Raw genomic sequence first — 121,868 nt, 5'->3', positions numbered from 1 at the left:
GTACAGCAGGCAGTGAAGAAAGCGAATGGCATGTTGGCCTTCATAACAAGAGGAGTTGAGTATCGGAGCAAAGAGGTCCTTCTGGAGTGAGACTACACCTGGAGTATTGTCTGCAGTTTTGGTCTCCAAATTTGAGGAAGGACATTCTTGCTATTCAGCAAGTGCAGCGTAGGTTCACAAGGTTAATTCCCGGGATGGTGGGATTGTCATATGCTGAGGGAATGGAGCAGCTGGGCTTGTACACTCTGGAATTTAGAAGGATGAGAGGTATCTTAATGAAACATATGATTATTAAGGGTTTGGACATGCTCGAGGCAGGAAACATGTTCCCGATGTTGGAGGACTCCAGACCCAGGGGCCACAGTTTAAGAATAAGGGGTAAACCATTTAGAACGGAGACGAGGAAACACTTTTTCTCACGGAGAGTTGTGAGTCTGGAATTCTCTGCCTCAGAGGGCGGTGGAGTCCGGTTCTCTGGATACTTTCAAGAGAGAGCTAGATAGGACTCTTAAAGATAGCGGAGTCAGGGGATATGGGGAGAAGGCTGGAAGGGTGACTGATTGTGGATGATCAGCCATGATCACATTGAATGGCGGTGCTGGCTCGAAGGGCCGAATGGCCTACTCCTGCACCTATTGTCAATCTAATCTATTCCATCTTGGAGATTTCACAACCCCATTATCTGAAAGTAAAGGGGACTGTCACGAAAATATCCAGGTTACATAGAACATTGAACAGTACAGGAAAGAGCCCTTCGGCCTACAATATTTGTGCCGGACATGATGCCAAGTTAAACTAATCTCATCTGCCTTTACATGATCACATAATGTATACATTAATCCCCTTTTTTTCCTCTCCATTCTCATCAACTCTTCCCAGATTGTATCTCTCACCTAAACACTAGGGTCATTTTCAGGAGTTATTTAAACCCATTGGGATGTGAGAGAAAATCGCAGCACTTGGAGGAAACCCATGTACACAGAGAATGTGCAAATTCCAAACAGACAGCACAGAGGATCAGGAATGAACCAAGATCACGAGCTGATATGCAACCGTTCCATTATTCATAATTGAAGTGCAATTACTTCAAAATGAACCAAAAGATACCAATATAAGGGTAAAAGAGTTACTAAAAGATTTTACTTTAGTGATCTGTTCTGTCTGTACCTATAATAGCAGATTAGCCAGGTTCAGGAGCATATGTGAAATAGCTCTTCATTTAAATCCGGCCCTGGGTCTCGACCCGAAACGTCGCCTATTCCTTCTCTCCATAGATGCTGCCACACCCACTGAGTTTTTCCAGCATTTTTTGTCTAAGTTCTCTCATTTGTTCATCCAGCACAATGATCCAAGATAAACATTCTGAAGCAAAGTTTAGCCTGCAGTAGTAAAATAAAGACTGGAACCTCTGACATTGTATGTAAGATTAATTATCTCGACCTCAAAATAGTCATAGAGTCATCATAGAGTGATACTGCATGGAAACAGGCTCTTTGCCCCAACTTGCCCACACCAGCCAACACGTCCAGGTCACACTAGTTCACCTACCCATGCTTGGCCCATATCTCTCCAAACTGTCCTATCCATGCAATAGTGGAATGTCCAAGATGACAGTTCAGACATGGATAGATATCAGTTGTCACGGTTCCATGCAACATTTCCTTCATCAGGCTGGCTGTGTGGCAGGAAGGGTTTACAAAGTCCTCACCATTACCATTTGGCAAAATACATCGCTAGGCTGTAACTTGATGGATAAGCCATGCAGGGGTAAAAAGAGACAATGCTGAAATACATCTATGCATCTGACTGCCTTTCAGATGTGGCCCAGCATGCTGAGTATTTCCAGCATTTTTTGGACTTATTTTAGAGTTGCCAGCAAATCTATTTGGTTTTATTTTCACAAGCAATGCAGGGAAATGATTCATAAAATTCCAGTAACCCCATGTACAGGATGGTGAATTTCTGTAAAACAAGTAACTTGTTCAGCAGTGAATAGTTCATACCAACAATTAGGGCCAAACTTGCATATGATTAGGAGATCCTCAGATGTTCCTCAAACTGTCTCACTGCACCTAACAAAGTCTAAGCTAAATGCACAATTTGTTTCCTGAGTCACACTTAAGGCAGGATGTGCATAATGCCTCGGTGGCTAACACTTTTGACACCTATTCTGCTCATTTGCTAATCACCGGGCTCCTAAAGCTAGTGGCTCTCATATCAAGAACTCTCTGTGCCTCGCTGTCTCTCTTTCTCTTTCTCCCCTCTCTCTCCTCTACCTCTCTCTCTCTCTATTGAGCATTGGGCTGGCTGCCTCTGAATGTTTACATTTTATAACAGATAATTTGGCTTATCCTACCGCATAAGGTTTTACGCAAAGGTTTCCAAAATGTTATCTTAAAACAAGAAAACATCAGACTGAGGACTTTATAGGAGGTGCTGGCTCTTTAATGATTAGAATTTGTGAGCTCGTAGGGTAATTCCTCTCATCGTTGGTGCATAAACATAGAACTTAAATTAGGAAATATGTGAATTATTTTCGCGGGTAGTAAATGATAGACTTCGGATCTTTTACAAAGAGGTCAACAAGAAGTAATTCCTATGAATGAAAACTCAGTCAAAAGAAAAAGTGAAACAGATTGCAAACCTATTTAACATGGAATTCTGATGGATATATGGATGGAGATATGAAGAAGGTCAATGTCTAGAATGAAAAGTAATTTAGAATGGGTGTGCTTCATCAGTTATTGCTTGCAGTTTCTGATTCTATTTATAGTTTGGATATACAACATTTAAATGTTCAGCTTCTTTTCTCCTTTGGAATCTAAATGTCTGGGCTGCATTTGATCTTAAAAAAAAAGTATGCTTATATTTGCAGTTTTCACTGTTGCAATATGTCCTTACAGATACTCTCAAGTGTTGGCAAGAGTATACTGTTCCTGCTCATTTATAAAGAAGTGCTACTGACTGTACTTGACACCTTTCCATTTGGTGTGATTCAGATCAGGAACTTACAGCTTGCTTTGGAAGTTATATTTATTGTCATTTTCTCATTCATAATTGCATCATGCTTTCCTCTCCCCTTTTTCACAGTGGACTGAGGTTGCATAGACAGTGTTTACCCTTGGATACCAAGTGCTGAACGTACATGCTACAATAACAAAGATGGGATTCCATGCACTGTGGTTTTGTTGTTGAATGAAAATCTCGAAACCTAGGCTAATAAAATGGAGATATGAGCTCGTATTCTCTTTGTGGCAGTTTGGGAAATTGAATTGATATCTTTAAATAAATCTGGAAAGCTGATATTGACGGTGATAAATGTGAATCCATGGATGTCTTATAAAAACCCATCTCATGCCTTTAAAAAAAAAAGAAAGTTGCAACAACTGAAGATGCTCAGCACCATCCAGGACATTGCAGCCCATTTCATCAGTGATATATTCCCCCACCCTAAACATTCATTCCCTTTAATCTGTGGCAGCAGTGTGAAGCATTAACAAAATGCACTGTAGCCTGCTCAGACTATTCTGAAAGTTTTCCTGAACCCAGCAACCTCTACCACAAGGAAAGCCAAGGGCAGCAGACCCATGAGAATACCAATAACTTCAGATTCCCCTCAAAAGTTGCACTCCATTTAGACTTGGAAATATATTGTTGTTCTTTTCTCGCCATTTTGTCTAAATTCTGAAATAGCACAGTGGGAATACCTTCACGGGAAGGGCTATATCACCACTTTCTCACGGGAAATTAGAGATGGGCAACAGATTCTAGCTTTGACTATGACATAAAATAGTCATAGTGATACAGTGTGGAAACAGACCCTTCAGCCAAATTTGCCCACACCGGCCAACAATGTCCCAGCTGCACTAGTCCCACCTGCCTGTACTTGGTCCATATCCCTCCAAACCTGTCCTATCCATGTACCTGTCTAACTGTTTCTTAAAAGATGGGATAATCCCAGCCTCAACTCCTCCTCTGGCAGCTTGTTCCATACACCCACCACCCTTTGTGCGAAAAAGGTACCCCTTGGATTCCTATTAAATCCTTTCCCCTTCACCTTGAACCTATGTCCTCTGGTTCTTGATTCTGCCACTCTGGGCAAAAGACTCTGTGCATCTATCTGATCTACTCCTCTCTTGATTTTGTACACCTCTATAGGATCTCCCCTCATCTTCCTGCGCTCCAGGGAATAGAGACCCAGCCTACTCAACCTCTCCCTATAGCTCACACTCTAGTCCTGGCAACATCCTCGTAAATCTTTTCTGAACCCTTTCAAGCTTGAAAATATCTTTCCTATAACATTGTGCCCAGAACTGAACACAATATTCTAAATTAGGTCTCACCAACGTCATATACAACTGCAACATGACCTCCCAACTTCTATACTCATAAATGAATCTTGAAAATTAATAAAATAAATCCTCAACACAGCCATAACCTCTGTGAAAGCAGGGATTCCATATACATCTTTACTGGCCTTATTTACCTCTGCCAACAAGCAAATGATAATGATGGATGGATGTTTTAATAACTGGAAACTAGATGGAGTGGGGTTCCACAGGGCTTTACATGATATATAGAATTGATTTTGTTTCAATGTGGGGACCATGATTAAGAATTATTAGCAAGGTTTCGGGGGGGGGGGGGGGGGGGGGGGAGCGAGGGACACAACAGTGGAGTCATAGAATCACACTGCACAGAAATAGGCCCTTTGGCCCACTCAGTCCATACCAACTTTGAAACACTCATTACACTACAATAAATGGGAAGTTACAAAGTGTCAAAAAGCAGATAGATCTTTAGTGCGTAACCACACATCCTGGGAGAGGTAAATAAGTTAGTTAGGAATGTGTGTGGAATTCTTGCATTTCTATGCAGAGTCATGGACTAATAGCAAGGGGTTCATGCTAAAATGAACCACTGAACTGGCTGAGTATAGTGTGCACACCAGATCATCCGAGAATAGCGAAAATGTGACAGTGCAAGAAATGATTCATTTGGGATTTGTGAAGATGACACAAAGGCTAGGGAATTTTAGTTATGACGATGATTTGCTAGGCTTGGTTTGTTTTCTGTGGAACAAATAATGGTGAGGAAAGATTTAGTCTAGGAATGTAGAATGATGAAGTGCCAAAATATGATGAACGGGAACGATCCATTTCCATTTCGAGAGAGGCAAATAATTGAGTGATATAGATTTAAGATAGGTTTCAACGGATTTGACCTGGAACTGAGAAAGAGTGTGTGGCATCTAGAACCTCTTGCTTGAAAGAGCAATGAAGGCAGAAGTTCGCACCATGCTCTAAAAAAATCTGGATACGCTCTTGAACTTCCAAAAGCTACATGCCAATGGACTGAAAATTGGAGAGTGGTTTCAGCCAAATAGTTATTTTATTAGACCAAAGTGACCTATTTTTGTGCTATTAATTTGATTCCTTGCCTTATCTGTAAGAATATGTCAAAATAAAAACAACATGGAGTTATAGAGTGATACAGTGTGGAAACAGGCCCTTTGGCCCAACTTGCCCACACCGGCCAATATGTCCCATCTTCACTAGTCCCACCTGCGCGCATTTGGCCCATATCCCTCCAAACCTGTCCTATCCATGTTAGACATAAAATGCTGGAGTAACTCGGCAGGACAGGCAGCACCTCTGGATAGAAGGAATGGGTGACGTTTCGGGTCGCGACATTTCAGACCTTCTTCAGTTCTACAGACCTATCTAACTGTTTTTAAATGTTGGGATATCCCTACCTCAACTACCTCCTCTGGCAGTTTGTTTCATACACCCCCAATAAGTTAACTCCTCAGATTCCTATTAAATCTTTCCCCCTTCACCTTCAACCTATGCCCTCTTGACCTCGATTCGCCTAATCTGGGCAAGAGACTCTGTGCATCGACCCGATATATTCCTCTCATGCAATCTCTTGAATTAGAAGATGCCAAAAATAATCATGCAGTTTTTAAAAGTATTGTGGCAAAAGTGTGAGATATTGTTGTGGCAAAGGCTGCTGCAGATACAACTTGCTTTGGTGGCTATAAATGCTGCATTTCACCACAGGCTTACCTCATCTATTCCGAGAAGCGGATTAATTCCAGGAAACACTTCAGTATTATGGCCCAACCTCTTTAGTCAAAGAGACTAATAAGTAAACTAAGAAGCAAATCTGCAACACATTTTCCACCCGTAAACAGTGTCTAATTTATTACCATAGAAACATTTGGTCAGGCCTACTTAAGACATCAAAGCTACAAATCAGGCTCAGTGGATGATATGTGTTACCAGAACCATGGGTATGAGTTTGCAAATCAGAGAATAATATTGAATAGCACAATGCTGTATCTCAAAAACATGCCTAATGTGACACCGAATATTTCTCAGACTCAGTCCTAATGTTTCGAATTTCATGGGAATCTCTTGATTTGATTACTGTACTGTAGTTTAACTTGCTCAGCAGAGTCACTGTTATGGAAGGAACAGGGTCTCCACCCGAAACGTCACCCATTCCTTCTCTCCAGAGATGCTGCCTGTCCTGCTAAGTTACTCCAGCTTGTTGTGTCTATGGAGAGTTTACTATGTTGCGTACAAATACTGGGGTGAAAAGAGACCAAACAATTTCATTTTACTTCTGGTTCATTTAAAAATGTTGTGCGTGTGTGTGTCTAATTTATATCCCTTTCTGTCGATGAATCTAATCGTTGCCTCTTCATTGACTTTGAATAAATGCTTTCTCTGATAAGTTTTATGCCTCGCGTTTTATGCCGCTACCAAATTCACCAGCACAGTAACGTGCATCACAGATTCAATGTTTGTGAAATATTTTGGTTGTCCACCTATCGTGCCGTTTCCTTGTTTATTTATGATAAAGCCGGGTTCTGGTCTGCAACGTCGGGGGGCTGCTGTCCGTTGATGGAGCTAAATGCAAGTGGGTCTGCTGCTGACCATCGCTTCAGTTTGCAAGAGGAGGAGGAGGAGGAAGAAAGGGAATGGTGTTGCACCATTGAAGACAGTAATAGCAACCCTCTGAGTCCTGCAGCAGCAAGTCGTGAATTGACAGGTACCAGTGAATCTGAAAGGCCGTTTCGAACTGTCAAATTGGAGTTGTAACAAGTACAGCGAACTTAATGACCAGTTTTAGGCGAGTCAGCGACAAACACGGGCAAGAAAACAGGATGAGCTCGATCTCTGATGTTTGCTTTGCTGCAAACAAGCAAAAACACTTGCATTCATTATCATGTTAACATTGAGTCTTTTTAATAACTTAATCTCATAAAGCGCGAATCCCATATTAAAAAAATATGTTTTAGTTCTCCCACTCAAACGCGCATGGGAAACTGGTTAGATGATAACGTGATCATTTGCACTCGATCACGTTGCTGCTGATCTCAAAGGTGACTCACACATTCCTTCTCTCCAGAGATGTTGCCTATGCCGCCGAGTTACTCCAGCATTTGTGTCTATCTTAGGTGAATTATTAGTCTATTGTACACCTTACTTGAATGTTCAGAGGCCTTTGATAAGGTGCCACACGCAAGGCTGTTAAACAACAGGAGAGCCCAAGATAATAGAGGGAGGATACTAACATGAATAGAAGGTTGGTGGAATGGCAGAAGGCAGTGTTGGAATAAAGGGGGCTTCTTAACCAGTAATGTTTCATTATTAATGTTTAATATTTTATGTCATTCCTAACTGTCACTATGTCGTTGTCACTTGTGGGCGGAGCACCAAAGCAGATTCCTTGTATGTGAATACTTGGCCAATAAACGTATTAATTAATTAATTCATTCTTCTCGTTGGCTGCAGTTGACTGGTGGTGTTCCATCCGTTACTCTTCATGTTGTATATAAATGATTTGGATGATAGAACTGATGACTGATCAAGTTTGTTGATGATACAAAAATAGGTGGAGAGGCAGGTCTTGTACAGCAAGTAGGGACTATGCAGAAGAACTTGGATAGGTTGGCAGAGTGGTCAAAACAGTGGCAGATGGAATACAGCGTAGGAAATTATGTAGTCATGCACATTGGTAGGAATAAAAGCGTAGACTGTTATCTAAATGGGGAGAGGATTCAGAAACAGGAGCAAAAAGGCACGAGGGAGTGCTGGTGCAGCATTCCCAAAAAGGTTCATTTGCAAATTGAATCAGCAGTAAGGAAAGCAAATGCAATGTTATGCCCCTGTCCCACTTAGGAAACCTGAACGGAAACCTCTGGAGACTTTGCGCCCCACCCAAGGTTTCCGTGCGGTTCCCAGAGGTATTTGTCAGTCTCCCCACCTGCTTCCACTACCTACAACCTACGGCAACCACCTGCAAACTCCGGGAACTGCACGGAAACCTTGGGTGGGGCGCAAAGTCCCCAGAGGTTTCTGTTCAGGTTTCCTAAGTGGGACAAGGGCATAAGCATTCATTTTGAGAGGACTAGAATATAAAAGTAGTGAAGTAATGCTGAGGCTTTATAAGGCATTCAGCGAATCAGGCAGCATCTTTGGTGACAGGAGTAGGTGACATTTCGGGTCGATGGTTTTATGGCTCTGGGCCTGTACTCGCTGGAGTTTAGAAGGATGAGGGGTAATCTGAGTAAAATTTACTGGATAGTGAAAGGCCTGGATAGAGTGGATGTGGAGATTAATGTTGCATTAGCATAACTAGCTTTCAGGCTTTGGTTACCTGGGTGAATGCAGCATCTGTAGATGGAATTACAGACCAAGACACACTGGAATCTTTTAAGGTCTTGTTAAGATGTTGTTAGTCAGTTTCTCATTGCAAAATTAATTTGAGTAACCCTTAAAAATATAATTTCAAAGGCTAGCACATTAATTCATTAATTTACTCAAAAACTACCTAAAATGTTAAATATTAATGCAACCACAAGCCACATCGGTCTTCCTCGCAATCTTTTCATTAGTATGACACATCATGATCCATCCAGTAAAGCTGGAGTGAACATATGGGATAAAAGCTGGACAAACCTCAGCCATAAGTATCAAAAGAACAACACAGTCAAATGTCAGAACTTGGCAGGTGGAATATAGTCTAGTTTAGTTTAGAGATACAGCACGGAAACAGAGCCTTCGGTTCACTGAGTCTGCACCGACCAGCGATCCCCGCACATTAATACTATCCTACAAACACTAGGGATCATTTACACTTATACCAAGCCAATTAACCTACGTTCCTGTACATCTTTGGAGTGTGGGAGGAAGCGGAAGATCTCGGAGGTCACGGGGAGAACGTACAATCTCCGTACAGACAACACCCGGAGTCGAGATCAAATCTGGGTCTCTGGCGCTGTAAGGCAACAATTCTACCGCTGTGCCACCATGCCACAATATAATGTTGTGAAATGTGTTATTTATTTTGGTAATTAAGAAAAAATATTAACAGAGGCAAGAACACAACTTTCACCCCTTTTCACTCAAAGTGTGGTGGGTGTGTGGAGCAAGCTGCCAGATGAATTAGTTGAGGCTGGGACTATCCCAATGTTTAAGAAACATTTAGACAGGTACATGGATAGGACAGGTTTGGAGGGATATGGACCAAGCGCAGGCCAGTGGGACTAGTGTAGCTGGGACATGTTGGCCGGTGTGGGCAAGGTAGGCCGAAGGGCCTGTTTCCACACTGTATCACTCCATGACTCTATAACAAAGAAAATTGTGGAATTTTTCAATAAGTCTGCATCTGTAGGAAGAAAAACATCTATCGTCTCAGAGAAGGTGAAGTCTCTGTTAGGGTAAACTGAAGTGACCACGGAGACAAGGTTATCTGCTTAATGAATAAATGGGAACAGTAAGGCAAATACTGTAGGAATTGCAAAAGGCACAGGAAGATATACGTGGCAGGTCAGATTGGGCAAGCCCTCCAAATTTTAAAGAGGTATAGAGCTATAGACAATAGGTGCAGGAGTAGGCCATTCGGCCCTTCGAGCCAGCACCGCCATTCAATGTGATAATCCACAATCAGTGCCCCATTCCTTCCTTCTCCCCATATCCCCTGACTCCGCTATCTTTAAGAGCCCTATCTATCTATCTCTTGAAAGTATCCAGAGAACCAGCCTCCACCGCCCTCTGAGGCAGAGAATACTACAGACTCACAACTCTTTATGTGAAAAAGTATTTCCTCATCTCTGTTCTAAATGGCTTACCCCTTATTCATAAACCGTGGCCCCTGGTTCTAGACTCCCCCAACATCGGGAACATGATTCCTGCCTCTAGCGTGTACAAACCCTTAATAATCTTATATGTTTCAATAAGAGGTTTCACACAGAGAGTGGTGAATCTCTGGAATTTTCACACAGAAAGTGGTGAATCTCTGGAATTCTCTGCCACAGAAGGTAGTTGAGGCCAGTTCATTGGCTATATTTAAGAGGGAGTTAGATGTGGCCCTTGTGGCTAAAGGGATCAGGGGGTATGGAGAGAAGGCAGGTACAGGATACTGAGTTGGATGATCAGCCATGATCATATTGAATGGCTGTGCAGGCTCGAAGGACCAAATGGCCTACTCCTGCACCTATTTTCTATGTTTCTATGTAAAATCCCCTCTCATCCTAAATTCCAGAGTATACAAGCCCAGCCGCTCCATTCTCTCAACATATGACAGTCCCGCCATCCCGGGAAATAACCTGTGAACTCCCTCAGTAGTAAGAATGTCCTTCAGGTGTGGTTTCACTAGGGCCCTGTACAACTGCAGAAGGACCTCTTTGCTCCTATACTCAGCTCCTCTTGTTATGAAGGTCAACATGCCATTCGTTTGCTTCACTGCCTGCTGTACCTGCATGCTTACTTTCAATGACTGATGAACAAGGACCCCCAGATCCCATTGTACTTCCATTTTTCCCAACTTGACACCATTTAGATAATAAATTGACTTCCTGTTTTTGCTACCAAAGTGGATAATCTCACATTTATCCACATTAAACTGCATCTGCCTTGCATCTGCCCACTCACCCAACCTGTCCAAGTCACCCTGCATCCTCATAGCATCCTCCTCACAGTTCACACTGCCGCCCAGCTTTGTGTCATCTGCAAATTTGCTAATGCTACTTTGAATCCCTTCATTTAAATCATTGATGTATATTGTAAATAGCTGCGGTCCCAGTACCGAGCCTTGCGGTACCCCACTAGCCACTGCCTGCCATTCTGAAAGGGACTCGTTAATCCCTACTCTTTGTTTCCTGTCTGCCAACCAATTTTCTATCCATGTCAACACTCTACCCCCAATACCATGTGCCCTAATTTTGCCCACTAATCTCCTATGTGGGACCTTATCAAGTGCTTTCTGAAAGGCCAGGTACACTACATGCACCGGCTCTCCCCTGTCCATTTTCCTAGTTACATCCTCAAAAAATTCCAGAAGATTAGTCATGCATATTTTTCCTTCGTAAATCCATCCTGCCTCAGACCGATCCTGTTACTGCGATCCAAATGTGCCGCTATTTCATCTTTTATGATTGACTCCAGCATATTCCGCACCACTGATGTCAGGCTAACTGGTCTATAATTCCCTGTTATCTCTCTCCCTCCCACCTTTCTTAAAAAGTGAGATAACATTAGCTACCCTCCAATCCACAGGAACTGATCCTGAATGTATAGAACATTGGAAAATGATTACAAATGCGTCCACGATTTCTAGCTGTCGCATATTGCAAGACCAAGGAAAGATTAAGGATCAAGAAGTAATCTTTCAGTATTTCTTACATCCCAGGTTGAATCAACATTATTAAAATGGAGTTCATCTTTTCAACAAATTGAAAACAGCAACATTTTAAAATGGAGATTTTGCTTGGAGAACAAGAGTCACTACAGGTCAACAAACACATGTGTAATGGGTAAACATTTTTGTGCCAGTTGGAATAGGTTAAGTCATCTTTATGGTTGTGTAGATTAAAATGAAGAAGCTCTAACAGGTAAATTCCAGCAATAACATTGGAAAGGATGAGGGTTGTAGCACACGTGAGCTGAGGTGGGGTGGGATCAGGCAATGGGATGAAGGTTACCGTAAAATTCATTGTTTTCTTTCCCGGTTCTGACATGAGATCTTCAACCTGAAATGTTTATTCTGTTTCTCGCTCCACGGATTCAGCCTGACCTGATGCCCTTTTCCCAATATTTTATTTTTTTATTTCAGGATTTCACGATCTGCTGATTTGTGATTTTCAAAAATCGCATAACTTTACTACTGATGACCATTCCCCTTATTCCTGTATTCATTCCTTATGGTGCTCATCCTTTGTTTTTTCCTACGTTTTTTTCCTATACAGTACATTATGTTGGCTATGAGAAGGCTATTCGTACAGAGATATTACACTTTTAGTCCGACCTCTTTCCCAGAGCATTAATTCCAGCAAATTTGCAACATGGGCCATGCCACAGCAATCAGAGGTGGGATTAAATGGTTCTTGTGCCACTCAGGCTGAAGATGCTTAGGTCAGTAATAAAACTCATTCTATGGACAAAAAAACACAAAGTGCTGGTGTAACTCAGTGAAGTTGTGGAGAGAGCATCTGTGGAGAGAGTCGATAGGCATCATTTTGGGTCAGGACCCTTCTTCAGACTGATTAGTTTAGTTGAGAGATACATCGCCGAAACAGGCCCTTCGGCCCAACGAGTCTGCACCGACCAGCGATCCCCGCACATTAACACTATCCTACACACACTCGGGACAATTTGCACTTATACCAAGGCAATTAACCTACAAATCTGTACGTCTTTGGAGTGTGTGAGGAAACCAAAGATCTCAGAGAAAACCTACGCAGGTCACGGGGAGAACATACAAACTCCGTACAGGCACCCGTAATCGGGATCAAATCCGGGTCTCCAGCGCTGCAAGTGCTGTAAGGCAGCAACTCTACAGCTGCGCCACCATGCTGCCTTGAGTCTAAAGAAGAGACCTGATCCGAAACATCGTTTATCCATTCATTCCATTGATGCTGTTTGACCCACTGAGTTATTCCAGCACTTTATGTTTTGCTCACGATTCCAGCATCTGCAGTTCCTTGTTCTATGGCCAGGCTGCTCAGCACCATACTAGGTCTCTTAATATGTGTTGAACCAACGATGAACAACTGATTTTGTTAAGAAGTAACAAAACTTTGTTGAGAAATTTGTGTTTAAATATTTTTTTATGAGCACCCTGAAAGTTGAAAAGAGGTGAGAAGCTATTTCTTGTGGCTATTTTGGTAGTGCATTCTGTGAACTTTTTCATATAATGGTTCATAAAGGAGGATATTATAATGATAAAAACAATGGGTTGGCACTTTAACTCATAGCATCTTTGGGATGTCTTTTTAGTTGGAGATTGAGAATATCCCACAAGATCAGTTAAACAGTGTGAAAACAGCCCTTCGGCCCAACTTGCCACACCGAACAACACGTCCCATCTACACTGGGCTACATTTGGCCCATATCCCTCTAATCCTAACCTACCATGTACCTGTCTAAATGTTTTTTTAAACATTGCGATAGTACCTGCCTCAATTAGATCCTCCAGCAGCTCATTACATTTGTGTACAAAGTTACCCTTCAGGTTCCTAAATATTTCCACCCTCACCTTAAACCTGTGTCCTCTGGTTCTTGATTCCCCTACCCTGGGCAAGAGACTCTGTGTGTTTACCTGATCTATTCCTCTCATGATTTTATACACTTCTGCAAGATCACCCCACATCCTCCTGCGCTCCAAGGAATATAGTTGTAGCCTGCTCAATCTCTTCATATGGCTCAGGCATTCGAGTCCTGGCAATATCCTCGTAAATCTTTTCTGCACCCTTTCTACCCTTTCCTTTCCAAGGCTGCCCGCGTAAAGTATCGATGCAGTTAATGTTAGGGCGTCTGGTCTGTGTGATGGACTGGACTACATTCACGACTCTGCAAATTCTTGCGGTATTGGACAGAACTGTTCCTAAACCAAGTTCTGATGCAACCCGACAATATGTTTTCTACAGTGCATCTGTAGAGGTTTGTAAGAGTCACTGGAGATATGTTGAATTTCTCTTAAGGAGGTAGAGATGGCAGTGTGCCCTTTTGGCTGTCACTTCAATATGATTGGTCCAAAACGAATCGTTGGTAATATTTACCCCAAGGAACTGAAGCTCTCACCAATTTTTCGCTTCGGCACTTAGATGCTGATTGGGGCATGTACTCCGCCTCACTTCCTGAGGTCGACAATTAGCTCCTTTGTCTTGTTGACATTGAGGGAGAGGTTATTGACCTGACGACATGTTACTAAGTTGTCCATCTCCTTCTTGTACTCCGCCAGTGTTCGTGATCCGACCCACCACAATGTTGTCAACTGCAAACTTGTAGGAGGAGTTAGGAGCATTTGGCTGCACAGCCTTTAGTGTAGAGTATATTCGGGAACTGAGAACACATACTTGAGGATTATTGTGGAGGATGAGTTGTCACTATCCTCACTCTGATTGCAGTCAGTGGGTCATAAAGTCAAGGATCCAGTGGCAGAGGGATGTGCTGACCCCTAGGTCCAGGAGTTTAGTGATGAGTACGGATGGGATTATGGTGTTGAAGGTAGAGCTACAGTCAATAACTAATTTCCTCTGGCTGCACATGATCCATATCTGTCCATTCCCTGCACACCTGCGGGTCTATCTAAAAGACTCTTAAATGCCACTATCATTCAGTAGCTGCCTCCTCCACCACTGCTGGCAGTGCTGCGTTCCAGGCACCTACCACAGTTTGTAAAAAAAACTTGGCACGCACATCCCCTTTAAACTTTGACACCCCTCACCTTAAAGTTATGCACTCTCTTCTTTGACAGTTATTTGGTTTTATAATGTTACTCTCTTCAGTTGCAGATACTTGTTACTCTAAAACTCAGTGTACATTAGGAATTTATATTACTACTTTTACAAATATACAAAATATTTTCCTAGTGACTGCAAAATTAACTTCAGAATACCTTCTTACCAATAATTAATCATTTCAATTTGGCTTTTTCAGAATTGCCTCAATCCTATGAATGTCTTGAAAATGCCACAACATGATTTGCTGTAGATACAGAAGCAACCCGTTAAAAGCTCACAATTGCTGATTTGTTTATCCCTGGAGTCAATGTCATTGCAACCCTGGAATCAGTACATTCAGTCCAGTTCAGCCTGATTGTGATTCTATTCTTTCTGAAAGATAGTAAAGATTTATTTTTGCTACATCCAGTTTTTCATCTTGATTTTGAAGACAGTCTGACTATCTCGCAGTTCTATGAATTTAGGCTGCCTTTTAGAAACCATGCATCTGAGTTTGTGCTAGGGGTAGAAAAGATTATTGTCTAGTCTTAATCTAATTTAATGATTGTACTCAGGGGCAAATGGTGAACTTGTACATTAGCATGAAATGAGTGAAAACCCGTAATTTGAAATACCAATTGTTGGGCTCTGTGCAACACCAGAGGCAATTAGACCCATTTTCCCCTCACTTTTAGCCAAAGGATGCTAATGCCTAAATGTGGGATAACTTTATTCATTCATCGCTACTGCCAACTATTACAGCCATCATTCCCCAACAAAATGGATTGTTCGGGTGAGTGACTTCAAAACACTGCATGTGTGCCGGGAGGAGTAAGAATGCTAAAGTAATGCTAAATTAATCTGCCTCTCTCCTTATGTATCTGACTCTTTCCATTCTCCAAACACATCTTTATTAAAACCAGAAACATTTCGTAGTTGCTATCAATATCTATTTTGAATAATGCCTATAGCCCTTTTCTCAGTGGTGTTTAGTTTAGTTTATTATTGTCACGTGTACCGAGGTACAATGAAAAAACTTTTGTTGCGTGCTATCCAGTCAAAGAAAAGACTATACTTGATTACAATCGAGACGTCCCACAGGTTACAGATAAAGGATATAACATTTAATGCAAGATAAAGTCCGATTACAGATTGTTCCAATGTCTCCAATGCAGTAGAAGGACGGTCAAGATCGCACTCTAGCTGTAGAGAGAATGGTTCAGATGAATGATGACTGGTTAAAAACTGTGCCTAAACCTGGAGGGACGGGTATGGTTCACTCCTTTTGCATGGAAACTACATTCGGAGCACACCCTTCCCACTCAGTCTGTGTAAAGCACAATCTCCCTGAACGCCTTTGCTTTCAAATCAGGAAAACTCCATTCAACATTCTGCTTTTCTCCCTCAGGTGATTGTGATAATCATGCCTTTCAAGACCCTGATATCCTGGGATTCAGGGTAATTGTGCACATTGATCTGGATTGCTACTATGCCCAGGTGGAAACATTGAGACACCCTGAATACAGAGGAATGCCTTTAGGTAATTAAAAACATTATTGTTAATTTTAAATGAAATGCTTCACATTATATATTAATTTGTGATGGATAGATTTGTGGCAAGCCCACTTGAAGTCTCCGTTGGTACGTATATCACTGATCTGGAATTGTGTACAAAACCCAAGGAAGTATCTGCTTACCCCTGTGAACTTACTTGTTGATAGCTACAAACACCATCATTCTCATGATGTTGACAACCCAGCTCACTCATCTACTTAATTTAACTGGGAATTTAAGCCCTAAATGGGAAGTTAAAAGTGTGCAGTCTGACGAACTGCATTGGGAGAAGCTGGTCGTCCATTTGAACTGAATGTTCAGAGTAACTTCACAGGGGCGGCAGGCACAGTGATGCAAGTGATAGAGCTGCTGCCTCATAGCACCCGAGACCCTGGTTCGATCCTGACTTTGGGTGTTTGGAGTTTGCACGATTTCTCCCTGTGCCCTTGGGTACTCCTGTTTCCTCCTGCAACCCGAAGGTGTGCGAGTTTGTAGGTTAATTGGCCTCTGAAAATTGCCCTAGGTGTGATGGGGGGGTGCGAAACTGGGATAACATAGAACTAGTATGAATGCTGGCCAGAGTAGCTTGGAAGGCTGAAGGGCTGGTTTCCATGCTTTATCGTTAAATCAATCAACCCTGATTTAACTGGGGGTTCTAGAAATACTGAGAATCAGCCTTGATTCTGCAGTGGTTGTTGGGCCTCGTTTGGGTTGTGAAGTTAGGTTGGAGTTGATGGGAAGCAGGATTGGACATTGTTGGTATTGGATGGGACTGGGGGTGGAGGCTGAGCCCATCAGTGGTCCCAAGTACTGATTTCTGGCACCGGAGAAGCAAGAGTATTCCTTCTAGCTCCACAGTAATAAAGTCAGCATCTCAATTGGCTGTGTGTCTGCCAGTTTTTTTTTACTGAGTGCAGCAATTAATTAAATATTCAAAAGTTCAAAACGGCATCTCAAACATTCAAGGAATCAGGAACATTAAAAAAGCATTGGGTTAAAGAAGAAATTTAATAAAGAGCTTCATAATGTCCTCAAGTTTTCATTGAATAATTATAAAAAAACTATTCCCCTGGATGGAGAATTCATAAATAGGCCCATCTATATAAATTTTTCACGTTAGAATGGATGAGATGAATTTCTGTACATGGAAGATTTCTTAATGTGGCATATTTCCATGTCTGAGGAAGAGTTTTCTCCTTCAAAAAGAGCAATTCTCAATTGAAGTAACAAAAAGTGCAAGGTGTGGACATGCGTTAGGGTTAGTTTGCACAATGAGGTGCTTGCTTCAGGCTGCACTCAGGCCACCAGGATTGTTGGGCCAAAACACAAACACTTTGGTACAGAGAACTGCGAAACTAACCGAACATTCACAGCCTTAAATCAAACCAATGTTGTTAAATAAATAAAATGTTGGTTTGATTTAAGGCTGTGAATGTTCAGTTAGTTTCGCAGTTCTCTGTGCTAAAGTGTTTGCGTTTTGGCCCAACAATCCTGGTGGCCTAAGTGCATATATATATATATGTAGGGTACATCGAACAATCTTTGTTCGTGGCGTACCATGGCCCTATCTCCGAACTCTACCTACGCTACATTGACGACTGCATTGGTGCTACCTCCTGCACCCATGCAGAACTCAATGACTTAATCCATTTCACCACTAACTTCCATCTGGCACTCAAATTCACCGGGACCATTTCCGACATCACCATACCGTTTCTAGATCTCACCATCTCCATCGCAGGTAACAGACTACTGACTGACATCTACTGCAAACACACTGACTCACATGGCTATCTTGACAACATTTCTTCCCACCCTGCTTCCTGCAAGGACTCTACTCAACTCCCCTACTCCCAATTCCTCCGTCTACGCCGCATCTGCACCCAGGATGAGGTGTTCCAAACCAGGGCATTGGAGATGTCCTCATTCTTTAGGGAACAGGGGTTCCCCTCTTCGACTATAGATGAGGCTCTCACCAGGATCTCTTCTATATCCTGTAGCACCGCTCTCACTCCCCATCCCCCCACTCGTAACAAGGACAGAGTCCCCCTTGTCCTCACCTTCCACCCTACCAGCCGTCGCATACAACATATAATCCTCCCTATTTTCGCCACCTCCACGGGATCCCGCCACTGGCCACATCTTCCCATCTCCTCCCCTGTCAGCTTTCCGCAGAGACTGTTCCCTCCGTAACTCCCTAGTCAATTTGTCCCTTCCCACCTAAACCACCCCCTCCCCTGGTACTTTCCCTTGCAACCGCAGGAAATGCTACACTTGTCGCTTTACCTGCCCCCTTGACTTCATCCAAGGACCCAAGCAGTCTTTCCAGGTGAGGCAGAGATTCACCTGCACCTCCTCCAACCTCATCTATTGCATCTGCTGTTCCAGGTGTCAACTTCTCTACATCGGTGAGATCAAGCGCAGGCTTGGTGATTGTTTCGCCCAACACCTCTGCTCAGTTCACAATAATCAACCTGATCTCCCGGTGGCTCAGCACTTCAACTTCCCCCTCCCATTCCGAATCTGACCTTTCTGTCCTGGGCCTCCTCCATGGCCAGAGTGAGTCCCACCTGGTCATATATGGTTAGCAACCCTGCATTACAAGGTACATGATGCTAGTATCCCCTTTCAACATGCAGTCGTTATTGCAGTCATTTAATTTTCCTCAGGAGGTAACAGCCAACACATATTTGTAAATATTTTAGATTATTAAATTTATGACGGTTACTGTTATGTCGATTCAGACTTTAGACCTTTAGAACTTCGAGTGCAGCGTGGAAACAGGCCCTTTGGCCCACCTAGTCTTCACCAACCAGCGATCACCCTGTGCACTAGCGCTGTCAAAGGACAATTTACAATTTACAGAAGCCAATTAATCTACAAACCTATAGAGTGTGGGAGGAAACTGGAGCACCCATGGAAAATCCATGCGGTCACAGGGAGAATATACAAACTTCATACAGACAACACCCATAGTCAAAATCGAACACAGGTCTCTGGCACTGTAATAGGCCTGTCCCACTTAGGCGACTTTCTAGGTGACTGCAGGAGACTATGCAGTTGCCACATGTTCGTGGGTGGTTGTCGGGGAGTCCCCTTCATGGTCGTGAGGAGTTCCCGCATTCTGGGAACTAGTCGCGGCCTCATTATGTTGAAAAATTAACGCCGACTACAATGAAGCCGCTATAGAGAGTAAGTAGCAAGAATTCTCATGGCGTAGGTGGGTCGCCAGGAGGTCCTAGTGGGTTGCTAGGAGGTTGAAGGTTCTCGTAAGTTCTAGTAGGTTGTAGCCGGTGTTGACCGGTGAATCTCATTGGGGAAAAAAAACGTAAGCAGTAGTTTTCAGTAGCAAGGATAACCGACCGGTAATGTTAAATGTCCGCCGAACTTCACAACTGTGTATCTCCGGCTTCTTAAAGGTTGTCTCCACTCCTTCTCCCCCCTCGCCCCCCCCCCCCCACACGCGCCCCCCCCCCCCCCCCCCCTCCCACCATCTTTTAAAGGACTTAGCGTACACTGTGCTTTAGCCATCTTAATTACAGCGTTCTTCTGTTCATCGCGGTGTGTGTATGTATCACCTTGGCTTTGCACCGTGTGAATTGCACTCAGAGAGTGCTCCCCCGCTTGCCCTGTCCCCCGCCTGCTTAACAGGCTGGAGAAGGAAGTGATGTGTGTGTATGTGTTCCACTTTGACAGTTGCCGTTCCACGTGCTGGTTTTTCACGTGACTGCCGTTAACTTGACATTCGCCGGCAGTCCGCTGAAAAATCGCCTATGTGGGACAGGCCCATAAGGCAGCAACTCTACTGCTGAGCCACCGTGCCGGCCCCTTTCAGTTTGATGGTTTGTTTAGAACAAACGATTTGTGCCCTGATTGTTTACAAATGCCTTCTGCCTTTTTTTTTGTCTTTTCAGCTGTTCATCAAAAACATCTGGTGGTCACTTGTAATTATGAAGCCAGGAAGTATGGGGTAAATAAAATAATGTCAGTCAGCGTAGCCAAGGACAGGTGCCCCCAATTGATCCTTATCTGCGGAGAAGACTTGACACCCTACAGGGACATATCATACAAAATCACAGGTACATGTAACCTCTATTAAATATAACCAGGCATTTATAACATTTTAGCATTTTTCATAAAGTCATGTCATAGGGACTAGAGACGGAAATTAGCTACTGATTGGCTACAATCTCGCATATTTACATGCAAATGTTCATTAATATGCACTGTCCCTATAAACAAATTATTATTATAGGAGCAGAATTAGGCCATTTGGCCCATCAAGTCTATTCTGCCGTTCAATCATGGCTGATCTATCTCTTCCTCCTAACCCCATTCTCCTGCCTTCTCTCCATAACCCCTGACACCCTTATTAATCTATTCATATTTTTTTTGCTTATATTTTCATAAGGTCCTTCTACTCAATAATTGATTTTGCTTTCCCTTTCTTCTGTAAGATAAGTCACATGTGCACTTTCACAAGTACCAGTCGTCTCTGGTATCTCATGCAAGTTCAGTTTAATTTATTGTCAGATATACCAAGGTACAGTGAAAAGCTTTTGTTGCAAGTAGATATTTTCCTGTAATAACAAGGAATGGTGTATATCAAAGACAGACACAAAATGCTGGTGGGACTCAGTGGGTCAGGCAGCATCTCTGGATAGGTGATGTTTCGGCTCAGGACTTTTCAGACTGATTGATCTCAAAAACTGAAAACGAGAAGCACCCAGATCAATCACGGCCAGCATCGGAAGACTTGATGCAAGGGAATTGGCAGATTGTTGGACCAAGCTAGAGATGGAAACAGGTCTGAGCCCAAGAGGGTTACTTAGTTGCAAACTGTGAAGCTGGTTAAACGTCCATTGGTGGTAAAGTGGGGGGGGGGGGGGGAGGTCAGCCAGGGTCCAGGGGAAGATAAGTTCAAAGTTCAAGTTTTATTTTGGTCACATACACCTTTCGGTGTAGTGAAATTCTTTTTGCCATGCAGCACATAAAAAAAGAATACAACATAACAATAAAAGATAGTTTCAACATCAAAACATCCCCCCACAATGGTTCCCATTGTGGGGAAAGGCACAAAGTCCAGTCCCATCCCCATGTCCACCCATAGTCGGGCCTCCTTACTCGAGACCGTGGCTTCCAGAGCCGACACGGCCGCGCCGAATGGAAAGTTCAGCGCCGCCGCCCGCAGCCGCTCCACAGACCCGCAGCTCCGCAACGGACCCAGCTCCAGTTCAGCGAAGTCACCGCCAGCCCCGCAATGGCGCTCCAGCGCTGCACCGCCGTCTTCTGACCCGCAGCTCCGCCGCCGCCGCCGCTGCTGAGCCGGTGCCGCCGCCGGTGCCGTCGCCGCTGCTGAGCCGGTGCCGGTGCTGAGCCGGTGCCGTCGCCGCCGCTGAGCCGGTGCCGGTGCTGAGCCGGTGCCGCCGCCGGTGCTGAGCTGGTGCCGCCGCCGGTGCTGAGCCGGTGCCGTCGCCGGTGCTGAGCTGGTGCCGGTGCTGAGCCGGTGCCGCCGCCGGTGCTGAGCTGGTGCCGCCGCCAGTGCTGAGCCGGTGCCGTCGCCGCCGCTGAGCCGGTGCCGGTGCTGAGCCGGTGCCGCCGCCGGTGCTGAGCTGGTGCCGTCGCCGGTGCTGAGCTGGTGCCGCCGCCGGTGCTGAGCCGGTGCCGCCGCCGGAGCAGGAAAGGACAGCATGTCGAAGGGGAGAGGAAAGGACAGCATTTGGCCTACTCCTGCACCTATTGTCTATTGTCTATTGAAGTTACTTAAAATTGTAGAATTCATTGCCCATAACTTTGGATTGTAAGCCACATGCAAACTGGAGGAACAGCACCTCTTGTTCCACTTGGTAGCTTACACTCAACGGTATGAACAACAAATTCTCCAATTTTAGCTAACCTGTAACTAACCCACCTTCCTCTCTCCCCACCTGCCCCCTTCCCACCCCTGTGCCCTGCCTGGATTCCCATCTATTTCTCCCCTCCCCTCCACTTCCCCCCCCCCCCCCCCCCCCCCGCCCCCCGCCCCCCGCCCATTCCATGAATAAGGAGCTGGTCAGACTGCAGAGGTCATAGAGTGATACAGAGTGGAAACAGGCCCTTCGGCCCAACTCGCCCACACCGGCCAACATGTCCCGGCTACACTAGTCCCACCTCATTTCGGTTGGTCCATATCCCTCCAGACCTGTCCTATCCATGCACCTGTCTAACTGTTTCTTAAACTTTGGGATAGTCCCAGCCTCAACTACCTCTTCTGGCAGCTTGTTCCATACACCCACCACCCGTTGTGTGAAAAAGTTACCGCTCTGATTCCTATTAAATCTTTTCCCCTTCACCTTGAACCTATGTCACCAGGTGCTTGATTCCCCTACTCTGTGCATCTACCCAATCTATTCCTCTCGTGATTTTAATCACTATTAGAAAGCATGACTGAGTCTGCAATGGGTATTTTCACTGGCAGCAGGGTTTATTCAGAAGATTGTGTTACTCAGAAGAAAAGTACTTCATGAGGCAAGTTTAGGAAATGGAAGTCATTGTTGTAGGATATCACATTAAAATGAATCATTTGCTTTAAGTGTAGTGGCAGTTGATAATACAAATGGAAACTTATGATGTATAAACAGATCTATGAAAATCATAGTTCAGGTTTTTTTAAGTGGAGAATGGTGTATTTATTTTTGTTACTGATGCATTTGCGTGAAAGTTCAAAATCACAACAAAAAATGAAAATTAATGATGCAAAACTGGATAAATTAAGTAGAAGATTTTACAAGGAAATGCAAACTGAAACTGTATTGACTTGGATGTGTTTCTAGAATTACTGGAAGAGTTCAGTCCACTCGTGGAAAGACTAGGGTTTGATGAAAACTTTATCGACATAACTGATCTAGTGGAGAAGAGATTGCAGCAGATTGGAAGTGGTGTTGTCCCTGCAGATTTTTCTGTGTCAGGTCATGTGTACAGTAACCAGGGTAAGTACATTTGCACCATAAACTCTGTCCTCTAGCTATTTACTGTTGTTCTGTCAACTTTCTGTGGCCCAATCACTTAGGTTCTGTGCATGCCTGTTTCTGCCATTCTATCCTTTTGTCTTTCTTTCGAAAACACATTAAAATCTGTTTCTTTGTGCATCTATCCAAATGCCTCCTTATGTTGCTCAGAATCAAATTCATCTGATAATGCATCTGCACAGATCCTTGAGTTGTTTTACTTTGATAAAGTTGCTAAATAATTCCAAGGTGTTGCACTGTTGCATATGATCCTTCAGTTGTGTCTAGGGATTGATATTCCAATCTTAGAATAAATCTAAATGTCTCTGCTTCCTACAGCTATTGTGTTTGGTTAATGCTATCCAGAAAACAAATTTGTCCCATATATCATTTGAGTATAAGCCTCTGTGACTCTCAGATCCACAAAGTGTTTTCTCTTAAAATGTCTCAGCTACATTTTATGCAGGAAGTATTGATTGTAATTCTGGTATCAGTGGGCACCTTTTTAAAGTAATTCAAGTTCAAGAGAGTTTATTGTCATGTGTCCCTGATAGGACAATGAAATTCTTGCTTTGCTTCAGCACCACAGAACATAGTAGGCATTGACTACAAAACAGATCAGTGTGTCCATATACCATTATATAAATATATACACACATGAATAAATAAACCGATGAAGTGCAAATAACAGATAATGGGTTATTAATGCTCAGAGTTTTGTCCAAGCAAGCTTTAATAGCCTGATGGCTGTGGGGAAGTAGCTATTCCTGAACCTGGTCGCCATTTGTTAGATGTGAAACAGGGAGGCTATTTCACTCTGTCTATGTGTAGGGTAGGGGAGGGGATAGAAACATAGAAATTAGGTGCAGGAGTAGGCCATTCGGCCCTTCGAGCCTGCACCGCCATTCAATATGATCATGGCTGATCATCCAACTCAGTATCCCGTACCTGCCTTCTCTCCATACCCTCTGATCCCCTTAGCCACAAGGGCCACATCTAACTCCCTCTTAAATATAGCCAATGAACTGGCCTCGACTACCCTCTGTGGCAGGGAGTTCCAGAGATTCACCACTCTCTGTGTGAAAAAAGTTCTTCTCATCTCGGTTTTAAAGGATTTCCCCCTTATCCTTAAGCTGTGACCCCTTGTCCTGGACTTCCCCAACATCGGGAGCAATCTTCCTGCATCTAGCCTGTCCAACCCCTTAAGAATTTTGTAAGTTTCTATAAGATCCCCTCTCAATCTCCTAAATTCTAGAGAGTATAAACCAAGTCTATCCAGTCTTTCTTCATAAGACAGTCCTGACATCCCAGGAATCAGTCTGGTGAACCTTCTCTGCACTCCCTCTACGGCAATAATGTCCTTCCTCAGAATGGGGGTGTTATTGCTGTCTTATTTAATCTTGACCTCACATGACATACACTCACATGTATTTTTCAGCAGGAGATATAGGGTAACAAGCAGAAGCTGCATCTGTGTGTGCTTATACAAAAGACCCTGAGGCCATTTGTAACACATTCTGCTAGGAAGCTGTTTTAGCTCAGAACTAAAAAAAGTGGGGGGGAAAAGTCAAGTAAGTTTTACATGAGAATGGGAGATAAGCCCTGTTGGGTTTAAATAAGTATTTGCTTTGAACAAAAATTTGTAGAAATTTAAAAAAAAAAACACAGAGGTTAAGCTAATTAAAATCGCTAGTATTTTAGTTATCTTCTTTATTTAATTAAGTTAATAAATAGAGGGCTGGTAGGGTTACTCACACACATGGAATGTGCATTCCTCTGCCCTGTGGGAGCAGAAAGATGTTTCCTGTGTCATGGATACTCATAACTAGGAAGTATGAATGAATTTGAACAGCAGCTGATATCGCAACTAATACCTACAGCCAGGGCTGAGTGTGTGGTGGAAAGCATGATTCAGACGAGACAAAGACACAAAGTGCTCGAGTAAATCAGCGGGTCCGGCCTATAAACTGTTTCCTATTCCCTGACTCCTTCCACCTAGCCAATTCGGAGAGATGAATAGAAACAGAACAAGAAATAAAATGATTTTATATGACAAAATAGAGGGACAAGTTTCTGATGTGTGGTCAGATGAGCTTTCTAATCTTACACTTTTGGCATTATTACTGGAAGGCAGCATAGATGGACGATTGAGCAAAATGAGCCCAGATAAGCGAAACAAATATCAGTGAGTAAAATGTGGCGTCACACACACTAACTACACCCCCGCACATACGCTAACCACCCCCCTTGATATATTAATTTGCCCCTTTTACCCCATAACCGCCCTATCCACTGACGCATAGCCCCCAACTCGCAGGCACATCTAGAGGGGGGGGGGGGAGTAGAGAGTGAGGGCAGAGAGAAAGGGGCAGAGACAGAAGGGCAAGAGACAGAGGGAAAGGGGGGTGGAGGGGAGGAGGATAGGGAGGGTGGACGAGGGGGGAGGGTGGGGGAGGAGGGGTGAGAGAGAGGGGAGGAGAGACAGAGGGGAGGAGAGACAGAGGGGGAGAGAGGGAGGAAGGGAAGGGGGAGAGGGGTGAAGGGAGGGGGAGGGAGGGAGGGGATGGGGTGGAGGGAAGGGGGTAGGGGAGGGGTGGAGAGGAGAGGAGGGGGGGAAGGGGGTTTAGGGGAGGGAGGGCAGGGGGGTGGGGGAGAGGAAAGGGGGAGAGAGGGAGGGGGAGAAAGAGGGGGGAGAGGGGAGAGAGACGGGGAGAGAGAGAGAGAGATGGGGAGAGAAAGAGAGAGCGAAATGCAACCGTGCGTCACGGGTTCAGAATGTTATGGAAATGAAGCGTGCGCGTCTCATGCACGAAAGTTGTCGGCAGCTCTATGGAATTCAGGGGAGCAGCCTGTCGCGTCACACACACTAACCACCCTCCCTCTAACCCCCTCCCTCTAACCACCCCCCACCAACCACCAATGGAACCTACAACCCGGCATGCTGGCGGGGCAGGGCCGGGCGGGGCCAGTTGGGCCAGGTGCAAAGGCATTGTGAGGTCAGCGGGCCGGGCTGGGCCACCAGGCATGCTGGGCGGGGCCAGTTGGGCCAGGTGCAAAGGCATTGTGAAAGGGAGGGAAGGAGGGGGAGAGATTGCTGCGAGCAAGGGCATTGTGACGTCCGCAGCTGGGCAGCAGTCTGATTTAAACGAAACATTAAGTTTTGTGAAGAATTTTATTGAAAATGTGTAGAGATAAATGACCAAATTTAATGAGGAGTGGAATTGTGAATTCATAAGTTAAATCACTATCGAAATGGTAAAAATCTCCGCGTTTTTGCTTCTGGTTTTCGAGGACATACGTTTCAAAGGCAAAATGCCGTACACCCACACACACACGCACACACACACACGCACACACACACACAGAGTTTTAAAAGTATATAGATAGATATGATATGATAGATAGATATGATAGATACCCACAGTCAAAAAAGGCTGCAGAGATGATCTCAGTAACTACAGATCAAACTGTTCAACGTCCATTGTGGAAAATGTTTGAGAAACAAAAAGCATGACCGAAATTTGCTGTTAATTGGATATGTGTGAATTAAATAGGCAATGTCATTATATATTTATTAAAGGCAAATTATGTCTAACTAATCTGATAGTTAATTGATGAAACATTATAGAGAATTATCGTGGTATAAACAGACTTTCAAATGATGTTTATTAAAGTGTCATCAAGATTAAAGGATGAGGAATAAAAGGGTCTGTACCAAAGTGGAAAGAAGATGGGTAATAAAAATGAAAGTAGGAATGAATGATTATCGTTTATACAAAAGGAAATGTACACAATTTATTCAAAGAGAAACATACAGCAGTTGGTGCAAACGCCTACTTTTCTAAACATTTTGAAAATGTCTGTGCCAAACACGATGTCAAGTTACATGTTGATGGATTGTATGTTCTCGACTTGGACATGGGTGGATAAGGCAAATTTCCAAGTCTGCGGATGATACAAAGCTTGTAGATGTAATGAACGGTGGAAAGTGTATTAATAGTCTTCAAGTAGATGTAAGCAGGGTGGTGCTCGGGCAGATGGGTAACCAATGAAATATAATCCTGAGCAATATGAAACTTTATATTTTGGTATGAAGAATGAGGAGAGGCAATTTAAACCAGAGGACATACACAAGCTAATTTAGTTTAGTTTCCTAGTTCAGATCTGTGAGTATGCATAACTGGTTCATTGAATGTGACAGAACAGGTTGAGAAAGCTGGATAAGGCCATCAGAAAAGCGAAGAGACAGTGGAGGAGCAGACAGACATTCGGCAGCTGTGGCAGGGCTTGCACGGCATAAAGGGCCTGTCCCACTTGGCCGTCATTTGCGCGTAATTTACGCGACATTTACCGTCACGACGCATGATGCGCGCGTCGTGGCACGCATGTGACGTGCGCATGGTGCGTGGTGACATAGGCAGTGCCGCGCGGTCGCATGCAGCGTCCCAGGATTTTGTGATGTACAAAATCTTCGAGCGCCATCTGCGTGACGCTCAAATGACGGCCAAGTGGGACAGGCCCTTAATTTCCTTCAAGGCAAAACCAAGTAGTGGCTCAAGTGACAGCGATGCATCACTCCCCGATGAGCTCAATGTCTCTATGCTCAATGTGAAAAGGAAAACTTTTATGTAACTTCTCGGGCTCCCACAGTCCCCAACGGCACTGCAATCTCTTGTCACCAAGGCCAATGTCAGAAGATCTTTCATAAGAGTGAACCCTCAGAAAGCATCTGGCCCCTATGGCACCACCTATAAGGATGTCAAGGATCCATTTTATTAAAAATACATCAATAATATCAGTTCCCCAGAAGTGATATGCCTCATTGACTACATAGATACATAGATACATTGAAAATAGATGCAGGAGTAGGCCATTCGGCCTTTCGATCCAGCACCGCCATTCAATGTGATCATGGCTGATCATCCATAATCAGTAGCCCGTTCCTGCCTTCTCCCCGTAATCCCTTGATTCCGCTAACCCTAAGAGGTCTACCAAACTCTCTTTTGAATGTAACCAGTGAATCAGCCACCACTGCCTTCTGAGTCAGAGAATTCCACAAATTCACAATTCTCTGGTTCAAAATGTTTTTCCTCATCTCAGTTCTAAATGGCCTACTCCTTATTCTTAAACTGTAGCCCCTGGTTCTGGACTCCCCCAACATCGGGAACAAGTTTTTCTGCATCTAGCATGTTCAATCCCTTAATAATCTTATATGGGGTGCACTAACTGGGTGCACTAACATCCATGGTAATGAACTGCATCGTGGTTGGTTATGATGCATATCACCTCCTGCCATGGTAAGAACATGGACCCACTTCATTTCACCTACAACCACAACAGATAAACAGGGAATGCAATCTCATTGTCTCTCCACTGTGCACTGGATCAGTTGGACATTAAGAACACGCACATCAGGGAGCTGTTCATCGATACAACACAACTTTCAATACCATCACCCCCTCCAAACCTATCATCTAACAGAGCAGAAGAAATGTGTAGGGAGGAACTGCGGATGCTGGTTTACATCAAAGATACACACAAAAGAACTGGGTGTCTGTTCATCCCTATCTATATTGATCCTTGACGTCCTCGTCGGCAGATCACAAACAGTATGAATTGACAACAACACTTTCTCCTCAATAACCATCAACACAGGAGCACCTCAAGGCAGTGTGCTCAGTCCCCTGCTCTACCCTCCCTATAACAATCATTATGCAACCAGACACAGCCCCAACACCATCTTTAAATTTGCCCAAGATATCACCGTTGTTGGAGAATAACTGGTAACGATGAGTCAGAGTACAGGAGGGAGATTGATTGATTGGTACCTGAACAACAATCCAATTCTCAACGATAGCAAGATCAAGGTGTTAATTGTTGACTTTAGAAGAAGAAGGCTGAGTATCCACAAACTTGTCTTCATTGAAGGGTCAGTGGTGTAGAGAGTCAACAACCTCAAGATCATGAGAATGTATATTTCTGAAGATCTGTCCTGGTCTATCACATTGAAGCAATCTCAAAGAAAGATCATCAATTCCTCTACTCCCTTAGAAGATTGAAGAGAATTGATATGTCAACAAATATTTTATCGAACTGAGGTTACCTAGAATTAGTGCATTATTAATTATCATATATTTATTAGTGTGTTATTGTCTGAATGGGCCTCTTAAGCTGCAGCCAGTAAAATTGTAATTGTTCCATTGCCGGTGCATATGACAATATGTCCTGTGACTAGTGTTGTGCCTCATTGATCAGTCCTGGACTCTTTGCAGTTTGTATCAGCAATTTGGATGAGAATGTACAAGACTTGATTACCAGGTTTGCAGATGACACAAAAGTGGGAAGTATTATAGATAACGAAGATGGTTGCCAAGAACTGCAGTATGATCTTGATCAGTTGGGCAGGTGAGCTGAGGAATGGTTAATGGACTTTAATGCTGAGAAAATGCAGAGGTGTTGCATTTTGGGAAGTCAAACCAGGGCAGGACCTACACAGTGAATGGTACGGCATCGTGGAAGTGTAGTAGAGCAGAGGGATCTAGAGGTGCGGGTACATAATTCCTTGAAAATGGCATCACAGGTAGATAGGGTGGTCAAGACGTCTTCCGACACATTGGCCATCATCTGTCTGAGTATTGAGCATAGAAGCTGGGAGGTCATCTTACAGTTACACAAGGTATTGGTGAAGCCACATTTGGAGTCTTGTGTTCAGTTTTGGTCACCCTGTTAGAGGAAAGATGTTAAGCTGGAATAGTGCAGAGGAGATTTACAAAGATATTGTCAGGGCTTGAGGGCCTGAGCTATCGGGAGAGATTGAGCAGACCAGGACTTGGGGAGCTGGAGGATGTGTGGTGATCTTAGAGGTGTATAAGATCATGAGAGGGATGGAGAGGGTAAATGCAGAGTCTTTTACCCGGAGAAGGGAAATCAAGAACTAGACGACGTAGGCTTAATGTGAGCGAGGAAAGATTTAATAGGAACCTGAGGGACAACTTTTTACACAAAGGGTGAGGGATATATGGAATGAGCTGCTGGAGGAGGTAGTTGAGGCAGGTACTATCACAACATTTACAAACTGTAGATACATAGATACATAGACAATAGGTGCAGGAGTAGGCCATTCGGCCCTTCAAGCCAGCACTGCCATTCGATGTGATCATCCACAATCAGTATCCCATTCCTACCATCTCCCATACCCCTTGATTCCGCTATCCCTCAGAGCTCTATCTAGCTCTCTTTTGAATGCATCCAGTGAATGTTTTTCCTCATCTCAATTCTAAATGGACTACCCCTTATTCTTAAACTGTGGCCCCTGGTTCTGGACTCCCCCAACATCAGGAACATGTTTCCTGCATCTAGTGTGTCCAATCCCTTAATAATTTAAAATGCTTCTATAAGATATCCTCTCATCCTTCTAATTCCAGTGAATACAAGCCCAGTCGCTCCATTCTTTCATCATATCACAGTCCTGCCACCCCGGGAATTAACCTGGTGAACCTACGCTGCACTCCCTCAATAGCAAGAATGTCCTTCCTCAAATTAGGAGACCAGAACTGCACACAATACACCAGGTGTGGTCTCACCAGAGCCCTGTACTACTGCAGAAGGACCTCTTTGATCATATACTCAACTTCCCTCACTATGAAGGCCAACATGTCCTTAGCTTTCTTCACTGCCTGCTGGATCTGCATGCTTACTTTCAGTGACTGATGTACTAGGACACCCAGGTCTCGTTGTACTTCCCCTTTTCCTAACCTGACACCATTGAGATACTAATCTGCCTTTCCGTTATTGCGTCCAAAGTGGATAACCTCACATTTATCCACATTAAACTGCATCTGCCATGCATCCGCCCACTCACCCAACCTGTCCAAGTCACTATGCACCCTCATTGCATCCTCCTCACAGTTCACACTGCCACCCAGCTTTGTGTCATCTGCAAATTTGCTAATGTTACTTTTAATTATTTAATCTAGTCAATCATTAATGCATATTGTAAATAGCTGAGGTACCAGCACCGAGCCTTGCGGCACCCCACTAGTCACTGCCTGTCATTCTGAAAGGGACCCGATAATCCCTGCTCTTTGTTTCCTGCTAACCAATTTTCCATCCATGTCAATACCCTACTCCCAATACCATGGGCTCTAATTTTGCCCACTAATCCCCTGTGTGGGACCTAATCAAAGGCTTTCTGAAAGTCCAGGTACACTTCATCCACTGGCTCTCCCTTGCCCATTTTACTTGTAACATCCTCAAAAAATTCCAAAAGATTTGTCAAGCATGGTTTCCCCTTCGTGAATCCATGCTGACTTAGATCGATCCTGTTACTGCTATCGAAATGTGCTGCTATCACATCTTTAATAATCAACTCCAACATCTTCCCCACCACCAATGTCAGGCTAACTGGTCAATAATTCCTTGCTTTCTCTCTCCCTCCTTTCTTGAATAGTGGGATAACATTAGCTACCCTCCAATACACAGGAACTGATCCATATAGACCATTGGAAAATGATCACTAATGCATCCACGATTTCTAGAGCCACCTCCTTGAGTACCGTGGGATGCAGACCATCAGGCCCTTGGGATTTATCAGCCTTCAGTCCCATCAGTCTGCCCAACACCATTTCCTGACTAATGTGAATTTCCGTCAGTTCCTCCGACACCCTCGGTCCTCTGTCCCCTCGTACACCTGGGAGATTGTTTGTGTCTTCCTTAGTGACTTACTTACATACTTACTGCCTATTATGCCTCCTGGCATGTAGGTCAGCAACGAAGGTCCTCCACTCCTGTCTGTTCTGGGCCAGCTTCTGGACACTACCCCAGGTCAGGTCCATTGTTTTCATTTCCTCCTAGCATCTGTCGATAGCACTGGAAGTCCATCATGCCCAGTAGTGTTGATTCCTTCAGTTGCTGTTTCCATAACATATTTGTATTATGAGGCAGGGTTGTTAGCCCTGTGCTCAACCTCCAACCTGGAGGACCAGTGGATCGCTCTTCGTCTCGCCTCTACCCTTCGACCTGTCCTGCATGGGAGACCCTAACAGGAGACAAATCTCCCGCTGGCATATCTCTAGGGGTCACTGAGACACACAAGCTCCCAGACCACGACAAGGTTGCAATCCAATGAGGAGCTTCCTTAGTGAAGACAGAACCAAAGTACCTGATCAACTCGTCTGCCATTTCCTTGTTCCCCATAATAAATTCACTTGTTTCTGTCTTCAAGGGACTTGCATTTGTCTTAACTAATTTTTCCTCTTCACATACCTAAATAAGGTTTTACTATCCTCCTTTATATTCTTGGCTAGCTTTCATCTTTTACTTCTCTCTGTATTACCATTTTAGTTACCTTCTGTTGATCTTTAAAAGTTTCCCAATCCTCTGACTTCCCGCTCATCTTTGCTATGTTATACATCTTCTCTTTTATTTTTATATTGGCCTTGACTTCCCTTGTCAGCCACGGTCGCCCCTTACTCCCCTTAGAATCTTTCTTCCTCTTTGGAATGAACCGATCCTGCACCTTCTGTGTTATTCCCAGAAATACCTGCCATTGTTGTTCCACTGTCATCCCTGCTAGGGTATCTTTCCAGTCAACTTTGGCCAGCACCTCCCTCATGGTTCCATAGTCCCCTTTGTTCAACTGTAATACTGACACTTCCGATTTTACCTTCTCCCTCTCAAATTGCAGGATAAAACTTATCATATTATGGTCACCACCTCCTAATGGTTCCTTTACCTTGAGGTCCTTTATCAAATCCGGTTCATTACACAACACTAAATCCAGAATTGCCTTCTCCCTGGTAGGCTCCAATACAAGCTGCTCTAAGAATCCATCACGAAGGCACTCCACAAACTCCCTTTCTTGGGGTCCAGTACCAACCTAATTTTCCCAGTCCACCTGCATGTTGAAATCTCCCATAACCACCGTAGCATTACCTTTACGACATGTTAATTTTAACTCCAGATGCAACTTGCACCCTATCGCCAGGCTACTGATTAGGGGCCTGTAGATAACTCCCATTGGCATCTTTTTACCCTTACAATTTCTCAGTTCTATCCACAATGACTCTACATCTTCTGATTTCTATGTCACCCTTCGCAAAGGACTGAATTTCATTCATTACCAACAGAGCAACCCCACCCCCTCTGCCCACCTGTCTGTCTTTTCGATAGAACGTATAACCCTGAATATTCAGTTCCCAGCTCCGATCCTCTTGCAGCCATGTCTCTGTAATTCCCACAAAATCATACTTACCAATTTCTAACTGAGCCTCAAGCTCATCCATTTTATTTCTTATACGTCTCGCATTGATATATAACACTTTTAATTTGGTATTCACCTCCCCTCTCACATCGGTGCCTATTTCACCTGACCTTACTCTCTTATCCCTTCTTGAACTTTCCGTCCCATTAATTTGGGTGTCCTTCGTAACTTTTCCTGTACTCTCTTTCCCTTTAACTCCATCTTTATACTCCAAATTTGTCAACTCCTCCCCACCCCCCCCTGTCCCCGCATTTAGTTTAAACCCACCCGTGTAGCACTAGCAAACCTGCTTGCCAGAATGTCAGTCTGAAAGACCTATTTCACACTGTTTGATTCTATGATTCTAATTAAACACCGTTGACTCTTGACTTTACTTTTGATAGTACATAAAATAACACATGGGATCCAGGATTTTATAACCACAATGAACCTTGGAAAATACTGGCTGGCTGCATCTGGAATATTGTACACTGTTCCAGGCACCACACTTTGTGGAAGATTTAATGACTCTGGAAAGGGTGATTCTAGGCATGTGGCCTATAAAGTAGGCTGGAGAAGCTGAGTAGTTGAGGGAGTTACAATAATACAATTTTAAAGATATTTGGACAGATACATGGATGATAAAGGTTGAGAGGGATAAGGGCCAGGTGCGGTCATCTTGGTTTGCATGAACAGGTTGGGCTGAAGGGCCTTTTTCTGTGCTGTATTCTCCATGACTTTAAGTTGGGATTGATTTCCTTGTTGTGAGAGGTTCTGGTAGAGGTATTTAAAATCATGAGAGGATGGACAGAGCAACTACTCCAATTAGTAGATGAACTAGGAAAACATAAAAAGAATCAAAAGAGACGCGAAAAAATCTTCATCATGCAGTCGGTAAGCGTTAGCGTCTGGTATGCATTGCTAGGGGAAGTAGTGGAGGCAGACTGAATTAAACCATAAACTGGTATGGACTTAACAGTTTTGAATGGTTTTATAAGCTGTAATCATCCATTGATCAGCGTGGCACTGCTTTATGAGGAAGCCTTGAGAATTACACACAGACTATCTCAAAATTTGATCAGAATTAAAGGGTTGCATTAATATATCCTCAAAGTGGCAATCCCAAGATTCATTTATTTTTGTTTAAATCAAACTACAATCAATCTTTGTCTCATATAATGTAAAAGGTTTAGTCTAGGTGCATACTCCTTGGGCCTTAATATAGCATTACACTTTGCATAAGACTATTGCATGCAAATATTATTCATTCCAGCCAAATCTCTTGCCATTTATTTTCAAAGTGCAGAGAAATATTCAAATCATTTAAAATGCTAGAGCCACAATGCTTGCACGGTCTTATACACAAGCAAAGTTAATATTTTAACTTCAAACAAATGTTTTAATAAATGTACTCAACATTTACCTAACATTAATTAAATGCTGTATCCTCAAGTGGAGAGTAATCAATTTTAGCTGAAGAGGTAAATTATGCATTGGATGGTATATTGCTCTTTAGTATATAACTTCTGACTATGTGTGTCAAGTGTGACAAGGTACGGGATAGTGAATGGTATGGTGTGTCTGGTTTCTATCTTTAAATGTAGTCCCATTCTACAGTGCATAGTACTGCTTTAAAACTTGACAGGACCCAATGCAAAAGTTATTGCTACAATTGTGTAGCATTTGCTACAAGAAGGAAGATATACTAAAAGCCTTGTCCCACTGTACGAGTTCATTCAAGAGCTCTCCCGAGTTTTAAAAAAATTAAACTCGTGGAAGCACGTAGAATGTACGTAGCGGGTACGTCGGAGCTCGGGACGTCTCTTAGCGGCTCGTAACGCCAATCATAAGCTCGGGAAGACTCGTGAAGATTTTTCAACATGTCATTGAAAAATGTCCACGAGAGCCCCGAGTACCTACGAGCGGCCATTACCGTAAATCTCCGAGTTCGAATGGGACAGGGCTTTTTTTTTCACTTACATTTTTATTGATTTTTAAGAGATATTTTCAAAACAGTGCAACACCATCACCATAAATAAAACAAAGTAAGAAAAACAGCAATCAAAATTAAAAAATAAGTAGATCGGGGGGGAAAAAAAAAAGAAGTAAATAAATAAAAAAATTGGAATAAGACCGTGTGGTTCACTTACCAAATTAAAAAAAGAAAAAACATTACATTGATTAGTTATCTGGAGATAATTCAACATTCATACAAACATACCATCTAGTTCTATATAACGCAATCTTCCCATATCTAGCTCGGCATTTATCTAATTGGTGTCATGGCTCACATAAACAGTCCATTTTTCCCAGACCTTCTCAAATGAATTCTCCTTGACTCTCAAGGAATATGTCAATTTCTCCATATTAAAGATGTCTCGCACAATTTCTAACCACTGTTCCAGGGCTTTTAGCATTAGTATTTTTTATAGCAACCTTTCACATTGTTAAGGCATTCCATAGTTTTTAAAGCACTTTAGAAGTGTAGCGAATTTGCAATATGTGGGGGAAGAAAAGGTTTAAAATCCATCTGGAAAATATTTTACGATATTTAACTGTATCAGCAATTTTTGCCTTGCAGAACTAGAAGGGAAATAAATTCTGAGATGCAGTTGTGAATTTTAAGAGTCAAGAGTGTCTGAGATAGAAAAATGAAATTCTAACTTGCAGCAGCACAACAGAATATGTAAACATAGTAGACAAAAATGGGTGGAGAAACTCAGCAGGTGAGACAGCATCTATGGAGCGAAGGAATAGGTGACGTTTCGGGTCAAGACCCTTCTTCAGACACTGTTAACAATATAATAAATGAGCAAGAAAAAAACGGATTGTTATCGCAGGCCTACACTTGGCCTCTTCCTCCTGTATTCTCTGGTGTTCTTCTTACATGACTACAAAGACATTTACTCCCTGGACAGTTCATCTCGATACCATGCCGCTCTCAGTACTGTCCCCACTGCTAGTTTGGGCTCTGAGAAGGGAGAATTGTAATTGTCACAAAAACTACTTAAGTGCAGGAAGCCAGCCTGTGTCCTCTCCACGTGCCCCAAATTACCCCGGCATATTCTGCTCAAACCTGCAGTTCAACACTAATCCCTTCTTCGCTGATGCCAGCTCCAGTTGTAGATGGCTTCACTCTTGCCTCTCACTGCTGCCAAAAATTAAGAACCGTAATCTTTCTTTCATTTGAACCTTGTTGGGTGTGGCAATTATCGCTTGTTTTCATCTCATAGTTAAAACTCCATTGCATCACGCGTCCCAAATAGAAGTGATATTCAGTGATTAGAGAATCTTAAGTGGGACAGGGAGGTTCCTGCAAGTGGCACAGGGTAAATATTTAAAATCCCCGCTTACTGTAACACCATATACTTGCTCGGTTTATTTACAAATTCCTGCTTTATTGAAAACTACCTGACATTTTTCAGAAATTAAAGCAAGCTTGTTTGAGCTGTTACATAGAATAAAATACAAGTCAGCACAGGAAAAGACCCTCTGCCCACAATGTGCCGAACATGACGGCAATACCAACTCTTATCTGCCTGCACATAATCCATATCCCTCAATTCCCTGTCTATCCATATGCCTATCCAAAATTCACTTAAGCACCACTATTGCATCTGCCTCCACCACCACCCCTGACAGCATGTGCCAGGCACTCACCACCCTCTGTGTAAAAATCTGACTGACTACCCTATCTGCAGTATGCCTCTCATATTTTATATACTTCTATCAGGTCGTCACACAACCTCCGGTGTTCGAGAGTAAACAATCCAAGTCTGTCCAACCACTCCCTAATACCCCCTAATGCAGGCAACACACTGATAAACCTCCTCTGCACCCTTTCCAAGCCTCCACATCCCTTACTGAGGCGACCAGAACTGCACGCAATACTCGAAATGCGACATAAACCAAAGTCATAAAGCTGCATCATGACTTCCTGACTCTTATATTCAATGCCTCAATAAATGAAGGCAAACATACCATATGCCTTCTTTACAACTCTATCTACTTATTGCCAATTTCAGGGAGTGAAGGGCCTGTCCCACTTAGGCGATTTTTTCGTCGACTAGGCTGTCGCCACATGGTCGCGGGTTGACGCCTGTATGGTCATGACTTGTCTCCTCAAGTCGCCTAAAGAATCGTAACGTTTTTCTTGTCACCGCTGGATGTTGAAATGTTCAAAACCTTTCGGAGACTGTGGGCTTGACGTAGCTTGTCTTCTCCTGTCGTAGGTTGTCGCCATGATGACGCAGGTTGTCGCCAGGTGATGTAGGTTGTTGCCGGGTGATGACTTTGGTGAATTCCATTGGCAACTACCTACGTCAACCTACGTCAGCCGGCGACAGGTACCGGCGACTGAATTGTCTTCAGTTGTCTTCAGTTGTCGCCGACAGGGTCGGGTTTGTCGTAGCTTGTTGCGGATGTAGGTTGACTTTGGTTGTCGTTGGTTGTCGCCTGTGTAGTCATAGGTTGTCGTAGGTGTGGTCATAGGTGGACGTCCTAATGGGTCGTCGGTTGTCGGTAGTTTGCCATAGCTTGGCATCGACTAGGTGGTAGGTTGTCGGAGGGGGGGTCCAGTCAACATTTTCAGCGACCTGCTACGACTATGACTGCCGCTGGCAGTCGCCGAAAAAATCGCCAAAGTTGGACAGGCCCTTTACGGACTTGGATCCCAGGGTCCATCTGCACATCAATGCTGTTAAGGGTCATGCCATTAATTGTATATTTTCCCCTTACATTCAACATCCCAAAGTGTAACACCTCACACTTGCTGGGATTAATCTCCATCTGGCATTTCTTTGCCCATTCTGTGGCTTAACTATGTCCCGCTGTACTCTTTGACAGCCTTATTCGCAAACCGTAACTCCAGCAATCTTGGTGTGATCTGTAAACCTACTAACCAACCTATCTATGTTTATGTCCCAAGTAATTTATATATCTATTGTCAGGTGGCTGTAGCCCAATGGTTTGCCTCGCCTTTTTAACAAGTTTGTGTTCACAAAATGCATTTTGGTTGTCGGGTGGGTGCAGCCCAATTGTTTTTCTTGGCTTGGCTTTTAAAATCGTTGCAACAGTTGGATGCCTGCCCAAGAATCCATTCGGCCCACAATGTCTGTACTAGCCCTCTGGAAACCAGTACCTTCGGCGCGCAACATCCCTACTAGCGTAACAGACAGCCCCCCCACTGGCGAGCAATATTGGAATTGGTGGAGAGGTGGAATATTGCGTTGGTGACCAGCCCTCCCGTGTGATGCTGGGACCCAACAGGTCCCTCTTAGTCTAGTATATATATAAAACGTTAACAGCGGAGGTCCCAGTACAGATTCTGTGGATCTCCACTGGGGACAGAGCTCTTGACTGAATATTGTCCTTCCACCACAACCCTCTGTCTTCAGTCAGTCAGCCAGTTGTGAATCCTTGTGACCAACTCACTGTTAATTGCATGTATCTTAATCTTCTGGATCAATGTACTGGTAAGAAAATTGCAAATGCTATATTTGTAATATCACCATATCAATAAGAAATGTAGTGTATTTTCATCGTTTTGTCATATGAATCATGCAATCTTCTTCACATGAGGAAGCGAAGACATTGAAGTTTTCTTCATTAATTAATTTTTGTACAGCATTAAATACGGCTGATGGAAAACATGTTCGGTTGGCTCTCGGATCAAAAATTGGAGCCGAAATGAGAACAGCGATATGCGATAGAATCGGTCTCACCAGTAGTGCAGGAATCACATCAAATAAATTGTTGGCCAAACTGGTGTCAGGGACATTTAAACCCAACCAACAAACAACATTGTTTCCAGAAAGCATTCAAGACCGTATGGGGAACCTTCTGCAGCTCAAACAAGTACCCGGTAAGAATTCCTAACTATGCTACTTACATTTTCAGTGGGGGGGGGGGACGTTTGGATTCATTTATGCGATCCAGGTATTTCTATATTTTATAGACAATAGGTGCAGGAGTAGGCCATTCGGCCCTTCGAGCCACCACCGCCATTCAATGTGATCATGGCTGATCATCCCCAATCAGTACCCCGTTCCTGCCTTCTCCCCATATCCCCTAACTCCACTATCTTTAAGAGCCCTATCTAACTTTTCGAACTTTGTTGCCTTGAGAAGTGATGGTGAACCACCCTCTTCACCGTTTGCAATTGCATTAATAAAAAAACTGTTAGTCTAGTTTAGTTTAGAGATACAGTGTGGAAACAGACCCTTCGGCCCATGGACTCCACGCCGACCAGCAATCCCCGCACACTAACACTATCTTACACACAGTAGAGACAATTTAAAATTTTGCCAGGCCAATTAGCCAACAAACCTGTACTTTGGAATGTGGAGGAAATCGGAGTGCCTGGAGAAAGCAGGGAGAATGTATAAACTCCGTACAGACAGCACCTGTAGTTAGGATCGAACCTGGGTCTCTGTTGCTGTAAGGCAGCAACTCTACCGATGCGCCACTGTGCCGTACTTTACATTATCAGGTTTGCCACATAGTACTCAAGGATAAAAGATTCTAATCGAAAAGGTAACAGATGGAATATTTTATCTTTGGAATATCATGGAATATTTTATCCTTGAGTACTTTTAAAAAAGATATTCTGAATAAATTATAATTTTAATCTACCAAATGATTCCCTGTATGTAAAACATACACAGAGGGAGAACAACCCTCTTGGCAGTATTCCATCCACTCTCCTAAACATTCACTCCCTTCGCTCCCTTTTGCATACAACCCAGCAAGACTATCTAGCTCTCTCTTGAAAGCATCCAGAGAACCCGCCTCCGCCGCCCTCTGAGGCAAAGAATTCCACAGACTCACCACTCTCTGTGAGAAAAGGAGGAATTTCTTCAGCCAGAGAATGGTGAGTCTGTGGCATTCATTGCCACAGATGATGGTGGAGGCCAAGTCAATGGGTATTTTTAAAGTGGAGATTGATAGATTCTTGATTAGTAAGAGTGTCAAGGGTAACGGAGAGAAGGCAAGAGAATGGGGTTGAGAAGGAAAATAGATTGAATATAATCGAATGGCTGATCAGACTCAATGAGCCAAATGGTGTGATTTTGCTATGTCTTATGACATTAAGGACATGCACGCAGGCCACTCAAGGAGTGCAAGTTGAAATTCCATTTGCTATATGAACTGGATTTTCAGGATATTCAAAATGTTGCCAATACATTTAGCAGGGAAGCATCTTTTTTTCCAGATCCCCATTGAAGTTGTCCTGTAAATTTGTGATTGAAGGAGATGCAGAATGGCTTGGTGTGGCTTTATGATTTTGTTTTTCTTTTTCTTCCTTTTGTGAAAGTATCGCATGATGAAGAGTTTAAAACTGGAAATTAATCTGGTCAAAATCAGCTTTGCAATAAATTGTTAGTACTGTACGATTGAATGAAGGGCAGTGCCGGCCGGCTCTATCACACTTATGCTCGGACGAGTGTCGAGCAAGCCTACAGATTAACATTTTTTATGCTGTGGTTTTGTGCGGTTGGAATTCGCTTTTAGTTTCATCTGCTTCATTTTAACATGCCATTCCAGGGATTGGCCCGAAAACAGTCAAGCGACTTGAGTATTTTGGAATTCACACCATTCATGCCCTGCAAACCTTTCCATTGGATCTGCTGGAGAAGGATCTGGGAGTGATCACAGCTCAACGGATACACAAGCTCAGCTTTGGAGAGGATGACTCTCCTGTTACCCCAAGAGGTCCACCCCAGGTAAGTTCTTGAACATTACTTTTCACGTGAGATGATTCTAAGATGATCCTGTCAGGTATAACATGAGCAAAAGTTAGCCATGAACCCATATGTCTAATCTACACTAACAGTAAGACCACAGCTATTTGTTCCTTCATTTTAGCTTTTTTGCCTACAGCAGATTGGCTTCATTTAAATAGGTAATGGAAGATCCTGTACATGTTTGAGGAAATATCTACAACACTTTGAATAAAACAGAAGCTTTGCACTATACCTCGGCACACGTGGTAATAAACTAAACTAAACTAAACTAATCTAAATAGTATATGTGCTGATCATGTGTACCTCGTTCTACATTAGCAGAACCAGGAGTTTTTAATCTGGAGCTTCTAGTCTGATGAAGTGTCTGACCTGAAACGTCATCTATTCCTTTTCTCCAGAGATGCTGCCTGACCAGCTGAGTAACTCCAGCATTTTGTGTCTGTTATCAGGATTTTTTAATGGTCACGATGAAGGCCTTGAAACCAAATTGTAGATAATTTTGTGCATGAAGGAACTGCGGATGCTGGTTTAAACCAAAGTTAGACACAAAATGCTGGATTGTACTCGCTAGAATTTAGAAGATTGAGGGGGGATCTTATAGAAACTTACAAAATTCTTAACAAGTTGGACAGGCTAGATGCAGGAAGATTGTTCCCGATGTTGGTGAAGTCCAGAACAAGGGGTCTACAGTTTAAGGATAAGGGGGAAATCTTTTAGGACCGAGATGAGAAAAACATTTTTCACACAGAGAGTGGGGAATCTCTGGAATTCTCTGCCACAGAAGGTAGTTGAGGCCAGTTCATTGGCTATATTTACGAGGGAGTTAGATGTGGCCCTTGTGGCTAAAGGGATCAGGGGTATGGAGAGAAGGCAGGTACAGGATACTGAGTTGGATGATCAGCCATGATCATATTGAATGGCGGTGCAGGCTCGAAGGGCCGAATGGCCTACTCCTGCACCTATTTTCTATGTTTCTAACTCAGCAGGACAGGCAGCATCTCTGGAGAAAAGGAATGGGTGACATTTTGGGTCGAGACCCTTCTTCAAACTTCTTGTAGATTCTTTTAATCTTTAAATGGGACAGATAGATCTGACATGATTGAATAACGGAGTAAACTCGATGGGCTGAATGGCCTAATTCTGTTCCTATGACATACAAACTTATGAACTTTAACAATCCTGGCTGTGCATCCAAGTTTGCTGTTTGCCTGCACGTGTTCTCTCCAAAGCATTTGCTTTCTTCCCTCCTAATTACCCTAAGACCAGTTTTGCTACTGAACAGGTCCAAAATTCATTAACTGCAGATAAGGGAGCTGTTTTTTTGGACCAATTTATGGCAATCGATAGATCATTTTCTTATTCACTTGGTGCCCAAAAGCCAAGGCAAACCAATCTTTATCCACTTTATTATATAAATATTTCTATTAACAAATATCAATATTATGTGTTAGTGGATACAGTGCCGGTTGTAATATATAAACATGGCTATGTTACTGGGCCAGTATCCAGAGATGTGGATTATTAACTAGGAGAAATACAACAAAATCACCCAACCTGCCAGCTAGCAGATTCAGCCATAGCATGCAATGGAGTTTCAGGTTTGGAGGTTATGCAGCTTAGTTGAACTGCATAGCTTTTACAGAACCAGCAAACTTCTGATTTTCCCCACATGTTGGTTAATGCTGCCGTGATGGGCATTATGGAGCTCGCAATCTTCGGCGTATGTGCCAGTGAAGAGTAACCTCTCCAATGATCCATGCAGCAGTGATGTGAGCTGGTGCACCTAAACTTTAAATCAGTATAGGTCCTGTCCCACTTTCACGACCTAATTCACAACCTTTTTTACTCGTGAACATTTTTCATCAGGCTAGAAAAACGCCCCAACCTACTTGATGCCACTAGTACCTACGACTAGCATCACGACCTACCTACGACCTACCTACGACATCCTACGACCTCGTGACGACCATGCTGCGAGTATGAGTCAAGGGCAAACTTGTCAGAGGTCGTGAATTAGGTCGTGAAAGTGGGACTGGCCCTTAAGACCACATGAAGGACCACAGTCTGAAGAAGGGTCTCGACCAGGAACGTCACCCATTCCTTCTCTCCAGAGATGCTGCTTGTCCCGCTGAGTTATGGGCCTGTCACACTAGGGACAACTCGGGAGAACTCTTGAATTACCTCATACAGTGGGACAGGCCCTTTACAGCCATGAATACCTTGAAAACTGTTGTAGATTATCGATTTGGATGATCTGGCTCACATGTTCATGTCATTTCATCAAGTAATGATGGTGGCATGGTGGCGGGCAACACGATTGCGCAGCGGTAGAGTTGCTGCCTCATAGCGCTTGCAGCACCAGAGACCCAGGTTCGATCCCGGCTACGGGTGCTGTCTGTATGGAGTTTGTTCGTTTTCCCTGTGAATCTGCATGGGTTTTCTCTGAGATCTTCAGTTTCCTCCCACACTACAAAGACGTGCAGGTTTGTAGGTTAGTTGGCTTGGGTTTGTATACTTGGTATAACTGTAAATTGTCCCTAGAGTGCGTAGGCTTGTGTTAATGTGCTGGGATCGCTGTTCGATGCGGACTCAGTGGGTCAAAGGGCCTGTTTCCACACTGTATCTCTGAACTAAACTAAACTAAAATATAACATCTATTGACGTTGTTTTAGAGTTCTATTCAAGCCAACACATCACTCTATGCATATATATATCAGCATTCTGCAACAACAACATTTTATTATGTGCTATTGCTTACAGGAATAGCAGAATTCTGGTGAACTTCTACCGCTGCACCATCGAGAGCATCCTTACCAACTGTATCACAGTATGGTATGGCAACTGCTCTGTGTCCGACCGGAAAGCACTGCAGAGGGTGGTGAAAATTGCCCAACGCACTCACCAGTTCCTCACTCCCCTCCATTGAGTCTGTCCAAAGCAAGCGTTGTCTGCGAAGGGCGCTCAGCATCGCCAAGGACTGCTCTCACCCCAACCATGGACTGTTTACCCTCCTACCATCCGGGAGGTGCTACAGGTCTCTCCGCTGCCGGACCAGCAGGTCCAGGAACAGCTTCTTCCCTGCGGCTGTCACACTACTCAACAATGTACCTCGGTGACTGCCAATCACCCCCCCCCCCCCCGGACACTCCTCCCACAGGAAAAACACTATGACTGTATGCATGTAAATAGATTTATTTATTGAAATCATATTCTATGTCGCTCTTCCAGCGAGATGCTAACTGCATTTCGTTGTCTCTGTACACTGACAATGACAATTAAAGTTGAATCTGAATCTGAATCTGAGGAAGAATATTAATTCAGCAGGCACCAATCCTCCCAAGTCATTTCCATCCCAACGGATTGCTTAATCACAGTCTGAAAGCACTATTTGACTGAGCCAATCTTACAGGAAATGGTTGGCCAAAGATTAAACAGTGTGTTCAGGGCGAGAATTACATGCCTTAACCTGTTAAACCGGAGTGTCATACATCAAATGAATCCATAGAGCCATGTTTAACCTACAAGAATAATTTGCAGAACATTTGCTGGGCATGTTGTCTTATGTGAGGCAATGTCTTGATGTTTGGCAGATAAATTTGGTCATATTAATCATATGATTACAAACCAATTAGGAGCAGACGCGGGCATTCGATCCAATTTGTGATCCCAGCTACAAAGACAGATGTATACAGCAATTTGTTCTTCCCCCGCACAATTAAAGCATGGAATAATCTCCACCCTACTATAGTTACCCAACCAGATGCAACTAAATTTAAAGTAGCTCTTTCTTCCCAATAACCCTTTCTGGCTTAAGCCCTCCCTCCACCACCTCCAGTTTAAGTTCCATTTGGAATATTTTGGAGGACCAAGAAACCAAGAACCAAGAATATCACAGTCAGCTGAAATAAAAATTGAGGATGACATAGCAGGTCAGACTGAAGAATAACCGCTATAAAGGATTTTAAGGGCATCATGAAAATTCTACATGAGGAATCCAAATTGCTTATTTGAGATTGTAGGTTACTGATTTCAAGCTTGATCAAAGGTCATCCATTGAAAACAGCAGATGTGGTTTAGTATCATAATTTCTAATGATCGCTATTGTACTATATATGTGCCAGCATGAACAGTGGGCCGAGTAGATTCCTCCTGTGCTGCAAATTTCATGAATTCTCTAGTCTCTTTTCCCCCCCAAAAAGACTCATCAATCAATATTAGATTTCCAGTAATAGACATAAAAGGCTGGAGTAACTCAACAGGTTAGACAGCATACGATAAGATACAATATGATACGATAGAACTTTATTTATCCCAGGAGGAAAATTGATCTGCCAACAGTCATAAAAACATGAAATACATGAAACATGAAATTGAGTGGAAAGGATTGGGGATGTACAAAGATTGGGGGGTGGGGGGGAGTCAGTCAAACCCACAACAGAAGAGGGAGGAGTTGTAAAGTTTGATGGCCACAGGGAAGAAGGATCTCCTGTGGCGTTCTGTCCTGCATCCTTGGTGGAACCAGTCTGTTGCTGAAGGTACTCCTCAGGTTGACTAGTGTGTCATGGAGGGGGTGAGCTGTATTGTCCAGGATGCTCTGCAGTTTGAGGAGCATCCTCCCCTCCAAGACCACCCCCATGAATCCATCTCCTCCCCCAGGTGAAGCCAGCCTTCCTGATGTGTTTGTTGATCCTATTAGCCTCCACGGCCTTCGGCCTGCTGCCCCAGAACATCTGCGGCATCTTACTGCAGACGTTGAAGGAGCGGAGACTTCTCAAAAAGTACAGCCGGCTCTGTCCCTTCTTGTACAGGGCCTCAGCGTTCCTGGACCAGCATCTCTGGAGAAAAGGAATAGGTGACATATAGGGTCGAGAGCCCTTTTCAGATTTCCAGTCTTCTGCCTTCCTGTTCTGAAAATAACGATCTATTTAATTTATTTAATATTTAATTGCACGGAAGAAAAGACACAAAGTGCTGGAGTATCTCAGCGGGTGAGGCAGCATCCCTGGACGACATGGATTGGTGACATTTCGGGTCGGGACACTTCTTCAGACCCGCAGGGTTACTCCAGCACTTTGTATCTTTTTTTTTGTAAACCAGCACCTGCAGTTCCCTGTTTCTCCATTTAATTGAATGGACATCGTCAACCTATTGGTTATTGGTCATGTACAAGAGTTGGCAGGCAATTCATCTGTGTACTGCTGGTCGTGTTAAAGAATAGCCTTGTTCTCTGGGATAAGTCTTACCCTCCCTAAACATCCACACGTAAGCAGGCATCACTCTGACTGCAACCAGGAACACTAGTTATTTCTTCTAAATATTTCTGGTGCACCAGACACTGACACCAATTGTTATTGAAGCTGCAAATGAGTATTACATAAACCAATATAACTGGATAAGATCTTTAATCCCACCATTATTAGCCATTTGGACTCAACTAATTGAACATAAATTGAACGTTTTAATATGTTTAGATCCTTGTCATATATTTCAGATAAATACTAATCGGTCAAATTATTTAATGTTGACCTTTTCATGCAGATCAACATTAATTGCCTGCAAGAGTTAAACATTTTGTTAATCACGTACATTTTTTTTCCTCAGTCCCTCAGTAATGAAGATTCCTTCAGGAAATGCTCCTCATTAGTTGAAATCAGAATGAAGCTTGAAGAACTGCAGATTAGTCTTCTAATCAGGTTTGTCAGTCTTGTTCACTTGACCTTCTAAAAATCTTCTAACTGGTGACATTTACATCATGATATTATCCCATGTTTATACAAAGAATTCATAATTTTTAACAAAGGAGGCTGACTAATATCAGTTTCTGTAAAACAAAATCTTCAGGGTCCTGGCCATCTCCCCAGGTATTTCAATGTCAGTGTCTTATGTAGTCAGATAGTGGGAATATTGACATTGGGCTCTGCCAGCTTCACATTTCCCTGTGTCAGTGTCCATGGACAACATATACAGAAAAACAAGGGCGCAAGGTTAAAATCTAAATCGCTCATACTGGGCACTGCTTTCCAGCTGTTTTAGCAGCTTGGCGGACTTTTGGCTGCTCTTTTTGTGTTAATTTCTGTTGTTTTTTTTTTTTTTAATTATTTTATTTTATTAGCAGTAAGTACAATCATATGGCACCAAAGTGCCTAATATATATTTTCATAATACATTTTATGTATAGCTTCTTTTTTTTTTTTGTTATATTAAAGAAAGATTAGAATAAGAAAAATAAGTTAGATAGTAAAGGATAGAAAGACGTGAGATATATAGTGTGTGAAGAAAAAGAAAAAAGACGAATGAGTTGAAAGTTGAAAAAAAGAAAATAGAAAAAAGAGAATAAAACATTAAAAAAAGTAAGGAGATCATTGTTTATAATCTTGACCAACCCTCGTCCAGTCCTGAAACAGTTATTTTTTACAATTGTGTTCCACCATATGATTCCAAAAAGACGACAAATGGAGACCAACTCGTTATGAATTGGTCTGATTTATCCATTAGGAGGAATCGCATTTCCTCAAGATGTGCGGTGTCCAACATACTTGCAATCCACATTTTAAGCGTTGGTATTAATGTATTTTTCCAAAATTTAAGTATTAATTTTTTTGCTATTATTAAACCATAGTTAAAAAATAAATTTTGAGATGTGTTCAATTTATTCCCATCTTCCATTACGCCAAATATAATCATTTCAGTATTAGGTTCCATTCTTATCTTGAATAATTTTGTAAATATTTCGAAATATCACTCCAAAATCTATAAGGTTTTACGCAGGAAACTAAGGAGTGTGTTATAGTTGCATTTTGGGATAGACATTTATCACAAATGGCAGATATATTTGGATAAAATTTGTTCAATCTTGTTTTTGAATAATATAATCTATGTAAAATTTTAAATTGAATTAGATTATCTTACATTAATCGAACATTTATGCATATATATCAAGTACTTTTCCCATGTAACCTTCGTAATTTTTATCATTAGTTCCCGTTCCCACTCTTCTCTAAGTACCTCTGTAGATGGTAGGTCTATATTAAGAATACTATTATATAAATATGATATTAATTTTTGTGTCAGCTTCAATATTCATTGCTTCTTCCAATAATTCAGGAGTTATTTTTTGATATCCTTGTATATATTTTTTCATGAAATCGCAAATCTGAAGATGTTTAAAATATTGGTTGTTTTTCAGTTTAAATTTTAATTGTAATTGTTGGAATGATAGTAGGTTTCCCATTTCGTACATATCCCCGGTCCTTCTAATTCCGAGACTTTCCCATTGGTTATATGTCTTATCAATAAGAGAAGGTTAAAATCTAAATCGCTCATACTGGGCACTGCTTTCCAGCTGTTTTAGCAGCTTGGCGGACTTTTGGCTGCTCTTTTTTTGTTAATTTCTGTTTTTAATAGGAATAAAATAGATTGGAATTAAAATTGAGCAGCATAACACTATTTTTCTGGGGTTTTTTTTGTGAGGCAATGGAGAGAGAGCTCAATATGCATTAAAAAATTGCAAAGAAGGTAGCACTTTCTATATTTCAGTAAATACCTATAATAATATTCTTAGACAATGAAGGATTAATGTGTTTGTTTATGAGCTTTTCTGTTCTTACGCATACAATATTTGGCATTGTTTTGGCTTTTAAAGTTCGGGGCCACCATGAATATGTATCACAAATCAAATAACTTCCGTGTATAATGAACCACATGAGATTGCGATCTATCCAATCCCCCCATGGTTGCAGTGTACCCTAACACCAGCTGCTACAAATGACCTCTCCCACCATTAGCATAACTTATTAGCAAGTTATAATATGCACAAATTAAAAGTAAAGAATGTGTTTATCACGTGAAATGTTATGCACAGTGCCACTCATGTGGTGTCGATATACACCTGGCTGTATAGCAATCCAACTAAACAGAAAGACATGGCCACTTTTCACAAGTTCACAAGTTATATGAGTAGAATTAGGCCATTCGGCCCATCACATCTACTTCGCCATTCAATCATGTCTGATCTCTGCCTCCTAATCCCATTTTCCTGCCTTCTCCCCATAACCCTTGACACCCATTCTATTCAAGAATTTGCCTATCTCTGCCTTAAAAATATCCACTGACTTGACCTTCAGTCTTCTGTTACACTGAGTTCCACAGATTAACTACCCTCTGACTCAAGAAGTTCCTCCTCGCCTCCTTTCTAAAAGAGTGCCCTTTAATTCTGAGGCTACGACCTCTGGTCCTAGACTCTCCCACCTGTCTATGCCTTTCATTATTCATTATTCTAAACTCCAATGAGTAAAGGCCCAGTGGTGTCAAACTCTCATTATATGCTAACCCACTCATTCCTGGAATCATTCTTGTAAACCTCCTCTGGACCCTCTCCAGAGCCAGCACACCCTTCCTCAGATATGGGGCCCAAATTTGCTCACAGTACTGCAAATGCGGCCTGACCAGCACCTTATAGAGCCTCAGCATTACATCTCTGTTTTTGCATTCCAGTCCTCTTGATATAAATGCTAGCATTGCTTCAGTGGATAATGTACTTGCCTTGAGGACATTGCAGGTATTTTTTGCAGATTGCGGAAAGACGGGCGTGTACCACGGACCATAAGGTTAAGCATTAGACGCTCCTCGGCTTCTAACAAATGGTTCAACCGGGAGAGTCGACAGTGCCCTGTTCCAAACCAACTAATGCAGAAACTTAACACAGGTAATGTTATAGTTATCGTCCCTCTCCCTCTCCCTCTCGCTCTCTCTCTCTCACTCTCTCTCTCCCTCTCCCCCCCTTCTCCCCCTTTCTCCCCCCTCTGCAAATGGAATTTCGTTGCTCAGTTTTGTGCAATGACAATAAACATATTCTATTCTATTCTATTCTTCTCCCCCCCTCTCCCCCCTCCCCCTCCTCTCCCTCTCTCTCCCTCTCTCTCCCTCTCCCCCCTCTCCTCCCCTCTCCCTCCCCTCTCCCCCCCTCCCCCCTCTCCCTCCTCTCCCTCCCATCTCCCTCCCTCTCCCTCTCCCCCCCCTCTCCCCCTCCTCTCCCCTCCTCTCTCCTCCTCTCTCCTCCACTCCCTCTCCCCCTCTCTCCCGGGCATGACTCGGCCCACAGTTACTGGCAGGTGGGAAGTACTGCAACAGTATACCTGTCACGCTGTCAAGATGAACTGAGGGAGGGCAAACCCCTGATATGGAGCAAATGGACAAAAGCGAGTTTTGAGTTTTGTTTATTGTCACGTGTACTGAGGTTCAGCGAAAAGCTTTTTGTTGCTTGCTAACCAGTCAGCAGAAAGACTATACATGATTACAATCAAGCCATCCACAATGTTCAGATACACGTTAAAGTCCCGTAAAGTCCAATTAAAGATAGTCCAAGGGTCTCCAATGAGGTAGATGGGAGGTTAGGACCACTTTTTACTTAGTTATTGGATGATTCTGTTGCCTGTTAACAGTGGGAAGAACACTCGCTTGATCTTGATTTTAAGTATGAATGCGAACTTTAAAAGAGGAGCAGAGACTATGCTGAGTTGAATAAGAGGTTGGCTGCCATTGGTCGCTGTGCCTTCAGCCATCAAGCCCAAATCTCTGCAATTTTACGGAGGCCAATTAACCTACAAACCCACACGTCTTTGGAATGTGGGGGGCAACTGGAGCACCCAGAGGAAACCCACTTGGTCACAGGGAGAACGAGCAAACACCACACAGGCAGCACCGAGGTCAGGATCAAACACGGGTCCCTGGCGCTGTGAGGCAGCAGCTTGACCATTGTGTGGAAGTGCAATAACACAAGCTAGCAATATAAGAAATCAAGTAGTGAACTGAAAATGATATTCCCCAGGGAATGAGGAGATTGTGGAAGCATGTAAATTATTGTAGGATAATAATGTAGATAAATAGATGTCAGGGGAATCTAGGGAATCAAATGTCAGAAGATAAAATGAAGGGTCATTTTGATAGGATTAGATGAGATAGACATATGACCTGTTCCTATGCTATATGTTCCAACTCCATGATGTGCAATCACGTACAAACACATGGTCTAAAATTTGCACCATGAAGCCTGCATTCACCTTGTGCAGGCAACACTGCCCCTGCAGAAGATGTTCCGATTTTATTGGCGAGGCGCCTCAGGGCCTTTCAGAAGTAAAACCCATCATGCGACAGACAAACTCCATCCAAGTGTTAGCAGGAATAAACTCTGTGAGTCAGCGTAGCCAAGAACTCAGCATAGCTGGCTGTCAAGAGAGATTCAACATTATTCAGAGTAATTAGTCAGAAAGCCCATCAACACTTCTACTTCCCAGAAGGTTGAGGAGATTCCGAATGTCGATGAACACTGTTGAACTATGGTGTATGGTAGAGAGCATATTGACTGCTTCAGCAACACAAACGCCCAGGAATGAAGCAGATTACAAAATGTGGTGGACACAGCCTGGTCCATCATGGCCTCCCCATTATCGAATGGATCTACAGGAGCCTTTGCCTCAAAAAGGCAGCCAACATCATCAAGGACCCACAGCCACCCTGGCCACATTCTCTCCTTTTTTCATATCCCTTCTACCATCTGGAAGAAGATAAAGAAGTCTGAAAATCGTGACCCTCCAGGTTCAAGAAGAGCATCTTCCCAACATCTATCAGGATCCTGAGCACTACAAAATACTAAACTATGTGTAGGAAAGAACTGCAGATGCTGTATTACACCGAAGACAGACACAAAATGCTGGAGTAACTCAGAGGGACAGGCAGCATCTCTGGAGAGAAGAAATGGGTGATGTTTTGTGTCGAGACCCTTCATTGAACTATCTTAGTTGCATTGTCTGAAGAAGGGTCTCGACCCGAAATGTGGCCTATACCTTTGCTCTATAGATGCTGCCTCACCCGCTGAATTTCTCCAGCAGTTTTGTCTACCTTCGATTTTTCCAGCATCTGCAGTTCTTTCTTAAACATCTCAGTTGCATTAATGACTTTGTGCTTTTTGCACTAATATTGGGTTTTTAATTTATTGCTTGTTTTTTGTTTCCTATGTTATCCATGAGTGCTGTGTTTACAGGCCTGTTACGCTGCTGCAAGTGAGAACTTCACTGTTCCGTTGTCGGTACACTTGGCAATTAAACACTCTTGACTCTTGGGCTGCAACTGTTTACCATATATATTAATGATTTGGAAGAGGGAATTAGGAGCAACACTAGCAAGTTTGTGGGTGACACAAAGCCGGGTGGCAGTGTGAGCTGTGAAGAGGATGTTAGGAGGTTGCAGGATGACCTGGACAGGTTGAGTGAGTGGGCAGATGGGTGGCAGATGCAGTATAATATAGATAAATGTGAGGCTATCCACTTTGGCGGCAAAAACAAGGGGGCAGATTATTATCTCAATGGGGTTAGGTTAGGTAAGGGGGAGGTGCAGCGAGACCTGGGCGTCCTTGTACACTGGTCACTGAAAGTTGGCTTACAGGTACAGCAGGCCGTGAAGAAAGCTAATGGAATGTTGTCCTTCATAACAAGAGTATTTCAGTGTAGGAGTAAAGAGGTTCTTCTGCAGTTGTATAGGGCTCTGGTGAGACCACATCTGGAGTATTGTGTACAGTTTTGGCCTAATTTGAGGAAGGACATCATTGTGATTGAGGCAGTGCAGCGTAGGTTCACGAGATTGATCCCTGGGATGGCGGGACTGTCATATGAGGAAAGATTGAAAAGACTAGGCTTGTATTCACTGGAGTTTAGAAGGATGAGGGGGATCTTATAGAATGATATAAAATTATAAAAGGACTGGACAAGCTAGATGCAGGAAAAATGTTCCCAATGTTGGGCGAGTCCAGAACCAGGGGCCACGGTCTTAGAATAAAGGGGAGGTCATTTAAGACTGAGGTGAGAAAAAACTTTTTCACCCAGAGAGTTGTGAATTTATGGAATTCCCTGCCACAGAGGGCAGTGGAGGCCAAGTCACTGGATGGATTTAAGAGAGAGTTAGATAGAGCTCTAGGGGCTAGTGAAGTCAAGGGATATGGGGAGAAGGCAGGCATGGGTTATTGATAGGGGACGATCAACCATGATCACAATGAATGGCGGTGCTGGCTTGAAGGGCTGAATGGCCTCCTCCTGCACCTATTTTCTATGTTTCTTGTGTCAAGATACAGTACTGTGAAATTCTCTGTACGGAGCCTCCAGCAATGTGGGACACCTGTACATCCCTGCTCTTGTGCAAATCTTTATTTTACTGGCAGTCAAATTGTGTAGGGACATACTGACATTTCCTTGCTGACCTGCTGGCATTTCTCAGGCAATCTAGGCCGGTGATTCCAATTTGTTTCAGCTGTATTCTATGTGTCCCTAATGTCCTTGTCACATACTTTGTGCCATTTGAGTAAAGAATTTCATCTTATTATAATGAATGTTTTGTCACGTTAGGGGAAGAATGGATAAAGGGAGTTAATGATGTGAAATGTATTAACAGTACTGATACATTACTGAGGTGTGTGTTCTAGAAATGCATTAGTAGTACTGATGCATTCACATGTGTAGGGCACCTAGAGCTTATAGGGCTCCCAGGCTCCCTCTTGTGGTAGAAGGGTGCAGGTGTTATCGTTTGATCTCCAGGCGCTTCAATGTGCTGTTGTCGAGGGCCGTGAGGTCTACCCCTCCACCAGGGGGGCGGAGGACAGCGCAGTCGAAAAAGACGTGCTGCACTGTTTGCTGGTCTGCTCCATACACGCATGCTGCTGATGAACGCAGCCCCCAGCGATGCATGTTGGTGTTGAACCGGCCGACCCCTGTACGAGCCGGTTCAGGGCGACCCATTCTTTGCGGGGGCAGGTCTGAGCCGGGTGGGGCTGTGGTGTTCGGTGCAACAGTGAATTGTGGAGGTCGTGAAGTCTGTGATGATAATAGCCTGACAATTGAAGTGAATACTGGTCCACAGACAGGGAAGGTTTAAGTCTTCTTACCCTATTTTTGTCAGATAGAACATATAACAGCACAGGAACAGGCCCTTTGGCCCACAATGTTTGCACTGTACATTGTCCATATGGGTCGGGTACTTTTCGCGCTGCCGTTCCTGCGCCGCCTTTTCGACGCCTCCGTTTTGGCACCGCACATAGTTAATGCTTGTCACCGAAACAGCGGTGCCGAAACGACTGTCGCATTTCTGACATTTGCTTGGTGCGGTGAGCGAGGTCAGTCAGTTTCGAAGAGTTTTGAGGGAAGCCTGCAGTTTGGTAAAAGTTGTCAGTCTCTGCTGTTTTCCCAGTGCTGGAGCAGGGAGGCTTGTTTGTAGAATGGGAGTGAGAGCTTCCTATCGCTTTTATACACACACACACACTGTGTATAAAAGCGATACCTGTTTACCTTGCTTCATGTTTCGAGCAAGATTATTTTTGGAGTAAATATATTAAAATGGCAAAAGATCGGCGCCTCCAAAACGGAGGCACCGAAACAGCGACGCTGAAATGGCGGCGCCAAATGGTACCATTCCGTGTCAATATCCCTCTATTCCCCCATACTTTGATGTGCCTGTCTAATAGCCTCTTAAACACTTTCATAATTTTATATACTTCTATCTTCTCCCCTCAACCTCCGACATTCAAGAGAAAACTATCCAAGTTTATCCAAACACTCGTTGCAGCGGAAACCCTCTAATCATGGCAAATGGTGCATGAATTATGGAAAATGCTATTATCCTTTCTCCTTCCCTCAAAGGCCCACAGTGATGTGTGGGGAATGGATGGGGCATTCTTGCATACCCTCCAATCCTGCTCCTGCGGTACAAGGAGGGAAGGTAACCTTCCATTCTCTCGCCCCCCTGATTGTGCTTCAATTGAAAGAGTTAGAGAATATTTAATGTTTCCAGTGTGGAAACTTGCCCGCACCGGCCAACATGTCCCAGCGACACTCGTCCCACCTGCCTGCTCTTAGTCCATATCTCTCCAAACTTGTCCTGTTCATGTACTTGTCTAACTGTTTCTTAAACTGGTCCCAGCCTTAACTACCTCATCTGGCAGCCTGTTCCATACACCCACTACCCTTAGTGTGAAAAAGTTACCCCTCAGATTCCTATTAAATCTTTTCCCCTTCACCTTGAACCTACAAACCTTTCAAGTTTGACGATATCTTTCCTATAACATGGTGCCCAGAACTGAACACAATATTCTAAATGTGGTCTCACCAACATCTTATACAACTACAACATGACCGTCCAACTTCTATTGCTGCAGCTTTATAGGTGTGCCCAGGAGATTGTACACTAAATTCCCCTTGCCATTTCCCAGTCCTGCTTAAAGTGAGAGAGTTTCCTTCTTGCTCCTTGCTGTATCTCTAAGCTCAAATCTTCTAACGACTTCTCTCTTTTGTTCTAAATAATGGAGAGCAACTTATTTTACTGAATAGCAGACAGCATTTTTGATTCACCTGTTCTAGATATTCTCAGGGGGAGACTGAGGTATTTTCTTGCAATATTTTAGTATTTTGTAGATCAGATTTATGTTTTCATTGGTAGACAGAAATTCTGGAGAAACTCATCGGGTGAGGCAGCATCTATGGAGCGAAGGAAATCATTGTCTCAGATTGTTTATATTGATTAATCAGCATTTTTAATTCAGGTCTGTTCAAATTAAATTATTGGGATGTTGGATTGACATTTTAACACTGGGTTTCTTTTCAGGTGTAAGTTTGGGATTAATACCATGAAACATGTTCCCTCTATGGGTATTCCATTTTCTTCGTGACATCCCTTTCCTTCACAATGTTTCCGTCTCTTAAAATCTTATGCATGTGATTATTAAATTGAATTTTTTTTTGGTCATCCGATTGTATAACAAATCTAAATATTTTTTCATATCATTACAGTATAATTCCATATCGTTTCCACATCACTCCAGTAAAATAGGTTGCCCCCTCGTATTTGGAACAAAAGTGGGACGTAGGGGAGAAGTGAAGGGCAGCACAATGGCGCAGCTGGTAGAGCTGTTGACTCACGGCACCAGAGACCCAGGTTCGATCCTGACCTCACATGCTGTCTGTGTGGAGTTTGCAGGTTCTCCCAGTGATGCATGTGTTCTCTCTGGGTGTTCTGGTTTCCTCCCACATCCCAAAGACATCCAAGATATTGTAAGTTAATTGGACCCTGTAAATTGCCCCGAATGTGCAGGGAGTGGAATAACATTTTGTGTGAATGAATGATCGATGGTTGGCACGTATTCGGTGGACCGAAGGGCCTGTTCCATGCTGGATTTTTAAACCAATTAATTGCAGCTCATCACTTTATTAATATCTCTTTTTAATAAGCTGAGATGTGATTTCATATCTATGAATTTCATGTTAAAATGTCAACCAAATTCTAGATTTTTACACATCTCCCTGTTTTTCTCTTCTGCTGAGTGCTCCTTGCAATGCTGCAGTTCAAAGGCTGCTGCAATTCTGCGGTAAATGTCACCATTCATCATGTGAAATCCTGAAGAGTAATGCCAGGATTTCTGTGATTCAGGGGAGTGCCTTTTAATCCTGATTTGACAGCTACACACCCATGGTTCAACAGGGTTCAATAGATGGTAATCGCTCACTAAACCTCAGGTTAACCTGGACCTTATTGTGATTCTGATCTCAAATAGACTTCCAGCATTGGAACTGTGCCTGAGGCTAGAGTCTATCAACGCCCTCAGCCACAGAAAGCAGAAACCAGCAAGAAAACACAAAAACAAATGACGGGAATGGGTCTGAGCCAAGACAAATTTAATGCCGGATGTGGCAGCGCCTTCATTACTCCGACAGGAATATTTTATCAGAAAAGATTGGTTGTCCAGGGTTAGAGGGAGGGAATAAAAACCGAGGAAGCTGGGAACACTGAGCAGGTCTAGCCAAATCCGTGGAAAGAGAAGCAGCGTTGACACTTAAAGTGATGACAATGATCAAAAACGTGTACGTGTTTCCTTTTATTAAGGTGCTGCCGAACCTGCTGAGTGTTACCAGAAATGGGTATTTTTATTTTACATTTCCAGTATCTGATGTTTTACAGTCGAAGACTGTAGAGGTGGGAGTTGAATGAGGAAGTATTCATTTAAACATTTCCTTCATGAAAGAATGAATCTGTAAAAGTAGTAGGTTATGTGTGTGGAAGTAGGGGAATTGGAACAGATGATGTATTCTATTAATAATGACACTCTTCCCAACAGTTTTTTACCTCTCTTTTATTCACTAGGTGCCTGTGAACTTGTGACTCCACTGGTTGATATCCTAATGAAGCTTTTTCAAAAGATGGTGGACACCAAATGTCAGTTCTTCATAAGCCTTTTGAATGTTTGTTTTTCTAATCTTATTCAGTCCACAATGTCTTCTCCTCTCAGAGGATCAATTGGATTCTATTTAACACAGAAATCACCTGGAAAATTAGACACAAGTCCAAAGGTAAAAGCAAGTAGACAACTTCTCAGTCAAAGGAAAGGGTCTGATGATGTTGATTTAGCAGACACTGCAAGTCCACTGAAAAAGACTGAAAATCACCTGGAGTCTGCTTCCGTGAATACAGAAGATGCCATTGCTATTGATCCAACTCAGAAATTATCAAATACTAATCTACCTCCTGAGATTGACTTTGATGTATTTAAAGAACTCCCAATTAATATCCAGAAGGAAATTATAACAGATGCCAGCACTTCACAGGAACAGATGAATTATCACAGATCCCACATTCCGGGTATTGAGAAAGCACTTTGTAAAAGCAATTTTACCTTCAGGTCACCAACAGAGGATCAGAGGAAATATTTGGCAACCCCAGACCCTGAGAGCAATCCAGCCATTTTTAGTGCAATTAATGGTCCTGGTGCGGATTTTTCCAAAAGGACATCAGTCAATCTTGGAACCCAGTTAGAGATCAGTCAATCTTGGAACCCAGTGTGTGCCCTTAATGATACGTCAACCAATGTGCCAGACCTTCATTCTCCAGGTGAAGCTTTACAATCTGCTAAGAAAGGTCCTGATGCACCCACCGATCAAAATACCCAGCCATTCCCCACCAATGTGGATGTCAAGGTGTTTTCAGAATTACCTGCTGAACTTCAGAAAGAACTGCTGACAGACTGGAAGCGACAGAGGACAGTGTTGAAGGTACATGTTGCTAAACGAGGCAAGAAAGTCAAATCCAGCACAGGGGCAAGACACCCTCAAAACTCTCCAAAATCCAACAGTATTCTGAAGTACTTTAGCAAAAGGTAGAACACGGGCGTGATTAAAAGGTGTACCGCGCAAAACAGGATTAATTTCCTCCAATAAAAATATTTGATGCATAAGCGGCAACACAAAGACTGAAAATTCAAACAGGCGACAAGTGCCACTGGTGGAGAGAATGGCAATTCTGATTTTAGTGGAAAATATTCTTCTGAAGTTTGAAACAAAAAGGTGTTTTCCCCTGAATGTAACAATATAAAGTACTGTACTTGATTCTGTCAATATGTGCCAAAAAGTGACGAAACCAAAACCACTTGCCCTAAGATGTATTATCTGTTTGATTATCTTCATCTTTCCAATTAAATGGCCCTTGAATCCCTCCAGAGGCTGAAATTCCCACACATTGACAATGCAGTTCCTGATTTGGATGGTAATTTTTTTTACCAAGCTTGGAAAGTTTTAACAGTGGGAAATAAACACAAATGTATCCATTAAACGCATGCACACTGTGATAATGGTTCTCCAATCAAGAAGTACATTCTTAAAGTCAGGAAACTACTGACTCTCTCCCTCAAGCAGAAATACAAATTTACAAAGTGAGAAGTTGTTGTTTGTGAATATTCAACATTTTTACCTTAAAAATAATGCACGTGACTATATTGGAGTATAATGTTGAGACAAAATTAGGTTCTTTAAAGTTGAGTGTTGCAATACATGTTGTGTCCTTCAAAAGAAAGGAGACTGGAATTTTGTGATTTGTGTTTCATTGCATGTCATTCAGCTGCTTCTGCTTGCTACTGCAGCAGATTGTTGTATTAGTGTGTTGGTGTGATTATTATAAACTTGCTGTGTTGATAAAAATACATTTAACTGCCCGAATTATTATCATTACAAATATTGACATGGAAATGTATGTAAAACTGAGGATCTCGCCCTTCTGTAGAACTGCACTGAATTAAAACTGATTCTCAGAACCAGTCTGAAGAAGGGTCTCGACCCATTCCTTCTCTCCAGAGATGCTGCCTGCCCCGCTGAGCTACTCCAGCTTTTTGTGTCTTTTCTCAGAACATTGTCCTGAATTAACAGTTCATTGGGAGCTCAGGAAGAATTAACAGCGGTATAGCATTGCATACACATAAATAATCTATGGTTAATTTCCTTTCATCGTTGATTGACGTCTAGAATTAGTGAGTCAGGACAAAGACCACTATTGTAAAGTGGGGCCACCGGGGAAAAGAAAATTACAGAATAAGGAGGGTAGATGCGGTTAGAAGCAACTGGGGAGAAGATAAAGGAGGATTGGAGAATGTAGGGAGGCATATATTGGTTCAAGCAATGGGTAACGGTGGATAGGAAGATGAGGGTTACAGGCCAGCCAAGGAGAGGGATAAAATAGAACCAAGTTAGAGGATTGGGAGAGAGGTGGATAGAACAGGCTCAAAACTGATGGAAAGAACAACCCAGAGTATCGTCAGAAAAAGACAGATAGAGTAGGCTGCGCGTGAGGAAGAACAGAGGGAAGGAGTCCAAATAAGAAGAATGAAGAGTTATTCATGCATTAAAATTGATTGTGATAATTTCCATTGTTAATGATGAAGACCATGGGCTACTGCTGGATAGTGATACATGGAACATAGGAAAGTACACAGCAAAACTGGCACTTCGGCCCACAATGTCCATGACGAACATGATGTCAGGTTAAAGGAATGTCCTTTGCCTGCACGTGATCTATATCCCTCCATTTCCTGCATGAGGGGCGCTGCATTGAAGGCGCCTCTGCCTGCAGTCTGTCCGTTTTTTTCTATCTTTTTTTATTTTAGTTTGTCTAAACAGTTTGTTTTGGGGATTCTTTGGCTTTTCTATGTGGGGGAGGGTAAGGGAGAAACTGTTTCCCAGCCACTTCCTGGCGAGGATGCGACTATTTATCCGTGTCGCGTCCTCACCCCCCTCCTCGCAGCCTACCAACTGGATCGGAGCGGCCTTTCCTACCGGAGACCAGACCAGAGCTTCGGCAGCGGCGGCGCGGCGCTAGATTCACCGCGGAGCGGGCGATACATACCTGGATCGCCGTTTGGAGCTCCGGAGCGTTGGGCCTGCAGCATCAACATCGCGGGGCCGTGGTACGCGGAGCTCCCGATGCGGGCATCGCTGACCGACATCGAGGAGTCCCTGGGGCCCTTTGCTGAGGGCCACCAGCGTGAATCTCCGCCCAAGCTGCTGAGGGTGGCCTCCCGTTCCGATGTCGGAATTCCAACATCCCGGCGAGCGGTCCTGAGCGGTGGGCTGCCCTGTAGCGGCAACTGCGGAGGGCTCCGGTGGCCCTCACCATGGGCGAACTTTAGAGGAAGATGACTGACTTTGGTGCCTTCCGTCACAGTGGGAAATGTTTGATTCTGTTGTGTGGGGATGTTTTATGTTGAACTCTATCGTGTGTTGTGTTCTTTATTTTTATTGTATGGTGATCACACATTTCACTGTGCCAACTGGCACATGTGACAAATAAATGTATCTTGATCTTGATATGTATGCAGAAAACCTGCGATGTAATCAAGAGAGAATTAGATTTAGCTCTAAGGGCTAACAGAATCAAGGGATATGGGGAGAAAGCAGGAACGGGGTACTGATTTTGGATGATCAGCCATGATCATATTGAATGCCGGTGCTGGCTCAAAGGGCCAAATGGCCTAATCATGCACCATGAAATCCTTGTGCATTTCTAGTTTAGTTAGTGATTGTAGTGTTCAAGAGCCTGATGGTTGTTGTGAAGAAGCTGTTCGTAAAACTGAAGGTCATGCTGTCCAGACTTCAATATATTCTTCCTAACAGCAGAGTGAAATGTGAATGAGGCCAGGTTGGCATGAGTTCTTGATTCTTGGGCTCTCGATGATGGGTTCTTGATGATGTTAGCTGCCTGTTTGAGGCACCACCTCCTGTACACCACTTCGATGGTGGAGAGATTAATACCCATGATGGACCTGGCGGTGACCATGACATTTTGTAATCTCCTTGATAAGAGTAAAATTAGGCCATTCAGCCCATCAAGTCTACTCCGCCATTCAATCATGGCTCATCTCTCCCTAACCCCATTCTCCATAACCTCTGGCACCCGTACTAGTCAAGAATCTATCTATCTCTGCCTTAGATATATCCACTGACTTTGCCTCCACAGCCTTCTCTTGCAAATAATTCCACAGATTCACCATCCTCTGACTAAAGAAATTTCTCCTCATCTCCTTCCTAAAAGAACGTCTTTTAATTCTAAAGCTATAACCTTTAATCCTAGACTCTCCCACTAGTGGAAACATTCTCTCCACATCCACTATCCAAACATTTCACTATTATGTACATTTCAATGCGGTCCCACCTCATTCTTCTAAACTCCAACGAGTACAGTCCCAGTGCCATCAAATGCTCATCGTAGGTTAACCTACTCATTCCTGGGATCATTCTTGTAAACCTCTGGACCCTCTCCAAAGCCAGCCTTCCTCAGAAATGGTGCGCAAAATTGCTCACAATAATTTAAATGAGGCCTGACCAGCTCATTATAGAGCCTCAACATTACATCCCTGTTTTTGTATACAAGCCCTCTTGGAATAAATGCTGGCATTGAGTTTGCTTTCTTTACTTCTAATTCATCTTGCAGATTAGCTTTTTGGGAATCGTGCACCAGCACTTTGCACCTTTGATTTCTGGATTCTCTCCCCATTTAAAAAATAATCTACGCCTTAGCAAATTTGCAGATGACACAAAGCTGGGTGGCAGTGTGAACTGTGAGGAGGATGCTATGAAGATGCAGGGTGACTTGGACAGGTTGGGTGAGTGGGCGAATGCATGGCAGATGCAGATTAATGTGGATAAATGTGACAAAAACAGGAAGGCAGATTATCTGAATGGTGTCAGGTTGGGAAAAGGGGAAGTACAAAGAGATCTGGGGGGTCCTTGTTCATCACTCACTGAAAGTAAGCATGCAGGTATAGTAGGCAGTGAAGAAAGCTAATGGTATGTTGGCCTTCATAACAAGAGGAGTATAGGAGCAAAGAGATCCTTCTGCAGTTGTACAGGGCACTAGTGAGACCACACCTGGAGTATAGTGTGCAGTTTTGGTCACCAAATTTGAGGAAGGACATTCTTGCTATTGAGGGAGTGCAGCGTAGGTTCACGAGGTAAATTCCCGGGATGGAGGGACTGTCATATGTTGATAGAATGGAACGGCTGGGCTTGTATACTCTAGAATTTAGAAGGATGAGAGGTTATCTTATTGAAACATATGATTATTAAGGGATTGGACACGCTAGAGGCAGGAAACATGTTCCCGGTGTTGGGGGAATCCAGTACCAGGGACCACAGTTTAAGAATAAGGGGTAAACCATTTAGAACGGAGATGAGGAAAAACCCTTTTCACCCAGAGAGTTGTGAATCTGTGGAATTCTTCGCCTCAGAAGGCAGTAGAGGCCAATTCTCTGGATGCTTTCAAGAACGAGTTGGATAGATAGGGATAAGGTGAGAAAGCAGGAATGGGGTACTGAATGTGGATGATCAGCCATGATCACATGATCCCCTCAAAACTGATCACCAAACTCAGCGACCTGGGCATCGACCCCTCCCTCTGCAACTGGATACTGGACTTTCTAACTAACAGACTAACAGTCTGTTAGGTCAGACAACCACACCTCTTCAACCCTCACCCTGAACACCGGCGTTCCACAGGGCTGTGTGCTGAGCCCCCTCCTCTACTCCCTCTTCACCTACGACTGCACACCTGTACATGGTACTAACACCATCATCAAGTATGCAGATGATACAACGGTGATTGGCCTCATCAGCAACAACGATGAGTCGGCCTATAGGGAGGAGATCCAGCTCCTAGCAGCATGGTGCGCTGACAACAACCTGGCCCTTAACTCCAAGAAGACCAAGGAGCTCATTGTGGACTGCAGAAGGTCTAGGGGTGGCACGCACACCCCCATCCACATCAACGGGACGGAGGTGGAACGTGTTTCCAGCTTCAGGTTTCTGGGGGTCAACATCTCTGATGACCTCTCTTGGACCCACAATACCTCAACACTGGTCAAGAAGGCTCACCAGCGTCTCTTCTTCCTGAGGAGATTGAAGAAGGTCCATCTGTCTCCTCAGATTCTGGTGAACATCTACCGCTGCACCATCGAGAACATCCTTACCAACTGTATCACAGTATGGTATGGCAACTGCTCTGTCTCCGACCGGAAAGAGCTGCAGATGGTGGTGAAAATTGCCCAACGCATCACCGGTTCCTCACTCCCCTCCATTGAGTCTGTCCAGAGCAAGCGATGTCTGCGAAGGGCGCTCAGCATCGTCAAGGACTGCTCTCACCCCAGCCACAGACTGTTTACCCTCCTACCATCCGGGAGGCGCTACAGGTCTCTCCGTTGCTGGACCAGCAGGTTCAGGAACAGCTTCTTCCCTGCGGCTGTTACACAACTTAACTCTGCACCTTGGTGATTGCCAGTCACCCCCCCCCCCCCCCCCCCCCCCCCCCGGCCACTCCTTCCCCCAGAAAAATTGCACTATTGCTACTGTATGTACATATATATATTTTACAGTTCCATTATTCTATGTTTGCTCTTCTGGGGAGATGCTAACTGCATTTAGTTGTCTCTGTACTGTACACTGCACAATGACAATAAAGATTGAATCTGAATCTGAATCTGAATGGCAGTGCTGGCTCGAAGGGCCGAATGGCCTATTCCTGCACCTATTGTCTATTGTATACTGTCTATTGTCTATTCCAAAATGCCAAAATGCATGACTCCACACTTTGCTACACTATATTCCATCTGCCAGTGGAATATAGTGTACTGCCACTTATCTGACTACTCGCCCAACCAGTCTAAATCCTTCTGCAGAGTACCTGCTTTCACTATACTACCTGCCCCTCTACCTATTTTCGTATCATCCGCAAAACTGGGTTTATTCTTGTTCCTATTTCTTTCATCTTAAGTCACTGGAGCTGAGATAAAAACAGGGAAACTTGCATTGCAGCGCCACCAGGTGACCAAAGCCTGCAACAGCAGCAGTAACATCATAACATTTCCACAGCACCAGGAATCCTTAATTTAGGAATAATCTACATATACAGGAACCTTGACAGGAGTAGAAAAATATATACAAATGGATATACCTATGTTTGAATTAAGAATATATTTGTCAATAATATCAAATTCCCAAGGGCATGTGTGGGGAAGTGCATTTTCCTCACTTTGTGAGAGTTGAACCGGCTGGTTGGTCGTTTAAACTGAAGCAGTCGCAAAACCCTTTTTGTTCCTGTTGATTGTAATGCTGTTGATTTTGACAAGAACATGTCTGCTGGACTCAGGTTGGAAGCTGATATTGACAATAGACAATAGGTGCAGGAGTAGGCCATTCGGCCTTTCGAGCCAGCACCGCCATTTAGATTCAGATTCACATTTATTGTCACATGCACCAATTAAGGTACAGTGATATTTGAGTTACCATGCAGCCATACAAATAAAAGAACACAGTACAATTAAAAAGAACATAGACATAGAAACAGAGAAAATAGGTGCAGGAGTAGGCCATTCGGCCCTTCGAGCCTGCCCCGCCATTCAATATGGTCATGGCTGATCATCCAACTCAATATCCTGTATCCATACCCCCTGATCCCTTTAGCCACAAGGGCCACATCGAACTCCCTCTTAAATATAGCCAATGAACTGGCCTCAACTACCTTCTGTGGCAGAGAATTCCAGAGATTCACAACTCTCTGTGTGAAAAATGTTTTTCTCATCTCGGTCCTAAAGGATTTCCCCCTTATCCTTAAGCTGTGACCCCTTGTTCTGGACTTCCCCAACATCGGGAACAATCTTCCTGCATCTAGCCTGTCCAACCCCTTTAGAATTCTGTAAGTTTCTATAAGATCCCCCCTCAATCTTCTAAATTCTAGTGAGTACAAGCCGAGTCTATCCAGTCTTTCTTCATATGAAAGTCCTGACATCCCAGGAATCAGTCTGGTGAACCTTCTCTGTACTTCCTCTACGGCAAGAATGTCCTTCCTCAGATTAGGAGACCAAAACTGTACGCAATACTCCAGGTGTGGTCTCACCAAGACCCTGTACAATTGCAGTAGAACCTCCCTGCTCCTATACTTAACATAAACGATAGAACTTAACATAAACATCCACCACAGTGATCATTGTGATGGAAGGCAATAATGTTCAGTCAGTCTTCCACCTTTTGTTCACCCGTGTTTGGGGCCTTGACCCTCCCCAGTCGCCGCTACGGACGGCCCTCTCATCGGGATGATTGAATCTCCAACGTCGGGACAGATGGAACACACTTCCCCCACCACAGTTTCCCCCCCCACCACCCCCACATAAAAACATACCGAGAGACATTAACACATACATTTGGACATACTAAAAAAAAAGTCAGAATGACTGACATCTGCTGGCGAGGGTGCTGTGCGATGATCATGGCTGATAAAATACTAATTGAGAGTCCTATCGTATCAAAAGCCCCAGTAATGTTTTTCCCATGGCCCTGAGTGAAGAGGTTGCTGGTGCTTTCTTACCCAGCTCGATCAAGTTTGGAGCTGGTGAGATGATGAAGAGACTCTCCGGAAATTCAAATGTTTTGCACAGTGGGGACATGAGGAGTAGAAATTGTAAATTGTCCCTTGTGTGTAGGATAGTGCTAGAGAACAGGGTGATTGCTGGTCAGTGCAGTCTCGGTGGGCTGAAGGGCCAGCATCCAAACTCTATCTCTAAAGTCTAAAAACTAACATCTAACAACTAAAGTCTAATCATACACTAGTTCTATCCGGCAAGTTAGGGACAACTTACCGAAGCCAATTAACCCACAAACCTGCACGTCTTTGGAATGTGGGAGGAAACCGTGGCACCTGGAGAAAACCCACATGGTCACGGGGAGAACGTACAAATTCCGTACAGACAGCACCCGTAGTCAGGATGCGTTGGAAGGAGGGAACTGCAGATGCTGGTTTATACCGAAGATAAACACAAAATGCTGGAGTAACTCAGCAGGTCAGGCAACATCTCTGGATAGAAGGAATAGGTGACGTTTTTGGTTGAGATCCATCTTCAGACTACCCATTGTCAGGGGCGAACCCAGGTCTCTGGCGCTGTAAGGCAGCAACATTACCGCTGTGCTACTGTGCTGCACCTTTACTGCTACTGTACTGTGCTATTGTGCTGCACCTTTACTGCTACTGTACTGTGCTACTGTGCTGCACTGGGCCAAAGCTGCTCCATTTCCCCTTTCAGTTGGCACTCGGCACTGTCTTCCCAGTGTTCCAGAAATTAAGCCTGGCGTTAAAATACCCTGGGCCTGAAAAATGTGAGAGTTTTAGGATTTTTCTGTGTCCTTCCCAGCTTGAAACCCATTTTGAGTTAAAAATCAGTCTCCTAAAAGTACATATAACTATTTTGATTCACCACCAAATTCATGACTTTTTTAATTTATACAAACTCATGAGGAAAAGCAAACAAGCACTTTCCATACAAATAAATTGCTGTGTCAGCAGCTTCATGAAAACAGCAAAAAAGAAACTATTTTCTGCCAAAGGCTGAGAGCCATGAAAAGATTACTCATCCCTTTGATCTGCTCAATAAATTATGTGGAGAAGCAGCTACTGTAATTATATCTGATGTGCTGATGCTAAGGAGTGAGTTTGTCAGAAATATTATTGAACATAGAACAATCCAGCGAAAGAATGGCCCTTCGGCCCACAATGTCTGTACCGAACATGATTCCACAACAAACTATCATCTGCCTGCACATAATTTATATCACTCGATTCCCTGCACATCTATATGTCTATCCAAAAGTCTGATGTATGCCTCACGCCCTCGTCGACACGATGGGACAGTGATAGAGTTGCTGCCTTACAGCGCCAGAGACCCGGGTTCAATCCTGACTACGGGTGCTTGTTTGTCCATTCTCCCCGTGACCTGCGTGGGTTTCCTCCTGGATCACTGGTTTCCTCAAAGAGATAGAGGTTTATAGATTAATTGGCTTTGTATAAGTGTAAATTGTCCCTGCTCTGTGTAGGATAGTGTAAGCGTATGGGAATCGCTGGGGCAGCACGGACTTGGTGAGCCGAAGGGCCCGTTTCTGCACTGTATCTCTAAACTAACCCCCCCCCCCCCCCCCCCCCCCCCCCCGGCAGCATGTTCAAGGCACTCACAGCCCTCTATGTAAAATACTTGCTCGACATATCTCCTTTAAACCTTGCCCCTCTAGTATTGTCCATCCTGGGCAAAAGGTTCTGACTGTCTACCTTGTCTATGACTCTCATAATTTTACATACTTCTATCAGGGCTCTCTACACCTTCCAGAGAAAACAATCCAGCAAAAACTATCCAAATCTGTCCAAGCTAAAACCCCCTAATCAAGGCATCATTCTGATAACCCTTTTCAAACCTTCCACGTCCTACCAGTAATGAGCGACCATAATTGAATGCCAAATACTCCATGTGTGGCCTATTCAAAGTCCTATCAAGCTGAAGAAGGGTCTCGACCCGAAATGTCATCCATTCCTTCTCTCCAGAGATGCTGCCTGTCCTGCTGAGTTACTCCAGCTTTTTATGTCTATCTTCCTATAAAGCTGCGTTGTGAATTCCTGACTCTGGGACTCAATGCCTGACCAAAGAAAGAAAACATACCATGTGCCTTCTTTACCACTAATCACAAGAATAAACTAAGAAGATGTGAGGACCTGGGGCAAGAAGACCCACAAATTCTGCTGAGCAGGCTCCATTAGCAGTTAACAAAAACTGTTCCAAGTTTGGAGCAAGGCCACTAGCGATTGAACAATTCACCTTTGGGTACAGCCCATCATTTTTCTGAATTTTTCTCTCAGAATGATTTGTGTTCATTCCAGTGGTGGTTGATGAGATCAATGGGAGAGCTGCAATCTCAACTGCATGTGGGGCAGGAACTTCTCAATGGAGCAGGGGTGGGTTTCTGGCTGCATTGACAAATGCCTTCTCAAATGCTCCTTTTTCGTTTCAATTTGGTAGCATTGTCGCACTTTTCCAAGGAGGCTTTGAACTTGTCCGTTACTGGTTTGCTCTGCGCAACCAGTACTCCCTGGCCCTGTTATAGAGCTCAGAATAGAGTATCTGCTTCAGGAATCCAGTTTTGATCACAAGGACAATGGGACCTTAGAAGGATGAGTGGTGAGTAGGGGCGACGACTTCAGTGAAACTTGCCCAATAGTGAAAGGCCAGGATAGAGTGGATGTGGTGAGGATTTTTCCACTACTGTGAGAGTCTAGGACCTGAGGGCTCCCAGAGACCCTGGAACCAGGCACTGTTTCCTATATTCAGAGTAAAAAGACATACCTTTAGTGAGGAGATGAGGAGGAATTTCTTTAGCCAGAAGATGGTGAATGTGGAATTCATTGCCACAGATGGCTGTGGAGGCCAAGTCATTGGGTATTTTTAAGGTGGAGATTGACAGATTCTTGATTAGTAACAATGTCAAGGGTTTTGGGGAGAAAGCAGGAGAATGGGGTTGAGAGAGAAAGATATGTAAGCCATGATGGAATGGTGGAGTAGACTTGAAGTGCCAAGGGGAGAGAAGGGGGGAGAAGTAGTGGGGACACTTTTAAGAAGTATAATAAAGTTTAGCGGGCATTTTACCTACCGGTCAGTTTTCCTTGGCCCAGAAAACTACAATGAACCAATCAAAATGCCCGGTCAGCGAAGGGAATTGCCTACGGCTGCCCTCGACTGTCTGTAACTAAATAGCGACCACACTTCACTGCACTACGAGTTAAAAAGAACCATGCCGACCAAATTTTACTCAAGGAAAATATTTCAACATGCTGAAAATTTTTCCGCGACCTAGCTGAGACCACGAGTATTCGGGAACTTCCCTCGGGCATGGAGGAGAGTTCCTGTGACCTCATAGGACCTCCTAGGACCTCGTGTCGACCATGCTGCGAGTTTGAATCGAGGGCAAACTCATCTAAACTCGCGGATTAGGTCGCCGCAGTGGGACACGCCCTTTAATTGTAAAAATACATGGACATTTCAAGACGGCAATATGAAAACACTTTTGTCTGACTCTGACTGTTATATTTGCTAATATATTCATACTGCCAATCAAAGATCTTATAGCGGAGCAAGATATGCTACTCCTGCGAAATGCAATGGGCTGACGTGTAGTACGTCCATGCCCATTTTAGTAACCTGAGCCTACCTGACCCGACCCGACTCGCAGTGTAATCAATGTTGCGGGGCAACAGTTTGTGTGGGTTAGATTCATAAATCTGTCAGTTCATACTTCTTGTCAAGAATAAAATTTGATTCTGGTAATTGTCTTTTTTAATGTTTTTTAAATCATTTCTTTTTAAATGGCTCACAAGCAGTGTTTGAGTTGATTTTGTAGTAGCCGGAACCGACCCGACTAGCAGGGTGATTGACATTGCGGGGGAACTTTTTGTGCGTGATATAGAGTTAGATTCATAATTCTGTTAGTTCATAATTCTGTTAATTCTTGTTAAAGAATAAAATGTTTATAAACACACATACATGAAAATTATATAAATGTATATAATCATATAACACACACAATTATATTTCTTCTGATCCAATAATGAACTTTATTTCAGACTAGACAAGGGACATTAAATAAGAAACATTGTAAATAAGAAACATTGTAAACCTCCCCGCAACTTCACACACACTAGGCCTTATCCCCCCCCCCCACCCCCCCCCCCCCCCCCCCCCCCCCCGGCACTCCCTCGCCTGCCCCCTCACTACAATGTCTCCCCCCCTCCTATGCCCCTCTCTCCGCTGCCCCACACTCCCTCTCCCCGACCCCACACTCCCTCTCCCCCGGGCCCCACACTCCCTCTCCCCGCTGCCCCGGGCCCCACACTCCCTCTCCCCGCTGCCCTGGGCCCCACACTCCCTCTCCCCGGACCCCACACTCCCTCTCCCCGCTGCCCCGGGCCCCACACTCCCTCTCCCCGGACCCCACACTCCCTCTCCCCGCTGCCCCGGGCCCCACACTCCCTCTCCCCGGACCCCACACTCCCTCTCCCCGCTGCCCCGGGCCCCACACTCCCTCTCCCCGGGCCCCACACTCCCTCTCCCCGGACCCCACACTCCCTCTCCCCGCTGCCCCGGACCCCACACTCCCTCTCCCCGCTGCCCCGGGCCCCACACTCCCTCTCCCCGCTGCCCCGGACCCCACACTCCCTCTCCCCGCTGCCCCGGGCCCCACACTCCCTCTCCCCGGACCCCACACTCCCTCTCCCCGCTGCCCCGGACCCCACACTCCCTCTCCCCGCTGCCCCGGGCCGCGCACTCCTTCTCCTCGCTGCGGATCCAATCTTTGGCCGGAAGCAAGAGGGCGGAGCAAGATGGCGGAACAAGATGGCGGGGGCAGGTTGCTAAAATGAGTCATAAAATCGCCCATGAATCCGCCCATGAACGTACTACACTTTTGCGTGAGAGTAACCCATCTTGCTCTGCTATAGGATCTTTGCTGCCAATGAGAATTCCGTAATGTCAAATGTCTTTACATTATAACTGCAGAATTAAAGATGAATTCAAAATTAAAAGCTTCTTGTATGACATGATTAAAAACACAATCTGCCTGCACTCCTGGACACCACTCTTCTCAAATCTAGTTAATGCAGTTTCATTAACACTACAAAGGACCTGGATGAAACGAGATTGAGAGTAGAATAAGTATGACAGATCAAATAATCTATTGAGTGATATAGTCCCAAAACTGTTGAGGCCCTGGAAATGTCATTTGTGGTATTCACTGATTCAGGATTAAATAATGTGCAGTCTAATGTTAGAATGCTACTTGGGCATTTTATTTAATTACCTTTGGAATTCAGAGTATTTCATCAGCTTAGTTATTCTTCATCAGGAGACTAGTTTGAGGTATTGTTTGTAACAGTGCATACAAAATTACAAGGAACAGGTTTCATGATCCATACAACTCTTTTACAGTTTCTTGACAAAAACATTGATGGTCATGGATGGCAGTGTGCACACGATTGCTCGGATTGATTCCTCTGCTCGTTGTTTGGTTAAACATCATCATCTTGGAATAGGCCTGATTTCTATCAATGCCGGCACAGTAATAGGAAGGTGTCATTTAAAGAAACCAAGAACTATGCAGCAATCAACATTGCTCCTTCATGCGATAAATATTAATTGAACTGAACAAAAGAATCGAACATTCAAGTTTGAACCAAGTACTGCATTTTAACTCATTAGTATGAACATTCCGTAACAAAAACTGAAAGTAGTGGAAGTACTCAGTAGGTTTGGCAACAACTGTGGTGAAAGAAACATTTTATTTGAATTATTTTACTCTGATAATATGTAATATTAACATTGGTCTCTCTTCACAAATGCTGCCTGATTTATTGTCTATTTCTAGCAGTTACTGATTTCACTTCAGCTTTCCGATATCTGCGATTTTCTTGTTTTTTTTTATCGACAGGCAAGGTCTTGGAGGTAGCTCAAGATCCAGAGAGTCATCAATTCTGAGTCTGAAGAAGGGTCTCGACCCAAAACATCACGTATTCATTCTCTCCAGAGATGCTGCCAGAGCAACCTGCTGAGTTACTCCAGGTATCTATCTGCAGCATCAGATTGAATTGTATTATTGGTGGAATAACTTCCTGTCTGAATTATCTCAATTACATTGCAGGATTCCTGAGGTAAATGTAGCCTCATTTTCCTCTATCATATGTTTCTTTTTTTGTCCAAGGCTCGAGATTAGAGTGGGTTTAATAAATAAAACAAAAACTTCAATTTGCATTTGCATAGCAGCACTAGCACTACTTTTAAAATTATGTGCCTATGATTAATAATGTTAATAATAATATATTTTATTGTCATTGCACATAAGCGCAACGAGATTTGGTATGCAGCTTCCATCCGATGTCATAACATAGATAACTAATAAAATTTAGATTTAAAAAGAGCTAAGACTAAAATCTGCAAATGCTGGAAATCTAAAAAAGAAACAGAAAATTGTCTAAACAGATCAGGCTGCATTTTGTAACAGATAATAGAGTGAATGTTTCAAGTCATATTTGACATAACTGGAAACGTTGGTTTTAAGTTGCAGCGGAGATGGGGAGGAGCTGGATATGAGAACATTGCCAATATTGGACCCAAAATGTTATTTTCCCTTTCCACAGATTCTATCCAATTTGCTGAACGCTCCCAGCATTTTCATCTCTGAGGATCTCAAATGAGGAAAGAAAATTAGAAGGCAGAGGAAGTTAGAAAATAAAGATCCATAAAGTGGGGCTGGGCTGTGTAAGGCACAGGTGCCAATGATGAAACTGTGAGAAAGCAGAGCGAGATTGTTCATGTCATCAAAGTAAAAGTACTGTTGTGGGATTCAAGATTGTTAAGAGTGTTTTATTGTCATGTGTCCCGAAATGGAACAATGAAATTCTTACTTGCAGCAACACAACAGATCTGAATGAAAAACAAAATAAAAATGGGTTTGAAGAATGCAATCCTACTTTGCAAAATGGGTTATTAACAGTGTAAAAGAGAGGCAAAGATTAAAAAATGTTTTAGGAAGAGATTTCCAATTTTAGCGGGAAGAAGATGTAATGCTTTGCCACCACTTGAGAAATGGGCAATGCACAGAACAGCACGGGCAGATCAGAGGCTTCTGTGTGCAGTAATATCCAGGTGAAATTGCAAGCTCTCATGAAGGTTGTAAATGAGGAGAGGATTTTGAATATTTTTAATTCATTGATCATGCCATTCCTCTCCCAATATGTTTTTCTGCAGCCACCATTCTGCGACTATTTCTTATAATCCCGTAACTAGACCATGTCCTATCCAACCTGCTATTCCCAGCATGCATTCAAGCTTTTGTTTAGTTTAGTTTAGAGATACAGCGCAGAAACAGGCCCTTCGGCCCACCGAGTCCGCGCTGACCAGCGATCCCTACATAGTAACACTATCCTACGCATACTCGAGGACAATATTTACATTTATTAAGCCAATTTATCTACATATCTGTATGTCTTTGGAGTGTGGAAGGAAACCCACGTTGGTGACGTGGAGAACGTACAAACTCCTTACAGTCAGCACCCATGGTCGGAATCGAACCCGGTCTCCGGCTCTGCAGGTGCGGTAAGGCAGCAACTCCACCGCTGCGCCACCAAATCTTGCAGTAGAGAATCCCGCATTTGGGGACATCCCAGGCGTCAGCACACCCAAAGTGCAATGGGATGGACACGTCCTGGGAGAGCGGCCATCGTGACCACCGATTCTCCCCTGCCGGGTAAGTGGGTCTAATGCCCCATGGGTTTAATTGTTCTCCAGGCTTCGCTGCCGTGGCTGTCCCATGAGGCAGAGCCATCCACAAGCCAGAACGCCTAGGATGATGAATCATGAGGTAATGCCCCAGACCATCCTGGTCACCTTTAAATAACTCACTGCTCTCAAAGGCTTTTGTACTGTTTGTTATAAATCATTAAGAATCTTTTTTTTTAAATGACAAATTCCCTCAAACACATTTAAGTGGCAGAAATTAATTTAAAAAAAGTAAGTAAAAGCAATGTATAAATTTTACCTGCCACCACTTTTCCATCCAGCTTAGCAACTCCAGTTAGATTAATTAATTAGAGTCATACACATAGAAACAGGCCCTTTGGCCCAACTTGCCCATGCTGACCAAGATGCCACATCTAACTAGTCCCACCTATGTTTTGCCCATATCCCTCTAAATCTACCCTATTCATGTACCTGTCCAAATGTAAATGTTGTGATAGTACCTGCCTCAACTACCTCGTCTGGCAGCTCGTTCCATATACCCACTACTGTCTGTGTGAAAAAGTTGCCCCTCAGGTTCTTATTAAATCGTTCCCCTCTCACCTTAAACCTATGTCCTCTAGTTCTTGATCCCCCTACTCCGGATAAAATACTCTGTACATCTACCCAGGGCCGGCCGTAAGCCGATTGGACCGATTGCTCCCAATTGGGCCCCGTGAGTAAGGGGGCCCCGCGTCAGAGTAATCTACTCTCGGCTCGGGTAGATCTACCCCGGGTGGAGGGGGGAGAGAGGGGCGGAGAGAGAGTAGAAGGGTGGAGGGGGAAGAAAGGGGTAGACGGGGAGGGGGGTGTGAGGGGGAATGGAGAAGGGGGAGAAGGGGAGGTGGGTTGTTCACTCACGGCAGCGCTCCCGCCCCTCCAGTCGCCGTGCTTCACGCACACAGCGCCGGATCCACCCCTTTCTCTCCCCGGGGAGACGCAGTGAACAATACACAGAGGGCCGGGCCAGGGGTTGGAGCAACGTTTACAAACATCGGCCTCAGCTCATACCCGTCCGCCCGGACCCCGGCATTCGCTCCCACCGCCGGCCCTCTTCCTCCCTTCTCTCCTTCTCCCCTTCCCTCCCCCCTTCCTCTCTCTTTTCCCTTCTCTCATTCACTCCATCTCTTCTTTCTCTCCTTCCCTCCCTCCTTTCTCTACTTCCCTCCCTCCCGTCTTTCCTCCCTTCTCTCCCATCTCTCCCTCCCTCCTACACACACATAACGCACAGACAACTAACATACACAACTAAGTTAGGATGGGGTAGAAGCCCAAAGGGTAGGATGGGGCTAAAGCCCAAAATGTAATGCCTGGACTGGTTTTTCACCAATTGGTTTTCCAGGATCTATTTAATTAAATTGCTTTTTTTTTCATTTCAGTTACTAAAACAAGTTGTATTGTAACTATGCCTTTTCAGAGGTGATCTACACATTTTGTTTGTTACTTGTAGGCTTACATGTATGCAATTTTATATTAAAATGTAGCTTAGATCCGTTTGGTCCATTAATTCGCATGCTCTTTTTAAGCGCACATTTTGATTACTTTCCATTCTACCATAGAGATATAAAGTCCTTAATAGACTTTATTTATATTTCTATGAAACTACAGACCTTGGCTGGGAACCTGGGGCTCACCAAAATTGGTCCCAATTGGGCCCCGCACCTCCTAAGGCCGGCCCTGCATCTACAATACAATACAATTCAATTTATTGTCACCCTACCTGTTCCCCTCATGATCTGATACACCTCTATAATATCACTCCTCATCCTCCTGTGCCATCCTCAAGGAATAGAATCCTAGCCTGCTCAACCTCTCCCTATAGCTCAGACCCTCATGTCATGGCAACACCCCTTAAATCCTATCTGCACTCTTTCCAGCTTGATAGCAATGGTCTACTTTTTTTCTGAATGTCATTCTTAAAAAGGCCCAAACTTTGTCAGTTCTGTTCCTATTTACAGTCTTGCGCTGAGGGAAACAGTGCCAAGAATTGGAAAAGGTTTGAGAGAGCTGGCAGAGTGTCTGAAGAAGGGTCATGACCCGAAACGTCACCCATTCCTTCTCTCCAGAAATGCTGCCTGACCCGCTGCGTTACTCCACCATCAACAACACCAAAGTCACATCTGTGGAGTAATTTGAGTACCTTGGAACCATAATCTCCTGAAACCTAAAATAGGAGGCCACCAATTCCACAGTCAAAAAGGCACACCAAAGGATCTTCTTCCTGCGGCAGCTGAGAAAACATAATCTGCCACAGGCAATGATGGTCCAATTCTATACGGCCATCATAGAGTCTGTCCTCACCTTCTCCATCACGGTCTGGTTTGGCTCAGCCACCAAGCACGACATCCGGAGGCTGCAGCGCATCATTCGATCAGCTGAGAAGATTGTTGGCTGCAACCTTCCCCCCCATTGACGAACTGTACACTGCAAGGTCCAGGAAGCGAGCGGGTAATATCATCTCTGACCCCTCTCACCCTGGCCATAAACACTTCCCTCTGGGAGGCAATGGGAGACTGTCAAAGCCACCACAGCCAGACATGAAAAACAGCTTTTTTTTCCATGAGCAGTAGCTCTACTCAACAGCCAAAAGTCTGGAGCCTCCTTTTGCTCTGGTATTTTATTTTATTCTTCACATGATTAAATTATGTTTTATTTTTAATTGTCTACATCATGTTATCCTTGCGAGCAAAACATCAAGGCAAATTCCTTGTATGTATACACACTTGGCTAATAAAAAAAATATTCAATTAAATTATTCATTTATCTCTCCTTGACACACAAAAACAAAAATATGATGTGAAATAATTTGCTGATCCGCTTTTAAAGCATTTTTAACAATTAAGTACTCTGTGTAAGATACGGCATTTCGGAGATTGGTGAATATTGGTCACTATTATATTTTGTTTTTGTGTTTGCATGTGTGCGTGTGTGTATATCACTTATGAAGTCCTGGCAACTTCCCCTTAATTCTTAGACACAAAATGCTGGAGTAACTCAGCGGGACAGGCAGAGTTAAGTGGGGAGAAGGAATGGGTGGCGTTTCGGGTCGAGACCCTTCTTCAGACTTAAATCTACTCTGCACTCTTTCCAGATTGGAAAGACACACATAGTGAACTTTTCTTTCTCTGGTTTAAAGCAAAGATACTAGAGCGGAGTTTTAGTATCCCCGGGCCGGCCCGGCAGTCGGAGTCCGGCTGATGTGGCTGTGGGCGAAGAGACGCGCAAGCGCATTGTGACCCAACTGTAGCAATTGTGGGGAGCAAAGTGTTTGGAGCCGGGGCTGGAGAAGCGACGACCTGGAGGCTCCATATAACCACTGCCCTGGAGCTGCAGGCACTGGACATCGAGGAGCCACACCACCAGGCACTGATCACCGCCATCCAGGGTCAGGTTACAGGGACTTGAGGAGCTGAAACAGAAACAGCAACTAACTTTGAGACTTAAACCCTGGCCATATTTGCTGACTATATCCCCCTCCCCTTCCGCAGGCTGTACTGTGCTGTCGGGTAGTGAGTGTATCGATGCATTCACTATCGTATTAAATGTACATGGGCCGACAGGAACTTCTCCAGCCGAGGGTGACTGAAGTGTGAAGCGTCAAAGTTTGTATTTTGCTGTCACAAAGAGCATCCCTTTTAAATTTGAATCCTCCAATCAATTTGGCACAGTTTGATGCTGCCATTTATTTGGACACGCCCATTGAAAGAATAAAGTTGCAGTTTTAATTGCTGGAAACACACAGTATCTGTGGCAAGCGAAACTAAGTTAGCCTTTCAGGTATGTATAATCTAAAAAAACCCACATTTGTTAAAAAATAAGGCTAATTCTCTTTATTTTCACATATGCTGCCTGATTTCCTCTAGATGTTTAGTTTCTTGTTTTTATCGCAGATTATTAGTTTATGCAGTTTTATTTTTGTTATTTACTCATTTAACGAGGTTATCCTTCTTCCCACATATGTTCCCACTTTAATTCACAGTTGTTAAACATGTGCATTATTGGTGTTGTTATGTTCATAATACTTAAATATGAGTTGGGAGCCTTTTGTATATATTTATTTTATTGCCAAGGACTACAAAGCAAAGAAAACCAAATGAAGACTCAAGGAACTTGATCCTGGAATATTGCATAGAATCCAGAGTGCTGGAGTGAGTCAGGGAGCATCTCTGAATTACATGGATAGGTAACATTTCAGATTCAGAATTAAAGGACGCTCTTTTAGAAAGGAAGTGAGGAGGAACTTCTTTAGTCAGAGGGTAGTTATTCTGTGGAACTCATTGCCACAGAGGGCTGTGGAGGCCAAGTCAGTGGATATTTTTAAGCCAAAGATAGACACATTCTTGATTAGAATGGGTGTCAAGGGTTATGGGGAGAAGGCAGGAAAATGAGATTAGATCAGCCATGATTGAATGTCGGAGTAGACTCAAGAGTTCAAGAGACATTTATTGTCACATGCACCAATTGGTACAGTGAGATTTGAATTATACAGCCATACAAATAAAAATAACACAATACACGATAGAATTTAACATGAACATCCTCACACAGCAGAATCAACGTTTCCCACTGTGAGGGAAGGCATTAAAGTTCAGTCCTCTTCCCCTTTGTTGACCCGTGGCTACGGCGGCCCGATGTTTCAGGCCCTCTCGCTGGGATGATGGAACTCCTGCCTCGGAACGGAGAACACTCTCAGCGGCTTGGAGTTTCCGAATTGGCCACTTCCTACCGGAGAATGCGGCTCCCGAAGTCCACAGGCCGAGCTGGACGGAGCTCCAACACTGGCGATCCTCTGCAAAGATCTCAGGCTCTGCGATGTTAAAGTCAGCGCCGCCCGCAGCTGGACGCTCCGCAGACCACAGCTCCACGGTGTTAAAGTCGGCAGGCCCAACACTCCGAAGCCTCAACAAGGCGATCCCCGGTTAGGCATCGCCCACTCCGTGATGGAATCCAGTGCTTCGCCACCGCTGAAGCTCTGGCTGGTCTCCGGCAGGAAAGGCCTCGCCAATCCAGAAGATGCGACTCGGAGAATAGATGCACCCCGACCAGGAAGTGACTGGGAAACGGTTTCCCCCTTCCCCTCGCCCACATAAAAAGACTAAGAAACCTCCAGGAACATACTTTTAAACAGACTAAACCCAACCATGGACTGCTCTCACCCCAACCATGGACTGTTTACCCTCCTACCATCCGGGAGGCGCTACAGGTCTCTCCGTTGCCGAACCAGCAGGTCCAGGAACAGCTTCTTCCCGGCGGCTGTCACTCTACTCAACAACGTACCTCGGTGACTGCCTATCACCCCCCCCCCAGACACTTATTATTATTTATTCAAATCATTTGCTATGTCGCTCTTCCAGGGAGATGCTAAATGCATTTCGTTGTCTCTGTACTGTACACTGACAATGACAATTAAAATTGAATCTGAATCTGAATCTGAATCTGAAAAGACGAACAGACTGCTGTCGAGGCTGCCGCGCGCGGCGCCACCCGTTGACGTACCGAATGGGCTCGATGGGCCGAATGGTCTGATTCTACTACTATAACTTGTGAATTTCGGGTTGGGATCCTTTTAAAGAATAAAAACCAAGTTTTACTTGTTACATTCCTGTGACTGATCTTTAGGCCATTTGCTGCCTGCTATGTGCTACTCTCAGCCAATAAGACACAAAGATCTGGAACTTTCTGCCAAAGCATTCCCACTGCCTTTTAATTTTAAAGGGAACTTTAAGCACAATGGCTGGGTGATTCGGCAACAAAAAAAAGTGCCATAATGGTGATGCTGAGAATGAGAATTATGTTGTCAAAGAAAAATGTTGGAAAATATGCTCAAGGATCACAGCAAGAAATATAGGATATTTTCTTTGTAAAAGCAACACCAATATTAAATTAATAAACAAAAGGCTGGAGAAACTCAGGGAGTCGGGCAGCATCTGTGGAGGTCTGTCCTCTCCTTACACAGATACTGTCCGATCCACTGAGTTCCCCCAGCCTTTTGTTTTTGCTCAAGAATCCTGCATCTGCGGACTCTTGTGTTACCAATATTAACCTATAATGTTAACATAAAAGGCTAAGTTTTAATAATAATAATAATAACTTTATTTATAAAGCACTTTAAACAACCGCAGTTGCCACAAAGTGCTGTACATGAGAACTCATGGACAAAAAGTTATTACAAACCATTAAAAACCATAAAACGAAGGACTAAAAAACAGTAAAAATTAAAAGACATTAAAAGCACTAAGAACAGGAGCAATGTCTCAGCCAGTGTCGAAAGCCAGAGAATAAAAATGAGTTTTTAGGGAGGATTTGAAGATGGACAGTGAGGGGGCCTGTCTGATGTGCAACGGCAAGGTGTTCCAGAGTGCTGGAGCAGCAACAGAAAAGGCTCTATCCCCTCTGAGCTTCCGCTTAGACCTTGGTACCTCAAGGAGCAGCTGATCAGCTGACCTGAGGCACCGGGCAGGAGCATATAGGTGGAGCAGCTCAGAGAGGTAAGGCGGGGCGAGCCCATTCAACGATTTGAAAACAAATAAAATAATTTTAAAATGAACTCGAAAGTGCACTGGGAGCCAGTGAAGGGAGGCCAAAATTGGCGTAATGTGCTCCCTCTTTCGAGTTACGGTTAAAAGGCGAGCGGCAGCATTCTGAACCAGCTGGACACGAGCCAATGAAGCTCGTGCGACTCCAGAGTAGAGTGCGTTACAGTAATCCAGCCTAGATGTAATAAAGGCATGGATTACTGTTTCAAAATGCTGCCGCTCGAGGATGGGCTTCACCTTTGCCAGCTTCCTTAGGTGAAAGAGGCTGGACTTAACCACCGCGCCTATTTGTTTATCTAGTTTAAAATCACCGTCCATCCTAAAACCCAGGTTTAAAACTGTTGGCTTAACGGACAATGCCAGTGGACCCAAGTCAACAAAGGGAGGTTCACGGTGGCCATTGCTATTTATTTAATCATTATATTTGTGTGTAAAAGTAAATATTTTAAATCCCTTAAATATAATCTTAATATTTTGTTTAGTTTAGAGATACAGCGCGGAACCAAGCCCTTCGACCCACCGGGTCCGCGCCGACCAGCAATCCCCGCATATTAACACTATCCGACACACTCTAGGGACAATTTTACATTTACCAAGCCAACTTACCTACATACCTGTACGTCTTTGGAGTGTGGGAGGAGGCCGAAGATCTGGGAGAAAACCCATGCAGTTACGGGGAGAACGTACAAACTCCGTACTGACAGAACCGGTTGGGATTGACTGTAAGGCAGCAACTCTACCGCTGTGTCACCGTGCTGCCCACGGTTATTAAATAAATTAAATAATTATCATGACCCACTGAGCAGTTTAGTTTATGTTTAAGAAAGAACCGCAGATGCTGTTAAAATTGAAGGTAGACAAAAATGAGGCGGCATCTATGGAGCGAAGGAATAGGGGACGTTTCAGGTCGAGACCCTTCTTCAGACTGATGTAGTGGTGGGGGGGTGGAAGAAGAAAGGAAGAGGCGGAGATAGTAAGCTGCGGGAGAGCTGGGAAGTGAAGGGGAAGGAGGGAGAAAGCAAGGACTACCTGAAATTGGAGAAGCCAATGTTCATACCGGCAGTGTGTAAACTACCCAAGCAAAATATGAGGTGCTGATCCTCCAATTTGCGGTGGGACTCACTCTGGCCATGGAGGAGGCCCAGGACAGAAAGGTCAGATTTGGAATGGGAGGGGGAGTTGAAGTGCTGAGCCACCGGGAGATCACGTTGGTTAATGCGAACTTAGCGGAGGTGTTGGATGAAGCGATCGCCAAGCCTGCGCTTGGTCTCACTGATGTAGAGCGGTTGACACCTAGAGCAGTGGATGCAATAGATGAGGTTGGAGGAGGTGCAGGTGAACCTCTGCCGCACCTGGAAAGACTGCTTGGGTCCTTGGATGGAGTCGAGGGGGGAGGTAAAGCGACAAGTGTAGCATTGCGAACTGAGCGGAGGTGTTGGGTGAAGCGATCGCCAAGCCTGTGCTTGATACCACCGATGTAAAGCAGTTATGACTCCTTGGTCAATTCGTCACTTCCCACCCAAACCACCCCCTCCCCTGGTACTTTCCCTTGCAACCACAGGAAATGCTACACTTGTCGCTTTACCTCCCCCCTCGTCTCCATCCAAGGACCCAAGCAGTCTTTCCAGGTGCGGCAGAGGTTCACCTGCACCTCCTTCAACCTCATCTATTGCATCCGCTGTTCTAGATGTCAACTGGTTTCAATGGGGCTCAAGCAGAATACACACTTATTTCATTTATGATCTTTCGGAGAACCATAGTAGGGCAAATCACATGGTTACCTCCCTTAACATTAGCATCTCAAAATAGTCATCGGTCCACAACATCCAAGCCCTCTTGGCTCAAAGTCAAAAAGCACAATGTGTATTGTGGACCAGGGGATGTTTTGTCTGCTTGACCTGCCTGTTGATTAGTTAATGATTACATTTCCCTCCACTTGGGAATTTTCATGGCTCGGCCCTTTGAAGGTTTCAAGAGTCAAGAGTGTTTTATTGTCACATGTTACAGGGGCTAGTGGAATCAAGGGATATGGGGAGAAGGCAGGCATGGGTTATTGATTGGGGACGATCAGCCATGATTACAATGAATGGCGGTGCTGGCTCGAAGGGCCAAATGGCCTCCTGCACCTATTTTCTATGTTTCTATGCCCCAGGTAGAACAATGACATTCTTACTTGCAGCAGCACAAGAGATTATGTAAACATAGTGCTCTGTAAACAATATAATAGAGATAAAAAAGGTCAGCTTGGACACACACACACACACACACACACACACACACACACACACACACACACACACACACACACACACACACACACACACACACATATATATATATAAAAACAAACAATACTAGTACCCAATATCACAATACAATGTCACAATACAATTGCTGTACAATCCACTGAATACTTAATTGTTAAAAATGCTTTAAAAGCAGATCAACACATTTTTCACATTGTCTTTTTGTTTTGTTTTTGTGTGTTAAGGAGAGATAAAGTTGCAAGATGTCATGACACCGATCAACATGGACCATGGGCTGTCCTTCCATTCCCCAGACTCTACACTATCTAAGTTAACTGGTACAAGTTATGGGAATGGCTGTTGTTCCCAGGGCTCCACCCAATTTCCCAGCTCTGTCCTCTATAGAGGTATAAATTACCAGTCAGCATCAGAGGCTCTGGAAGCTTATATTGACAATTTTGAAAATAAGCTGTCATCTCCGTATCATGCAAACAAACTACATTCGGAAAGCAGCTCCAAACTGTTTTCCACTTCTCCCCACAACAGAGAAGAAGGTAAGAATGCTTCCTTCCCTTTTCCAGTGCCAAGTTGATGTGAAATTTGGGATGTGGGGCGAATGAAATTAGTTTGATGTGGGATTAGTGCAAACGAGTGATTACTGGGAGGATCTGTTTCCCTGCTGTGCGATTCTGACTCATAACCCAGTCTTTCATGTAGTGTCTGTGAAGAGGTCTCCACCTCTCTAGAATGCACGGACTTGCTGGACGCTGCATGTGAAAGAGCAGTGTGTCAACAAGTGAGCATTGGCAGACAACTAGTCACCTGCCCAACAAAGCAATTTCCTTCCTGCACACACTGATATACTGTATCTTTAGGACTGTAGGCCATTAGGACTGTAAACTCCTATCTCACCAGGGACTAACTTTTACTGTACCTATCTACTGCTTTTTTTTTTTTAAAGTGCTGTTTTTTCCCATTTTCCTTCCGCCCACAATATTTAATATGTAAAATAATATGTGATTCTGTTCCATTCTGTTTGTAGTTTGTTTGGTTGTTTGTTTGTTTGTCTTTTTGCACAAAGTCCGCGAGCATTGCCACTTTTCATTTCACTGCACATCTCGTATGTGTATGTGACGAATAAACTTGACTTGACTTGACTTCTAGTGCGGCGGGTAGGCAGTCATCACCAAAGATACTAGAGTTTTCTACGATCTTTGGTCATCACCTCTAAGTCACTGGTAATTTCCTTCCCCTATCCCACTTCTTGGAAATAGATATTTGCTTTAGCTGATCTCTTTCTCTGGGACGGATAGCTAACTTGGGAAAATGAATGGAGCTTTTCTCTCCCATATGGTTTGGATATAACACAACATGATGCATTTAGATAATTGACTTTATTCAAATCTCTTCTACATGCAGATTTACATACATCCCTTTTGTTATGAGCAGACCCTCATAATTATGAATTGTACTTAATTTTTCTATCCAAATCTATGACCGCTGATAGGCCTTATTGTAATTTGTAACCAAACCTCAAAAGAAGGATAGGCACAAAATGCTAGAGTAACTCAACGGAACAGGCAGCATCTCTGGAGACAAGGAATGGGTAATGTTTCTGGTCAAGACCCTTCAAAAGAAAGAACTAGTTTGAGATTTGTTCTACTCATTGATTACTCAGTTAATGTTTTTCTTGAAGCTCTTTCATTTTTTAATAATATAACAGAGACATAACTCATATTTTATAGTGCCTTTTACAGTCTCAGAAGGTCCCGAGAGTTTTAATGCCAAAGAAATACATGTGCTATCACTTGTAATATTGGAAAGGCAAGGGAGATGGGAAAGATCTGTGTGTTTTAGTGTGATTATTTATAGTACATTATGTATGTTACGTCAAGTCACGTGAGCGTATGTTCACGAGGTTAATTCCCGGGATGGCGGGACTGTCATATGTTGATTGAATGGAGCGGCTGGGCTTGTATACTCAGGAATTTAGAAGGATGAGAGGGTGTCTTATTAAAACATATAAGATTATTAAGGGTTTGGACACGCTAGAGGCAGGAAACATGTTCCCGATGTTGGGGGAGTCCAGAACCAGGGGCCACAGTTTAAGAATAAGGGGTAAGCCATTTAGAACGGAGACGAGGAAACATTTTTTCACACAGAGAGTTGTGAGTCTGTGGAATTCTCTGCCTCAGAAGGCAGTGGAGGCCAATTCCTTGGATGCTTTCAAGAGAGAGTTGGATAGAGCTCTTAAATCAGATGGGTATATATTTACAGGGCTGAAGGGAAAGATTGGGAAATAGGTGGCTTGCTGAACAGAGCAGACAGGCACTCAATTGATTCCTTCTGTAGCAAAATGACCATGAATTATTTTAACTTTTTGTTTACTTTGATTGAAAAGTAATTTGAGATCCAATAACAAAGGTAGGAGTGCTAATCACTGTTATTATTAAAATAATGCTTGTAGGTATCTTCAGGTTTTAAAATTCAGTCTTGTACTGAGCAAATCCACATTCTTGTAAAATGCAGAGCAGCACACGTGAATTACGTGGTTACATTTTGTTTTCCCATCTCTGTTTTCCCTTCTGTGGGGCGTGACATGGCTGGGTACAATACCACGGGTGACCAGATGTAGACCCCTTAGCTACAGCCAAACTGGTGGGAGCTCGCACCTCCTCACTTGTGTATTTCATAACATCAGTTATTGTCCATTTTGGAACCACTCACACTTAGACCAAAGCTTGGGACTACGGGATAATTCCCATACCCCCCCCCAGCAGGGCGGCACGGTGGCGCAGCAGTAAAGTTGCTGCCTTATAGCGCCAGAGACCCGGGTTCAATCCATACTACAGTCTGTACCACGTTTGTATGTTCTCTCCGTTTTCTCTGAGATCTTCGGTTTCCTCCCACATACAGGTTTGTAGGTTAATTGGTTTGGTATAAATGTAAAATTGTCCCTAGTGTGTGTAGGATGGTGTTAATGTGCGGGGATCGCTGGTCGGTGCGGACTCGGTGGGTCGAAGGGGCTGTTTCCGCGCTGTATCTCTAAACTAAACAATATCCAGGCTGGAGTTTGTCAATAAGCCATTATATGCTGCAGTATTTGCTATCGTTATTTCTAGCCACTGAGGGTGTTAAATATAATGATAGTTAAATAACTCTTTTTCCTTGTAGTTTTTAGGCAGCAACATTCCTTCAGAGGTTTGGATTTTTTCAGTCGACCTTTGCAGAGGCGGATAGATAGTGAGCCGGATCTCATGAGCCTCACCACTGACGATCTTGTGAATTTGCCACCGGACGGCTCCCTACCACTGACTCGAGCCTCCGCACGACGTTGTTGGACAGACACCAAACAGCATTTGGGAACCCGATCGAAACACAACTCGCACGCGGCGTTAAAGCCACCTTCAGTATCTTATGAGGACTGGCAACGCAGGAACAATGACAGTTTTGCATTGTCTTCTAGGAAAGCTTGTGATGAGCCATTAAATAGGACTGCCAGTCTCAAACCTTCTCGAATTCTGCATTCAATGAGGGGGGCAAGCTCAGGAGGTGAATATGAGGCCCCTTTTGTTCCTGGAGGCCCTTCTTTGAAAAGCTGTCGATTTGGAGACCGCAAACTTAATTCTCCTTCCCGGCAGAATTATCCGAGATGGCTAACCAGCCAAAAATCAGAGCTGGGTGTTTCTGGAATAAGCAGCATTCCTGAGCTGAAGTACCCCGGCTGGCTTCAAGATTGTGACCTTGGCTCGGATTTAAATGACCCGGTTGCACTGAATGGAAATCCCCGGGACACTCATTGTGAGACTGAGCTTGTAGACTTCAAGTTACACTCCAGTGCTGCTAAATGTATGCCAAGGCATGAACATTTTGCCCATTACTCACACAGTGACGATCAAGAGTTTCACAACCACATTCGACGGCCAGGCACTCGTGACTTTTTACAAAGGTCACCTTGGCACAGGCTGCACTCTGCATTAACCCAGTGTCCTACTGAAGCGGTGGAGGATTCCCGCGGCAGTAAACCTTTCAGAGGTACAGTAACCTATAGTGTGGGAATAAAGGTTAATAGAATGATTCATAGAACAATGTGTCCATGGCAATCAAGATACCTATCGCATCTTTCCCATTTGGCCCACATCGCTCCATTCCTGAGTAAAACATGAAGAGCTGGAGTAATTCAGCAGGTCGGGTGGCATCTCTGGAGAGAATGATCAGATGGATGTTTGGGGGTCAGGATCCTCCTTCAGTCTGAAAAGTCGTCTGTCCATTCCCCCCAGAGATGCTGCCTGACTTGCTGGGTTACTCCAGCATTTGGGGTTTACTCAAGATTCCAGCATTTGTAGTTCCTTATGGTTTCCCTCTTTCATTTCCTATCCTTGTATCTGTCCAAATGTTTTTTTAAATGCTGTGTTCGTATCTGCCTCTACTACCTCCTCTGGCAACTTGTTCCATCTTCCCACTGTTGTCAGTGAAACATTTCAGAATTCTTAAATATTTCCTATCTCACCTGAGGCTGATGCCCACTGAGTTTTAGAAACCTCCTACGCTTAAAGAAAGACTGAATCTCTACCCTATCTATGCCCTTCAGAATTTTATAAACCTCTGTATAATAACTCCGCAGTCTCTTGCTCTACTGTGAGAACAATCCCAACCTATCTAAACTCTCCTTGTTATTAAAGGCCGCCAATCCAGGCACAATCCCAGTCAATCTCTTCTGCATTCTGTCAAAAGTACAAGATTAGAGATGTCTCAGACTCAATACTCCTCCTGACAAGGGCCAGCAAGCTAAACTTGCTTTGTCTTATGCTTTTAATGTGTGTTGATCTCTCTTGCACCTTGCTTAGCCTTGTCTCAACATAAAGCAATCTGAAATACAGAAAATTCTGAAAATGGTTTATTCTGTATTCATGAAGAGAAAGGGTCACCTTTTGGAATGCCATGTCCTGTATATCACTTATGTTTGGCTAAGATCAATAGACATTTTAGAAAGGTTGAAAAACAGAATGACAGCCAATAGACGTATAGATCATGTTAAATGATCTACAGACAGCTTAATCAAAAAGTTAATGATATAAAATATATTTCATAAAGGACAAAATAATCTTTATGTTGAGACAAGGCTAAGCTTGGTTGTAAAATTTGCATGTGACAGGAGCAATTAAACATAGAAACATAGAAAATAGGTGCAAGAGTAGGCCATTCAGCCCTTTGAGCCTGCACCGCCATTCAATATGATCATGGCTGATCATCCAACTCAGTATCCTGTACCTGCCTTCTCTCCATACCCCCTGATCCCTTTAGCCACAAGGGCCACATCTAACTCCCTCTTAAATATAGCCAATGAACTGGCCTCAACTACCTTCTGTGGCAGAGAGTTTCAGAGATTCATCACTCTCTGTGTGAAAAATGTTTTTCTCATCTCGGTCCTAAAGGATTTCCCCTTTATCCTTAAACTGACCCCTTGTCCTGGACTTCCCCAACATCGGGAACAATCTTCCTCCATCTAGCCTGTCCAACCCCTTAAGAATTTTGTAAGTTTCTATAAGATCCCCCCTCAATCTTCTAAATTCTAGCGAGTACAAGCCGAGTCTATCCAGTCTTTCTTCATATGAAAGTCTTGACATCCCAGAAATCAGTCTGGTGAACCTTCTCTGTACTCCCTCTATGGCAAGAATGGCTTTCCTCAGATTTGGAGACCAAAACTGTATGCAATACCCCAGGTGTGGTCTCACCAATACCCTGTACAACTGCAATAGAACCTCCCTGCTCCTATACCTAAATCGTTTTGCTATGAATATTAGCATTTATATTCAGGGTTTTTTTTGGAGAGTATTTTAACTGAGGAATTCATTTTATATAAACTGATTCTATTTAAAAAGTACAATGTGGCCTTGCTGTTTCTCTAGTGTGTAACATGAAAAATAATGTTCTTGCAAAAGTGATCTAATTGTGAGAAACGTGACTACAAACCAACAAGTTTAATTACATGGTAATGTCAACATTAAATTAAAGGATGTTCTATTAGGAAGGAGATGAGGAGACATTTCTTTAGTCAGAGGGCGGTGAATCCACATGTGGGATTAAAATATCTTTTGGCTGTAGATGGCAATTGAATTTTCTTGCATTGCGTTTGGTGAGGAAATAGGATAATCACATTAATGTGTACATTAACTGGGCATGTTCAAACAGTTGCATAGTTAATTGACATATAAAATTGTGCTGCTCAGAATGTGAAGTACATCTTTAGTCAGCCACAATTTCCTCCAACTTTACCAAGAATTGTTTATCTGCAACTTCCACAAAATGCCTCTCACAGGCATGTTTTCCCTTTTGCATGCATTTGGCCCATATCCTTCACAACCTTTCCTATCTAACTGTCTTTTAAATGTTGTCATCTGATCTACCTCAACCATTGCCTGTGGAAACGAGTACCATATATACAACTGCTCGTGAAAAAACATGCCTCTAGGGTCCCCTTCAAACACCTTAAAACTATGCCCTCTAGCTTAAGACTCCCCCTCCATTGGGGGAAAAACACTGTGACCATCCACCCTACCTATGCCCCCTCGTGATTTTATAAACCTCAACCCAGAGAGTTATGAATCTGTGGAATTCTCTGCCTCAGAAGGCGGTGGAGGCAGGTTCTCTGGATGTTTTCAAGAGAGAGTTAGATAGGGCTCTTAAAGATAACGGAGTCAAGGGGATATGGGGAGAAGGCAGGAACGGGATACTGATTGTGGATGATCAGCCATGATCACAATGAATGGCGGTGCTGGCTCGAAGGGCCGAATGGCCTACTCCTGCACCTATTGTCTATTGTCTATCACAGTGAATAACAGTGCTGGCTCAAAGGGCCAAATGGCCTACTCCTGCACCTATTGTCTATCACAGTGAATAGCAGTGCTGGCTCGAAGGGCCGAATGGCCTACTCCTGCACCTATTGTCTATTGTCTATTGCACTTCAGCCTCCTTCTCTCCAGGAAAAATAGTCCCAGGCCATCCAATCTCTCCTTCAATCCAAGCCCTCCAATCCAAACGACATCCTTGTGAAACTTTTCTGCAGTATTTCTCTCTTAATCACACCTTTCCTGTAGTATGCTCACCAGGCCATTATTTGTCTAAGATAGACACAAAAAGCTGGAGTAACTCAGCCGGTCAAGCAGCATCTATGGAGAGAAGGAATGGGTGACATTTCGGGTCACCCATTCCTTCTCTCCAGAGATGCAGCCTGTCTTGCTGAGTTACTCCAGCTTTCTGTGTCTATCTTCTGTTTAAACTAGCATCTGCAGTTCCTTCCTACATATTATTCATGTCTACCTTGTCCACCTCCGTCTCGACTTGTGTGCTTGTACCCCTAGGTCAACAATGCTCCCCTTGGTCACTGTCATTTACCGTGTATGTTCTGCACTGGTTTAACTTCCCAAAATACACCATCTTGCACTTGTCTGTGTTAAATTCCATCTACCATTCCTTTGCCTGCTTTCCCACTTGACTTGGATCCTGTTGATCCATTCACATCTTTCATCAGCAATTCTGAATAAAACCTGAAGAATCGACCATATCAGCACAATGCTAATCCTACCTTGATAACGGAATGCTATGGGCAACGTCTTACATTACCATGGATTTGGCTTCTAATTATATTGCACTAATGCAAAGTGTTTTCCATTTTACCGTCTTGCCCAATTCATGTGTAAATGATGTACAATTTTGTGTATAATTTCTGTTTTTGTTTGTTGTCTGAGTCCTGTGCCTGTGATGCTGCTGCTGCCGCTGCTGCTGCTGCTGTATGCAAGTTTCTTAATTGTACCTGTACATTACCGAACTTGTGCATATGACAATGAACCCGACCTGACTTGACTTGAACAGGTAAAGTACAGAGGGAAATTATGATTTCAGAAATTTGATCATGAACAGAATACAATTGATCAGTCGGAAGCTGCAATGAGATCAGTCAAAATCTGTAGAGACAGTGTTATACCAAAACTAAGATCTCAAGGACGTGTCAGTGGAGTCTACTGGGATTGAAATAGTGCTAAAAGGAGGTTCAATTTATTGTCACGTGTATCGAGGTGCAGTGAAAAGCTTTTGTTGCGTGCTAACCAGTCAGCGGAAAGACAATACATGGTTACAATCGAGCCATTCATAGTGTATCACTACATGATAAGAGAATAACGTTTAGTGCAAGGTAAAAGGCCAGTAATATTGAATTATATTTTATTAGGTTATATTGATTTAGAAAATTTGTAGCCATGGAATAAATATATTTTTCTCGTTAAAGAATCTACTCCTCTGTCTTGTTTAGAAGAGCACATTGATTTGCTAATCCAGAAGGCCGAATATGTTCTCGATGCACTTTCGCAGCAAGTGAGGAGCCAACAAGAGAACCCTGGCAGTCCTGGTACTGAAGAGGTCCTGGATGCTGATCGATCTTGGGACAATCCACCAATTACTTTGTGAGTTAAACACAAATTTCTCCTGTCCTTTTTGATGAAGTAGGGTGAAAGCCAGACCGCAGTGTATTGGAAACCCTGAAGATCAGAAAATATTTGGAGCTGGTGGTACATTGCAAAGTATTTACCAGGTTGAAGCTGATGTTGAACTTTTTAATGAATTATTTCTGTTCTGGTGGTCTAAAGTGGTATTTAAACACCAGCTTTCTTAATTCCTTACTCTACCCGAGCCCTAACCTTTTCCAAATCACACAGAGTCCCTCAGGTTACTCTGTATTGTAGAGTTCTGTGATCTCCTAATTAGATATTGCGCTTTAACATTTTGCCTACCAGGGCGGCACAAGTGGCGCAGCAGTAGAGTTGCTGCCTTGCAGCGCCAGAGACCCAAGTTCAATCCTGACTACGGGTTCTGTCTGTCTGGAGTTTATACGTTCTTCCCATGACCTGCATGGATTTTCTCCAAGATCTTCGGTATCCTCCCACACTCCAAAGATACACAGCTTTGTAGGTTAATTGGCTTGATATAAATGAAAATTGTCCCTAGTGTGTGTAGGGTAGTGTTAATGTACGGGGATCGCTGGTTGGCGAATACTTGGTGGGCCAAAGGGCCTGTTTCTGTGCTGTATCTCTAAACTAAACTAAACGGACAATTTCACATCTTCATACATATTGAGTAACTAGTACATATTGAGTAATTAGTCTTTCACTGTTAGTCTATTGGTGTGTGTTTGGAACACATGATAAATTAAGCAGCAGTTTATTCATCTGTATATTAATTTTTTTTCATGTTGTGATCTATTTGATTATATCTTTAAACATTCTAAGCTAATTGGAAGCATAAACATTCAGCACAATAATTGCTCTTATTCTGAAGAAATGGTGTGCAGTGCAGCAGAGCCATCTGGTGATGAGGAAAGATTTTGTTGACTCATTTTTTAAACTACTGGAAACATAATGATTCAAAGCTAACATATTGTGCCCTGATCCTGTATTCATGTTGCATTGACCTTTTCCTCTGATGACTATCTGGAAAATATTTATTTTAATCAAAGTGAGACGGGTAGACTTCATGAACTTTTAAAAGCTATTGATGAATTATTTTTACATGCATCATCTGAAGAGCTGTGCCAACTGATTCCTTTGCTAATATAGCTCAGGCATGGTTAAGGTTATTCCAAAGTGAGCAAGAATGATCAGGAGCAATTGCACAACTGCCCACACAGGCCAAACTCCCCACCATAAACGGCATTACATTTCATGCTGCCTCAGGAAAGCAGTCAACAAAACCAAGCACCCTTCGGTCCACACCGACCATCGCTAGTTCTATGTTATCCTACTTTTGCATCCTACACACTAGGGGCAATTTGCACAAACTTGCACGTCTTTGTAATGTGGGAGGAATCCGGAGCAAGTGGAGAAAACCCACACGGTCACAGGGAGAATGTACAGACAGCACCCATAGTTCAAGGTTTCAAGGTCAGTTTATAGTCACTTGTACCAATTAAGCTCCAGAGAAATTCGAATTACCATACAGCCATACTAAAAAAAAGCAACAAGACATGCAACTACATAAGTCAAATAAACATCCACCACAGCGGATTCCCCACATTCCTCACTTTGATGGAAGGCAATAAAGTCTAATCTTCTTCCTCTTTATTCTCCCGTGGTCGGGGCAATCAAACCATCTGCAGTTGGGGCGATCGAAGTTCCTGCAGCCGGTGGTCGAAGCCCGCGCGTCGGGGCGATTGAAGCTCCCGCATCGGGGCTATCGAAGCACCCGCGATCATGTCCTAAAGTGATAGCAGCCGAATTAGGCCATTGAGCCCATTAAGTCTACTCCACCATTCAATCATGGCTGTCTACCTCTCCCTCTCAGCCCCGACCCATTGTCAGGATTAAGCCAGGATCTCTGGCGCTGGAAGGCAGCAGCTCTACCGATGCATCACTGAGCCGCCCCAACCGCAGGTTATGCACCATAAGTGTGTTGCATGAGAAATGATATCATTGCCTGCATGCCAAATATGCAAAACGTGAATAACGCATGCACGATTCATGACGAAGGGTGCAACGTGAAATTCCCCATTGGCCACGATTCCACTTGAACATTGTTGCAAGAACTGGACCGTAGCACTGAATAAATATTAGGCCATTGTCCCGACATGCATTCCTGAAATGTTCTTCTTATGCTGATGGATGCCAAAATGGAAGATTCAGGGTGATAATGGGCAGATCAGTTGATGAAATAAAGTGAGGATTGTGGAAGTAGGCAGAATGAGATTAATCTGCTAAGTGGCTATACAATCCTCATTTGATCTGCCCTAAAACTGACACCATCTAGATCGACTGGGCTTATATTCACTGTAATTTAGAAGGATGAGAGGCAATCTTATAGAAAAATATAACATTCTTAAGGCATTGGACAGGCTAGATGCCGAAAAAATATTCCCGATGTTGAAGGAGTCCAGAACCAGGGGTCACGGTTTAAGAACGAATAAGGATGTAGGCCATTTTGGACTGAGATGAGGAAAAACTTTTTCACGGAGAGAGTTGTGAATCTGTGGAATTCTCTGCCAGTGGAGGCCAATTCACCTGATGTTTTCAATAGAGAGTTAGATTTAGCTCTTCGGGCTAAAGGAATCAAGGGGCATGGGGAGAGAGCAGGAACGGGGTACTGATTTAGGATAATCAGCCATGATCGTATTAAATGGCGGTTCTGGCTCAAAGGGCCGAATAGCCTACTCCTGCACCTATTTTCTATGTGTCTATGTATACACAAATGAAAGTTGTAAGGTTTGACCATGTTATTCCCTCACAGATATTTGCACTGTATAAGGTGTCATCTATGATCCTCCATTAGCAAGAAGCACAGGCACCATAAGACGTAGGAGCAAAATCGACCTTTCGGCCCATCAAGTTTGTTCCACCATTCGATCGTGGCCGATCTATTTTTTCCTCTCAACCTGATTCTTTTTGCTTCTCCCCGTAACCTTTGATGCCTTTAATGTGGTGACTCTACAGGAGGATCTACGATTATCCAATGCAATCAGCCTACTCTTTTAGCTAGACACAAAGTGCTGGACTAACTCAGCGGGTCCGGCAGCAACTCTGGAGAAAAAGGATGGGTGACGTTTCGGGTCGGGACCCTTCTTCAGACTCCCGACTCTAAATAAACCCATCCTTTTTCTCCAGAGGTGCTGTGTGACCCGCTGAGTTACTCTAGCACTTTGTGTCGACGGTAAGTACCAGCATGTTACTACACCTCTAAATCTCTTCTACCTGTAAACCTAATACCATTAACTATATTCTGCATTCTGTATCTATCCCTCCACTCTACCCATGGTACTTGAGTTTGGACCAATTGTATTTATTTATGGTGTTATCTGATTAGATAACATCATAGGCGGCGCGACTCACTGTTGCAGCGGCCCCTACAGTCTGTCTGTCTTTTTTTTAAATTTTTAAATTTTTGTCTAGTTAAATGTAGTTGTTTGTGTTTTTTAATAGTGTTTTTAACTGTGTATATGTGGGGGGCGGGGGGGGGAAGGGGGAAACTTTTTAAAATCTCTTCCCTGTACGTGAGACCCGACCTTTTCCTTGTCGGGTCTCCGTTGTCATTGGGGCCTAGCACCGTGGAGCGGCCTCCAGCCTGAATGACCCGGGGGCTCCAGTCACGGAGCCTGCGGAGCTGTGGACTTACCATCGTGGGGCTGGCCGGCATCGGAGCGTGGGGAGCGGTGGTGACTCGCTGCTGCGGCCCGACCACGTAGCTCGGAGGCTCCAGCTGCAGCCGCAGGTCCGGTGGACTGGGACATCGGGAGCTCGTGGGTCCGGGTGGAGAGACTGCTTTCCGGAGCTGCCACAACGCGACTTCTCTAGCCCGTGTCGCAGGGTTGGAACGACCCAGAGCGGGGCCGTACATCGCCCGGCGCGGCTTCATGGCCGTGGGACATTCCAGCGCCCGCCGGGGGCTCCAACTTTGTGACATTTAGACCGGGAGCGGGGCCGTAAATCGCCCGGCACGGCCTAAAATGGCCGTGGGACTTATCATCGCCCGCCTGGGGCTTGGACATCGGGAGAGAAGTGGAGAACAGGGGAGAGAAAAGACTTTGCCTTCCATCACAGTGGGTTCACTGTGATGGATGTTTTTGTAAATGGAATTGTGTGTATGTCTGTAGGATATTGTCTTTGTTTGTATGGCTGTGGAAACGGAGTTTCGTTTGAGCCTCACTGAGGTTCAAATGACATGTAATAAATATTGAAATATTGATATTGAATATTGAGATGTACAGCATGCAAAACAAAAAATGTCACTGTATTTTAGTACATGTGACAATAATAAACTTTAGCCTAAATCTGATGCACTTGAAGGGGTTAACCTGAGAAATTAAGCTTTGTGATAAGTTTGCTGTTAATTTATTTGTAACCATTTTTACCTTTTTATTCAGCAAATCCCCAGTGCCTGTAGGCGACAGTGGAGAAGATTGTTTTGATGTGTCTAACCCTGCTCAGGACAATGACATTCACCATGGCCACTTTAATACTTACAATCAGGTCAGTGTAAACAAATGGTTAGTCTGGATAAAATTCACCAAATTGTACATGCCCTGCCTGTTTCTCAACATTTGATTTAATAAGTTATAAGTTATAGGATCAGAATTAGGCCATTCGGCCCATCAGGTCTACTCCGCCATTCAATTTTGGCAGATCTACCTCTCCCTCTCAACCCCATTCTCCTGCCTTCTCCCCATAACCCCTGACACCTAATCAGTGAATCACCTAATGTACAAACACTGTACACATTGAAATGTATGAATACCGTACGTATTGAAATGAAAGGTGTTGATTCAGGGGAAAATATCTTTTTTATTTTGCCTTCATTCCAAACACAAAACATCACTACAAAAGACGAACGCAAATTGGAGTAACTCAGCGAGTAAGGCAGCACCTCTGGAGAGTGCTGCATGACCTGCTGAGTTACATCTGCACTTTGTATCTATTGCTGGTATAAACCAGCATCTGTGGTTCTTCGTTTCTTCACAGTAAATACCCTCAATTCCAAACCTTCGATTACAACGACAGAAGAATGTTTTTACAAAAGTAACTGGTTATATATTTACCATTTTCTGTGCTGAATCTGTGACAATCCCAATTGGTGAAGCAGAATAGTGCTGTGAGCATATGCGCACTGACAAGTAACACAGCCAATTCCTTAGCTACAACCAGTAGAACAAATAAATGCAGGTTACTTTCACTCCCACGCAGTTAAGGTGTCTGAAAAGGAAATGAAATTAGCATATTGGACAACGCTGCCAGATCAGAGGAGGCTGAAAGGGCTTTTGAAGAAAGGCTGTTGGATGTTATGAAAGGGAGCAATGCACTGTTGTGTGTGAAATGCTGAAGATAAAGGGAAAAATGTGAATTATGCAAATCTGAAATAAAAGCTGTCAGCAGAGAGCTGGCCAGTCAGTTTCTGAAGAAGAAAGGAAACATTTTTAAAATTGTTAACGAGTCCAGTTATTTCTCCCCAGTATGGATAGCTACTGTACATTACCAGTTTTGTATTTGAAGTATGTAATCAGGTAATTCAACCTCTTCTATCACAAAACAAATCAAAGTGACATCTTGTGTGGAAAATGCAGGTACTGCAGGCAATGAAGAAAGTTAATGGCATGTTGGCCTTCATTGCGAGAGGATTTAGGAGCAAGGAGGTCCTACTGCAGTTGTACAGGACCCTGGTGAGCAGGGCCGGCCTTAGGAGGTGCGGGGCCCAATTGGGAACAATTGGTGATCCTGCGTGCATCGTATAAAGGATGCCGTTACTAAAAGCAATGCAAAAGGGATTCAATACTCCCGCACATTCAGCAACAGTCCTAGCAGCTGCAGACCGCAATATAGTCTTCTATCTTCAGTCGAAGGATTAGCGGCACTAGCACAGAGCGCGGGGCCCCCTTAGGCGCGGGGCCCAATTGGGAGCAATTGGTCCAATTGGCTTAACGCCGGTCCTGCTGGTGAGACAACACCTGGAGTATTGTGTGCCATTTTGGTCTCCTAATTCGAGGAAGGACTTTCTTGCTATTGAGGGAGTGCAGCGTAGGTTCACCAGGTTAATTCCCGGGATGGCGGGACTGTCATATGATGAAAGAATGGATCGACTGGGCTTATATGCACTGGAATTTAGAAGGATGAGAGAGGATCTTATAAAAACATATACAATTCTTTATGGATTGGACAGACTAGATGCAGGAAAAATGTTCCCGATGTTGAAGGAGTACACAAGGGGTCACAGTTTAAGAAGAGGGGTAGGCCATTTAGGACTGAGATAAGGAAAAACATTTGCACTCAGAGAGTTGTGAATCTGTAGAATTCTCTGCTGCAGAAGGCAATGGAGGCTAATTCACTGGATGTTTTTAAGAGAGAGTTAGATTTAGCTCTTAGGACTAAAGGAATCAAAGGAAAGGGGAGAAAGCAGGAAAAGGGTACTGATTTTGGATGATCAGCCATGATCATATTGAATGGATGTGCTGTCTCGAAGTGCCGTATGGCCTACTCCTGCACCTATTTTCTATGTTTATATGAAATAACTGCTGGTGCTGGTTAAAACCGAAGATAGACGCTAAAAGCTGGAGTAACTCAGCGGGTCAGGCAGCGTCTCTGGAGAAAAGGAAGAGGTGATCACGTTTCAGGTCGAGACCCCTCTTCAGACTGAGTATCGGGGAAAGGGAAATAAGAGTTAAAGATAGTGATATAGGGAGATATAGAACAAATGATTGAAAGCTATGCAAAAAAATAATGGTGATCAAGGAAACCGTCATTTTTGGCTGTGGGCTAAGTGCTAACTTATTATACAGATAATTAAACTGGGACGACAGTGAAACTAGTGCAATGACTAGGGTGGGGGAAGGACAGAGAGAGAGGGGGGGGAAGGCAAGGGTTACTTGGAATGACTCAAAACGTGCACCTATTACATTTCTCCAGAGATGCTGCTTGACCTGCTGAGTTACTCCAGCTATTTGTTTCTACCAATATGACATCTTATTCTTCTTGATCTTTAGAAAAATCATCCGGGCTCATCAGGAGTTTCTGGAAGAAAGCACCATGGGCCAGTTGAAGCACTCAAACAGATGTTGTTCAGTTTGCAAACAGTGCAACAAGGATTTGACGAGGAACCCACCGAACAGCAGGAAGAGGTCAGAAAAATAAATTGAAAAACAACTACAGCATTATAGAGTTTTACAACTGAGTTACTTGCTTGGCAATTTAATAGTGCAATGTTGCCAAAGTGTTACTGGAGAGACTTTACATAACCCTGCACCCTGAACATATGTGTCATGCTTCTCGTAAGCTGGTTTAAATTTATCAACATTGCTTCCTTGCAGCCATTATCTTTACTTCATTCATGCGTAGTGGAGTTAACATTGAACGCTGCAGAAACAACACACATTCCAATATTGGTCTTCTGGATTTTTATTTACATCAAGTTATCAAGAATATTGCAGGACACCCATTCAGAGGTTCATAAGTTCTAGGAGCAGAATTAGGCCATTTGGCTCATTAAGTCTACTCTGCCATTCAATCATGGCTGATCTATCTCTTCCTCCTAACCCCATTCTTCTGCCTTCTCCTATTAACCCTTGACACGCATACTAATCAAGAATTTATCTATCTCTGCCTTAAAAAATATCCATCTGCAAGAGGTTTGCATCTCTTGTGCTGTGTTTGCAATGTCAAAACTAATTTCCAAGTGTTTTGGGACTGATTCTTTTGCTTTAGCTCCACATTATAGCATTATTAACAACCTGGTTAAATGGGGCACGTGATGGACACAATGAGCTCTCCTAGAGCTCTGTTCACTGCTGGTCAGATGGTGAACAAAAAATGACCAGCAATTCTCGTGCAGCCGTTTGGTGAACACTTTCATATGGATTGATAAATGGCAAGCAACATTTAAATGTTAAATTACCAGGAAATAACAACCTTCAATAAGTGTGAATCTATCCATTTATTAATAATGGCATTATTAAGAGGAATCTCCCCATCAACATCCTGAAGGTCACTACCAACAAGAAAATAAGTTGGACCAGCCACATAAATAATGTGGCACGGTGGAGCAGTGGTAGAGTTGCTGCTTACAGCGCCAGATACCCGGGTTCGCTCCCGACTACGGATGCTTGTCTGTACGGAGTTTGTACGTTCTCCCCGTGACCGCGTGGGTTTTCTCCAAGATCTTCGGTTTCCTCCCACACTCCAAAGACGTACAGGTTTGTAGGTTAATTGGCTTGGTATAAATGTAAATTGACCCTAGTGTATGTAGGGTTGTGTTAATGTGCGAGGATCACTGGTCGGCGCGGACTTGGTGGGTCGGAAGGGCCTGTTTCCGCGCTGTATCTCTAAACGGAACTAAATTGTGGCTGCAAGAACAGGCAAGAGCTTGGGGACTTTGATAAGTGAATCACGTTGTGACACTCCAGAGATTTCCAGGGGTCAAAGTCAGAAAATGACAGAGCACTTTCTATTTGCTGGGAATTGTGAGTAGTTTTATTAACACTCAAGAAGCTTGACTCAATCTAAAACTGCACTTTGCGCAATTGCCTCTTACCCACTGCCATTAACAGTCATTCCATCCACCGTTATGGCACTGTGGCTGCAGTGTGTGCTATCTACAAAATGCATTAGATGAACTAACCGGGACACACAGTAACCTCCCAAATCTGTAACTTGGTCCACCACAAAGGACAAAAGGTTCAGACACAGGGGAACAAATGTATAAGATGTACATTTTGGATTTTTGCCAAAGTGCACCAGATGATAAGTAATGGAATGTCATTTTTTCTTCTACATTCAGTGATCAACAAAATCTGTAAACAACAGGCTAGAGAGAGGTTCACTTTCAGCAACTGATTTACTGAATGTAAAATCAGACCTGACATCACAGACTCCAAACTCTCTTCTCAATTCTCTTCTTATCATAAAACGGTAACTTTCAAGAGATAACATTTAGTCTCAATTCCAGAAATATTTTTTGTACATCTTGATAGATTCTTCAGCAAGAGAAATATAAATCAGCCAGATCTCTGATCACTACACAATATGAAATAAACATGATCAATGGCAGTACGTGGAAGGGAATTTCTCATCTTTATCAGGAGTGCTGCCAGGTTACAATGTTTTACAAGTATATTAAAGCCAGCAGTCGTCAATGTTGACTCGCTCCTGAGCTTGCGCTCACTAACACAGTGAGCGGCACGGTGGCACAGCAGTGGAGTTGCTGCCGTACACCGCCAGAGACCCGGGTTCGATCCTGACCACGGGTGCTGTCTGTATGGAGTTTGTACTTTCTCCCCGTGACCTGCGTGGGTTTTCTGCAGGATCTCCTGTCTCCTCCTGCATCCCAGCACTAGGTGCTCCAGTTTCCTTCCACATCCCAAAGACGTGCAGATTTGTAGGTTACTTGGGCCTCTGTAAAATTGCCCCTTTTGTGTAGGGACTGTGTGTTAAAAGTGTGATCACAGAGAACTAATGGGAAAGAGTGATCGATGGTCAGCGTGGACTCTGTGGGCCAAACAACTTGTTTCCGTGCTTTATCTTTCAATCAATCAATTCATGGTACTGCCATAACTTCCTCCTGACTAAGGCTAAAGAGGACAGTTGAATATGTCTTACTTTATCTCGCCTTTCCTTTGCTTAACCTCCTCGCTGAAGCCTCTCCTGACAAAGCCTCATCACTTAATCTCAAACACTGCAACTGGATCTCAAGCCAAACTACGGCCAAAATGGCCACTCTGGTAGAGTCAATCTCCTCTTTATTCAATTCTATTTGATTAAAGGTGTAGCTATGGGAACTCACAAGGGCCCTCCTGGATATGCCTTTTCTTTTTGTTGGACGTGGTAGCAATCCTTAATTCAGTTTTATTTGGGACCACTCCCCCAACTCTTTCTCCAGCTCATTGATGGTTTATTAATTCTGCATGTACAGAACTCCAACTTCAATGCTTTTGATACCAATTTCCATGTCGCTTCCACATTTACGTGATCCATCTCTGACACTTCCCTTATTGGATTTCACTGTCTCCAATATCTTTTCCAAGTCCACACTCTCACAGCTATTGTGTCTGCACATCCTTTTGCCCTGCTTCCTGTAATGATTTAATTCCCTTTTCCCAGTTCTTCATCTCTGTTGCGTTTGTTCCAGGGATAAGGCCGTTTGCTCTGGTGCCTCTGAAAAGTCCTTCTTCCTGACATGTGGCTCAACCTCTGCCACAGCGTATGTAGCTTTCATCTACATTTCCTCTGTTTACTGCTTCTGTACTCTCGCCCACCTCTCCTGGATGGGACAAAGATGCTCACCTGCCATCCTGCTAGCCGTCACATTCGCATGTATTGGATTAGTATTGTCATGTGTACCGAGATACTGTGAAAATTTGTTTTGCATACTATCGAGTCAAATTAGTAAAATCTTTTTGCAGTTTCCAGCTCTAACATGATCCAACCGCTTAATAGATAGATAGATAGATAGATCCTTTATTGTCATTATGTTGCCTGCAGTCATACACAGAATCAATAATAACAAAACATACAATAAACACAAATTAAACATCCACCACAGTGAGTTCACCAAGCACATCCTCACTGTGATGGAGGCAAAGTCTTAGTCTCCGTCTCTTCCCTCCTTGTTCTCCCTCTGCGCTGAGGCTATCGATCCAGGCCGAAGATGCCGCTCTCCAGTCCAGCGGACCTCCGTGGTGATGTCGTCGCCGCCGCCGGAAGCCGGAATGCCGTCTCCACTCCGAGACAGCCCGCCACAGCATCAGCCCCGGGCAGCCGCCCCAGCTCCAGGTCCCACAGTCTCCGCTCCAGGCCGCCGCCCCAGCTCCGGATCCCGCAGTCTCCGCTCCGGGTCGCTGCCCCAGCTCCGGGCCGCCGCCCCAGATCCGGATCCCGCAGTCTCCACTCCGGGTCCCGCAGTCTCCGCTCCGGGTCCCGCAGTCTCCGCTCCAGGGGCCGCCGCCCCAGCTCCGGGTCCCGCAGTCTCAGCTCCGAGCCCCGCTGCATCAGCTCCAGGCCGCCGCCGAAAGCCAGAACGCCGCACCAGCAAGTCAGGCCACCGCTGCCTTAGCCCCGAAGCGGCCAGCCTCTCGTTGGTAAGTCCTGGCTGGCTCTGCCTCCGGAGCCTCGGGGTCGGTCGCAGGTTGGAGGCCGCCAGCTCCGCCATTAGGTCTCAGCGCAGACGGAGGCAGAGAAGGGGGATACGACACGAAAAAGTCGCATTCCCCCGAAGGAAGAGACAGAGAACATGTTTCACCCCCTCTAACACAACCCAACAAACTAAAACTAAACCAAAACAAGACAAAAAAAAAACAGAAAAAAGTAAAGACAGACGGACTGCAGGCGAGCCGCAGCTGTTAACAGCGCCGCCACTTCCGGATGTGCAAGTCCAAAGATCTTTGATGGTGGCAGAGCAGATAGATAATGTGATACTGCAGGAGAGGGTGCAGAGGAGTTTCACCAGGATGTTGCCTGGGATGGAGCATTTTAGTTGCGAACAAAGATAAGAAGATAGATGTGTTTTCCCTGGAACGGAGGAAGCTGAGGGGATATGAATGAGGTATAAACAATTGTGAGTAGTAGATAAAAGGTAGGCAATCTGTTCCCCTTTTCAGAGGTGAATAAAACTAGAGAACATAGATTTTGGGGAAGATAGAGCGGTTTTAAGGCAGACTTTTTTTCTGCCATGAGTGGTGATAACCTGGAATGCACTGCCAGAAACAGTGTGGTAATGTCGTGGTTCAAATATTCTTAAACAGACAGAAACACAAATAAAATCAGTTTAAGTAGTAATCTCTTTATTACGCCAGGCGGGTGTGGTAAAATCTCTTTACAGTATGCTGATAACAGACTATACAGAGGTCCCACACAAAGGAATGCTGATTTCAGTACATGTGTATATATATACCCCACTATTTGACGATTCAGCAATAAGTTATCTATAAAGTTTAGTACAGCCTCTTGCTTCTTAAGATTGACAGATCCTTAAGATTGACAGCATCAGAAGATTGACAGGTTCTTCTGACAGAGGAAGGGGTTAGCTATATATGGTTATACGAGGAGGTTTTATTTCTGCAGAATAAGCATTTTGTTTTTTTCTACTTATGACGCACATCATAATCTTGTGGAACAAGGGTTAGTCTGAATTCTCTCCAATGTTTATGTTGTAGAGGAGACATTCGTGAAGTTGTGCTTGTTATCTCGCTTATGTTATTTGAAAGGGAACATCAACAGTCTGCTAGCTTTGTTAATGTACTGAAAGCAAAGGTTAGTGTGTGTTCACTAGCTTTGCAATTTAATAGAAGACGGTGAAAGCCTGTCTTAGTTTCAGCGGAATCCATTTTGTATCTTTAAATCATTATTAACTTCCACATTAGCAGAGGTGCTAACAGGATTTAAAGAGGTGTTTAACTGAATATTTGAATCACCTGAGTTTGAAGGCTTTGGGATAAGTGCTGGAAGATTGGATTAATACAGATGAGTGTCCAATGGCTGGCATGGACGAACGGCCTGTTTCCCAGATGCATGACTCGATGACACTCCTCACATCTTCTTTCTACTTCCCTTTCTGCATTTTGAGTGCTGCGCTTGCTTTGTGCCTCCCTGGACCACTCTTCTGGCCATGCCAACACTCCTGCCCCATGGCAGCTTCCCATACAACTGGTGAAGATGCAACATCTGTTCTTCCACTTCTTCCTTACTTATCACTCCCAGGTGAAGCAGTTATTCAGTCACATGCCTTCCAGTTGGTACCCGGATGTGGCGTCGAAGGATGAGAAGCCAAAGCAAAGAAGTGGAAGCCAAATAACCGAACGGAAACAAAGCCGAAAAGCCAAATAATCGAAAGCGTACGAAGCCACATCTTTGCGAGAGAGGGATGCAATGGATGTAACCACCGGCTAAAGCAAAGGCATAGTTAGGACAGGGAAATAATCCCACCACTTAATTAACCAGGTTCCCGAATGTAAGAAATATTTATACATGTAGCATTTTTGTATGCTACATGTATAACTCAAACTCTTTGAGTTTTAATGCTGAGTTAAAACCCCGACCTGTGGGAAGGGCTTGCGGCAGCTGGTTTCATAGTGCCGTCATTGTTGGTAGGTTCTGATCTTTCACATGGAAGTGGTGGGATTATTTCCCTGCCCAAACTATGCCTTTGCTTTAGCCGGTGATTACATCCATTCCATCCCTCCCTCATAAAGACGTGAGATTTCATTAAGAGCACACTTGGATGAATAGATGCAAGCGGCATGTAAAGCGTCTCTTCCATGCGCGCAATACATGAAGCCGATGAAATGAGACAACTGTCACACCAATGATAGGCACAAAATGCTGGGAGTGACTCAGTGGGACAGGCAGCATCTCTGGAGAGAAGGAATGGGTGGCGTTTTGGGCCGAGACACTTCAGACTCAGTCATAGAAAATAGGTGCAGGAGTAGGCCATTCGGCCCTTCGAGCCTGCACCGCCATTCAATATGATCATGGCTGATCATCCAACTCAGTATCCTGTACCTGCCTTCTCTCCATACCCCCTGATCCCTTTAGCCACAAAGGCCACATCTAACTCCCTCTTAAATATAGCCAATGAACTGGCCTCAACTACCTTCTGTGGCAGAGAATTCCAGAGATTCACCACTCTCTGTGTGAAAAATGTTTTTCTCATCTCGGTCCTAAAAGATTTCCCCCTTATCCTTAAACTGTGACCCCTTGTTTAAGGATAAGGGGGAAGAATGGTCTTGACCCGAAATGTCACCCATTCCTTCTCTCCAGTGATGCTGCCTGTTCCGTCCGCTGTTACTCCAGCTTTTTGTGTCCATCTTTGCTTAAAACAGATTACAGATTATCTGGTGTTTTGTGCGTGGGAGCACTTTAATTCTCAGTCCCTCACATATTCCAACTCCAATACCATCTAGGTATTTAGCAGCCTTCTGGAATGAACATTGAATACACCAACTTCAAGAAAATTGTTTCCATTATCGAGCTCACTCTATTTCTTTAAAAATACTTTGCTAATGGTAGGTACTCGTGCTCCTTACCACCTGATCTGTCTTGATTTATCTCCATATGATCTTTAAATTTACATCTCACTCCTTCCCCAGCTCTGCTTTCAAAACCATAAACCATCCACTCTTTCCCCCAATTCTGAGGAGGGGTACCAACCTGGGACAATAACATAGAAACATAGAAACAGCCAAGTTCTTCCGGCAATTGTGCTTTTGTGCAAGTTAATGCTGTGATTCTGCAGAAAAATCAATGTCTGAGATTTATTTTTATATATTAAGTATAATTATTGTCATTGTTATTCACTTGCTAAGTAACGCTTTTATTTTGACCAGATACCTGAAAACTTTACATCTCAAACCCAGAGCCTGGATTTTGAAGAGGCACCTGGCAGCAAGTCATTACAAAGGTAACTTATTGCATCGATGTGCCTGGATCCAGAGATTTAATGTTGGGGTGCAGCAAGGATATAGAAAGGCTTAGACAAATGTGGTCGGCATGGACAAGCTGGGTTGAAGGGCCTGTTTCTGTGCTATATGACCCTGTACTCTGCAGATCACCGTGCATCCAAGTAGTGTTTAAGTGTAAAGGAATAGGTGAATGTTTTGGTTCGAGATGACCCGAAATGTTACCTATTCCTTTTCTCCACAGAAGCTGCCTGACCCGCTGAGTTACTCCAGCTTTTTGCAATCAATCTTCGGTGTAAACCAGCATCTGCAGTTCCTTCCTACACATAGTGTTTAAGTGTGCTGGGGGTATCTGCCTGGATCAGATTTTCAAGATTGAGTTCCAGACCCCCAACTACCCTCTGACCTACCCTATGTGCAAGTGACGAATAAAACTGATATTGATATTGACCTGATTCAGAACCTTTTGCTAATATTTTGTTTCTTCTTCCAAGTAACTACCCAATTGGTTAGTCATTAATAGGATTCCTCCTCCCCCAACAATACCACGTTGACCATCCCCGATCAGCCCCTGCCTTTGCAAGTCTAGATCGACCCTGTCCTATAGAATATTTCCCAATAACTTCCCCATCACTGATGTTTGACTCACTAGCCTGTAATTACCCGACCTATCCTGCCGCACTTCCTGACTAACTGTGCCATATTGGTGTCTTCCATACGTCTGGCATCTTAAGCTGGGCCAACAAATGTTGAAGATCTTGGTCAGGGCCACAGAAATCATCTCCTTTGTCTCTCATATCAACTTGGGATATATTCCATCTCATCAGGTTCTGCGGACCTATCCACCTGTAAACCCACAAAGTCATCCGATGCTTTTCAATGTCACGTGGTCTAGAATATCCTTGACTTCAGGAAGAAGTCCTTGGTGAATCTGGATGAGCAGTATTCATTGCAGACTATAGTTCAGTGCAAGGTAAAACCAGCAGTCCGATCAAGGATAGTCCGAGGGTCATCAAAGAGGTAGATAGTAGTTCAACACTGCTCTCTGGATGTGGTAGGATGGTTCAGTTACCTGATAACAGCTGGGAAGAAACTGTCCCGAAATCTGCTGGTGTGCGTTTTCACACCGTCCACGTTTTCAAGTTCCACGCATAGATTGCCATTTTTGCCTATCTTCTTAAAAGGTTTGTCTAAGATTGACAGATTCTTGGTTTGTACAGGTGTCAGGGGTTTTAGGGAGAAGGCAGGAGAATGAAGGTTGAGAGGGAAAGATAGATCAGCCCTGATTGAATGGCGGAGTAGACTTGATGGGCCCAATGGCCAAATCTGCTCTTACAATTTATGAACTGTCTGCAGTATTTCATTTGTTAAAAACAGTTAATAACACATTCTAGATATCTTGGTGTAAAAATTGCAAGCATAGTTTTAAAATGTGCATCAACCTCGACTGCATTTGGGGCAACATTTGCTGATCCATCGGTCTTTATCCTCGCCCCTAAAAACAAATTACAGGACAAAATAACCTCTTTGCGGGTTTTGAAGAAAGGTAGAGAAGGTGTCCCGCACTAACATCACTTAAATAGATCGAATGTGTAGGAAGGAACGGCAAATGCTGGTTTACACTGAAGATAAACAAAAAATGCTGGAGTAATTCAGCAGGACAGGCAGCATCTCTGAAGAATGGCTTTCTGGAGATGCCTGAAGAAGGGTCTCGACCCAAACGTCACCCATTCCTTCTCTCCAGAGATAGGGTCTGTCCCTCTGAGTTTCTCCAGCATTGTGTGACTAAAATAGATCAACTGGTTATAATTAGATTTTTAATTAGTCGATATGTTATCTTTCTATTTTAGAAGACCAACTGCAAAGCACTTGATTGACATTAGGCCCTTTGGGAAGTTGTAAAATTTTATGTGAAAGGCACTACTTAATGTAAGTCTTGTTTTAAAAGCATCTGAGTGAGTGTGGATGTATGTTAAAGTGTGATGATGACTGCATTGTTTTCTGTCATCAGGGCTCTCAGCCATCTGAAACACCTGAAGGGGCTTGTTGATGATATTGGTCGCAAGAAGAATAAAGAACCAGGGAGCTATCAATATGATTGATAAGCTACCTGGGAGAACATTTCATAGTACAATATTTATATTGTGTACTTTAATCAAATAAATGTTTTACATATTAATTGTTAATCTGCTTTCATGGTATGATTAATATGGGTGTCAGGGGTTATGCCTGGTTACCCAGGATTGGGTAACGTTTAAAGAGCAACAGAAGATAACTAAAAAGGCAATACGGGGAGAAAAGATGAGATACCGAAGGTAAGCTAGCCAAGAATATAAAGGAGGATAGAAAAAGCTTCCTTAGGTATGTGAAGAGGAAAAAATTAGTTAAAACCAAAGTTAGACCCTTGAAGACTGAAAAAGGTGAATTTATTATGGGGAACAAGGAAATGGCAGATGAGTTGAACAGGTACTTTGGATACGTCTTCACTAAGGAGGGCACAAACAATCTTCCTGATATAGTAGTGGCCAGAGGATCTGGGGTGACAGAGGAACTGAAGAAAATCCACATTAGGCAGGAAATGGTGTTGGGTAGACTGACGGGACTGAAGGCTGATAAATCCCCAGGGCCTGATGGTCTGCATCCCAGGGTACTTAAGAACGTGGCTCTAGACATTGTGGACACATTGGTAATCATTTCCAATGTTCTATAGATTCAGGATTAGTTCCAGTGGATTTGAGGGTAACTAATGTTATCCCACTTTTTAAGAAAGGCGGGAGAGAGAAAACATGGAATTATAGACCAGTTAGCCTGACATCGGTGGTGGGGAAGATGCCAGAGTCAATCATAAAAGATGAAATAGCAGCAGATTTGGATAGCAGTAACAGGATCGGTCCAGGTCAGCATGGATTTACGAAGAGGAAATCATGCTTGACATCTTCTGGAATTTTTTGAGGATGTAACTAGGAAAAGGTCCCACGTAAGAGATTAGTGGGCAAAATTAGGACACATGGTATTAGGGGTAGAGTGCTGACGTGGATAGAAAATTGGTTGGCAGCCAGGATACAAAGAGTAGGGATTAACGGGTCCCTTTCAGAATGGCAGGCAGTGGCTAGTGGGGTATCGCAAGGCTCGGTGCTGGGACTGCAGCTATTTACAATATACTAGACTAAGTGGGGCCCGTTGGGTCCCAGTCACACGGGAGGCCTGGTCCCCCCCCCCCCAGCGCAACCCATTCCCCAAACGCAATTTTCCACCACTCACCCAAAGCCCCTAACTGCAGGTGCGGCTCATTTCCCCTCATCCCCCAGCACTCCCTCCCCCTCCTCTTCATGTGTGAGAGGGGACGAGGGAAGGGGGGGTGTGGGGTGTGAGGGGAGATGGTGTGTGTGTGGGCGGGGGAGTGGGAGGGGGGAGTGGGCGGGGAACTCCCTTTGTCTGATACTAGTTCCTCCCAGGGGAAGACCAGCATATTTTCACTGTTGGATGCACCTGCACTGATAACGGACCCTTCGGTTCGCGTTACTGTCAACGGCTCGACCTTCACCGCAAAAATCGACACGGGGGCCGTGGCAAATGTAATGTCAACAAGCCTCTTCAGGAAGATAAGGACTGATGAGAAAGTTCCTCCCGACAACTCCCTTTTGCATGCCTACGGGGGAGGCGTGCTCGTTCCTGTGGGGAGGGCTACCCTGCACTGCAAGGTACTGCAAGCCTCTCGGCCCCTCACTTTTTATCTGCTGGATACAAACAACATCACCCTGTTGGGCGCCCGGGCGTGCCAGGACCTCGGCTTGGTCTCTTTCCACCGTGATATCCACCAGGTGCGGACCCTTATGGACCCCCTGCACGATTACCTTGACCGCTTTGACGACAAACTGGGCAAGCTGCCCTGCAGCTACAAGATCGTTGTCGACCTCGGTGTTGAACCTGTGATCCGTCCACCACACCGCGTCTCCTTCGCCATGAAGGACAAGGTGGAGTCAACGCTGCTCAACATGGTCACTATGGGCATCCTGAAGGAGGTGAGCGATCCCACCATGGGGTCTCCACCATGGTTGTTGCTGCGAAAAAGGACAAAAGTGAAATTCGCATTTGCATCAACCCCAAGGACCTGAACCTTGCCATCAAACTCCCGCACTACCCCATGCGAACAGTGGAGGACGTCGCTGCACAGGTTGGCCCGGCCACTGTCTTCTCGGTTCTCGATGCCAAGAGCTCCTTCTTGCAGATACCGCTGGACGAGCGGTCCTCTTACCTGACTACCTTCAGCACGCCCTTCGGCAGGTTCCGATTCCTCCGCATGCCATTCGGGATCAACTCTGCCAGCGAGGTCTTCCCGCTGCTGCGCCTGCATCCCCTCCTCCGTCTCCGTCTTCTCCTCCTCCCGGGTCCCCGGTTCGCTCACCCGCACCTGCTCCTGCTCCTGTTCTTCCTGCAGAGGGGGGAGATGGCGAGCTGCGTACCCGGTCCGGGCGGGTGGTCAAGCCGCCTGTCCGTTATGGTGATTTTGCTTAACTGTTTGCTTACCTGCTCGTAGCGTATGAGACGTGGTCGCCCTGTCACTACTGTATTGCTTTTTCATTTCCAAGGGGAAGGATGTAGATGACATGTGCATGTACCTTTAACATAGTGACCTCACCACTACTAACCACTCCCCATATCACAAGTATAATTACAACCTTCCCACCCATTGATCTCTCTCTCTAGTTCCGGTGACAGACCACGAACAGCTAGGGCAGCAACGTATGTGTATCATGAATAAACAGTAGTAAAGACACAGTGTGTTATGACTCCTCTTTACAGGGGGGTGTGAGGCAGGGGGTCATATGAGGCGGGGGGGGGGGCGTGTGAGGCGGCGAGGGGGAAGAGAGTTCAGAGAAAAGACGGGGCAGAGGGGGGGTATCATGGGGGAAGGGGGCAGGAGCCAGCGAGGGGGACCAGAGGGGAAGGGACTAGCTGACGGTGCGCTGAGAACTCACAGTGGGCGCTGGGCGCAGGACGTTCTCCGCCAGGCCGCAACTGTTTACCATATATATTAATGATTTGGAAGAGGGAATTAGGAGCAACACTAGCAAGTTTGCGGATGACACAAAGCTGGGTGGCAATGTGAGCTGTGAAGAGGATGTTAGGAGGTTGCAGGGTGACCTGGACAGGTTGAGTTAGTGGGCAGATGCGTGGCAGATGCAGTATAATATAGATAAATGTGAGGATATCCACTTTGGCGGCAAAAACAAGGGGGCAGATTATTATCTAAATGGGGTTAGGTTAGGTAAGGGGGAGGTGCAGCGAGACCTGGGCGTCCTTGTACGTCCTTGTACACCGGTCACTGAAAGTTGGCTTACAGGTACAGCAGGCAGTGAAGAAAGCTAATAGAATGTTCGCCTTCATAACAAGAGGATTTCAGTACAGGGGTAAAGAGGTTCTTCTGCAGTTGTATAGGGCTTTGGTGAGACCACATCTGGAGTATTGTGTACAGTTTTGGTCTCCTAATTTGAGGGAGGACATCCTTGTGATTGAGGCAGTGCAGCGTAGGTTCACGAGATTGATCCCTGGGATGGTGGGACTGTCATATGAGGAAAGATTGAAAAGACTAGGCTTGTATTCACTGGAGTTTAGTAGGATGAGGGGGGATCTTATAGAAACATATAAAATTATAAAAGGACTGGACAAGCTAGACGCAGGAAAAATGTTCCCAATGTTGTGTGTCCAGAACCAGGGGCCACAGTCTTAGAATAAAGGGGAGGTCATTTAAGACTGAGGTGAGAAAAAACTGTTTCACCCAGAGAGTTGTGAATTTATGGAATTCCCTGCCACAGAGGGCAGTGGAGGCCAAGTCACTGGATGGATTTAAGGGAGAGTTAGATAGAGCTCTATGGGCTAGTGGAGTCAAGGGATATGGAGAGAAGGCAGGCACGGGTTATTGATAGGGGAAGATCTGCCATGATCACATTGAATGGTGGTGCAGGCTCGAATGGCCTCCTGTATCTATTTTCTATGTTTCTATGATGAGTCTCTGTTTTCCGTCTGGCGACATCGGTGACTTCTCCAACTCCGGTCTGGGTTGGGCCGGGCCGCTTTCGGTCCCTCCGAAAATTGTGTCTGCTGGCCATCCAGGGCGTCCCTCAGCTCCAGTAAAGACGCGATGGCGCAGGAAGGGGCGGACTGTCCCGTGGAGTGACAGGAGAAAAGACCAATCCATGGTGCGCCAACTGGCAGGAGAGGAGATCGATCTGCGCACATGCGATTTTTAAACCTCACTAACTTTTACAATAGACGCCTGATCGGAACGAAACTTGGTGTACCCGCAGCAGAGGAGAACGGTGAGTATGCTGGCAAAATATTGTAGCGCTATCGTGTACCGTTTTGTCGCAAATAGAAAGACTGCAAATCGGAAGATAATAAGATCAGAGTTTTAGGTATGTATAGATAGATAGATACTAATGATTTAGATGAAGGGATTACAAGTAACATTGGCAAATTTGCTAAATGATGACACAAAGCTGGGTGGCAGTGTGAACTGTGAGGAGTATGCTATGAGAATGCAGGGTGACTTGGACAGGGTGGTTGAGTGGGCAGATGCATGGCAGATGCAGTTTAATGTGGATAAATGTGAGGTTATCCAATTTGGTAGCAAAAACAGGAAGGCAGATTATTATCTAAATGGTGTCAAATTGGGAAAAGGGGAAGTACAACGGGATCTGGGGGTTCTTGTTCATCAGTCACTGAAAGTAAGCATGCAGGTACAGCAGGCAGTGAAGAAAGCGAATGGCATGTTGGCCTTCATAACAAGAGAAGTTATAGGAGCAAAGAGGTCCTTCTGCAGTTGTACAGGGCCCTTATGATACCACACCTGGAGTATTGTGTACAGTTTTGGTTTCCAAATTTGAGGAAGGACATTCTTGCTATTGAGCGAGTGCAGCATAGGTTCACAAAGTTAATTCCTGGGATGGAGGGACTGTCATATGCTGAGAGAATGGAGCGGCTGGGCTTGTATACTCTGGAATTTAGAAGGATGAGAGGTGATCTTTTTTTTTCAAGTCAAGTTTTATTCTTCACCTGCACATAAAGTGAAGTGAAATGAATTTGTCAGCAGCGATCCAATAAAAAAAGAACACACTAAACACAATTAAAATTTAACACAAACATCCACCACAGCATTCATCACTGTGGTGGAAGGCACAAAATTTGGTCAGTCCTCCTCCATTTTCACCCGTGGTCGGGACCTCAACCCTCCGCAGTCGCCGCTGTGGGCGTCCAGATGTGCAGCCAAGGTAAGTTCAGGTAAGTCCTGAATCGGTGCCTCCCCACTGGAGACCGCGGCTTCAAGATGGTGTAGGCCGCAGGCCGGCGGTCGAAGATCTAAAGTCCCCGCCGCGCCACAGCCATAAGCACCGCTGACTGCAGGGCCGGCAGTCGGAGCTCCTCTCCAGGGATCCACGGCGAGCGATCCCGCTCCAGATGGTAAGTCCCCCCCGCGCCCTCGGTAGAAGTAGGCTGCGGGCCAGCGGTCGGAGCTTCTTCTCCTCCCGGGTCCCCAACGAGGGATCCCAGGCTCCGGATGCCGCGCCAGCTGGAGCTCTGCAGACCGTGGCTTCAGGCTTCCACGGGCCAGCGAACAGAGCGCTTCCCTCCGGCAACCCCGGCGAGGGCTCGCCCGCTCCGCGACGAAAGATTCCTCGCTGCGCCCGCTGCTGAAGCCACGGGCGCATCTCCGGGAAAGGCTGCACCGATCCTCTGTTAGGCCACGAGGGAGGCGACATGGAGAAAGTCATCTCTCCGTGGAGGAGACAACAAAGCGGTTTCCTCTTTACCCCCCCACACCACCCCCTACACAAGACACACAGAAAAACATTAAAACCACACATTGAGACACACTAAAAAAACAAAAGTAGAAGAAACTAACACGCTGCTGGCAAGGCTGCCGGCTCGCAGCGCCCCCACCGACTGAGTATTGAAACATAGAGGCAGGAAACATGTTCCCGATGTTGGGGGAGCCCAGAACCACGGCCACATTTTAAGAATAAGGGGTATGTCATTTAGAACGGAGATGAGGAAACACTTTTTCACACAGAGTTGTGAGTGTGGAATTCTCTGCCTCTGAGGGTGATGGAGGCCGTTTTTCTGCCTACTTTCAAAGAGAGCTAGATAGGTTTCTTAAAGATAGTGGAGTCAGGGGATATGGGGAGAAGGCAGGAACGGGGTACTGTTTGTGAATGATCAGCCATGGGCCGAATGGCTTACTCCTGCGTCTATCGTCTATTGTTATGAGAAGGCAGGAGAATGGGGTTAGGCAGAAGATATAGATCAGCCATGACTGAATGGCGGAGCAGACTTGATGGGTAGAATAGCCTAATTCTGCTCCTATCACATGAACATGATGTTTCAGTCACTTGACTACAGCAACTTTTCCTTTTAATGCCAAATTGATATGCCTGCTTGGAAAATGTTCTTACTTTGGCACTTTATACGGCAGTATGGTGGCGCCACAAGTAGAATCTCTGCCTTTCAGCGCCAGATCCTGACTCTGCGGTGCTTCTCCGTGCAGAGTTTGTACATTCTCCCCGTGACTTGCGTGGGCTTTCTCTGGGTGCTCCGATTTCCTCCCGCACTCCAAAGATGTACAGGTTTGTACATTAATTGGCTTGGTATAAATGCAAAATTGTCCCTAGTTGTGTGTAGACAGTGTTAATGTGCGGGGATCACTGGTCGGCGCGGATTCAGTGGGTTGATGGGCCTGTGTCTGTGCTGTATCTCTAAACGAAACTAAAGTATGGAAAATGTTCTTCTTGTGGTCGAAGAACTGTTGAGAAACTCTTTTGAGGCATTGGTTGGGAAATCAGTCATTTTGAGAACAGAACACAGTAACACATGAAATTCGTGCTGGATGACAACTGGATGCGAGGTTTATATTCAACTCACACACTTGAGGCAAAATCTACATCCCTGTCTCAAACTGGACAAATTGGGTCTCCAGAAGGACAATGACTCATGGCTTCATCTTGAGAGCCTTAACCTTTCATAAACCATACAATAGCATGGGTTACCTGCTGCAGCGATGGATACAGAGCCTGCGTTGACTTTAATTTTCTCCATTGATTTCCAGGCACCAATTAACCTATTGATTAATGGTAACCTAACTATTAACGGTAGTGCTGCTGCATCACAGCACTAGGGACCTGTATTCGATCCGGACTACAGATGCTGTCTGTATGCAGTTTGTACGGTCTCTCTGTGACCGCGTAGGTTTTCTCAAGGTGCTTTGGTTTCCTTCCACATTCCAAAGATGTGCAGTCTTCTAAGTTAATTGGCTTCTGATAACTTTCCCCTAGTGTAGGACATCGAACTAGTGTATGGGTGATCGACAGTCAGCGTGGACTTGGTTGGCCAAAGGGTTTGTTTCCACATTATCTCAAAACCTCAGCTTACTGCTAACTGAATGGTCAACAGCTGCGGACATCACCCTTACAATTCCTGTAGAGAGTTACTGCTAAGAATACATACGGCTTGACAGCCACATTAACATGCGCCAGTGAACACAATGCTCACTATTTTGGTTCTATATTTGACTTTGTTTTTAATCTCGGCATTTTTCAGCTCTGCACTAACATTAATGTCCTCTAGGTGATGGTATGTTTCTCTGACTATTGCTCAAACACGAATCACTGCTGGTGATTAAGACAAACACTTGTTTAGGAAAGAACTGCAGGTGCTTGAAAATCAAAGATAGACAAAAATGCTGGAGAAACTCAGCAGGTGAGGCAGCATCTATGGAGCGAAGGAAATAGGCGACGTTTCAGGTCGAGACCCTTCTTCAGACTGATATGAGGGTGGGGGGAGGGGGGGGGTGGGAAGAGAAAGGAAGACGAACACTTGTGTTGCTTCTCAAGCCCTGGGAACTCTAAAACACTGATCTTGAAACAGTGAATTGGATATCACTTGTTTCTGTTCTTTTGCTACTGTCTGTCCATCCACCCCCTTCCTAGAACAATATGTTGGTCTCTGCATTTAATTCCACTGATGTTAGCCTGGCCTGTAGTTTAGTTTAGTTTAGTTTAGAGATAGTGTGGAAATAGCCCCCTTGGCCCACTGAGTCCACACCAACTTGCGATCCCTGCACATTAACACTATCCTACAAAGGGGACAATTTTTTACATGTATATCGAGCCAATTAACCTACAAACCTGTACGTCTTTGGAGTGTGGAAGGAAACCAAAGTTCTCAGAGAAAACCCACACGGTCACGGGGAGAACGTACAAACTCCATACAGACAGCATCCGTAGTTGGGTTTAAACTCTGGTCTCTAGCGCTGTAAAGCAGCAACTCCACCGCTGCGCCACTGTGCCATCCTTGCCCAGCCTGAAGTACACTATAGTTTTTTTTTCTGGACTGAAACCTGCTCTGATTAAATGCAGATATGAGTTTACATCCTCTAACATCAGCTGGGGAATTTAAAATCCAGTAAATAGTCGAATCTGGAATGAAAGACAAATAACAGACTGCCATAAAAATCCATCTGGTTCATAAATGTCCATTAGGGAAAGAACTTGGCCATCCTTGCCCAGCCTGGTCAAGATGTAACTATACGGTTAACACTTCAGTGCCCAGTGAACACCGATATGATTAGGGAAGGGTAATAAATGCTGTTCTGTCAAGTGACATCCAAATCCATGTGAAGGGAATATTAAAAAGGTCAAAGTTTGATTTGTTTATTGCTTCATTGGTGCAAGGTAGTTGCTGCCTTATAGTGCCTGAGACCCGTGTTCGATCCTGATTATGGGTATTGTCGGTACGGAGTTTGTACGTTCTCCCTGTGACCGCATGGGTTTTTCTCCGTGTGGTCTGGTTTCCTCCCACATTCCAAAGACGTACAGGTTTGTAGTTTAATAGTAAGATTAAACGAGAACTTACCAGTTTGAAGTTTGATCGTTATTTCATGAGGAGTAACGTTGAGGGATTACGTGAAGAACCCCGCCAGGACGCATGCGTGTCATTCTTCAAAGCAGCGGTGTGAAATCACAGATAACTGTAATGACTAAACATAGTAAGATTAGAGAAGAGATACCAGTTAAGTATATGATCAAGGGTGGGAGCGGAGGGCACGTAATCCCTCAACGTTACTCCTCATCAAATAACGATCAAACTTCAAACTGGTAAGTTCTCGTTTAATCTTACTATTTTACCTCGGAGTCACGTGAGTGACTACGTGAAGATTTTAAAGCTCTGTGATTTCATGCCGTGGAAACGAGTCCATGCATCACATCTGCCTTGATGACTGTAGGAGGAATTGTGTCAACATATTTTAGACATGAATCGGACATTGAAATCCATGAATTTATTAACACAAATTATAACCCCTATTTATGGGGTAATTAAATTACAGAACTTAAATTGTTTCTGCAAATGTTCCAGGTTTAATGACTGGTTTATGATAAAATAGTTGGAATGTTTTTTCCCCTGACCATCCTGCTGCCTTGAGGATTTGGTCCATTGGTACATCCAACTGCATAGCTGCCGATGTAGCTGCAGCCCTGGTGGAATGAGATTTAAAATATTAGTATCCACCCCAGCCTGTGTTAGAACCTGTTTCAGCCATCTTGAGATGGTCTGGACCGACACTTTTTTGTGTGGTTGCTTATGGCTGACTAAAAGTGCCTTCTCATTGCCTCTGATGATTTTCGTTTTTCTCCATATATAACGACAAATGTTTTACTGTACAGAGACGATCATCTGTTAGGTAAGACCTAAATTCGATATTGAGGCCCGCTGATCCCTGTCTGTTCTGTTTCACTAATTCATAAATATGAAACGTAACGTTTTCAGATGAAGAAGTCATGTTGTCCAGTCTTAATTTATGTAATGACTGTACCCTTTGTGCCGTGACCAATGCCATTAGCATGACTGTTTTTAATGTCAGTCTATGTAGGGACAGAGCTGTTGCTGGAGACCAATTCCTGAGCATCTTCAGGACAATACTCACATCCCATATTTGGGAGTACCTGGTTCTTGGGGGATTGGTATTAAAAATTCCCCTCATAAGTTTTGTTACCAGTGGGTGAGTTCCAACAGTGACGCTCTGTTCCTAGCCATAGATAAGTCGATAAGGCACTTCTGGCGCAGTTGATGGCACTATAACTGAGCCCCTCATCATAATGGAGGCCTGCCAGGTATTCGAGAACAGACGGGATGTTCATATCTCTGTAGGGAATGCTGTTTTTGTTACAATACATCTCCCACTTCCTGATATAGACCAGATACTGTTATTTGGTGGACTGTCTTTGGGCCGCCGAAATCATGTTCACTGTTCGGTCCGTCAGTCCCAGCTGTAGTAGAGGTATTTTTAAACACTACAAATTAATAAATTCAAATAGTTATGGCATGGGTGGCTATCCCTTGTTATGGGATGAACCAACAAGTCTGGTCTATTCGGGATGGTGATACATGGTTCTAATACCATGTTCATTATCACTGGGAACCATGGTTGAGTAGGCCAATCGGGTACTACCAAAATACCAGACGCAGAGTCCTGCTGCATTTTCCTTAATACCCGACTGATGAGGCAGAAAGGAGGGAATGCATAAATAAACAATTTCCCCCCAATGCAGCGAAAATGCATCTGTCGCCGCTGCCCCAGGGTCTGGTTCCCATGAAACATAATTTGATAACTGGTGATTAAGCCTGGATGCGAATAGATCGATATCTGGTGTTCCATATCGTGCTGTAATATCAGCAAATACTTTTTATTCAACATCCATTCGGTGTTTTCATTAAATTTGCGTGACCTGGTGTCTGCCACTAAATTTAGTTTACCTGGTAGGTAAGTAGCTGATATCCAAATATCTCTCTGGATACACCACTGCCAAATTGTATTAGCCAGATTGTCACATGATGTCGATTTGTTTCCACCTATGTGGTTGATATATGCTACCACGGTGGTATTGTCAATCTGTAGTCTAACATGCTGGTGATATGACCCAGTACAATATGACTTTAGGCCATAGAATACACCCAACATTTCCAGGTAGCTTATGCCCAGTGTTAGTAATAATGATGCCTCCTGAGCAGTCCATCTACCTCCACAGCTGGAGATGGAATTGGTGGCACCCCAACCAAGTGCACTGGCATCAGTTTGTAGCACCATAGAAGGATTACTGACAATGATTGGATTGAAACAAAGCCAAATGTTATCTATCCACCATTTTAGTTCCATTATAGCTTTGATTGGTAGCTTCATTGGTCTGTCAAAATGACCAGCATTGATTTTGAGTGCTTGTATTTTTGCTCTCTGTAAATTTTGGTAATGTAAAGGTCCAAATTGTGTGGCTGGAAAAGCAGCCACCATTTTGCCAATTACTTTTGCTACCAATCTGATGGACGGTTACTGATGTCAATGAGGTTATTGCAAGCCACTATTAAGTCTATAGCCTTTCCCTTTGGCAAAGTCACCGACATGTGAACTGAGTCAATTGTGAACCCTAAATAGTCCATAGTAGTGGAAGGTGTTAATTTAGATTTAACTGGATGGATAATAAACCCCAGTTTTTCAAATAACTGTTTTGTGGCTGTTACAGTTTGTTTGGCCAATTCCAAAGTTTTGCCCACAATACGTATGTCATCTAGATATGCCATGACCATGTGTTTTTGTTTCCGTAGAAACGCTAGGGCTGGTTTCAAAATTTTTGTGAACAGCCTGGGGCTGATGATAAACCATTTGGTAGTGCTGTATACTGCCAGAGTTGACCCATCCAGTTGAATTTTAAGTAACATCTGTGGTCACCTCATATAGGCACTGAATAGTAAGCATCTTTTAAATCGATGCTGGCCATGAAGTAACCTTTGGAAATTAATTGTTTCGCAGTAACAAAGGTTTCCATTTTGAAATGAATATATTGTACAAATGTATTCAATTTGGTCAGATCTATGATGATGCGACAACCACCATCTTTTTTGTTTTTGGTAAATATATTGGACACGAATTCTAGTGGTTCGTGTTGGGTTTTTTCAATTACACCTTTTGCGTAAATCCGCTCCAGTTCAGCTTGCGCCTCTGATTTTTCTTTACCAGAAAGTACGAACATTCGGTTCGGTGTATGTTGAACTGGAGGGCTGTACTTGTGTATAAATTCTATTGTATATCCCTGGATACTGCTTAAAATGTAAGTATCGGTTGTTAACATGCTCCATGCATTCAGAAAGGAGTGTAATCTCCCCCAACCTCCATGCTCCCTGTATTTTGTAGGGAACCAGACCAACCTACCTCCATAGTTACCAGTGGCAGGTTTACTTCTTTTTGTAAGTTCTTCGCTGATGTTGATGCGCTGGTGTCAGGATTTGTGGTTTGGTTGACGTTGGAGGTCCGCGTATTTTCCAGGAAGGCCGGCCTGGGCCATGGCCTAAAAAAGACTCATGTTTTGTGTACCGGGCCTTCGAGCTTTCACCAGTCGGTCTTGCTCTACTGGTGGGTGCGTAGGGGTGCTGTCTATGGCTGTAGTGGGTTTTTGATGGAGTCCCTTTTATTAGTCCCAGGGTTTTTGCTCCCTCATCGAGCTCCTTGACTTGCTTTGATAGGTTGCCTCCAAATAGTAGTATCGGTGGTTTTATGTTCCCAGGTTTGCACAGACCCGCGAATTTTGGATTTAATGTGGGTTGGATGGCACGCTTCCTGATGTTATTTATCTCATATTGAGTGTTGCAAAGCAGTGCCAGTGCATCTTGTTGGTCCTGGGACATGTCCTTGTCATCCACTGTGCGGGCAAATGCTGTTATCCCTGCTGTTAGGAGTTTCAATACTTTTTGTAGTTTGACATCCATACTTCTGACTCCTATTCCAATATGTTTCCATATACAGGTATTTACTACTGGAACATTCAGGGATATGCAGTTGCCCGGTGCCAGGTGTCTTGATGTGGTGTCCAGTACAGCCTGTTCTTGTAGCTGGTTGAGAGACATATAGTCTATACTGGCAGCTAGCTTTTGCTCCAGGTTTTGGCCAGTCTGGTCTGGCTGTATGAAGTTGGACACCATGTCCAGTAGGTGTTCTTGTTCCTGCACCCCCTGCACACTTGACTTTTCTTCTGCGAACCCCTCTTCCAGATCAGCCCAGAACTGACCCGCAGTGCTCCCCTCTGATGAGGTAGAAGCACTGTGCAGCCCTTCAAGAGGTACTGCTGTGGGTTTGCCATAGAGCCCACTGTGACCCGACTCCATCTCCCGGAGCCTGTCACGTTGGAGCAAATGCTCCACACACCGCTCCATCCGGTTCCAGCGCTCACGGTCGCTGGCCGCCTGCGGTTGCTCAAAGTCGGACTCCTCTGAGTCCACGACTTTGTTTGTTTTCTGTCTTGCCTTACCGCCCAGCCGTGTGGATCTGGCCGGTGCGGAGGCGACATCGGGCACAGCTGATCCCATTATCGGTGATCCAGGTGCCGCTAGCTGCTGCTGGCTGCCCGCTGCTCCGCGGTCCTCCCTCACCAGCTTTGTCGCAGCCCTTGTTTTCTTCGATTTGTCCATGTTCCCCACCTGTAATGTGTATAAATGTGAGGTTATCCATTTTGGTGGCAAAAACAGGAAAGCAGACTATTATCTAAATGGTGGCCGACTAGGAAAAGGGGAGATGCAGCGAGACCTGGGTGTCATGGTACACCAGTCATTGAAAGTGGGCATGCAGGTGCAGCAGGCAGTGAAGAAAGCGAATGGTATGTTAGCTTTCATAGCAAAAGGATTTGAGTATAGGAGCAGGGAGGTTCTACTGCAGTTGTACAGGGTCTTGGTGAGACCACACCTGGAGTATTGCGTACAGTTTTGGTCTCCAAATCTGAGGAAGGACATTATTGCCATAGAGGGAGTGCAGAGAAGGTTCACCAGACTGATTCCTAGGATGTCAGGACTGTCTTATGAAGAAAGACTGGATAGACTTGGTTTATACTCTCTAGAATTTAGGAGATTGAGAGGGGATCGTATAGAAACTTACAAAATTCTTAAGGGGTTGGACAGGCTAGATGCAGGAAGATTGCTCCCGATGTTGGGGAAGTCCAGGACAAGGGGTCACAGCTTAAGGATAAGGGGGAAATCCTTTAAAACCGAGATGAGAAGAACTTTTTTCACACAGAGAGTGGTGAATCTCTGGAACTCCCTGCCACAGAGGGTAGTCGAGGCCAGTTCATTGGCTATATTTAAGAGGGAGTTAGATGTGGCCCTTGTGGCTAAGGGGATCAGAGGGTATGGAGAGAAGGCAGGTACGGGATACTGAGTTGGATGATCAGCCATGATCATATTGAATGGCGGTGCAGGCTCGAAGGGCCGAATGGCCTACTCCTGCACCTAATTTCTATGTTTCTATGTAAGTTGGTATAGGGAACAAAAAAGACTGCAGAGTAACTCTTACCTGCAAGTTCTGGCTTTTAAACTGCCGCTGCGGGGGAACGTTGTTCCACCGCGCCTGACGT

At 44.1% G+C, this 121,868-nt stretch overlaps 2 protein-coding genes and 1 non-coding gene across 8 annotated transcripts; 2 read left to right on the top strand and 1 right to left on the bottom strand.

Annotated features, from left to right (window-relative positions):
- The first annotated feature begins 6,844 nt into the window (after positions 1 to 6,844).
- Positions 6,845 to 59,271, top strand: poli (DNA polymerase iota). 3 transcript variants are annotated; one of them, XM_033033409.1, is made up of 10 exons: positions 6,845 to 7,059; positions 16,143 to 16,274; positions 20,203 to 20,367; positions 23,101 to 23,256; positions 39,141 to 39,377; positions 41,060 to 41,238; positions 46,861 to 46,952; positions 49,830 to 49,963; positions 57,433 to 58,096; positions 58,127 to 59,271. In XM_033033409.1, exons 1-10 carry the CDS (start codon positions 6,912 to 6,914, stop codon positions 58,443 to 58,445), a joined length of 2,226 nt encoding a protein of 741 aa, XP_032889300.1. In that variant the 5' UTR covers positions 6,845 to 6,911; the 3' UTR covers positions 58,446 to 59,271. The 3 variants fall into 3 exon arrangements, with proteins under 3 accessions (XP_032889300.1, XP_032889291.1, XP_032889307.1); XM_033033400.1 differs by having other exon boundaries at positions 57,433 to 59,271; XM_033033416.1 differs by lacking the exon at positions 16,143 to 16,274 and having other exon boundaries at positions 57,433 to 59,271.
- Positions 59,272 to 73,550: 14,279 nt separating this feature from the next.
- On the bottom strand, positions 73,551 to 73,714 carry LOC116983713. Its single transcript, XR_004414791.1, has one exon. It is a non-coding gene; the product is annotated as a U1 spliceosomal RNA (small nuclear RNA).
- A 3,263-nt stretch (positions 73,715 to 76,977) lies between these two features.
- c1h18orf54 (chromosome 1 C18orf54 homolog) lies at positions 76,978 to 107,612 on the top strand. 4 transcript variants are annotated; one of them, XM_033033373.1, is made up of 9 exons: positions 76,978 to 77,512; positions 82,763 to 83,071; positions 85,692 to 86,552; positions 90,826 to 90,976; positions 95,419 to 95,524; positions 98,026 to 98,160; positions 105,355 to 105,428; positions 107,277 to 107,355; positions 107,438 to 107,612. In XM_033033373.1, the coding sequence occupies exons 2-8, from the start codon at positions 82,786 to 82,788 to the stop codon at positions 107,326 to 107,328; spliced, it is 1,665 nt and encodes a 554-aa protein (XP_032889264.1). In that variant the 5' UTR covers positions 76,978 to 77,512; positions 82,763 to 82,785; the 3' UTR covers positions 107,329 to 107,355; positions 107,438 to 107,612. The 4 variants fall into 4 exon arrangements, with proteins under 4 accessions (XP_032889264.1, XP_032889261.1, XP_032889271.1 ...); XM_033033370.1 differs by lacking the exon at positions 107,277 to 107,355; XM_033033380.1 differs by lacking the exons at positions 82,763 to 83,071; positions 107,277 to 107,355.
- The last annotated feature ends 14,256 nt before the right edge of the window (positions 107,613 to 121,868 follow it).

This window comes from Amblyraja radiata, chromosome 1 (assembly GCF_010909765.2).
Source record: "Amblyraja radiata isolate CabotCenter1 chromosome 1, sAmbRad1.1.pri, whole genome shotgun sequence".
NCBI classification, from domain to species: domain Eukaryota; kingdom Metazoa; phylum Chordata; class Chondrichthyes; order Rajiformes; family Rajidae; genus Amblyraja; species Amblyraja radiata.
Note: the sequence above shows the minus strand (reverse complement) of the source record. Positions and strands in the feature narration are given on the sequence as shown.

Excerpts from the sequence above, each read along its gene's own strand:
- poli (XM_033033400.1), top strand. The coding sequence starts at position 6,912 with ATGGAGCTAAATGCAAGTGGGTCTGCTGCTGACCATCGCTTCAGTTTG. Across the intron at positions 41,239-46,860 it reads CCCCAAGAGGTCCACCCCAG|TCCCTCAGTAATGAAGATTC; the intron begins GTAAGTTCTTGA and ends TTTTTTCCTCAG. Across the intron at positions 49,964-57,432 it reads AATGCAGAAACTTAACACAG|GTGCCTGTGAACTTGTGACT; the intron begins GTAATGTTATAG and ends TTTATTCACTAG.
- c1h18orf54 (XM_033033370.1), top strand. The coding sequence starts at position 82,786 with ATGACACCGATCAACATGGACCATGGGCTGTCCTTCCATTCCCCAGAC. Across the intron at positions 83,072-85,691 it reads TCCCCACAACAGAGAAGAAG|TTTTTAGGCAGCAACATTCC; the intron begins GTAAGAATGCTT and ends TTTTCCTTGTAG. Across the intron at positions 95,525-98,025 it reads ACTTTAATACTTACAATCAG|AAAAATCATCCGGGCTCATC; the intron begins GTCAGTGTAAAC and ends CTTGATCTTTAG.